The sequence below is a fragment of the Oncorhynchus mykiss genome, chromosome 16 (assembly GCF_013265735.2).
Source record: "Oncorhynchus mykiss isolate Arlee chromosome 16, USDA_OmykA_1.1, whole genome shotgun sequence".
Lineage (NCBI taxonomy): Eukaryota > Metazoa > Chordata > Actinopteri > Salmoniformes > Salmonidae > Oncorhynchus > Oncorhynchus mykiss.
In genome coordinates this window covers 15,200,437-15,320,005 of record NC_048580.1, presented here as the reverse complement: position 1 = coordinate 15,320,005, position 119,569 = coordinate 15,200,437, and the positions used below count along the sequence as shown (strand labels likewise).

The window sequence follows — 119,569 nt, the reverse complement described above, 5'->3', positions numbered from 1 at the left end:
GCCTGTGGAATGTTGTCTCACTCCTCTTCAATGGCTGTGTCCGAAGTTGCTGGATATTGGCGGGAACTGGAACACGCTGTCGTACACATTGATACAGAGCATCCCAAACATGGTCAATGGGTACCATCTCTGGTGAGTATGCAGGTCATGGAAGAACTGGGACATTTTCAGCTGCCATGAATTGTGTACAGATCCTTGCGACATGGGGCTGTGCATTATCATGCTGAAACATGAGGTGATGGCGGCGGATGAACGGCATTGACTTTGGCCTCAGGATCTCGTCACAGTATCTCTGTGCATTCAAATTGCAATCGATAAAATGCAATAGTGTTCGTTGTCCATAGCTCATGCCTAACCATACCATAACCCTACTGCCACCATTGGGCACTCTGTTCACAACGTTGAAATCAGCAAACCGCTCACCCACATGACTCCATACATGCTGTGTGCCATCTGCCGGTACAGTTGAAACCAGGATTAATCCGTGAAGAACACACTTCTTCAGTGTGCCAGTAGTCATCGAAGGTGAGCATTTGCACACTGAAGTCGGTTCCGATGCCAAACTGCAGTCAGGTCAAGACCCTGGTGAGGACAATGAGCATGCAGATGAGCTTCCCTGAGACGGTTTCTGACAGTTTTTGCAGAGATTCTTTGGTTGTGCAAACCCACAGTTTCATCAGCTGTCCGGGTGGCTGATCTCAGATGATCCTGAAGGTGAAGAAGCCGGATGTGGAGGTCCTGGGCTGGTGTGGTTACACGTGGTCTGCGGTTGTGAGGCGGATTATGGTAGAGAAATTAACATTCAATTCCATGGAAACAGCTCTGGTGGACATTCCTGCAGTCAGCATGCCAATTGCACACTTCCTCAAAACTTGAGACATCTGTGGCATTGTGTTGTGACAAAATTACACATTTTAGAGTGCCGTTTTATTGTCCCCAGCACAAGGTGCACCTGTCTAATGATCATGCTGTTTAATCATCTTATTGATATGCCACACCTGTCAGGTGGATGGATTATCTTGGCAATTGAGAAATGCTCACTAACAGGGGTGTAAACAAATTTGAGAGCAATAAGCTTTTTGTGCATATGGAACATTTCTTGAATCTTTAATTTCACCTCATGAAACACGGGACCAGCACTTTACATTTTGCGTTTATATTTTCGTTCAGTGTAAAATAAAATACCCTGTGAAACTATCATGGACTATCTTTTGGTAAAATATCCTCAAATAGCTGCCCAGTATTCCCAAAAAGGTTTCTGAGATAGCTTTCTCGTTGTGAATTTGGCTGCCCTTTGTCTGGAAAAATACTGCATTCGAAAAACTATTCCCATTTCCTGTTCATTCCCTGTTATGCCTGATATCAGAGTGTTTTAAACGGATTACCATAATTACCTGACAAGGTGATGAAACTGTGGTAATTTACCCCTGAGGGTTGGAGATTACAGCCCCCCAACCCCACCCAACCTCTCTTGTTGGACCAGTAAATCCCCTGGCTTTTTGTTTATGCATCAAGACCAAGCTGAGAAACCACGTACATGAACAGTTAGTGGTCTTTTTTTTCAGTCTAACCCCAGGCTGAGAGGAATGTGCTGATGATTCTGTTTTTTCTTCAGCGTCTCACATTACAGCCCAGACTGAAGATTTAACCTCCCTGACCCAATCCTTATTCCTGCCTCCTTCCCTGCGCTAGTATTGTCATTAACCCTCTATTTCGATGCCCTTGTATCCAGGGCAACTTCACACTGCAAACAGAAGAAGGAAAGCTGTTGAGTAAAGCAGCCCACTGAGCACAGATGTCAGTTCAATGTCAGTTCAATGTCTTGGTTTAACGGTCAAACAACGTGAATCATCACCATGTGATTGGATTTAGGTTAAAAGTTGAGTGGGAAAAAAATGAATTTCCCTCACATTGATGACTTTTTGGAAATCTATTCAGTTTCCCACATTCATTCAACATCATCACATTTCATTTTTTGGTTGAAATTATGTGGAAACAAGGTTAATTCAACCAGTGAGAGAGCACAGTATGCTTTGCATTCAAATCAGTGTTTAAAAAGGCCAAAGTTAATGTTCATTCTCTATGTTAACATGTGAAGAAGGAAATGTTTGGGCAATAGACTACATTAAAGTTGTTGTTCTCTTGTCAAATAAATCTTTCTTCAAAACATCTTATTTTTGCTAAAGTTATGTGCCCTCACTCTGATTTAACACCAAAGCATTTCAAACTTCCAAGATTTCAATATGCTGGCAATTGTTTTTGTTTGTGTCTTGCTTGTTTGTGTCTTGCTGTTTAGCGCAGGTAAGACGGTAGATTGGAAAGTAGATTGAAGCTGAATGTCATTGAATAGAGTAATGATGGAATCTTTGGGTTTTGAATTCCCTGAATTCACTACTGTCTGGCAACTCTTCTCAGAATATATTGTTTCATCCTTTTTTCTTCAAAATAGCATGACTTAATCATGAGGTTTTGGGCATCATCAGTTGGAAAAACCCAAATACTTCAAGGCCACAGCCAAGTCAACCATGTGGTTCCTACTCTCTCTCTTTCTACTCTCTCTCTCTCTCTCTTTCTCCTCTCTCTCTCTTTCTCCTCTATCTCTCTCTCTCTTTCTACTTTCTCCTTCTTCCTACTCTCTGTCTTTCTCCTCTCTCCCTCTCTCCTCTCTCCTCTCTTTCTCCTCTCTCCCTCTTCTTACAATTGCTCTCGCTCTCTGTCTGAAACAGCAGCCACCTCTGAGTAAATGCACAGTCTTGGGTGATTTGTGTTTTGTCCTATAGAAAAGCGTGAGCAACAGTGCAGACACTGTTCCATTCCCACGAGTAGTAGGTCTGGGCCTAATGTTATTGAATGTTGGAATTATAATGTTTTTCTTCTCTCTCTTAACTTGAATGAATAAGAGTCTTTCTGGTCAGTGGGATTATACATTGAGCGTTTAGTAACGAGCAGGATTCCTCAGATTAAAAGTTAGGCAGCAAAAATGCCAGCTTGGCTGTGAATAGTATTACAGTACTGTGATGCAAACGTGGCACCCACATCTTCCCCCAGCCCCCCTCTCCCTCTCCCCCTTTCACCCTTTCCTCTCTGCCAAAGGGCTGAGAGAGAAAGAGAGAGAGAGAGCGAGTGAGTGAGTGAGTGAGACAGAGAGAGAAAGAAAGAAAGAAAGAAAGAAAAAAAGAAAGAAAGAGAGAGCACACCGACTCCTGCTGGTAGAACTGGGATATGCTCTACAAAGTCACACGCACGCAGACACAGTTTATGTTCCCCCCTCCTCCTCCCTTGTCCACTGACAGAACAGGACAGGAGAAACAGAAAACAGAGATAGATAATGTAAGAGGGGATACTAGCTGGGGAAACTAATTGGAAGTAGGCGCAGAACCGTGCCTCGGACGGCTCTGGCTAAGCTAGACTGGTTATGTTGACTCAAACGGTTGTCAGACATTTTGTCAAATGGCCGCCGCTGCCTGCTGGGTTAGACTGACTTTTTTTTCTCAGAGAAAAACAACCACAAGACTGCAGAAAGAATTTTGGCATGGTAGGACTTTACTGAATAACTCTTAAAACACACACACACACACAGTGAATTAAATTAAATGCTGTGCACGAATGTGGATACTGCCCATTGGGAGTAAAGAGGTCCACTGGGGAAGCCATCAATATCCAGAACTCCAACAGAAACATATGCTGCTATTTCCCGTCCCGACACAACCTCCATAGAAATGAACATAACAGACTGCATGTACAGAAAGATTCAAGAAAGAGCACCATATAAAATGGTGATGGAATAGACCCTTAAAGCAAGCATCAATCAAATTCAATCCCTCACCACAGTCTAAAAAACACAGAATGAAAATGAATGTGATCTGATACATTGAAATGTTGACACAAACCTACAGGTAACTGCCAAAATAAAGGAAACGCCTGAGGCAAAGTATACTGAAAGAAGGTACTTCCTCACAGGTGTGGTTCCTCAGTTAATTAAGCAATTAATATCCCATCATGCTTAGCGTCATGTTCCAGACACTTGTAGAATCTATGCCAAGGCGCATTGAAGCTGTTCTGGCGTCTCGGGATGGCACAAAGCCCTATTAAGACGCTTTATGTTGGTGTTTCCTTTATTTGGGCAGTTACCTGTACATTTTCCACTATCTCCATCATGCGGTCTGCGGAGAAATATTTAGGCCAGTTGCAATTATGTTGTTTTCCCCTCAAGAATGTAACCCTCTACGGGCCCATTCTACTCAATGGTCTCGCAGTATCCTGGAAACAGCAGCACATCCCCAACCACAGCACTCTGAGCGTCCCAAATTACATCCTATTCCTCAATACGTAGTGTGCTACTTTCGGCCAGGCTCAGGTAAAAAAGTAGGGCACTACATAGGGAATAGGGTACCATTTGGGATGCAGGCCTACCTTAATTCTACAGACAAATACACCGTCACCCTATTAAAAACAATCGCATTAACAGATTAGCTGGCAGAGTTTTAGCAAATGAATGGACCTCAGGATTCTCCTAAGCCTCTGGCTATCAGTAGCTCAGAGGGTGTTGGAGTTGGTTAGGGTTGGCGTCAGAGCAGGAGCCAATGCGCAGCGTCCTCATTGGTCCATAGGGCCGGGATAGAGGGTGAGGAGAAGCTTTATTTGGCCTGGGGCACGTGTTTCATTACGGGGGATGTTATTAATGTTGTTTGTGTTGTTGGTTGTTGGGAGTGTTTGGCTGGCTTGCAGGGCAGGGGGCTCAAGACTTAGACAGGGAGCTGGTGCCACAGCCTTAAGGGGAAAGGATATCTGGCTCTAAGATGGAACTAGGCCACATCAAACTCAATAGCTTTACTACAGTAAGGTGAGATGGACACCCTGTTCTGGCTCCCGTCCCTGCCCCCTGTCATCCAGTGAAGGGACAGAATGTGTGTCAGTGAAACATATGTTAAGTTCACAGGTGTTGATTCCTGTAATTGGCTAATTGGGATTGGCATGACTTTTGATTGTGTGATATTGTAATATGTTGCATAGTGAGGGTGGATGGTTTACTTTAAACCTCTGTATGCTAATTTCATTGCTATATTCAAAGAGATCTGTGTAGAGAGGTTAGGGAGTTTAAACCCGTTTAGGACCGGGGTTTGGTCATTGGGTCCACAGCCCACTTCCTGGAAAGACAAGGTGTCCGACATCTGCTGTTGTCCTCCCCTGGAGTCACTGAGACCATGTGACGTCATATCAACCCATGGAATGCTGCTCACCTCAACAGAGGTTTATGCCCATTGTGTTGAGGTGAGCAGCATTATGAGGTGAGGAGCATTAGGTGGGGGAATGTTCCAGGCAGCTGCCCACGAGGAGATGGCAGCAGATTAGCATTAAAGCCCCACTAACTCCCCGGGCCTCCAACCCCACACACACTGACTCACATGAACTGTGTTCTGCAAGATCTGCTGCCCTGACAGGATTGCTTCTTCTATTCTGGTCAGAAGGCTCTGAAGGCCTTCTGTTATTCTGGACAAAGAGCTGCCCAGTTTGCACAAGATCATAGAGCAACCCTACATGCCGTGCTCCATAGCCCTCCGCCACGAACAGCTGTGACCTTAAAATCCTTCTTCCCCGTTGACGATGCATACCTATGACATTTGCTGTAAGTCGGCCCAAGCACAGAAGGGATTTACACAAGGAGTAAAACATGAATTGGTTGTGCGCCCGATAAACAGAACCTGTCCACCATTATCTAATATTTTTTGAATCACTCAAATCCTTCATGTATGTTCTTCAACATGCCTACAAGCTATCCCACAAGATTCAGTCAGCTCTTTCTCAGAAACGGCAGAAATGTGTATCCCTCTCCCTTAGTATGTTGATACTGCTCGTTCTGAGAAGCTGAGAAATTAGCCCATTTCTATTGGGGTAATTGGGGTAAATTACAGTCAAATATGCCTACGCAGACTCCAGATTGCTCAGCTGAGCACCTCAACACATTGAAAACTGTTTTGAGCACGTTTGTGCATATTTGATAGGCTCATTATGGGTCTGTAATGGCACACAGTGTAGAATGGCCTGATTCCACTCAGGTCCTGGCAGGGCAGCCAACCACAAACTCCTCTTGAGGAATTCCATCAATAGGGCCTTTTTTCAGGGATTTTCATCCGCCCTGTAGTTTGTATTTGCTTTAAGAGGGAGAGAGAGAGAGAGTACTGTGTATAGTGTGTGTATAACGTGTGTGTGTGTGTGTGTATAGTGTGTATAGTGTGTGCATGTGTGTTATCTTGTGCATATGTACATGGGCGTCAAACATTGGGAAAAATATGAAAAAACCTCAGTCGACTTGTGAAGAAATGTAACGTTACTGTATGGTGTTACAGTATAGTCTACTGAAGCATCTTTCAAAAATCTCAATGATCTCTCACGTCCGGGTCAAATACTATCTGTTGGAGTACTTGTGGGACTGTGTAGTGACATTAGGATATTGTGTGACAGTAGGTTGAGTGGAGGCAGCCAAGCAGCAGATCTGGGGACAGCAGAAATCACAGATGTCCTTGGCTGACCACCTCTGGTCCTGTCTTCAGGCCAATTCCAATACAATACTGGGAATAATATTATATTAATTCATTGTCCATCAGCCTCATGTTACATAAATGGTGAAAACAGTAATGGAAAAATCTAAACACTTTTGAATCGATGACTAAATCTGAACATGGTGTATGTTCCTAATACGTTTTATCTCCAGAGAACATTTCAAATATAAGCTCTCAGTTGAAGGAATCGGCCTGCAGCCTATTACTGTACACCGGTTTCCAAGCCAAAAAATCCTCCTTGTTCTAACATCTTGTGCACAGTGCCATCTAGTGGTGATGACAAACTAGTGAATGCTTATGAGTCAGGCTGTATGTTGTGCATGCTACACTGGCTATAACGCTGAACAGAAATATAAAGCCAACATGTAAAGTGTTGGTCCCATGTTTCATGAGCTGAAATTAAAGATCCCAGACATTTTCCATATGCACAAAAAGCGTATTGCTCTCAAATTTGGTGCACAAATTTGTTTACATCCCTATTAGTGAGCATTTCCCCTTTGCCAAGATAATCCATCCACCTGACAGGTGTGATATATGAAGAAGCTGATTAAACAGTATGATCATTACACAGGTGAACCTTGTGCTGGGGACAATAAAAGGCCACTCTAAAATGTGCAATATCACAGTTTTGAGGAAGCGTGCAATTGGCATGCTGACTGCAGGAATGTCCACCAGAGCTGTTGCCGCCTCCAACGTCATTTTAGAGAATTTGGCAGTACGTCCAACAGGCCTCACAAATGCAGACGACGTGTAACCACGCCAGCCCAAGACCTGGTGAGCACATGTGGCTTCTTCACCTGGGGGAGTGTCTGTGGCCAGCCACCCGAACAGTTGATTAAACTGTGGGTCTACACAACCAAATAATTTCTGCACAAACTGTCAGAAACCGTCTCAGGGAAGCTCATCTGCATGCTCGTCGTCCTCACCAGGGTCTTGACCTGACTGCAGTTTGGCGTTGTAACCGACTTCAGTGGGGAAATGCTCACCATCATGGCCACTGAAAACAGCAAGATGACAACAATCTTTAAGTCGTTGAGAGAGTACATTAATTCTGTATGTGAATCCATGATAACAATGACAATAAAATCAGATTATTTCGAGGGACAATCAAGGCAGAACAACATTGATGTAGACGGAATTGCAGAATCTCCACGATACCTGGATGCAGTCTGAGGACAAAGTGAGGGAAATTATCTTGGAGAAACTGAAGATAGATCACAGGAAGATTGAGATGGAGAGCGCCCACAGGAAAACCCACCACCGGCCCAGGTGACAGGCCCAGGCCGATAGTAGCTGTTCCTGAGGTTCAAGGACAAGGTAGAGGTTCTGGAAAGAGCCAAGAACTTGAGGGGAACGTACATCTTCCTCAACAAGGACTATCCTGAAGCTGTGCGCCAGAATAGAAAATAACTTATCCCGGCCATGAAAGCTGCCAAAAGTGTGGGGACATTGCTTACATCCGATATGAAAGGCTCTTTGTCCACCCTCCCTCCTAAAAGCCTGGAAGGGATAAAAGAGCCAAGCGTATGGGTTCGTAGCTTTAACCCCGCACACACACACACACACTTGTTTGTTATTTTCCATATTATGTCTATCTCTGAGTTACCCAGGAAAGGGCTGAAAATAGCCCATATTAATATATGTAGACTTAGAAATAAGGTTAATGAAATCCATAACTTGCTAATATCAGAAAACATAAATACATTAGCCATTTCTGAGACTCACTTAGATAATTCCTTTGATGATACAACAGTAGCAGTACAAGGACATAACATCTGTAGAAGAAACAGGAATGCTTATGGGGGAGGTGTTGCTATATATTCACACACTACATGACCAAAAGTATTGAAGACCTGCTTGTCAAACATCTCATTCAAAAATCATGGGCATTGATTTGGAGTTGGTCCCCCTTTGCTGCTATAACAGCCTCCACTCTTCTGGGAAGGCTTTACACTAGATGTTGGAACATTGCTGCGGGGACTTTCTCCCCTTCAGCCACAAGAGCATTAGTGAGTTGAGGCACTGATGTTGGGCGATTAGGCCTGGCTCGCAATCGGCGTTCCAATTCATCCCAAAGGTATTCAATGGGGCTGAGGTCAGGACTCTGTGCAGGCCAGTCAAGTTCTTCCACAACGATATTAAAAACAAGTTGAATGGTCGCAAGCTTTACACCACTCCAGCCAACGCTTGGCATTGCGCATGGTTATCTTAGGCTTGTGTTCGGCTGCTCGGCCATGGAAACCCATTTCATGAAGCTCCCGATAAATAGTTATTGCGCTGACATTACTTCCGGAGGCAGTTTGGAACTAGGGAGAAAGTGTTGCAACCGAGGACAGATGATTTTTACTCTCTACGTGCTTCAGCACTCAGCGGTCCTGTTATGTGAGCTTGTGTGGCCTACCACTTCACGGCTTAGTTGCTCCTAGACGTTTCCACTTCACAATAACAGCACTTATAGTTGACCAGGGCAGGTGGCATCCTATGACGGTGCAACATTGAAAGTCACTGACCTCTTCAGTAAGGCCATTCTACTGCCAATGTTCGTCTATGGAGATTGCATGGCTGTGTGCTCAAATTTATACACCTGTCAGCAACGGGTGTGGCTGAAATAGCTCAATCCACTCATTTGACAGGGTGTCCACATACTTTTGTATATAGAATATATTCAGAGCCATATCCCAATCATTCTTAGAGAAGATTTCATGTCAAGTGTTATTGAAGTACTGTGGCTGCAGGTTCACTTTCCTCATCTAAAGCCTATTCTTTTGGGGTGTTGCTATAGGCCACAAAGTTCTAACAGTCCGTATCTAAATAATGTGTGTGAAATGGTTGATCGTGTATGTGATGTAAACAGAGAGGTCTACTTTCTTGGGGACATGTATATTGACTGGTTTTCATCAAACTTTCCACTCAAGAGGAAGCTTCTCACTGTAACCAATGCCTGTAAACACTACAGGAACAAGATCACCCACATATATTGATCACATTTTTACTAATACTGTAGAACTCTGTTCTAAAGTGGTTTCCGTAACCATTGGATGCAGTAATTGGATGCTATATCTAGGAGAACCAAGGATTCAAAAGCTGGGCCTAAAATAGAATCATACAAAAAGTTTTTGCTGTGACTCTTGTGGCTGACGTTGGTCTGATGCGATTAATAAGGAGCATCCAGACGCTGCACTTGATGAATTTATGACATAGCTTCTTACAATTTTTTAACATACATGCCACCTGTTAAGAAATGTACTGTTAGAACTGTTAAGGTTCCATGGACTGATGAGGAATTGAAAAACTGTACGGTTGAAAGAGATGGGGCAGAAGGAGTGGCTAATAAGTCTGGCTACACATGTTAAGAAATGTACTGTTAGAACTGTTAAGGTTCCATGGATTGATGAGGAATTGAAAAACTGTACGGTTGAAAGAGATGGGGCAGAAGGAGTGGCTAATAAGTCTGGCTACACATCTGACTGGCTGACTTACTGCAAATTGAGAAATTAAGAGCAAGAAACTGTATTATGAAGCCAAGATCAATGATATAAAGAATTCTGTAGAAAATAACACTTGAGTACTTTAAATGAAATTATGGGCAGAAAGACCAATTCAACTACATATTTCATCGATGGCTTACTCATCACAAAACCTTTTGATGTTGCCAATTATTTGTATTATTACTTAATTGGCAAAGTGGGCAAACTTAAGCAGGAATGCTAACAACGAATAGTGAGCCATCGTATTCATGCATAAAATAAACAAATGAAAGAAAAGCATTGTAAGTTTGAACTTTGTAAAGTTATTTTGGGACAGGTGTAAAAAGTATTGTTTTTGATCAATAACAATCCTCCTGGCATTGACAACTGAAACCGAAAGCTACTGAGGATGGTAGCTGACTATGGCCACTCCTGTCTTTCATCTGAGTCTAGAGGAAGGTGTTGGTCCTCAGGCCTGGAGAGAAGCTACCTAAGAGTGGTAAAGCGGTTTTTACTTGTTCTAACAGCAGACCAATCAGCTTGTTGCCAGTTCTTAGCAAACTTCTGGGGGAAAAAAATGGTGTTGGACCAAAGGCTCAGCATGCATATAGAGAAGGGCACTCAACATGTACTACTACATTGACACAAATGACTGATTATTGGGTGAAAGAAATGGATAAGAAGATTGTGGGAGCTAAACTGTTAGATTTCACTGCAGTCTGACATTGACCATAACCTGTTGTTGAGAAAACACACACTACCGTTCAAAGTTTGAGGTAACTTAGAAATGTCCTTGTTTTTGAAAGAAAAGCAACTTTTTTGTCCATTAAAATAACAAATTGATCAGAAATACAATGTAGACATTGTTAATGACCATTGTAGCTGGAAACGGCAGATTTTTTTAATGGAATATCTACATAGGCCCATTATCAGCAATCGTCGCTCTATCAGGTACCAAGGTAAGTTGGTGAAATTCGGCGATGAGGGCCGGGTCCAGGATGTCTTTAGCGAGGAGAGGCACCAAGCAACTCTCCTCCGGGCCATAACCCTCCCAGTCAACCAGGTACTGGAAACCCCTGCCCCGTGGTCGAACCCTCAGGAGGCGTCTCACCGTGTACGCTGGCCGGCCATCGATGACACAGGGGTTTTGAGACTGCACTTGAAGAAACACGACATTTTCCGTATTGACTGACCTTCATGTCTTCAAATAATGATGGACTGTAATTTCTCCTTGCTTATTTGAGCTGTTCTTGCCATAATATGGACTTGGTCTTTTACCAAATAGGGCTATCTTCTGTATACCTCCCTACCTTGTCACAACACAGCTGGTTGGCTCAAACGCATTAAGAAGGAAAGAAATTCCACAAATTAACTTTTAACAAGGTACACCTGTTAATTGAAATACATTCCAGGTGACTACCTCATGAAGCTGGTTGAGAGACTGCAAAGTGTGCAAAGCTGTCAACAAGGCAAAGGTTGGCTATTTGAAGAATCTCAAAATTAAAATATATTTCTATTTGTTTAACACTTTGTTTACTACATGATTCCATATATGTTATTTCATAGTTTTGATGTCTTCGCTATGTCTTCTATAATGTAGAAAAAAGTAAAAATACAGAAAAACCCTTCAATTAGATGTTCTAAAACATTTGACTGGTAGCGTGTATGTACAGGTAACTGCCAAAATCATGGAAACACTTTTTATTTTTATTTCACCTTTATTTAACAAGGTAGGCCAGTTGAGAACAAGTTCTCATTTACAATTGCGACCTGGCCAAGATAAAGCAAAACAGTGCGACAAATATATAAAAAAAATAGATTATTCTATGTACAGTGTGTGAAAATGTAGAAGAGTAGGAAGGTAGGCAATAATTAGGCCATAGAGGCGAAATAATTTACTTTAACGCTAAAGTGTGATTAAGGAGGCAAAGTATATTGAAAGCAGGTGCTTCCACACAGGTGTGGTTCCTGAGCAATTCACATCCCATCACACTTAAAGTCATCTATTAAAATGCTGGGCAGGCCCAGTTGCCCATTATTTTGGCCACCATTGCTATGCCCCCAGCCCATAGGATGACAATACCCCATCCACAGGGCACAAGTGGTCCCTGAAGGGTTTTATGAACATGAAAACGATCTAAACAGTATGCCATGGCCGTCTTAGTCACCATGTCTAAACCCAATTTAAATCATTATGGGAGCTTCTGGGGAGGAGCCTGAGACAGCTCCATCAACAACCACCATCAACAAAACACCAAATTATGGAATTTCTCGAGGAAGAATGGTTTCGAATCCCTCTAATAGAGTTCCAGCCACTTAGAATCTATGTCAAGGCTCATTGAAGCTGTTCTGGCAGCTCGTGGTGGCCCAACACTAAATGCTTACCACAACAACTACAAATACCTAGGTGTCTGGTTAGACTGTAAACTCTCCTTCCAGACTCACATTAAGCATCTCCAATCCAAAATTAAATCTAGAATTGGCTTCCTATTTCGCAACAAAGCATCCTTCAGTCATGCTGTCAAAACATACCCTCGTAAAACTGACTATCCTACCGATTCTTGACTTCGGCGATGTCATTTACAAAGCAGCTTGCCGTTCTCCGGCTACACCATGGTGCTACCCTACAGAGTGCTGCTGACACTGTAGACCAGTGTGTTTTAATCAATTATTTGGTGACATGAATATGTTTAGTATAGTTTTATCTAAAAAATTACTTTAATGTTTCAAAATTATTCTTCAATTAACCGAGGATGGTCGACTGAATGCTGCATATCCTGTAACTCAGCACAACCTAATCTGGTGGTATTTCCTTCTGGACCAGACAAGCCCAGCCAAACACACAAGACCAGACCAGAGCCTGCTCAGCAGTCATACCTTCTCACTGGACGAGGCTCACTGGACTCATCAGGGACTCCAAACATACCTTGTTAGAGCCAGAAAGCCCAGTAACCCACCAACATCCTTTGCTCATTGTGTCCCATCAAAGTTAAATTTGTTGAAGATATGATCACAATTATGTGTTCCGGTTCTGGAAAACAAAATGACTGACAAGTAAATTACATAATGTAAGAGAATAGTACAGTGCCTTGCGAAAGTATTCGACCCCCTTGAACTTTGCGACCTTTTGCCACATTTCAGGCTTCAAACATAAAGATATAAAACTGTATTTTTTTGTGAAGAATCAACAACAAGTGGGACACAATCATGAAGTGGAACGACATTTATTGGATATTTAAAACTTTTTTAACAAATCATAAACTGAAAAATTGGGCGTGCAAAATTATTCAGCCCCCTTAAGTTAATACTTTGTAGCGCCACCTTTTGCTGTGATTACAGCTGTAAGTCGCTTGGGGTATGTCTCTATCAGTTTTGCACATCGAGAGACTGAAATTGTTTCCCATTCCTCCTTGCAAAACAGCTCGAGCTCAGTGAGGTTGGATGGAGAGCATTTGTGAACAGCAGTTTTCAGTTCTTCCCACAGATTCTCGATTGGATTCAGGTCTGGACTTTGACTTGGCCATTCTAACACCTGGATATGTTTATTTTTGAACCATTCCATTGTAGATTTTGCTTTACGTTTTGGATCATTGTCTTGTTGGAAGACAAATCTCCGTCCCAGTCTCAGGTCTTTTGCAGACTCCATCAGGTTTTCTTCCAGAATGGTCCTGTATTTGGCTCCATCCATCTTCCCATCAATTTTAACCATCTTCCCTGTCCCTGCTGAAGAAAAGCAGGCCCAAACCATGATGCTGCCACCACCATGTTTGACAGTGGGGATGGTGTGTTCAGGGTGATGAGCTGTGTTGCTTTTACGCCAAACATAACGTTTTGCATTGTTGCCAAAAAGTTCAATTTTGGTTTCATCTGACCAGAGCACCTTCTTCCACATGTTTGGTGTGTCTCCCAGGTGGCTTGTGGCAAACTTTAAACGACACTTTTTATGGATATCTTTAAGAAATGGCTTTCTTCTTGCCACTCTTCCATAAAGGCCAGATTTGTGCAATATACGACTGATTGTTGTCCTATGGACAGAGTCTCCCACCTCAGCTGTAGATCTCTACAGTTCATCCAGAGTGATCATGGCTGCATCTCTGATCAGTCTTCTCCTTGTATGAGCTGAAAGTTTAGAGGGACTGCCAGGTCTTGGTAGATTTGCAGTGGTCTGATACTCCTTCCATGTCAATATTATCGCTTGCACAGTGCTCCTTGGGATGTTTAAAGCTTGGGAAAATTTTTTGTATCCAAATCCGGCTTTAAACTTCTTCACAACAGTATCTCGGACCTGCCTGGTGTGTTCCTTGTTCTTCATGATGCTCTCTGCGCTTTTAACGGACCTCAGACTATCACAGTGCAGGTGCATTTATACGGAGACTTGATTACACACAGGTGGATTGTATTTATCATCATTAGTCATTTAGGTCAACATTGGATCATTCAGAGATCCTCACTGAACTTCTGGAGAGAGTTTGCTGCACTGAAAGTAAAGGGGCTGAATAATTTTGCACACCCAATTTTTCAGTTTTTGATTTGTTAAAAAAGTTTGAAATATCCAATAAATGTCGTTCCACTTCATGATTGTGTCCCACTTGTTGTTGATTCTTCACAAAAAAAAAAACAGTTTTATATCTTTATGTTTGAAGCCTGAAATGTGGCAAAAGGTCGCAAAGTTCAAGGGGGCCGAATACTTCCGCAAGGCACTGTATATTCAAATAAGTCAGAGATAATGCATGGGTTTGTGAACTCTTCAACACAGAGGTCAGGGAAATCAGAGCCTTATATGGCTTTCAGCAAAAACATACCCATGGTCTTTAGGGTAACAGCATGGTCTCTCATTCATGTTACAGACAGGGAGTAAAGCTGAATGGTGGGGATCTGCGCAATAAGACTGGAAATACTTGAATTAGTGGGAGTAGAATAGATTGCTTAGTCGCCCCATGAGGAGCATATGCCATCATCAACGACTCTACCGAGTACTCAACTTCATACTCTCCGGTCTTCTGCATTATAGTATAGTCCAGGAGTAGCCGATCTTTCTGCTTCGTGTAACGCGCTCCATGTGCTTTTCACTCACCCTCTTCCTTTATCTTATTTCTCTAGAAGAAAGGAAGTGCTCATGTTTGTTTAGTGCACCACAAGAGAATTTCAGTCAATAATCAATACGCAAAATTATACTGTATATCCACAAGATGGCAGTATGACCCAAATCAATTACCTGATCTTGCACTGTGTGGGGCGGGGCGAGTCCAGGAAAGTTCATTCAATGAGTATTGAACTTCAAAAATGGATCACCAAAGGAACAAGAGAACACAAACATTTAAACTAATAAAAATTCACTTTGGTTGTTATTCAGAGGTTAGTTAGGATATTCTGGTCCAAGGCCACATACAGATTTGGCTACAGGATCAAATTAAGAGAGATTTCCTTTAACAATAATTGTAATTGAAAATCAGCTTATAAATAAATGTACACTTCACTTGTAAAACGAGTTGTTGTAAGCATTTTTAATTATCAGAAATCTCATAATAATCACTTATATTTTTCCAAATGACTAAATATATATCTTTATACATCCTTGTGGACATCAACAAAAACACAATTTGCATGTTTCTGCTTTGAGCAAGGCCTCTTGATCCACCCTGGTGAAAATGCTTGATTAAAATGCAATGGCTTATTGGTATCTGAGGTCCGAGAGGAACATAAAGCAGTGTACATGGTGTCCTAAAGTAACCCACAAAATAACTCAAATAAATATCCGTGGCCATATTACCAGCTTTAGTCTACTGCATGACTGAGTCCACCTGTGTACCATGACTAATATAGGACTTTACAGAAACATACAAATGAAACTCCTGATCTGACCCCCATATGATCAAACACGTATCATGCATACAAAACATACTTGTACATTCTTACTAAAACAGAAAGCGTGTCTGATTAATTGCCTGCATAAGGGATCTTTCCTAGACTTGAAATCTCTCCCAACTACTGTGATGGGAGGTTCACAGGCCTCAGAAAACTGAAGGAAGAGCAGAGAAGTCTCTCTCTCTCTCTCCTGCTCCCCTGGCCTGGATCGAACCACGGCCCTTGTGTGATGTCATTGCTCGGTGGTATCAGATTTGTCCTTACTGGCAACATCGTGCAGCTCCCTCACATAGATTACATTGAGGTTTCTATTTTTGTGCTGTCCGATGTAGGGACTGTACATTGATGTTAGACCGACGTATCTCGTTACCTCTCATAGCACTAAATGAACCTAGATGAAGCAAACATTTGAGCCACATTCTGCAAGGACGGATTGAGACAAGATGAAGCAACACAGCTAACAGAACATGGGTCTCTGCTGTTTTACACAGAAGAGGTGGGAGACTGTAAAAAAAGGCCCTATTGCAAAGTTAGGTATTTTTCTGAGCACAAATGGATGTGCTAACCGTCACACAAAGTGTGTGTGTGTGTGGGGGGGGGGGGGGGCAAGCCAATTCACGCAAGGTACATGATTGTTATAGTGAGGACATCCCATTAAAAGAAAAGTGGCCATTTGAACACTTTTATAGATGGGACAACATTTCAAAACAGAGATGAAGGCAATATGAAACTCTGAACAAGATCAAAGGTTGATTGTACAACAACAAAGCAATCTGAACATAGCAGGCTCCTATGTTGTGTTTCTAAGAACCTTGACATAGTCATAGCTAATGCTACTGTATATATTAAATAAGGGGACAATCAAAAGGTACGAGGTCTATTTTGCATTGCACATACACTGTAAGTTGAGAGAAATACTCAAGTTTGCATAAAGGTTAACAAATATATTCCCAGCACAGTCATTGATCAACTGTTTGAGCTAAAAGTTGGATAAAGTTCAAATGCCAATACAGACAACAAACCTAAAATCCTTAAAGGGCATAGCATGCTAGCAGATACCCATAGACTTCCAGTCAGAGCGCTAACACTAGTTAGCATTGGCTTGTGAAACTACCTTTAACTTTCTTCATACTAAACACAAAGGCATAAAAATAGTATCCGCGAGTTCATCCGACACTGGGGAAGTAGATAAAATGCCTCATTGCCAAAATATCCCTTTAAATGATAGCATAACTATGATGACAATAACCTGGTAACAAGTCTTCCCACCTCCAGCTTAACTATCCACCACTGGGGTATCTTGTTTATGTTCTTTTGATGAGGCCATAAAAGAAAGAGGCACAAGCGCTTAGAGAGAGATGGAAAAGCAAAGGACTGACGTGAAGGGTAAAGGAGCACCTCATGTGCAGCGAGGTGCCACCCGAGACAGACAGAAAAGCACTGTTCCTCTTCCACGACTATATACTAAAACAGAGACGTTCTCCTATCATCTTCACTGTAGCTTGAGCTTCCCATTTCACCTCAGGATTGTAATGTGGCACAGCATACAAGGGCTAGGCTCTCTAATCATTGTCACTTTACAGTACATTGACAAATGGGAGCGTGGGGGGCGCATGCAACCATTAGGGACAACATGGGGCTTACATCCATGGAAACACCAGTTGTACATTTGAAATGCAATAACTGATATAGACACCTGATCGAAAAACGCAGCAGTATATTTAGGATTTGCATGGATCTATGAAACGATTATTCCTGAATCTAGAGACAGAAGGCTTTAGCAGTAAAAATAGCATTTTCCCCCCTAAGGATTCTGTTTTGTTTTCTTCCTTGAAGGCACACAAACTACCACGCAAGTACAAATCAACTGTGCAAAAAAGCTTTGTTTTGAGATTAACTCAAAAAAAGAACTTAAACAATGAGAGAAAAAGTTTTGTATATCACTTAAGGGAGTATTATGGGAAGTATCCATTACAGGGTACCAGAGTAGAGAGCAGGGACAGAAAAACATGTGCTTTACAAACTACGTAAAAGATTCTGCGATTTCAAATGGCACTTGGTTAGTGCAGACGCAGACCCCTTGCACATGCCGTGCGGTGCACACCTGCAGTGTCTCACATCTGGAGGGCAATTCTGCTATGATTTACTTCAAAGTTAGTGTGGTGAGTGACAGTGAACACCCCTTAGGGTGAGTGGTCTGAAACGTCTGGATCGATCAACCAACCGTCCTATAGAGAAGTGACACACTGAAAAGAACCACACTCTTTAATGGTAAACAATGAAACAATGAAACATTGAAAAGCAGCACTTCAGAGTCTCTCCCTTCTGTTGTTCATCTCTTAACTGTAATTCCCCAAATCACCTCTGTTTTACAGATCAGCGGTAAAACCATTATCCAGGGCTCCTCCGTCGATCCTCCTTTCATCTGGGACCTAGTTAATGGGGGCCTGCGGGTTGACGATGACCTGGATGACAAAGTCCTTCTGGATCTTAGTGTCCTGCAGGCGGGTCTTGTCCGTGAGCAGCTTGCCTGAGAAGAACCAGCGCTGGTGGGCCGTGTCAATGTCCTCCTGGGCCTGAAGCTGCTTCTTCAGCTGCCCGATGGAGTCGGCCATGCTGGCGCTGAGGCGCAGGTCCTTGCCCGTGGAGAGGCGCACCTTGAGCTGGAACTCCTTCTTGGGGGCAGCTGTGGGCTCGGGGCTGTCGCCGGGGTCCTCGTCACTGCGCTCGGAGATCAGATTGACCGGAGGGGCCAGGCAGTAGACGGGTAGCTGGTAGCGGCTACCCAGCTCATCATAACACTCTGTCAGGGAGCCTGGAACACAGACAGGGGAAAAAAACATGTTCCGTTGCTAAATGTGTGTTACTTCACAACTGCTCAGGAAGTGGTCTTGACTCAGGCATGAATCAGAGAAACATGAATCAGATTTCATAATCAGGTCAAGAGTTGTGCAAAAACATCATGGTGTAATATTACCATTGTTCCAAATGTACTGACAGTTCAAGTCTATTCAGATTCCAAATGTGCCCCCAGGTTATCATAGCTTCCTCATATCTTGCGTGTGTGTGTGTGCCTCACCGTGAGGCAGTGTGATGCTAGCTCCGTCCACTATGGCCTGAGCCAGCTCGTGGTCGTTGCACTCCAGGGCGACGGTGGCTGCCTTCAGAGCGTCCCAGATCTCCTTTCGGCCCTCGAAGGCCGGGGCTGTGTCCCAGAACTCATCCCTCTTACTGCGGAGCTGGCCCTCCGTCATGGGATAGTCACTCTTCCACTTGGGCTTGTCCTTCTTCAGGGGCTCATTGCGACCTGCAGTGAGGGACACAACAAAAAGTCACATTGTTAGAAGGCTTTTCTAATAATCAACCTATAGACTATGTACCAGAATATCGCTACACATCATTGTTTAGTGCATTGAAACAGGTACAGTTTTAGTCACATGCTCAGTAATATATACTGGGTTACATCTCTCTAAAAACCCATATGGTTACATCAAGGGCTAATGTCAAAGTACAGATACCCATTCTAGCCTATTTGTTACAAAATATAGTTAAGCTACACAGAACTGTTTTCAACACCTCCCAAAGTTAGATCGTAGGCATGTCCAAGGCAAGGGCATCCACATGGTAAACATGTTAACTCTAGGTTCTTATCTGGGCATGGGGATTATCTGGGTATATACAATCTAGCATATGATAGGGAATGTCTGCTGCATATATCTGGCCTTTTGACGGTTTTCGGAAGACATGATAGGGCAATGGGAGTACCTCCCACATCATCACTCTGTCAAGGCTGCAATCCAGGTTCTTTGCCTTCCTCCAACTATCTGTTGGCCACTAAGCCATTTCTATTCCAAGTCACTGGGCTCTGTCATATCCTCACATGGTCTCTCCTATTATTGCTATGCGGATGAAACTCAACTACTTTTCTTCCCTCCATTCTGACACCCAGGTGGCGACATGCATCTCTGCGTGCCTGGCAGGTATCTCAGCTTGGATGTCGGCCCACTACCTCAAGCTCAACAAAACGGAGTTGCTCTTCCTCCTGGGGAAGGCCTGCCCGATCCAAGACCTCTCCATTGTGGTTGACAACTCCACGGTGCTCCCCCTCCCAGAGTGGAAAGAACTTTGGCCTGACCCTGGATAACATGCTGTCGTTCTCTGCAAACATCAAAGCAGTGACTTGTGCCTGCAGGTTCATACTCTACGACATCCATAGAGTATGACTTTTCCTCACACCGGAAGCGGCACAGGTCCTAATCCAGGCACTTGTCCTCTCCCGTCTGGAGTCTGGACTACTGCAACTCTGTTGGCTGGGCTCCCCGCTTGTGCCATCAAACCCCTGCAACTTACCCAGAACGCAGCAGCCCGTCTACTGTCCAACCTTCCCAAGTCCTCTCATGTCACACCGCTCCTCCGCACACTCTGGCTTCCAGTCTATGCTCGCATCAAGAATCTGGTGCCTACCCACAGAGAAGCAAGGGGAACTGCCCCTCCTTACTTTCAAGCTATGCTCAAACCCTACACCCAAACCAGAGCACTCCATTCCGCCACCTCTGGTCTCTCGCCCCTCCCATCCCCTAAATGTGCTCTATACTCTATGTTGTGGTCTCACCTCGCGCTGTATGTGAGCGTCTGCTAAATTACTCAAATATGAATTTCCAAGTACAATAGACTAGATAGCCTATTACCTAATGAGACTTACCAGCAGCCATTGATCTCCAACACCCATTAAATAATGTTAGTAGAGGGGGCTTAGACAATGTGGGGGGGCATCATCATGACACAGAGATTACCATGGACGAAACTAGAGCAACAATGTCGTGGAGTCTGTCAATGCCTGGAATCTCATTATAATAGGATAGTCTATCACCTACATTCAAGAAGGTCATCATAATACCATATAAGCAAGTTGTACAAGACACAGAAGACTAGAGCTCTTTAAAAAAAAAAACAGCCCTAGAAAGATACTTAAGAATCTAATAGACGTTACACGTTGCTCTGGCTATGCCATAGCAGGCCTTTGCAGCGTTAGATATTCCATGAGGACTAGTACACCCAGCGATAATAAACCCTCTTCCACATCATCATGACCAAAGTCCACCCCTGTCTGCCAGATTCAAGGCAGCCAGGTGAGCCACACAACATAAACAAGACCAATCTAGGCTCTGCTCGTTTGCATGACAGAGCAAAGGAGGCATTCCCGAGAGCGGGGGGGGGGGGGGGGGGGGGGGGTGTTTGGACAATAAAATTCCACCTCCCGCGCCATACACGGTCCAGGATAGCGTAGAGTGAGTGTGTGGCAATCTCAGTTGCACTGGGCGTTCCCATCTCCAAACGTTTCACTAGCATAGATGCAACAGTTAAGAAGACATTTATGGAGTATTTGGGCCTGCCAGTTTTCCCTACATTGCTAGCAAAGAACCCCCCCCACACACACACAGCTCTCTATACCCTCAATCGGGGTTTATAATTAGAATATGCAGACAGTATTACACCATGTACATCTGAAAGATAATCCATGCTTAGCGTTGGATTAGCACTGCACACCTATCGGGGAAGCCAGGAAAACACTTTTCAGAATGTGGTAAGGTGTTCCTTCAGCACCAGGCCAGGCTCTCAGAATGGTATGGAGACGTAGGTCGCCGGCCTCCAATGAGGACTTGGTGTCAAACTGAGCAGCTGAGTTTTATAGTTGGCACCAGAGTGTGACTTCGGCTCGGTCTGTCACATGGTACTAAACGGGCCCAGTTAGCTAACAAACAAGTGTTTGAATGGTCAAAGAAGAGTCTGCTGAGGCGGCGATTGTTGTCCTAACATGATCAGCGGTATCTCTGGTCTTCATTGACAACTAGGCTAACCAAGTGCAGCAAGGAGGGGCAACAAAGACAGTTGCCAAGTATTTAAAAAAGGGTCACCTTTCCACCAAACAAATTATTTAGAGTGCAGGTAGCTTACGAGGAGTAAACGGTAGTTCAGTGTAGGATATACAGAGTGTAATAATCTTCATACTAGCACTCAAGCAGAGTAATGGAATAGTCTATGAGAGTTGTTGGATCAGGCAGCATACAGGACTAGGACACAACTGTGTGTGCAACACTATGTGATGTCGTAAGGCAGGGTATCCCAAACTCGGTCCTGGGGCCTGTTTTGGTTTTGTCCCTAGCTGATTCAAATAATCCAAGCTTGATGATGAGTTGGTTACTTGAATCAGCTGTGTAGTCCTAGGGGCAAAAAACAACAACTAAATGTGCACCAGGGGAGGCCCCAGGACCGAGTTTGGGAAACTCTGTCGTAAGGGACATCATATACTGTCCGTTCAACTCAACATACATGCTGTCTTGGGAAAAAGGACTTGTATACTTTCCAGTCATCGTATAGCCTAGACTAGGCCTCTGGGAAAAAAAGTGAATAGGTCTAACGTGTTGCCTTGATTACCAGCTCACGTTTCAACATCAGATTAGCAAATAGTTTGGAAACGTGCAGAACTATTTCCAGGTATGCAGATATTGCAGCACTAGGCCAAGGAGCACCTCCACCCATCATGAATCCATGTTGCCGCAGCATTAGAGAAGCATTCCAGAGACATCACGCAATAGCAGGGTGTGCTCCTCATGTGGGGCTTGTTGAGGTTACGAAGGGGCAGATAATGCCACACTGGGGTGTTGGTAATATGCATTTTACAGACAGGACTGCATTGTAGATCACGTTATGTATTGTTTCAGGACACGAAGATACACTTGTGATGTAGTGGTGGGCTGTATGTGGCTGTTAAAAAGTATCATCTTGGGACTTGGGTTCAAAATAATAGGTTACAATCTTACATCATAGCACCTCACTCCCCCGATAACACTAAATATAGGGCGGATCTGTTCCTAGAGGCCTACGGCCTGCTTTCACCCCTACAATGTCAATGTTGAAGTAGGCCAATTTCAGCCCTGAACCAACATTGCAAGTTAAAAGCATATCCGCAAGACTAGGAAGTACCCATTTCACAGACAGTACAGAACAGAACAGCCATGTAGGAATGAATTCTATGAAAGTCAAAACGAGGCTTGGGCCAAGCACAAATTCACTGTGAACACATATAGTCACCCCTGTAATTGACAATCTTGTCCCCTTTTACAAAACACAGTCCTCCCCGACATTCTGCGGCTAAAGATAAAACTTGGCCTCGCCTGCCAAACCTCCACGGAACATCCAAAAAGCTGTTAGAAAACTGCTATCAACTAGGCTTAGCCCCAGTTGCTAGACAACTTTGATGTGGATATAGAGCCCCACAGTGGAGGTGTCATAATACCCATTAAAACCTAGCAGTCAAACAGGGAAATGGTTCCAATCATTTTTCCACCATTCATTTTTCCTATAGGGAATATTAGAAACACTTACAATAACCATGTAAATCTCTCTTGGACAAGGTGATGTATCAATATAGATAGAGAGATATAAGTCCCCTTATCCCTCACGCCAGGGTAAGCCTACACGAAACACAGCCCTTATTTTAAGTGTTTCTGATATTCCCCATGGGAAATATGAATGGCGGGAAAATGATTAAAACCATTTCCTTGTTTGACCGCTAGTTTTTATGGTATTATGACTCATACTTCGGTACTCTATTGAAAGCAGATGCTTCCACACAGGTGTGGATCCTAAGCTAATTAAGCAATTAACATTCCATTATGCGTAGGGTCATGTATAAAAATTCCCAGTTGGCCATTATTTTGGCTACCGTGGCTAGAAGATATCTAAGTGACTTTGGAAGAGGGGTCTTAAATGAGCATAGGGCCGTTTAAAGGGTGTGTGGGTGGGTGGGTTTGTGTGTGTCATCAGATCTCAACCCAATTGAACACTTCTGGGAGATTCTGGATCGGTGCCTGAGACGGTGTTTTCCACCATCAACAAAACACCAAATTATGGAATTTCTTGTGGAAGAATATACAAGTTGAATAAAGTACGTATTCATAATTATTTTCATAAGAATAGTGTTGCAACACTCAATATAGGTTCAGGACACGCAGAATCTATGCCAAGGCACATTGAAGCTGTTTTGGCAGCCCAACGCCCTATTCAGACACTATGTTGGTGTTTCCTTTATTTTACATGTAGCTACAACATGACTTGGCCAAGGTTATAATTAAACAAATGCTTACACCCAAATTAAGTTCTACACCAAAGAATAAAACAATACTTCCACCCACATATCTCACTGATCATCCCTAAAGCAGATACCTCATTTGGCTGCCTTTCCTTCCAGTTCTCTGCTGCCAGTGATTGGAATGAATTGCAAAAATCGCTGAAGTTGGAGACTTCTTTCCATCACCAACTTTAAACATCAGCTAACCGATCGCTGCAGCTGTACATAGTACATCTGTAAATAGCCCACCCAATCTACCTACCTCATCCCCATACTGTTTTATTTACTTTTCTGCTCTTTTGCACACCAGTATCTCTACTTGCACATCATCATCTGCTCATTTATCACTAAATTGTAATTATTCGCTCCTATGGTCTATTTATTGCCTACCTCATGCCTTTTGCACACACTGTATAGACTTGTTTTTCTACTCTGTCATTGACTTGTTTATTGTATTGGCTTGTTTATTCCATGTGTAACTCTGTTGTTGTCTGTCACACTGCTTTGCTTTATCTTGGCCAGGTCGCAGTTGTAAATGAGAACTTGTTCAACTAGCCTACCTGGTTAAATAAAGGTAGGGAAAAGAAAAGGCAGCAAGTTGTCCTTAACTTAGCACCCTGGTATTCATTTCTAGCCATAATGGGAGACATGGCACTGAGAAACATCGGACTTCTCCTTGCTTTCACATGGCACACTGCATGCCGGCCTGGTGCACGCAGCCCAGGTGGAACAGTTGTCGTAGGGCAGTGGTTCGAAAACCTCTCCTCAGGGACCCCCAGACGTTTCACAATTTTGTTGTAGGCCTGAACTCACTCAGGCCTGAACTCGCTCACTGACTCACGCAGTCAAGGGCTTGATACTTAGTTGACAAGTTGAATCAGGTGTGCTAGCTCTGGAATAGATCAAATACATGGAATGGCTGGAGGTCCCCGGGGAGAGGTTTGAGAACCACTGCTGTAGGGCACATGACACAACTTGTTCTTATTACCAGCCTGGGAGTGCCTCTAGTCTACCTGCATCAAACACTCACTGCTCCTAAGGCAGCGTTTCACAAACTCGGGCTGCACATTTTGGTTTTTGCCCTAGCACTACACAGCTGATTCAGATAATCAGCTGATCACCATTTGAATCAGCTGTGTAGTGCGAGGGCAAAAAACAAAATGTGAACCTCTTGGTTTGGTAAACATGGTCCTGAAGCCTCTACAAATCATTGTTGGCTCTTCAGTCAACTTTATAGACGAGGTCTTCTGATATTTTTTGTTTTTATTTAACTAGGCAGAACAAATTCTTATTTACAATGACGGCCTACACCTGCCAAACCAGCACGACGCTGGGCAAATTGTGCGCCACCCTATGGGGCTCCCAATCACAGCCGGTTGTGATACAGCCTGGATTCAAACCTGGGTGTTTGTAGTGACCCCTCTAGCATTGAGATACAGTGGCTTAGACCGCTGCGCCAACTCGGGAGCCCTGTTGTATAATACACCAAGGAAGTCTAATGGCACATTGTGACTAAAGACCGTACAGTATGAAGAAAGACAAACCGCTTCTCCAATAGAAATCCCGATCACACTTGAAGGTGATGTTGGCTAGGAAAGCTCATGCGTAGAAATGCATCATCGGGTCTTCTCTTATCGACTTCTCAAACCCTGGGATGGTCTGTTTCGCAAGCTTTCCCAGAAGTCTTGCGATGTTGCGCCTCTGGGTTTAGAAACTGTGTTATGACAGTCCCACAGTCCAGTGTAAGATTGCATTTTCTAAATTAGGCAGAGGTGTTGATAGGTCCTATGTGGCAGAGGGATCTTACTGCTTTCCGTGTCCCTTGGAAGTTTCCAATTTGTGTTTCATTAGACCTAAGCTATTTGGAGCCTGTAGCTTTAGTCTTTATGCAAAGTGCTTTAGCAGCAATCTACATTCCATCAGTCACTAAACGCCAACAAACTATAATAGGTTAAACATGGCAGTGTGCTCCTATTTTTCTGCAGAAAATAATCTTAGCAAGGTAATGGACTTGCACATGAAAAATCAAGATAACATTGTTGGTGAAGAGTCAGCTCAACTACTATGATGTATTGACAGTCAACCAATGGTGTTTTCCCTGATCAAATTAGGTTTAGCCTAGTTGTGTTGGTAGCTATTTATACAGCCATCGGTTGGTACATTTTAGTAATTTAACAGATGCTTTTATCCAGAGCGACTTACAGTAGTGAGAGCATACATTTTTTCTGTACTGGTAGAGGGGTAACAGGAAGTAACTCGTGTCCATTTGTGTCCTGCAAGATGGGGGAAGGGAAATTACAAATGTATCCTACAGTTATTTGGGCACAGTCCAGATTGGATACCCGTGTTATTAAGAGTGAACCTTAAGGACGAAATCCATATTTCTCTGGGGGTTAATATGTTGTAGTAATGAAATGGGTAGACACGGTACTACATGGTAAACATTTACCACGTAATGTGTTGAACTATGTTCCTATTCGATGCACTTAGACAACAAAGTTACCATTACTTACTTCCACGTTTTCGGTGTGCTCTTCCACTGCTTCTGGATGCTCCGTGGTCCTGTGTGTCCTCACGTTCTCGCCCAACACATCCTCCCATGATTATTATCAGTTGGCTAACTATGTCGGGGCCCCATTATTAGCCAACCGCTACCTAGTTCCAAAACAATTAGATATAGCTAGATCCGCTGTACAAAATTATCTCGCTAGGTCAAGGTGCTTTTCTTGATAGCAAAGTCCACAAATTAACGTTAGATTGAATGTGAACACTGGTCGCACAACTAAATTGTAAGCACGGAAGAGCAGGCTAGCTACTTCTGCTTTATTATTGTTTGATGCGATCCAACATTCCAAAAGGAGTAGTCACGTGCAGACTCGCTAGCAAGCTAAACGGGATAAATGTCAACAATAATTGATTGCATTATGCCTAGACTGCCCTCTATACATTCTACTTAGACAAGTTAGCGTGCCAACTAGCTAGCTTCGTGGACAACAATTTGCTAAGCAACTTGTTAGCAAGCTCACATTAGATCGCTGGCTTGATAACTCGCACACCACCATCCGTCGTTGCGCGAGACAGCCCTAGCTAATTTAGCTAGTTAACATTAGTAAACAACCTTTCACGTACTCACGACCAGGTAATTATTCTAAACGGATAGTTTAGATTGTAAACCAAAATGATTGTTGATATGATTCTCCGTTTAACACCGTGGTCAATTTCAAACCTTTCTAATTTTTCTCAAGCAGGTTTTTAAATCCCCTTGTCTTCCTGGTGCGGGTAGCAACAGTAACTTTTTACGCCTGCGCGTGCTCAAGGCCAGGGGTGTCAGATTGTGGCACGTCACGACTTCCTCCAGGGGTGGGGAGCATCCCTTGAACAAATGAAAGTCATCAACCATGCCAAAACTAACTTTATATACATATTTTTTTTGCAGATGAACGGTCAAATGATAAATAGAAATATAAACATTTCCATATATATCATTTATTTAGAATATGCACATAGCCATGCAATTCCACAACAGTTTTATGTATTATTTGGTTAGTAAAGAATGTACAGCTTTAATACATTGCAAAAAAAGGTTTTGCACATTTATGCATGGGGTTCAATATCATATTTGATATTATTACTTTTTTTGTGACTGCTCTCAGGGTAATCGCAAGAACTTTCCACGCATGCTCACTTCAGTTTGGTTGAACCAAGGCTGTTCGTGATGGCTGCGGGTAGTGCCTTGCTAGTGGGCTTGGTAGAAGAATTTGTTTCGGGACAACAGGACAGCAAGGCCGCCGACACCGCAACAGGTATTTCAGCCACCTTTCTCTCTGATTTGGTTTTTGAGATGAAAGCCAATGAACGATACAGAAATCGCGCGTGACTGGTGGCCCAGCATGACTTCTGGCTAGCATGCTAGCTAGCAGCAGGCCATCAACTCTTAACGTTACTTTCTGTGTTTAACCCGTCATTGGTTCAAGTGCATACTACAAAAACGGACAACAACAGCCTGTTCAGTAGCTATCAACGTATACAAAGTGGCAATCAATGTCTTTGAAGTCAAGCGAATGAACATATGTTGTTGGCCACAACTTGCTTGCTAACTTTCTAACCAGCCTGCTGTGAAAATGTTTTTTCTCAACATATTAGCACAAAGTGTCTTTGACATTAGACTCTGAACCTACTTCCCTGTCCCCTAAAAGTGTCTGCATGATATATCTTACTCATTGACCACTTGTCTTTCCTCTGGCTGAATAAATGCATTTTCCTTTGATTAGGACTCAAGGCTGGACAGTTTACAATACTACAGTTGGTTGAAGCATTGGGGTAATGTTTAAGATACATTAATCATTATTGTCCCAGTCACTATCATTGTCATCAACTTCAATGTCATGCCGTTTCAGCCAACACTAACACGCTGACCATCTTGTCTCTGTGCAGATTGCATCTGGCCAGCTCCCAACCCCAGACCCGAGCCCGTGGTGTCCAGCTCCTCTCCAATGTCCTGCAGCAGTGCCATGGAGACCTCACAGAGAGAGAAGGTAAACCGCACTATAACACATCTGTGTCGTTTTGGTTTGTGGGTGCTATATGTCCTGTCATTGGCTATTGATTATCGTCTATTTGTTTTGCCCTCAGTGGACGTCCTTCTAGCGTTTTATGAGAACAGACTCAAGGACCACTATGTCATCACACCACATGTCTTAAAGGGGATGAAAGCGCTGGTAAGTCTCAGTCTTAGTAGCCTGATGTTAAGTTTGACGGGAATGTTAGATAGAAATGCGAATATTGTCAAATGTGAACTGACAGACAAGAGTAAATCTGGCCTATTCCTGACCAACATTTTGAAATACCCTCTCAGACAAAATGCTCAGTGTTGCCGCCTGGGTCTGCGGTGTCCATTCTGAAATCACTCTTCCAGGACGTTCATGTGCAGGTGAGCACATCCAACCTGCCCTGTCAAGTCTCCTAAATAATTAGCATACAGAGGGGGCCTCTATGTTTCTTATACTGCATTACCCCTGACCCTGTTTCTGCTTTCTGTGTCACTACAGTCCCTGATGCTGGTGGAGCGATCATGTGTTTACAACATCCTAACCCAGCTTATGGAATCCAGGGAGTCAGGTAAGAGCTGAGGTAGAGTGGTAGCTATCATGGAGAAACCAGCATGCTCTGTATGTTGCTTATCTGCATGTTGCATTATCTGCAAGTTGTTGACCACTTTCCCATCCCACAGAGCTGAAGGGCCTGGGTGCAGACTTTGTCTTTGGGTTTGTCCAGTCAGTGGATGGGGAGAGGGACCCACGCAATCTTCTCCTGGCCTTCCAGATCGCTAGGAAAATCATCCATGGAGGCTATGATCTGGGTGAGAACACACACGTTGTTATTCCAGACTTTACAAACGTGTTTTATGTACCTTTTTAGTTGTGCTGTCGTCTTGTGTTTCAATGTTGCTCAGGTTTACTGGGCATTGAGTGAACTTGTAACACTTTCATCTTTGTTTAATTGCTTCCTCAGTAATGAGGTGAAGGCAGGTTTGTATTCAATCAGGAACAGGGAAATTACATTGCTCGAGGAAATTGATCAGCTGTGTCTTAGGAAAACGTGCTATAATGACAAGCAGGGAAAAAAGACCCTCTAAACGTGTGCGGCACACAGGTGACCCAAACTCACCAACACAGTGTCAGGTAACAATAGCGACACGGTGTCGGGTAACAATAGCGACACGGTGTCGGGTAACAATAGCGACACGGTGTCGGGTAACAATAGCGACACGGTGTCGGGTAACAATAGCGACACGGTGTCGGGTAACAATAGCGACACGGTGTCGGGTAACAATAGCGACACGGTGTCGGGTAACAATAGCGACACGGTGTCAAGGCGTGATATGAACTCTTGACTTTTTGTTGTGGATTAACCCTGTCCTGGTTACGAGAAATGAAGCATTGGCTTCTGCTTGTTTAGTCTGTGGTGAGTGACGGATGGACAGAGACTAATTGAAGCTGAGTCATGTTTCGGAAGTAACTTAGTGTAGTCTCGCGAGTGCTGCTCGTGTTGTTTAGACTACCAGTGTCTGAAATTGTATCTGAGAGAGAGATTAGGGTGTGCGGAGGCATGGAAAAACCTGCATGTCATGACTGAGAACAGCTCTCCTGAGAGCTAGCCATATGGAGCGGAGTTCCCGAGTCACTGGTTTAGATTGCACATCCTGTTCATGCATTTCTGCTTGTACATGTTGGATGAAACGTATGTCTTGAAGCATACCAACTAAGTAGCACTGTGAATGATTTCATAAGGTGATTGCAAAAATATATATATATATATATTGCGTGGTGCCGCAACAACATTTTTGTGCGACCAAATCAGGGAATGGTGTCACCAACGGAAAGTGTTAGAGATTTAATACATGTATTATCTAACGATTCCTCAATCCGTAGACGGTAATATTATGTCTGTGTTTCTTTATTCAGGTAAATTCACAGAGGAGCTGTTTGAAGTTACATCCTGCTATTTCCCCATAGACTTCAGCCCGGTAAGTGTTTGTTTGTGCAGCTGTTGTGGACTTAGACCCGCCAGATGAACCTACCCAGGAGACAATGCGTATGTGACTCGCTGTCCTGTGTGCTCTGATACCTGAGCCGTGTGACACCGACTAGCATCTGGCAGAGGATTATAGGAAATGGATATGCCCCGAGTCCAAACACTTTGACAGACAGCTTGTATTATTCCATTATTTATTTTTTTGTGATTCAGATTGAGCTTGATAGTGGAGATCACTCAGAACAGTACTTGATGGACATTCATTTTTAAGAGTTAAGAGTATTAAGGAAGGTCTTTTGATGAGCTGGAACTAAGTTCATTCAGTAAATAAAAACGGAATGTTAGAGTTGTTCCGTGTTTTGAAATGGTTGACATCCATGGCTGTCTCTGTGTGTCGCCACCCAGCCACCCAATGACCCCCACGGCATCACCCAGGAAGAGCTGATCCTCGCCCTGAGGGCCGTGCTCACTGGAACACCACGCTTTGCAGAGGTGGGGAAGACGTACTGTACTGCACGCTACACACAATGCGTCGTCTCTTCCCACATCTGCCGTGTCTGGCAAGCGAGACCACACAACATATAGCCTTTTAGAATGTTAAAGGACATCAGATATAGTCTTTGTGTATGGTTGTATGTTTGTGAGAGACAGAAAGTGGACAAGTGAAAGCGTTTGGGTGTGTGTAGTCATGATTTGTTGATTGTCTCGCTTCAACAGTTCCTGCTGCCGCTGATCATTGAGAAGCTGGACTCAGATGTTCAGAGTGCCAAGGTGGACTCCCTGCAGACTCTGGTAAGACCATGTTTGTCACCTCAGATCATCTTTGTGGTTTATATATAAAGTAAATGGCATTCATGTCTTAATGAGCTGTGTTTCATCCTCGTGTTGCAGACTGCCTGTGCTTCTGTGTATGAACATAAAGAGCTAGCCGAATTCCTACCAGGCCTTTGGGCCTCGCTGCGCAGGGAGGTGCGTTTCAATGAAACCTGGGGGGCTGGCAACATCGAAAATTACTATTAGAATTGTGTGAAAGTGTCTCGAACAGTACACGAGGCATCTTGATAGTCTGAATGGAGAGTTTGATTGGCCTCCATCCCTGTGCAGGTGTTCCAGACAGCCAGTGAGAGGGTGGAGTCCGCTGGTCTAGCTGCCCTCAGTGCCCTGACAGCCTGCATCTCCCGCTCCGTCCTCAACTCTGACTCTGAAGACTACCTCAATGTCTTTCTCGACTTGGTCCTCAAAGGTAACCCCTCAAACAAATCTGGTTCTGGGAACAGGAGCCAACTAATGTCGAAGGTGTTTGTCTATTTTGTTATTGTGTGGGGTCAGTGTATTTGGAAATGTGTGAGAGGGAGACGGACTTGGCAGTTGTTCTCCTCAGTGCTTACCACAGTAGGAGAGGTGTTGAGAGAGGAAAAAACAGAGTAAACTAGAACGCTATTTGGCCCTAAACAGAGAGTACACAGTGGCAGAATACCTGACCATTGTGACTGACCAAAAATTAAGGAAATCTTTGACTATGTACTGTGAACATAGCCTTGCTATTGAGAAAGGTCTGCCTTCGGCGGCCTGTCTCTCAAGAGAAGACAGGCTATGTGCACACTGCCCACAAAATGAGGTGGAAACTGAGCTGCACTTCCTAACCTCCTGCCAAATGTATGACTATATTAGAGAGACATATTTCCCTCAGATTACACAGACCTAGAAAGAATTTGAACAAATCCAATTTTGATAAACTCCCATATCTATTGAGTGAAATACCACAGTGTGCCATCACAGCAGCAACATTTGTGACCTCTTGCCCCAAGAAAATGGCAACCTGTGAAGAACAAACACCATTGTAAATATAGGTTATACTTATATACTTATAGGTTATAGGTTTTTATTTTTCTATTTGCACATCATTACAACACTGTATATATACATAATAACATTTGAAATGTCTTTATTCTTTTGGAACTTTTGTGTGTTTAATGTCAACTTTTTTTGTTTATTTCACTTTTAGTTTATTATCTATTTCACTTGCATTGGCAATGTAAACATATGTTTCCCATACCAATAAAGCCCCTTAAATTGAAGCCTTTTTAAAATTGAGAGAGCGAGGTGGGGGAGATGGGAGACATCTCCAGAGTGGCAGCTTGGCTATAGATGATGGCAAATAAATCTCAGGCTCCTTGCTACCTGTCTGCTCTCGATGCTTACTCGCAACCTTCCACCTTCGACTCACCACACTGTGCGTTATTTACACCCAGATAGGTTTAGGTATACACACTTCATATAATCCAGCACAATGTCCTGATACCTAGAATATGTCTATAAGTACCTAGGTGTCCGGCTAGACTGCAAACTCTCCTTCCAGACTCATATCAAACATCTCCAATCCAAAATCAAATCTAGAGTCGGCTTTCTATTTCGCAACAAAGCCTCCTTCACTCACGCCGCAAAACTTACCCTAGTAAAACTGACTATCCTACCGATCCTCGACTTCGGCGATGTCATCTACAAAATAGCTTCCAATACTCTACTCAGCAAACTGGATGCAGTTTATCACAGTGCCATCCGTTTTGTTACTAAAGCACCTTATACCACCCACCACTGCGACCTGTATGCTCTAGTCGGCTGGCCGTCGCTACATGTTCGTCGCCAGACCCACTGGCTCCAGGTCATCTACAAGTCTATGCTAGGTAAAGCTCCGCCTTATCTCAGTTCACTGGTCACGATGGCATCACCCACCCGTAGCACGCGCTCCAGCAGGTGTATCTCACTGATCATCCCTAAAGCCAAAACCTAATTTGGCCGCCTTTCCTTCCAGTTCTCTGCTGCCTGCGACTGGAACGAGTTGCAAAAATCTCTGAAGTTGGAGACTTTTATCTCCCTCACCAACTTTAAACATCTGCTATCTGAGCAGCTAACCGATCGCTGTAGCTGTACATAGTCCATCGGTATATAGCCCACCCAATTTACCTACCTCATCCCCATACTGTTTTTATTTTATTTACTTTTCTGCTCTTTTGCATACCAGTATCTCTACCTGCACATGTTCATCTGATCATTTATCACTCCAGTGTTAATCTGCTAAATTGTATTTATTCACTCCTATGGCCTATTTATTGCCTACCTCCTCATGCCTTTTGCACACAATGTATATAGATTCTTTTTCTTCCTACTATGTTATTGACTTGTTTACTCCATGTGTAACTCTGTGTTGTTGTCTGTTCACACTGCTATGTTTTATCTTGGCCAGGTCACAGTTGTAAATGAGAACTTGTTGTCAACTAGCCTACCTGGTTAAATAAAGGTGAAATAAATAATAAAATACACGCGCCATCACCAATGTACCAACCCAGCCTAATGTTTTGTAGACTGTCAGCACCACCTGTGTGAGCCGGACCTGAAGCTGGTGTGGCCCAGCGCAAAGCTGCTGCAGGCCACCTCTACCGCCTCCTACAGGGCGAGCCACAGAGTTGCAGCCGCCATCATGCCGTCCCTCATAGAACAATACAACAGCCGAACACAAGTGAGTCACACCAGCCAGCTAGGTCGTTCCATTTCCGTCAGTGTTGACGCTCGTCTCCCATTCTTGACTGTTGGTAATGATTTGAGTCAGTTCCGCGAGTCAGATTTCTCACATTGTGTGTTTTGCTGGCTTCCCACATAGTCAAAATCACAGTGTTACTGCATTGTAAGTTATGGCCTTTTGCTGACCCAATACTGCCACAGGACATGTAGGCGGCCCAGCCTGTTGTAAGTATCTTGGTTCTGGCTTGGTTCCTACAGAAATCTTAAATATCTGTCTGTGTCCTCCCCCGTGTAGTGTGCTCAGCGGCGCACCCTACTGGAGGTGTTACAGGGCTTCGTCCAGCCAGTGAAGTCTTCAGAGGAGGGTAAGTGTAACGTTCATTACTGTCCCGCTCTTTGTGCCACGATCATTAAGAGCCGTGCATCAGTCTAGGTAACATAATAAAATAATCTCTATCAAAACTCGTCTGACATGTCTTTTTTGTTGTTGTTGCATGGGCTAACTCTCAATCCGCCACATCCTCCTATGTTGGCCTTGCGCATCTGCGGTTTGTCAGCCCATGAGAAATTGGTCTTCTCACGAAAACGTCTGTAATGATGGTGTTCTCTGTTTTGCTCTACGAGCCCCACAGCATGGGACTCCAATGGGACTCGTTTAAAGTCAGTAACTGATGTGCCAATTTCTGTCTGTAATTTATGGCCTTTAGTTTGAGCTACAAAGTAATGTGACTACACTATGGAAAGGGGTGACTCGCACAAACACGATGGTTTTCTTCATTTTGCTCTGACCCCACAAGTGTCCCTGAACTCGTCTGACTGTAACCCATACAAAGTACGCAGGTAGTTCTGTGGGTTAAATATTTTGTCATCGCCCCCACCCCCACCCCCCCAAACGGCTTAGACTTTTAGAGATTTAATGTCCCCTGTTCCTCCTTTCAAGTTCTGCCTCTGTATCTAAACAAGTGATTTACAATGCTTCATTTCAGGGCTCCATTTGGAAGAGTATTTGAAGCAGAACGCCGTTAGAACTTGCCCAAGCATAATTCATGCTTTAGGAATGATGAAAATATCCAGCCATCTCTACTGTACAAGAACTCAGTCCCTCATGAAATGTTCCCTCCTGGTTTGTGTGATATGTGGCGGTGTGAATTATTCTATTAACCTTTTCCCACCACTCTCATATCTCTTCTTCTCTCCCTTTTCTCTCTTCCTCCTTCCCTACTTTCTTTGTCCCTCTCCCCCCCCCCCCCCCCTCATCCTCTCTCCTCTCGCCAGATGAGAGTGTGCTGTTGGACTTCAGGCAGTCTCTTTGCAGTATAGTGTTCTCTGCTCTGTCTGAGAACAGTGCTGGGCTCCAGATCACATCACTGCGTGTGCTCACTGCCCTGAGCCAACAGACAGGTGAGACTCCTGACCTCACAATCCCTCTTCCAATGAACATATACCTGACCAACACATTTGAGACCTTTTGAGCTCATCTCACTGCTACACAGGATTGAATTGAAGTCAGCATGAGTCTTTGTTCACATGCTGTTCAGCTTGTGGGATAGAGAATACATTTAATTGGCCTTTCAGATTGTGCTACATCTCCCCTTACTATGCTGAGACGTATAGGTTGACCTCTCCCACCTCTCTCCTAGTCCTGCTGTTAGAGTCAGATGTGGAGCTGGCTGTTGACCACCTCACCAAGCTCATCCTGGAGGAGGAAGATGCTAAAGTCAGGTTAGTACCTGTTTTCAGTTCTTCTGGGAGGGCAATCAGAAGTCGGTGGCCACGTTTACACAGGCAGCCCACTTCTGATCTTTTTTATTTCACTAATTGGTATTTTGACCAATCAGATAAGCGCTGATAAAGATCTGATGTGATTGGTCAAAAGGCCAGTTAGTGAAAAATAACCCATCAGAATTGGGCTGCCTGTGTAAACACAACCTGTGTGTGCCTAATCAATTAACACAAGGGTTTGGTTCTTCTCTCTGCCTCTCCCTGTCTGTCCAGCCTGGCTGTGGTTGAGTGTGCAGGGGCTCTGGCTTGTCTGCATCCTCTAGCCTTCATCTCTAAGATGGTTCCACGGCTGAAGGGGGAGATCTTCTCAGGTGGGTTAGGGTCAAAGGTCAAAACAAAATAATGTAAACAAAGGTCTTTATCATTACGTTCCTTCAATGACATCATTCCAACCGGAGGAGGGTTACTGAACTGAACCCTTTCCTGTCCTGTTCCCAGAGTCCATGGCACAAGGTGACAGCGCCACTCTGTCCCAGGAACATTCCCAGCAGGCCGTGCGTCAGCGGTGTTTGACGGCGCTGGCTGCGGTGTCGTCCCGGCCCAGTGTGGTTCAGGAGAGCACACCTGTCCTGCTACAGGTTCTCACCTCCTCACACACTGGTATGTGTCACTACCACACACTCTTCTGTCTTTGTATAGGTAGACCCTTTCTAAATATGTCTTATGTTTCGTTGTATAGGTAAATTCCCCTATCTCTCTATGTTAAAGCTGCAATATGTTAACTTTTTGGGGGACCTGACCAAATTCCCATAGAAATGTGAGCTATAGATACGTTATTCTCATTGAAGGCAAGTCTAAGAAGCGGCAGATCTCTTCTATGTGCACTATTTCGATGCTTCCCGTTTCCTTTTTGAAATTTACTTTCGGTTTTGTACACCAGCTTCAAATAGCTGAAAAACATAATTTTTGTGGTGGTTGAAAATATATTTCCCAGCAGTTTAGATGGTACAATGGTTCCCTACACTATACATTCCTTGAACTATTAGAATTCTATCAACCAAGAAATGGCGGAGCAATTTCTACATATTGCACCTTTTGTATAAGTAGACTCTGATGACAATGAAGATGTAATCTCACCCCCAACAGGCACTGGCTCGTTTTCATTGGAGGAGGTGATCTCTGTGTGCCACAATCTGCAGAGGATAGCAGAGCATGCCCAGGACACTGAAGAGACCGGCCGCGTCTTCCATGACATCATCATTCCGCGCCTGCTTGGACTGGCCTTGCAGGCAGCAATGCGGGGTGAGAATATTCTGACCAACTAATGGATTCAGGCCTCTGCAACACATTGTAATGTTTTGATTCATGTAACCTTTATTGAACCAGGAAGTCCCTTGAGATAAGGAATCTCTGGTTCAATGGAGAGCTGTTCTGAAAATGAGTAGGTGTGTTTTGGCAAACCTATGCAAACTAAATGCAGAAGACCAAACTCTTTTTGACTGATGCTTTTTTTCTGCTCTGTTTTATATGTGAAGGGTCCTCAGACCATCCGAGTCCTTTAGTGGAGGAGTCTGTCCTATCAGCCATGGTACCAGTCATCAGCACCACCTGTGCCCGACTACAGTCCCAGTGAGTTGGCATCACTGAGAGAGCCAGCCGCCCAGTCAGACGAGAGACACACGCACACATAATTGATGACGGCACATGTATTATGTCATATGTAAATATGTTGGCTTGGTGCTAACCACTAGGGTTGTAAAACTCTAGGAACTTTTAATACATTCCCTGGTTTTCCCAAACTCCTGGTTGGAGGATTCCCAGATTCAGGAGGAAACGGGCAGGAAATCCAGATTCCTCCAACCAGGATTTCTGGAAAACAATGGGAGTTTATTGAAAGTTCCCGGAATTTTGTAAACCTACTAAGCTCTGCTGTGTCACCAGACTGGCGGGCCAAACAGCCTCGCGGGCGGTGTCCCTCTTCCTGGATGGTGACATGTCCTTCCTGCCAGAGAATGCCTTCCCCTCCCAGATCCAGCTCCTCAAGGTCAGGGTTCAATGCTAAAGACACCCAGCCATCTCCTTTATCAAAATACACTACTACTGAGGATACTCAAGGGACAGGATGCATGCTGGGAGTAAATAGAGCATTGTATCTGTGAGTGGTACATTGAATGGGTTGTCCTTTGACCTTGTCCTCCAGAAGCAGGCAGGTGACTCCTGGCGCCAGTCCCAGATGGTGTGTCTTCTCATGGGCTGTGTGTGCTCACTGCCACGGAGTGTAAGAACGCCCTAAAATGTCTGCTACTCATCACAGGGCCTCAAAACCACACTGTAACTGTGTTTGTACTGTTAAATGATCATACAATGGATACCGGTTTAATGCGTTACGCCGGATACTCGGGTGTTGCATTCTTAACATATCCTGACATTGAATGGCTTAATTTAGCCCGTTATCATTGACCGACTGACTGTGTGTCCTGGACAGGTGGAGGTTCCACAGATGGACAGGCTACTGTTAGAACTGGAGGAGCTGAGCTGTACCTGTGACCATCCCTTCTCCTACACCTCAGCCGCCAAGTGCTACGCTGGGCTGGTCAACAAGAGGCCTGCAGGTGAGTCCTCCAGTCCTGTCCTTGATCTGAATGGTGATTGGTCGAGTGAATGTTGGTGAGATGGTATATTTAATGTTGTGTGTTTCTACAGGAGAAGCCCTGGACTCTCTGATAGACGGGACATTAAAGAGGATCTCCACTGAGCTGGACTGTGCGTCCTCCTCGGTCCGAACGCAGGCGTTCACGCTGCTGCTCTGGGTTAGTATATTTTATCTGTTCACATCAGTTTCTATGATTTCCATGTGTTCTCGTTCGTTCTCCGTTCCCCTCAGCCCATTCTTAGCTTACTGAACTCCCCACACTACGACCCCCCCGTGTCTCTAGACTAGTGTCTCTGATACTCCTACGACCCCACGTGTCTCTAGACTAGGGGTCTCTGACACTCCTACGACCCCCCCTGTGTCTCTAGACTAGGGGTTTCTGATACTCCTACGACCTCCTCTCCTTTAGGGTGAATGGTGACTTGCCAATTGTATGGTTTTCTGTCCATTCATTAATTAAGTTGTGAATGGCTTTGTCTTTAGGTGGCCAAGGCTCTCCTTCTCCGCTACCACCCTCTGTCCACAGCCCTGACTGACAAGGTAAAGGACAGGAGTCCTCTGTCCTCCTACACACACAGTCTGTAGTTTAATTGTTTTGTCTCTTCTCCCCTAGAAAAATATCTATACCTCAGTAACCGCACACACACAGCAATAACCCTGTGTCGTTCTCAGCTTTTCTCCCTGCTCAGTGACTCAGAACTGGGTTCGATAGCTGCCGATGGATTCTCTCTCTTGATGAGCGACTCGCAGGACGTCCTCAACCGCGGTTGCAACGCCGACGTACGCATCATGTACCGCCAACGCTTCTTCACCGAGAACTCGGCCAAGCTTGTCCAGGGCTTTAACTCTGCAGCCCCAGGTACCGGAAATGGACACATTTTCAATGCACGACAGATACTGGCCACATGTTGAAACTTGTTAACCAGTCCTGTTCATTGTACCGATTCTTAACTTTCCCTTCCTTCTCTCCCTCTACAGAGAAGAAGTCTGGCTACCTGAAGGCATTGTCTCACATAGTGAACTACCTACCCAGACAGGTTCAGCTCACTGAGCTACCAGCAGTAAGTAGAGAGGACCAGTGAAACAGTATAGATAAGTGCCAGACAAGGGAGCAAAAACAGGAACAACTTAAATGTATTTTTTTCCATTAATATATTCCTTAAATCTGAAATCTAAAACACATATCTGAGAGGGGTGTGGTATATTGCCAATATACCATAGCTAAGGGCTGTTCTTAGGCACAACGCGAAGTGACTGGATACAACCCGTAGCGATGGATATTGGCCATATACCACAAACCCCCGAGGTGCCTTATTGCCATTATAAACTGGTTACCAACGTAATTATAACAGTAAAAATAAATGTCATACCAGTGGTCTGATATACCACTGCTTTTAGCCAATCAGCATTCAGGGCTCAAACCACCCAGTTTATAAAATTCTTATTTTATACATCTGTGATGAGCATTATATCCCACTATGGTACTGTTACAGTGCCTTCAGAAAGTATTCACACCCGTTGACTTTTTCTACATTTTGCTGTGTTACAGCCTGAATTTAAAATGGATTACATTACGATGTGTCAAAGTTGGAATTTTGTTTGTAGAATTTTTTACGATTTTTTTATTTTTTTTAAATTAAAAGCTGATGTCTGGAGTCTAAGAATTCAACCCCTTTATGGCAAGCCATACATTCAGAAGTAAAGATTTGCTTATTAACAACTCCCATAATAAGTTGCATGGACTCCGTGTGCAATAATTGGGGTTAACATGATTTTTGAATGACTACCCCATATCTGTGCCCCACACATACAGATAATTGTAAGGTCCCTCAGTCAAGCAAAATTATGTCACCATTGCCCTTGAATCTAAGCAATGTTGTGCTGCTATTTTTGACTCGGCTGACCATTCCATTCTTGCGGGCCGGCTAAGGAGTATTGGTGTCTGATGGGTCTTTGGCCTGGTTTGCTAACTACCTCTCTCAAAGAGTGCAGAACATCTGCTGTCTCAGCCACTGTCTGTAATCAAGGGAGTACCCCAAGGCTCGATCCTCGGCCCCACACGCTTCCCAATTTACATCAACATAGCTCAGGCAGTAGGAAGCTCATCTATTTATATGCAGATGATAGTCTTATAGTCAGCTGGCCCCTCCCTGGATTTTGTGTTCAACGCTCAACAACAAACCTTTCTTAGCCCTTAACCCGAGTGGCACAGTGGTCTAAGGCACTGCGTCTCAGTGCTAGAGGCATCACTACAGACCCTGGTTCGTTCCCGGGCTGTATCACAACCTGCTGTGATCGGGAGTCTCATAGGGCGGCACACAATTGGCCCAGCGTTGTCTCGGTTAGGGGACGGTAGGTAAACCCTCCCCTTTTGGCCCTCAAAAAAACAAAAACACTTGAACTTACCAAACCACATGACCTTTTTTGTAAGAAGAATGCCCCTACTTGTGTGATTACTACCTCTGAGTGTTTAGAGCTTGAGGTAGTCACCTCATGGAAGTACTTTGGAGATGGCTAGACGGAACACTGGCTTTCTCTCAGCACATATCAAATGCTGCTGAAGTTAAATCTACACTTGGTTTCCTCTATCGCTATCGCTCCTCTTTCACCCCAGCTGTCAAACTAACCCTGATTCAGATGACCTTCCTTCCCATGCTAGATTAGAGACATCATTTATAGATCGGCAGGTAAGGGTGCTCTCGAGTGGCTAGATGTTCTTTACCATTCGGCCATCAGATTTGCCACCAATATTCCTTATCATTGCACTCATACTCCCCCCTATCTGAGATACCTACTGCAGCCCTCATCCTCCACATACAACACCTGTTCTGCCAGTCACATTCTGTTAAAAGGTCCCCAAAGCGCACACATCCCTGGGTCGCTCCTCTTTTCAGTTCGCTGCAGCTAGCGACTGGAACAAGCTGCAAAACATAAACTGGACAGCTTTATCTCCATCTCTTCATTCAAAGACTCCATCATGGACACTCTTACTGACACTTGTGGCTGCTTCACGTGATGTGTTGTCTCTACCTTCATGCCGTTGTCTGTGCCCAATAATGTTTGTACCATCTTTTGTTCTTCTGCCATGTGGTATTGCTACCATGTTGTTGTGTTGTGTTGGTACCATGTTGTGTTGTGTTGCTACCATGTGGTGGTGTTGCTACCATGTGGTGGTGTTGCTACCGTGTTGGTGTTGTGTCGCTACCGTGTTGGTGTTGTGTCGCTACCGTGTTGTTGTTGTGTCGCTACCGTGTTGTTGTTGTGTCGCTACCGTGTTGTTGTTGTGTCGCTACCGTGTTGGTGTTGTGTCGCTACCGTGTTGTTGTTGTGTCGCTACCGTGTTGTTGTTGTGTCGCTACCGTGTTGTTGTTGTGTCGCTACCGTGTTGTTGTTGTGTCGCTACCGTGTTGTTGTTGTGTCGCTACCGTGTTGTTGTTGTGTCGCTACCGTGTTGTTGTTGTGTCGCTACCGTGTTGTTGTTGTGTCGCTACCGTGTTGTTGTTGTGTCGCTACCGTGTTGTTGTTGTGTCGCTACTGTGTTGTTGTTGTGTCGCTACCGTGTTATGTTGTCTGAGGTCTCTCTTTATGTAGTGGTGTTTCTTTTCGTGATGTGTGTTTTGTCCTGTATTTTATTTTTAATCCAAGCCCCTGTCCCCGCAGGAGGCCTTTTGGTAGGCCATCATTGTAAATAAGTGTTAACTGACTTGCCTATTTAAATAAAATACAAAAAAAGACCAGGAATATTTTCCAATGCCTCAAAGAAAGGCACCTAGTGGTAGATGGGTCAAAAATAAATAAATGACAAAAAATACATACATCCATTTTAGTCGCACTTTGTAACACATCAAAATGTGTGACTACTTTCTGAAGGCACTGTATCTTAAGGATGTGGTGATGTCCTCCTTTTATATTCTTCACTGTTTGGTCAGCTCCTGCCCCTCCTGCTAGAGGCCCTGTCCTGTCCAGACCAGGCGGTGCAGCTGTCCACCCTGTCCTGCCTGCAACCTGTCCTCATGGACCCCCCCTCCGCCCTCATCACTCAGCTGGAGGCGCTAGTAGGCCGCACCCTCACCCTCACCACAAGCCCTGCTATGGTACGTATCATACTTTGCCACTTAGTGTATGTGGACGCCTGCTCGTCAAACATCTCATTTCAATATCATGGGCATTCATATGGAGTTGGTCCCCCCTTGCTGCTATAACAGCCTCTTCACTCTTCTGGGAAGGCTTTCCATTAGATTTTGGAACATTGCTGGGGGGGGTTGCTTCCATTCAGCCACAAGAGCATTAGTGCGGTCGGGCGATTAGGCCTGCATCCCAAAGGTGTTCTTCCAAACCGATCTCAACAAACCATTTCTGAATGGACCTTGCTTTGTGCACTGTCATGTCATGCTGAATTAAGGGCCGTCCAAACTGTTGCTACAAAGTTGGAAGCACAGAAGCGTCTAGAATGTCATTGTATGCTGTAAGATTACCCTCCACTGGACCTAAGGGGCCTAGCCTGAACCATGAAAAACTGCCCCAGACCATTATTCCTCCTCCACCAAACTTTAGTTGGGTCTACGCATTGGGGCAGGTAGCGTTATCCTGGCATCCGCCAAACCCAAATTTGTCCATCGGACTGCCAGATGGTGAAGCATGATTCATCACTCCAGAGTCCAATGGCGGCAAGCTTTAAACCACTCCAGCCGACGCACAAACTCTTCTTGTGCTGACGTTGCTTCCAGAGGCAGTTTGGAACTTGGTAGTGAGTGTTGCAACCGAGGGTGGACTATTTTTGCGCTCTTTAACACTAGGCGGTCCCGTTTCACAGTTAACCCGGGCACCTCTAGCAGGGCAAACATTTGACAAACAGACTTGTTGGAAAGGTGACAGGCTGTTGGTCCACGCTGAAAGTCAGAGCGCTTCAGTAAGGCCATTTGACTGTCAATGTTTGTCTATGGAGATTGCATGGCTGTGGGCTCAATTTTATCCAGCTGTCGGCAACTGGTGTGTGTGAAATAGCCGAATCGACTCATTTTAAGGGGTGTCCACAGGGTATGTTATGAGACACCACACACTGCCAATCAACAGCAGGCAGACAAACACACACACTATCATTATAAACGTGACATATGCCAAGTATTGAGAAACCTAAATAGGAGTCAGATCTGAGCATCAGGCAGATAGATATGTGTTCTCTCTGACATTAGCGTTGTCGCACAGACCTTGTATCTTATTATTCTCATTCCTCTGTGCCAGAGGAAGTTGATTCAGCCGTGTCCCCGCGAGCATTCAATAATATGCCATTTAGTAGACACTTATCCAAAGTGACGTACAGTCATGTGTGGTTCCGGGAATCTAACCCACTATAACCCACAATACATCTGCAAATGAAATGCTGCTTGACTGTACCGGTGTGGTCTTTAACCTGAAATGCAATTGTCATAAACCGCAGAATGCAACTCAGCGTTTTTGAAATATGGACTATTCAGTATTCAGCTGCAACATGAACCAAGGTAAGCTTGAGTACCATTGTCCCCAATCCCCATACAGTGCTAAAACACTTATCTTCACTCATGAAGGTCGTTTTTTTTGTCTGTCTCTCTCCTCGTCCTCACAGAAAGTGCGGATAGCCTCTCTGCGCTGTATCCATGCCCTCTCCCGCTTTCCAGAACATGAGGTAAGACTCGGTCCTGGACTGCACAGAACCTCTGTCAGCCAACTGGCAACACAGATGGGACTTTAACAAGTGATTGTGATTGGCTTTAACAACCGATTCCTATGAACTGGTCATAAACAAACCCACCCTTCCTCTGGCAGATCATGCCTTTCCGTGCGAGGGTGCTGCGTGCCCTGGCTGTGCCCCTGGATGACCTCAAGAGGATGGTGAGGAGTGAGGCTGTGGTGGCACGCAATGAATGGTGAGGCATTAGATTCTCAAACATTCTCACAACTACAAGGGTTAGTCATTTCTATCTGTTGATATAACATTGGTGAATCCTGTTCCATTTCTAACAGACCAGAAGTCAATATGACAAGCTTAACAGTGAGAAAAACAGGCCCTGAATTTCTCTCCATTGTGTCAATGGAAGTTTATTACAATGTGTGTCTCATGTGAAGGTTCCTACTGGGGAGTCCAGGGGGAAGGTGAGTTTGGCCCCACTATTGCAGACTGGTTGTGGGAGGGGACAGAGGGACCGCCTGCTCCTGAGGAAGAGGCTTTGGATCCAGGCATGGGACCCTAGTTTTGCCCTTGGAGTCTGGGACATCTCACCACCACCCACAGCACTTCACCTTTTACACGTCCATTTTTTTGTACTGCCACTCTGACCACCACTGCATGGTGGCGTGGACCTATAGGTGACCGTCCACCATGGAAGGACTCAGAGCTGCACTGAAACAAGCTTGGCACAGAGAGAACCATTTCTAGCTACAATATTATGCCTTGAAATTATGATTTGCAAGTCTAACAGTTGACCTCACCCTGCCAGTTGTGTACGAGAGCTACTGATTTAAGTACATTTTACGTAATTGACTATCTAACCATAGAGGACAATATTAATGTGTTTAACATCACTCGTGACGATGCCATTATGAAGAGTCAACATTGTATTCAGTATTGGAAGGATTGATGCAGCTGGCACATGGTAGGCTGCACATTTAATTTCACTAGGCTAACTTTGAAACTCAGAACATATGCCGAAGATATGTGGACAATATTTAAATGTCTAACTTAAGCTGTCAATAAAACCATTTTTGTAAATGAATCAGTGCTTTAAAATCAAGAGCTCAATCAAAGAAGCTGGAAGAAGTTTCCAAAAACAATCCTTTATCAAATATTAAAACAAGCTAATATCAATCGTAATGATACAGATGTGCGCAATATAGTGAAACAGTTTCTATTGGTCATGTCACAGCAGCCAACCACATAGCCCCTCCCGTTACAGGCTGGCCACAAGAAATATCCCGACCATTCTAGGAATTCTAACTGGTGGCCATATTCGAGACCAGCAAAGAGGAAGTCCGCAGCTTCCAGAGCGTGTGATCTTAATGTTGGTTAAGCCAGGTGTACACTACACAACTTTCAGAATTAACGTCGCTGAGCCTCTCAAAAACCAAGGAACTGACCCATTTTTTTCTAATTCAATTTTCACCTAAAATGACATACCCAAATCTAAACTGCCTGTAGCTCAGGACCTGAAGCAATTATATGCATATTATTGATTCCTTTGAAAATAATGTAGGAGAATAACACATTAGATCTGGTAAAATATATTTTTTAAAGCAAGAGAAAGACCACAATGTATTATTCCAGTTTAGGTGCAATTTAGATTTGCCAGTCTCTGCAAAGTTTTAGACTGATCCAATGTATCAAGTCTGCCCAAATGTGCTTAATTGGTTTATTGATATATTTTCAAGTGCCTAGCTGTGCACTCTCCTCAACAATAGCATGGTATTATTTCACTAGTAGCTACTGTAAATTGGACATTGCAGTTAACTTAAATTCTTGTTAATCTTTCTGCTCATCACGTTAGCGCAACCATCCCCCGGGGGAGGACACTGATTCCGTAGAGGTTAAATAACCTCTTTCCTGTAGTTGTCTTGCCAACATAGTGGTGCGCACTAAACGATGTGGTACAGACAGGGGTTAAACACTACAAGATAATTCACTTGTTTGTGAGGATTCTAGATACCACGCAAAAAAAGTTATTAGATTTAATGTAGCTACAACGAGCTGTCTCAACAGCCTCAAACGTTTTCAGTCAGACCTTCACGCTGTAGCCAAATTGTATTTGTATGCTATTTTAATATAATTAACCAATGATATCAGGCCACAACTGTCCATGATTACAGACCTGTGTCTTTTGACACTATATAAATGAGTCATCTCGCAGTGTTTGTCATTATACCCTGATGAAAACAGCTTGTCTGTCGAAACGTTGGACATAAATAGTTTTGCATCTGAGCTCCTAGAGTGTGCGGCTCTATTTTAAAACTTTCACGCTTGCCATACAGAGTTGAAATATCTAGCCAACATTTTGAATTTAATAACATTGCTTGTGAACTTCAGAGCTGTAACGACTTACCGCTTTGGTTAAAGGGATGTACAAACGCGTACTAATAGTATTCATGGCTCCGGCTCGAGCACCTACACATTCTGTGTGATGCGAAACGTCATCTCACTGGCGAGCTCTCATTGGCTATTGCTTATCACCATTCTCAAAACTTGTTGCACATTTCACACTACAAGATCATTGCAGATGTTGTGCCGATAAAGTAAAACCCATGTTTGAAAATACCGATCTCAAAAACTTGACCGGGACAGCTATCGTGACCAAAATCGTGTAGTGTACACGCAACTTTTTAGTGGGGAAATCAATGTGGGAGAGGTTGGATAACAGTAGAAAATACATTACTGTACTTTGCATTAGTGCCTGATAATTAACAAATAGAAAACAGGTTAAAGATTTAACATAACAAGGCACATAGCAATGTTTTGACAATTCCTAATATTGACAGGGGCACTGCTCAGTAACATGAGCACCATAATCTAACTGGAGCCTGAATAGTAATATTGTTTATGTAATTCTGTCAAAGTCTCCAGACTACTCACCCATAGTTGGACAATGGCCAAGGCATGTGGTTATCTAGCTCGAACCTAGCCTTTGGTGGAAAGCTGTTCTTTGGCACTGAAAAAGTCCAAACTGCTTCTTCTGTGACTTCAATACAATTAAAAAGCAGACACTTCACATCAACTTTGGACAACATACCTAACAGTACAAAAACAGTCAGTCCACAAGACAAGGAGACTATTAAAAGACAGGACCATCAGTTCACATGACAGTGACTGGCGGTCCGATTAAGGTCCCTGGACTCATGGGCCACAATCAACACCAAATAGTCCACTCCTCAGAGGCTAAAATAAGTATTCTGTCTACCCCACCATCCAGGGGCCAGGGCTATAGCAGTGATTATGGCCCATAAAGTGGAGATGAGAAACTGTCCAGCAGCGAGTAGTGGGAGGTTAAATGGTCATAGGGTCTCTTCTGGTGAGAGCCCGAGGGCATTCCCATATCAGTCCATCTTCATGGGGAACGTGGCTAGACGGCAGGAGGACTCTGGTCAACCAGTGACTGTGGGAAGAGGAAGACAAACCAACTCTGTAAGAACAATCATGTATGTTTCACAACAGACTAAAAACAAGGCTTACCTCGTCTCCTCCACACCAAACAAAACTTTCCAATTGTTTATTTTCCCATAGTGGTATGGATTTCGGAACACCTTACAAAAGAGAAACAGGCTTTACTCACTAATTCCGAACTGGTACACCATGTTGATATTTTGGTAAACCCACAGAGTCCAATAAGCCTCACCTTTCCTTTCTCCTTTAAACGTCTGATTTCTTTCTTGTTGATGTGTCTCTCCACACTGGTCTCTCCTCGAGTGATGAGGATAGCATGCCACAGGGTCAGACCTCCCAGAGCAACTGCCACCGAACTGCAGGGCATACAAACAGCGATCATGACCATCTGTCAATTGTACAGTCGTGGCCAAAAGTTGAGAATGACAAATATTGAATTTCAAAGTCTGCTGCCTCAATTTGTATGATGGCAATTTGCATATACTCCAGAATGTTACAATGAGTGATCAAATTAATTGCAAAGTCCATCTGCCATGCAAATGAACTGAATCCCCCCAAAAAACATTTCCACTGCATTTCAGCCCTGCCACAAAAGGACCAGCTGACGACATGTCAGTGATTCTCTCGTTAACTCAGGTGTGAGTGTTGATGAGGACAAGGCTGGAGATCACTCTGTCATGCTGATTGAGTTCAAATAACAGACTGGAAGCTTCAAAAGGAGGGTGGTGCTTGGAATCATTGTTCTTCCTCTGTCAACTATGGTTACCTGCAAGGAAACACGTGCAGTCAGGTATTGCTACCACTAAGATTGCACCTAAATCAACCCTTTATCAGATCATCAAGAACTTCAAGGAGAGCGGTTCAATTGTTGTGAAGAAGACTTCAGGGCGCCAAAGAAAGTCCAGCAAGTGCCAGGGCCGTCTCCTAAAGTTGATTCAGCTGCAGGATCGCGGCACCACCAGTACAGAGCTTGCTCAGGAATGGCAGCAGGCAGGTGTGAGTGCATCTTCACACACAGTGAGGCAAAGACTTTTGGAGGATGGCCTGGTGTCAAGAAGGGCAGCAAAGAAGCCACTTCTCTCCAGGAAAAACATCAGGGACAGACTGATATTCTGCAAAAGGTACATGGATTAGACTGCTGAGGACTGGGGTAAAGTCATTTTCTCTGATAATCCTCTTTCCGAATGTTTGGGGCATCCGAGGAGAAGGTGAGCGTGGCCACGACTACCATCAGTCCTGTGTCATGCCAAAAGTAAAGCATCCTGAGACCATTCATGTGTGGGGTTGCTTCTCAGCCAAGGGAGTGGGCTCACTCACAATTTTGCCTAAGAACACAGCCATGAATTAAGAATGGTACCAACACATCCTCCGAGAGCAACTTCTCCCAATCATCCAGGAACAGTTTGGTGACGAACAATGCCTTTTCCAGCATGATGGAGCACCTTGCAATGAGGCAAGTGATAACTAAGTGGCTCGGGGAACAAAACATCGATATTTTGGGTCCATGGCCAGGAAACTCCCCAGATCTTAATCCCATTGAGAACTTGTGGTCAATCCTCAAGAGGCGGGTGGACAATCAAAAACCCACAAATTCTGACAAATTGCAAGCATGGGCGGATTGCATGCCAGGGCGGATTGCAGAGGTCTTGAAAAAGAACGGTCAACACTGCAAATATTGACTCTTTGCATCAACTTCATGTAATTGTCAATAAAAGCCTTTGACACTTATGAAATGCTTGTAATTATACTTCAGTATTCCATAGTAACATCTGACATATCTAAAGACACCGAGGCAGCAGACTTAGTGAAAATTAATATGCAATTCAAAACTTTTGACCACGACTGTACTGAATACAACTCAAGATGAGGTCTATTTGAGAACACACAGAACAGCCATAGCAGTTCACCACAACAAAACAGTTGACTATCTACTATAAAACCCAAAACTTTTAGCGGATACAAATTTGTCTCACCTTGTCAGCACCCAAATGAAAATGACACCATTGTGAACCATCTTTTCCCTGAAGGAAAACAGTGCTGGTGGGGTCTGATAGTAGCTCTAGAAAGAACGCAAAACCAAACAATGTAAAGACCCTACATGAAAATCAGTTTAATTGTGGGGCTTGCACAGCAAAAAACCCCAGCTTAAATTTTCAACCTTCTACTTAAGCACACTACTACTCCTACACCGTTTAAGCTAGAAACACACTTTAAAATGTGTAGAATGGCCTCACTCGAGTTGCAGTTCAATTAGTAAATGTGATACCAATGGGTATTCCACAGTGTTAAACTAGAGGTCGACCGATTATGATTTTAACGCCGATACCGATTATTGGAGGACCAAAAAAGCTGATACCGATTAATCGGACAGTTTTTAAAATGTTTTTTTTTGTAATAATGACAATTACAACAATACTGAATTAACACTTATTTTAACTTAATATAATACATCAATAAAATCAATTTAGCCTCAAGTAAATAATGCATTGGTTTAAATAATGGAAAAACAAAGTGTTGGAGAAGAACGTAAAAGTGCAATATGTGCTATGTAAGAAAGCTAACGTTTCAGTTCCTTGCTCAGAACATGAGAACATATGAAAGCTGGTGGTTCCTTTTAACATGAGTCTTCAATATTCCCAGGCAAGAAGTTTTAGGTTGTAGTTATTATTGCCCTATTTCCCTCTATACCATTTGTATTTCATTAACCTTTGACGATTGGATGTTCTTATAGGCACTTTAGTATTGCCAGTGTAACAGTACAGCTTCCGTCCCTCTCCTCGCTCCTCCCTGGGCTCGAACCAGCAACACAACGACAACAGCCACCACATCGAAGCAGCGTTACCCATGCAGAGCAAGGGAAACAACCACCCCAAGGTTCAGAGCGAGTGAAGTTTGAAACGCTATTAGCGTGAGCTAACTAGCCAGCCATTTCACTTCGGTCACACCAGCCTCATCTCGGGAGTTGATAGGTTTGAAGTCATAAACAGCGCAATGCTTGACGCACAACGAAGAGCTGCTGGCAAAACGCACGAAAGTGCTGTTTGAATGAATGTTTACGCGCCTGCTTCTGCCTACCACCGCTCAGTCAGATACTTGTATGCTTAGTCAGATTATATGCAACACAGGACACGTTGATAATATCTAGTAATATCATCAACCATGTGTAGTTAACTAGTGATTATGATTGATTGTTTTTTGCAAGATATGTTTAATGCTAGCTAGCAACTTACCTTGGCTTACTGCATTTGCGTAACAGGCAGTCAGTCTCCTTGTGGAGTGCAACGAGAGAGAGGCAGGTCGTTATTGCGTTGGACTAGTTAACTGTAAGGTTGCAGATTGGATCCCCCGAGCTGACAAGGTTAACCCACCGTTCCTAGGCCGTCATTGAAAATAAGAATGTGTTCATAACTGACTTGCCTAGTTAAATAAAGATTAAATAAAGGTGTAAAAAAATAAAATCGGCGCCCAAAAATACCGATTTCTGATTGTTATGAAAACTTGAAATCGGCCATTCCGATTAATCGGTCGACCTCTAGGTTAAACCACCAACCACAAAAAGCCTAATCACAAACAGTAGCTGGGTTAACAAAGGAGCACATCCACAGTCCTCAGAATGCAACTAGTGGCAAATCAACAAAACTCTAGATGCCAAGTCTGTAGCCAATCATATAGCCAAGGGACCTAGAACTAACTACCAATCACATGGGACTTTGCCTGGCTTGAGGAGAGAGCTGCAGTCTCACTGGGCACATAGAAGGCCCCATTCTACACATGGAGACGATTGCCTAATTGTTGTCAAATGTTGATTGTTAATTGACAGTGGGACCCAGTGTTGCCCAGTGGACCTTTGCAGTCTGTCAATCTGTAACCCTCTCCAAATTAATCTGCAGTTTTAATTTTGGTCAACACACCAGGGCCCGGTTTCCCAAACAGCCTTAAGATGCTTTTGGAAAAGTGCTGTGATTTCAAGAATCTTTTGTACTACATGGCCAGACTGAGAAGCAATCTGTCGCCTACTCTTATCACTGGCTCCCTCTGTGGCTCCCCATTCACACTGCTAATGGATCAATGTCAATACACACACTGGTTACATCCCAAATCGCACCCTTTTCCATATGTAGTGCACTACTTTTGACCAGGGCCCACAATGCTCTGGTCAAAAGTAGTGCAACATATAGGGAATAAAATGCCAATTGGGGGACAACAGCCAAATGCAGGAGATAAGTTAGTGCTGTTGACTAGCTAAATCAGAACTCATAATAGTGAGAAACTATTGACTAGACTGGTTATGGGTTATTATCATGATACCTCTGTAGCTAGAGAGAATTTGTCACACAGCGATGGAAGCATTTTTAAAATCTAAAACAGTGAGGTGTTGCCTAAGAGCCATAGAATCTGTTACTATATAAACTCCCATCTTACCATGGTGGACTGGTGTCAAAACAGTAATTGATCTTGATCCCGGAGACTTTAAATTGCATTAGACAAACATCCATGAGCCTTCTCAGTGGACTTGACAAGAAACAAGTGTATTTAATTGCTGTTAATGTTTCATCTGATGTCTTTGATTCCTACATTCCAAAGCTCCCTTGGAGCTCCGTTAGCCAGCTTTGCTTGGCTGCTGTTTTTTGCCTCTTTAGCTAAACTTGCGGCAGCTCAACTTGACTCCATGCTCAGAATGTATGGCCTTTCGCTTACCTATACGACAAGCCCACGCCTCACCTAACATAAGAGAAGGAAAAATGTGGCAAAGACATGCCAGACTCTATCCAAACAGTCATGAACCAAGCGGCCTCACTCAATCAGGGTGTTTGGTCCACATGTCAATAACAAGGCATGATTTACGCGGAGGGCAGTACTCCGAATACGCTTTGAAAGTCAAAATGTCAAGCCTTCTAGAACCTCTAAGAAGCTGACAATCTCCCTCACCTCGACAGCGTTGTAAGCCTCTATGAACATGTCTTTGCAGCTGACGCTGCAGTACATGCAGCCCATGGTCATGTACAGGCAGAAGGAGAAGAAGTAGCGGTGGTTGAAGTGGCCCACACAGTTGTTGAGCCAAGCTGGCGTCACAAGGCAAGTTAAGGTCAATGTAAATGAGGCAGATCTAACAAAAATAAAACATTTTGGAACGCGAGAGATTATTCAATTGAATGACTGTCCCCCCCTTGGGTTTTAACATGTATTAAATTCAAATAAAAAGATTACACAAAAAAAGGAATCTGACAGATGAGATGTTGATGACTGTTTGTGGGTCTCGATAGAAAGGATACGACAGTGGTGATCCATCTTCAGAATACACCTGGAATGAAAGAAAGTCACTCATTGTGATTGACCTGCGCCATGGACTAGAGCTATCCAGTAGAGGTTTTGTATTTCTTGATGACATCATCTAACGACTGACAGAGAGTCCTTAACTTACGTATTGCAGATGCTGCAGTGGTGAGTCCTGGCTGGTTTGGGGACGATGCATTTCTTACAGATGGTCACTGACGGTGTATCACTTTTAACCTGAGAAACAAACCAAAAAAAGGGAAATAGAAGACCATTATTTCACAACTACACCTAAAACTTCTTATTGCCTGTGTCTTCACAAAACCGATTTTCTGCAGGCATTAGAGCAGGCACCTCACCTGTGGTGGGTGTCCAGGGGAGGTGGTGGTGGCCTTGTAGTAGTGGAAGAGGACCATCATGAGGACCCAGTGGCCATAGGTGAGGTGCCAGATGATCCACAGCAGTGGGTAGGTGTTGAGGATAACAGGCAACAGGCACAGGTAGACAATGACCACCACAGAGCTGGTGAGGGCAATCACCAGGCACACAAATACCTGGGAACAGAGGAGAGGAGGACACGGACAGAGGGAACAACTCATGAGGGAGCGTGAAAGGCGAAAAAACTGTGGGAAAAAAAATGGAAGAGCAAAAAGGTTAATGTAACCAAACATGGGATATTGAATTAACTTTCCTATATTTAATTAACTACATTAAAACAAAGCTATTTGACTGTACATCTACAGACAGGGCAGCAGATAGTCTAGCAGTTAAGAGCGTTGGGCCAGTAACCGAAAGGTTGCTGGTTTGAATTCCCAAACCAACTAGGTGAAAAATCTGTTGACGTGCCCTTTAAGGCACTTGACCCTAACTGTTCCTGAAAGTTGCTCTGGATAAGAGCATCTGTTAAATGACTCAAATGTATCAGAAAGGTGATCTATTGACTTACCACCCCAAACCAGCGAGTCACATTGTCCACAATCCAGTAGATGGGTTCAAAGACACAGTCCAGGTAGGTGTCAGAGTTGGTGAGGCTGTTGAAGTAGAGGGAGTTGAGCAGCAGCTTCCAGTAGCTCCACAGCTCTCCTAGCTTCCTCCGGGGCTTGCTGGGGCGCACCCCTCGCTTAGGACACAGCCGGCACCAGCGCAGGCAAAGGCTCATCATCCTGGAGAACTGCCACCTCCAGCTGCGCATGGCCCAGTCTTCCAGAGACACACAACACAGAAGCAGGTGGAAAAACTACTACGACCGGAAAGAAGAACTTGGAATGTACAGTCATTCATATTGCAGATGATGTCATTGGCGTCACTCTGAGAAATACAACCCACGGTTGAGTGGTGACACTCCCAGCTCGACACATACTGCGACTTCGGAGACCAGGGTTCAATCCCCGCATCCACCCTTCCTAATGTGTTCTTCTCCTCATCAAGATCCTCCATTAATTCTAATCTGTCTGAATAAAGAATGTATACAATACAAAGAGGGTGGAATTCTACTCTCCTTAAAAAAATACTTTAGAACCTCATCTTATCTCTCAATTAAAGGGATACTTCAGGTTTTTTGCAATGAGGCCCTTTATTTCCCCAGAGTCAGATGAACTCGTTGATACCATTTTTAAGTCTCTGCGTGCAGTTTGAAGGAAGATGTTAACAAGCTAAATTGCTAACTGCATTAGCTTGCGAAACTATCTCCATCTTCCTTCATACTGGACACAGAGACATAAAGATGGTATTTGCCAAAATCCTGAAGTATCCCTTTAAATGCTTAAACAACAACCAGCTCTCCAAGACCTAGAAAAGCTCATCAAGAGAGACGTCTGCTCAGCGCAGACTTCCTCTCCACAGAGCGACGACAAGGCATTAAAGTAATTAAAACCAGGTGAGTGCCGTTTCCAATGGAACCAGAGGATGCATGTCCAGAAAATGGGACAGGGCTATCAGGTAATGAGTGCGTCCACTCTCACAAAACTTAGAATGTTAATAATTCATTAGAAATACAGTTCTGTGGCCGAGCCTTCTATTGAAAGACCTTGGGTATGCAAAACCAGTAACCTTATAAGACACCAAAAGCCCAAGGATGAATTTCCTAAGAGGGGAATAAGTGGACAGCTATTCGAGGCATCAATTTCATGAAAGTGAGTATTAGTTACACTGATAAGGGGGAAACATTGGTTAGGCTCTCCAGTACACTAAGGCCATACACATTTTGTTAAATGTTTTACAGATTATTATTTTTTTTGAGTGAGGCGAGTGAACAACTAAACCGAAGTAGACCATCTTGTTAACATACTATAGCAACCTTAGTTCAACATCTAGCGACCAAATATTTTTGCCTTTTGGGAGGCTAAATTAGGCAAGGTTCAGCCATAACTTGAGGGGAAAGTGTTTCCCTCTTCACTGGAGGCTTGGGGACATCATTTTTCGCTTTAAATTGTGCAATTTCCAGAAAAGTTAAGAGGCATTCGTTCCAACTTTTAATTAAATTTGTATGGCCTAATCATCAATTATAATGCTGGGACCTTCACTGTGGCCAGCTGTTTGGCCTACAACTGCCCCCCCTGTTGTCAATATGCAGAGTATGTAATCCCTCTTTACAACCTGTGCAGATGGCATTATTAGATTTCTGTCATTCTAACAGTTGACCATGAAGTCACCCAGTATTACGGAGATCATTGATCAGCATATGGCAGCATGCCAGTCATAGAAAAGCTGTGTGGAACTGGAAAAGATTAGGGGTGATTTCCTGCCAAATCGACAGGCTGTTGTTGACTACCTACCAACTAACTACACATGAATTTCCAAAAGGTAGAGTTCAGAGTGACATATTGGAACAAACCAGTATGAACAAAATGTGAACATGTAATCAATCTCTAAACCTGATCACCATCAGAAAGCTTATTTTTCCTCAATCTCAGATTAACCCCTTAATTCTCAGTTTTAAAACAACAATTAAGCTCTTTAAGGCAGTGAGGGCAGTCTCTATGGCAACCTCCAAATCTGCCCAGCAAAGAAATGGTCTCCTCTGCTCTGCCAGGGTAAAAAGCCTTGCCCTGTCTGTCCCTGAAACAGGCTTAGCATATTTGTGTGCAGCACAAGCCTTGCAACTGGCAAGCTGCACTGACAACTCTAAACAGACACTTCAGTCTGTTTGTTGCTTCTGCTCAAGACTTTTCTCTCTCTGTGCCATTGCTGTCTCTTCATTCAGTCCTCGGGGTAAACATTTACACCGGTGTTGACAGCACTGGGCCCAGGGGATGATGGAGTTGTTTTTGGGGGTTATTGTACTCCAGAAAATGGCCTCATTCTACAATCCAAAAGGATGCAAATGACATATTCACATATTAAGAAAACAATCCGCAAAATACAATGTTAATGCAGTCAGGACTGAACAGTACGTTCTACATCCTAAAGTACTACATTTCTATGATCACATTCACACCATCAACACTCAAAATATTTGGAATGTCTGCAGCTCTGTGCTGACTGCACAAATAACATAGCCCTAACTTCTTTGTAGTCTTCATTTTACAGGGTTCTCTAACGTTAAAAAGGGGCAATCTGCAGTTACTACATACATTTTTTGGACATCAATTAATTACATTTACCCATCAATTATTAAAGAATTTCACTTATAAATGTCTCATGAGCTTAGTTCAACTGTCGCACCCCATCCTGAACCATTACTCAAATGTTTGAAAACAAACCCTATATAGCCTCAACGTGGTTAAAACGATCATTTTGATGCCATGGATGGCTCAGTCATTGTGTCCATAGCTCTGCTGATTAATTTGAGATTGAGAGCTAACATTTCTCCAGACCCATTTCTCAGCCTTTTTCCCGAAAAAGGTGGCAGGACTAGGGGAGTATGTTTCTTGTTTCAACCTCCGATTGCCGCTTTAAGGCACAGACAAGCATACTCACTGTCATGTTAATATTTGTTGCCGCTGGCTACCACAAACGACAAACAATGTTGATAGGGTGCCACCAGCCTGGCAATCTTGATTGCTGAGTTTTCCGCTGGCAGGCCGCTCCATGACATTTGATTACAATCTGAGATGTGTGTTGATTGAAAAATATTACCATTTTATGATGGCTCGCTAGCAGCTAGCAATGATAACTAGCTGGCTAATTACTAGTACTGACACCATTGATATTCCAATAATCAAAATATTTCACTCACCTTATCTTCCGAGAAAATAGGACCAGCTAGGTTAAATGCATTGACATTCAAGTCATTATAACTGTGAAATGTTAGCTAAACTCAAGAGATTTCGCAAAGTGAGCAAAACATTATAAATCGCGCGCGGAAGCAGACTATCTTATTTTCTTCTGTCAAAAATCCTCGAGACGTCGCGCCCCTTCGGACATGCATTGGATCTTGGGAAATGAATTTTTTTTGTACATTTCAAGATGTCAATAAAAACCGTTCCCTGCTAATCTGTTGATTGATTCGAGCTGCGCTACATCATCCATCCTTTTGGTATTTTCATGTTTAATGAGTACCATAAATTATATCTGGAAACATTTCTTATTAGAGGAGAAAACAGCGTTGTCTCAAAATTGGTACTCCAAGCAGGAAGTGGAGACGTCATATGACTAGAGAGATACGGCATCTGTGCAGATGCCTATTTTCTGATCAAAAATCGGTATTTGTTGTTCTTTAAAACTTAAGAGTATAAACATCACATTGAAATAACATAGCTAGATGCATAACAGCAAATTCAAATGCGTGTACTTGCCTGATCTTGCTGGCATGATCTTGCTGTCATAACTAGTCAGAAGCCGTCAACTTTGTTTTTTGTTTTTTCTCTTTCTCTTTCTAACGAACAACATTCAGCATCAATGTATAGTCTCCACCCGGCACAGCCAGAAGAGGACTGGCCACCCCTCAAAGCCTGGTTCCTCTCTAGGTTTCTTCCTAGGTTCCTTCCATTCTAGGGAGTTTTTCCTAGCCACCGTGCTTCAACATCTGCAATGCTTGCTGTTTGGGGTTTTAGGCTGGGTTTCTGTATAGCACTTTGTGACATCGGCTGATGTAAAAAGGACTTTATAAATACATTTGATTGATTGATTGATTGATTGACCTGCATTAATACAAGCACACTGCAATATTTGCAAAATATATATATCAATATACAGTGCCTTGCGAAAGTATTCGGCCCCCTTGAACTTTGCGACCTTTTGCCACATTTCAGGCTTCAAACATAAAGATTGAAACTGTATTTTTTTGTGAAGAATCAACAACAAGTGGGACACAGTTTTATATCTTTATGTTTGAAGCCTGAAATGTGGCAAAAGGTCGCAAAGTTCAAGGGGGCCGAATACTTTCACAAGGCACTGTATATCAAAATAATATGAGGTTCCTGCACTTAAGAGAAGTGGTTTTTTTTTCTCCAGATTTTAACAGTACATGGCCAAGATTTTCAAACGTTCATAGATGACCAGCAGGGTCAAATAATAATAATCACAGTGGTTATAGAGGGTGCAACGGGTCAGCACCTCAAGAGTAAATGTCAGTTGGCTTTTCATAGCCGATCATTCAGAGGTAGAAAGAGCAAGTCCAAACAGCAGGTCAGGGACAGGTAGCACATCCGGTGAAAAGGTCAGGGTTTCATAGCCGCAGGCAGAACAGTTGAAACTGGAGCAGCAGCACGACCAGGTGGACTGTGGACAGAAAGAGTCATCAGGCCAGGTAGTCCTAAGGCATGATCAACATTTTGTGGTTCTTGTCAAGATTCTAGCAGCCGTGTTTAGCACTAATTGAAGTGTATTTAGTGCTTTATCCAGGTAGCCAGAAAGTAGAGCATTGCAGTAGTCTAATCTAGAAGTAACAAAAGCATGGATTCATTTTTCTGAATCATTTTTGGACAGAAAGTTTGAGATTTTTGCAATGTTACGAAGATGGAAAAAAGCTGTCCTTGAAATATTCTTGATATGTTTGTCAAAATAGAGATTAGGGTCCAAAGTAACGCAGTCCTTCACAGTTTTATTTGAGACGACTGTACAACCATCAAGATGAATTGTCCAATCCAACAGAAGATCTCATTGTTTCTTGGGACCTAGAACTAGGTATCTCTGTTTTGTCCGAGTTTGAAAGTAAAACATTTGACGCCATCCACTTCCTTATGTCGGAAACACAAGCTTCCGGGGTGGGCAATTTTGGGGCTTCACCATGTTTCATCGAAATGTACAGCTATGTGTCGTCCGCATAGCAGTGAAAGTTAACATTATGTTTCCGAATGACATCACCAAGAGGTAAAATATATAGTGAAAACAGTAGTGGTGCAAAAACGGAACTTTGGGGAACGACTACATTTACAGTTGATTTGTCAGTTGACAAACCATCCACAGAGACAGATAAGATCTAAACAAGGACAGAACTTGTCTGTGTAGACCAATTTGGGTTTCCAATCTCTCCAAAAGAATGTGGTGATCGATGGTATCAAAAGCAGCACTAAGATCTAGGAGCGCAAGGACAAATGCAGAGCCTTATAGTTTTTTATATTTTCTGGGTCAGTTTGTATTTTTCAACAGAGGCTTTGTTACTGCAACTTTTAGTGAGTTTGGTACACATCTGGTGGATAGAGAGCCGTTTATTATGTTCAACATAGGAGGGCCAAGCACAGGAAGCAGCTCTTTCAGTAGTTTAGTTGGAATAGGGTCCAGTATGCAGCTTGAAGGTTTAGAGGCCAATACTATTTTCATCAATGTGTCAAGAGATATAGTATTAAAAAACTTGAGTGTCTCTCTTGATCCTAGGTCACAGCAGTGTTGTGCAGCGTCAGGACAACTGAGCTTTGGAGAAATACGCAGATTTAAAGAGGAGTCCGTAATTTGCTTTCTGATGATCATGATCTTTTGATCAAAGAAGTTGAATTTATCACTGCTGAAGTGAAAGCCATCCTCTCTTGGGGAACGCTGACTTTTAGTTAGCTATGCGACAGTATCAATAATACATTTAGGATTGGCTCTATATAATAAGGTCATCGCCAAAGTGCGCAGTACACAGGTGCACAACAAATAATAACCCTATTAGACAATGAAGACATGCTTGGTGGTGCACATGGACAAATGGTCAGGTTGTAAATGTTACCTTCTCTTATTCCAGGATTACATCAACTGTGCTGAGATGAGGGTGGAGTTCACTTGTCGTCACTTCACTGTGGGTGTTTTAATAGGATCCCCATTAGCTGTTTCAAAAGCAGCAGCTACTCTTCCTGGGATCCAACACAAAACATGAAACATGACATAATACAGAACATCAATAGACAAGCACAGAACTACATAAAAAAAAATGTTTTTACAAAAAAGCATAAGTTGCCTACATATCAATGCACTCACACAAACTATCTAGGTCAAATGGGGGAGAGGCGTTGTGCCGTGAGGTGCTGCTTTATCTGTTTTTGAGACCAGATTTCCTGTTCACTTGAGCAATATGAGGTGCAACGGAGTTCCATGCAATGGCTCCATATAATTATGTACGCTTGAATTTGTTCTGAATTTGGAGTCTGTGAAAAGACCCCTGGTGGCATGTCTGGTGGGTTAAGTGTGTGTGTCAGAGCTGTGTGTAAATTGACTATGCAAACAATTTGGGATTTTCAAAACAATGTTTCTTCTAAAAAGATGAAGTGATGCAGTCGGTCTCTCCTCAACTGCTAACCAAGAGAGTCTGGCATACATAGTATTTATATCAGCCCTCTGATTACAATGAAGCGCAAGACATGCCACTCTGTTCTGGGCCAGCTGCAGCTTAACTAGGTCTTTACTTGCAGCACTGCACCACATGACTGGACAATAATCAAGATAAGACTAAACTAGAGCCTGCTGGACTTGCTTTTTGGAGTGTGGTGTCAAAAAAGCAGACCATCTCGTTATCACGGACAGACCTCTCCCCATCTTTACAACCATTGAATCTATGTTTTGACCATGACAGTTTACAATCTAAGGTAACGCCAAGTAATTTTGTCTCCACAACTTGTTCAACAGCCATTCCATTCATTACCAGATTCAGCTGAGGTCTAGACCTTAGGGAATGATTTATACCAAATACAATACTCTTAGTTTTAGAGATGTTCAGGACCAGTTTATTACTGGCCACCCATTCCAAAACAGACTACCAATGAAAGAGTTGTAAGCATCAGGGTCTCCAAATGATTCATGCTAGTATAATCCTTATTTCCTCTTTCTCTCAGAAACGTGAGGTCAACACTGTGCTCTCTGACATCATCAAGCACATTATGCCGGATCGTGCCTTTGACGATGCCTATGCTCAGCTTCAGTCCGTGATAAGGAAGATCCTCACCTACTTTCATGACATCTCTATCCTCTTCTCCATGGTAAGCCTTGGTTTGATATTCTCCAATCTCACACAATCACTCATGTTTGTCAGTGGATTGATCTAATTAGTTTCTCTATGATTCTCCCTTAGGAGTGTTTCCTTCCCTTCGTGGACATGTCCCAGAAGGACAGCGTCAGGGTGGAGGTGTGTCTCTCCATCATGGACATCTTCATTAAGTACGTCTGGTTTAGGCAACACCTTCGTTGATGTCATGCTACGTGGCTAATGACACCCAAGCTAAATATCTCTTCAACTCTTTTCTATGTGAACTCAGTTTGCTTCTGTGCATGTATCCATGTGTCTGTCTGTGTCTGTCCCTTCAGACACCAACAGGAGCACACTAGAGACCCTGTTATCCTCAATGCTCTACTGCACGTCTGCAAGACCATGCACAACTCTGTAAAGTAAGTAGTCAACTGTGGGTGGGTGTGTTATAAAGTGACCCTACTCTCTCTGTGTCCTTTAGCGCACTGACTCTGGAGGATGAGAAGAGATTTGGCCTCTGGCCTTACTGATCAATGGCTTCATACGCATGGTGAGTGTCTGACTGACTACCCCTCCTCTGGGTCCTCATGCACTACTTCTCCTCCTGCATTTCCAAGGCTGACAAACAGTGATCCCCCCCCCCCCCCCCCCTCCACGTGAGAACAGCCAAGGAGCCAACCATACCCCCTCATAAGCCCTTATCTACACCGTCTTATCTGTGTGCACATACATACACGCGACACCAAGACCACACCTAGACATGGTTGACCCTTATTAACTTGTATGTAGTTCTGTAATTGCAATACAAACATACTTCTTTTGACAGTTGATATCGATCTAGTTAAACGTTGTAATAATTTTAGGTTACACATAGAGCGCATACTGTATATGCCCTCAACTTATTGTCTTCTTTTCAGGCTGTGAACCAGCTGGCCGTGAAGACAAGCCGTGTGATGAGGGGGAGCCACTCCCATAAGACTGCTGCTTTTGTCAGGGTTTGTCACACCACAGCACTATCTACAGTACCAGTCAAAGTTTGGACACACCACATTCAAGGGTTTTTCTTTATTTTGTGAAACTATTTTCTACATTGTAGAATAATAGTGAAGACATCAAAACTATGAAAAACAATTATGGAATCATGTAGTAACCAAAAAATGGTAAAACATATTTTAGAGTTTAGATTCTTCAAAGGAGCCACCCTCTGCCTTGATGACAGCTTTGCACACTCTTGACATTCTCTCAACCAGCTTCACCTGGAATGCTTCTCCAACAGTCTTGAAGGAGTTCCCACATATGCTGAGCACTTGTTGGCTGCTTTTCCTTCACACTGCGGTCCAACTCATCCCAAACCATCTCAATTGGGTTGAGGTCAGGTGATTGTGGAGGCCAGGTCATCTGATGCAGCACTCCCTCACGCTCCTTCTTGGTCAAATAGCCCTTACACAGCCTGGAGGTGTATTGGGTCATTGTCCTGTTGTTGTCATTGTCCTGTTGGGTCATTGTCCTAAGTGCAAACCAGATGGTATGGCCTATTATTTTAAGGATATAGCCTACAAAGAAATACATTGTGAAGCATTTGCGAGTGAGGTCCCGAGCACTAAGGAGCATGTTTTTATCAAGGATCTCTCTGTACTTTGCTCCTTTCACCTTTGCCTCGATCCTGACTAGTCCCCCAGTCCCTGCTGCTGAAAAACATCCCCACAGCATGATGCTGCCACCACCATGCTTCACCGTAGGGATGGTGCCAGGTTTCCTCCAGACGTGACTCTTGGTTTTGCGACTGCACTTGAATACATTTTCAAAGTTCTTGAAATGTTCCGGATTGACTGACCTCCGTGTCTTAAAGTAATGATGGACTGTCATTTCTTCTGTATACCACCGCTACCTTGTCACAACAACTGATTGGCTCAAATGCATTAAGGAAAGAAATTCCACAAATTAACAAGGCACACCTGTTAATTGAAATGCATTCTAGGTGACAACCTCATGAAGCTGGTTGAGAGAATGCCAAGAGTGTGCAAAGCTGTCATCAAGGAAAAGAGTGGCTACTTTGAACAATCTCAAATATAAAGTATATTTAGATTTGTTTAACTCTTTTTTTGGTTACTACATGATTCCATGTGTTATTTCATCGTTTTGATGTCTTCACTATTATTCTACAATGTAGAAAATAGTAAAAAAATAAAAATAAAAAAAAACTTTGAATCAGTAGGTGTGTCCAAACTTTTGACTGGTACTTTATGCCAACAACAACATTTTGCAGACCTTTTATCCAAAGCAACTTACAGTCATGGGAAGGGGGGGATGCCTCATCAGTTCTACAACAGAATGCATTCAACTGAAATGTGTCCTCCGCATTTAACCCAACCCCTCTGAATCAGAGAGGTGCGTGGGGCTGCCATAATCGACATCCAAAGACGCCCGGGGAACAGTGGGTTAACTGCCTAGCTCAGGGGCAGAACAACATATTTTTACCTTGTCAGCTTGGGGATTCGATCCAGCAACCTTTCAGTTACTGGCCCAACGCTCTAACCACTAGTCTAACCACCTGCCGCCTCATGCTTGCATACATTTTAAGTACGAGTGGTCCTGGGAATCCAACCCACTGTCCTGATGTTGCAAGCCCATGCTCTACCAACTGAGATACAGAGGACCATATGACATTGATTTCTCAGAGTAGACTTCAGAAATATAGAAGAAAGTGAAATGAAAGAATCATTGGAGTCAAAGTCGCTGCTTATGCATGTTCTTTGTATTTTTCCATAGAACATGTTTTACTTAACTGTCCTCTCTTATCCCTTCATGTTCTTCCTCTTTGTGCCATAGAGTGTTCGTAGACAGGGTAGTCTAGCCTTCTCTCTGTTTGGCTGCCTCTTGGCTCATGGGGAGCTACGTAACAACAAACTCAACCTGTGGAATCTGAGCCACACACGCACCTCCGTGAGTGTAAAACAGGCAGTTTTAGGTGCAAGAACAAAACATGGAGAGATATTCACTATCTCTATATACACACAACACAGAATATGGTTTATTTCTTAGTCGCCCTCTTTTTCTTGACAGGTGAGGACACTAGAATTCATCAAGCGCCAGGCCCAGCAGCCAGACATGGTTCAACACCTCACCCTGCAGTCTAGGACCTGAGGCCATCAACTACATCCCCTGTCCCATACATCTACAGGGCCTTCAGAATGTTTTCACACCCCTTGACTTTAGCATTTTGTGATACAGCCTGAATTTTAAAATGATTACATTTGGATTAATTTTGTCACTGGCCTACACACAATATCCGAAAATGTCAAAGTGGAATTGTTATTCAAAATGTTTACAAATGTATAAAAAATATAAAGCTGAAAAGTCTTGAGTCAATAAGCATTCAACCCCTTTGTTTTGTTTAAAAATAAATCAGTTCAGGAGTAAAGATTTGCTTAACAACTCGCATAAGTTGTATTGACTCCCTCTGTGTGTAATAAGTGTCTAACATGATTTTTTGAATGACTCATCTCCGTACCCCACACATACAATCATCTGTAAGGTCCCTCAGTCGAGCAGTGAATTTCAAACACAGACTCAACCACAAAGACCAGCGAGGTTTTCCAATGCCTCACAAAGAAGGGCACCTATTGGTAGATGAGTAAAAAAATTAAAAAAGCAGACATTGAATATCTGTTTGAGCATAGTGAAGTTATTAATTACACTTTGGTGTATCAATACACTCAGTCACTACAAAGATACAGGCGTCTTTCCTAACACAGTTACTGGGGAGGAAGGAAACCACTCAGGTATTTCACCATGAAGCCAGTGGTGACTTTAAAACAGTTACAGAGTTGAATATCTGTGATAGGAGAAAACTGAGGATGGATCAACAACATTGAAGTTACTCCACAATACTAGCTTAATTGACAGAGTGAAAAGAAGGAAGCCTGAACAGAATAAAAATATTCCAAAACATGCATCCTGTTTGCATCAAGGCACTGAAGTAATGCTGCAAAAAATGTGGTAAAGCAAGTTAACTTTTTGTCCTGAATACAAAGTGTTATGTTTGAGGCAAATCCAATAAAACACATTACTGAGTACCACTCTCCATATTTTCAGGTATAGTGGTGGCTGCATCATGTTATGGGCATGCTTGTAATCGTTGAGGACTGGGGAGTTTTTCAGAATAAAAAAAGAAACGGAATGGAGCTAAGCACAGGCAAAATTCTAGAGGAAAACCTAGTTCAGTCTGCTTTCCACCAGACACTGGGAGATTAATTCACCTTTCAGCAGGACAATAACCTAAAACAGAAGGCCAAATCTACACTGGAGTTGCTTACCAAGAAGACAGTGAATGTTCCTGAGTGGCCTAGTTACAGTTTTGACTTAAATCTACAAGACCTGAAAATGGTTGTTTAGCAATGATCAACAACCAATTTGACAGAGCTTTAAGAATTTTGAAAATAATGGGCAAATGTTGCACAATCCACGTGTGGAAAGCTCTTAAGAGACTAACAGCTGCCAAAGGTGCTTCTACAAAGTATCAACTCAGGGGTGTGAATAATTATGTAAATTAGATACCTGTATTTCCTTTTCAATAAATTAGCAAACATTTCTAAAAACATGTTTTCACTTTGTCATTCTGAGGTATTGTGTGTAGATGGGTGAGACAATTTATTTATTTTTTAAATCAATTTTGAATTCAGGCTGAATAAGTCAATGGGTATGAGTACTTTCTGAAGACACTGTACATCATCCCCTGTAGGGATTGTCTCACCTTAAAACTGCATCTGTTTAGTGCCCACTAGGTGTCAACTAGGCCCCTGGAGGACTGTACACTTGCAGATTTTACAGTATTTCATTAGTATTTCAGTATTTCATTTGGACCTAGTAAACTAGGTTTGTTGCCTCCAGCCAATAAGTTACATCAATTGATCAATTCATTTCCAGATTGATATGACACTCCCTCTTCAAGCCTAGACTGATCCTAGATAGGAAGAGCTCCTTACTATACCATGAACGAACATTATAGATAACTGATTCATACAGTGACGTTAAACTTTACTCCATTTCAAATGATTGTATACTTGTGTATTTCTACTGAAATGACGTTTCTCCATTCTGCGCTAACATTTTGTATATTATTGTAATAATGTCTGAACATACAAGATTGAAAAAAAAAAAAAAAAAAACTAAATCGTGATATTGGGTATTTGTTTTGGCTCCTCCGAAAGCAACCAACTCATTCAAGCCCAGCACTCTTTAAAAAGACTGAGGACAGAGAAGCTATCACCATTTGTTTATTTACTCAATAAGTCAATCATTTAAAAAGACAAACAACCCCCATTTGCATTCAAATGAAATGATCAAAAACCAAATGTTATGTTCACCATGCTGGCTTGCTTGCCAGAGCCCCGGTCTGTCTAAAAAGCCTTTAAATCACACATATCCCTCAACTCCGGTAGTGTTCCCTAAATATTCTGCGCATTACCGTACATACGACTCACACACACCGGAAGAATATATATATATATATTCAGGCATTTAATGCTATCCAGGCAACTTATCTTGTTGAGTTAGTGCATTGAATAATGATGTAACCAATGGCATTAACTTATTTTCTTAAGCGGAGATATTTGTAGTGATCCTTTGTGGCTCAGTTGATCAGAGCAACACGCTAGAAAAGCCAGGGTAGTGTGTTCTACTGCTGAGACCATCCATACGTAAAATGTACGCACGGAAGACTAAGTAGCTTTGGATAAAAACGTCTGCTAAATGGCATATGTTATAGTAGTAACACTTATGGAAATCATGGCGATTATCAAAGATGTAACATTATAATAACAATATCTGAAGGATGTGTCTGTTCACTTGGAAGAGTCACGTGAGAATTTTAATAGCAGTTATAATTCCAAAATAGATAAGAACCTTTCACCACTCTTCTTAAACATGAATTCAAGAAATTCCCAAAACACATAATGTTAGCAGTGGAAAATGTCAAAGAACTGGCTTAAACAACCACTGTATACTCTCTATACACGTAAAAGGAGTCTTCGTGTTGGATACTGGGGTATATTTAAACCAAACCATGTGAGATTAATAATTAAGCTTCTGGATATAGACAATATAATTCGACAGTAGGCTGGGATTTTTTTTGTTTTTATCTTAGTATTTTTAAATTTCTTGTTTTTTTTCTGGTCTCAAACATCTGGACCGACAAAATGGCGCAGTCACCAACTCAATCTGACAATGTATCGGGGGGGGGGGGGGGGGGGGGGGGGGGGGGTGTATTAGAAGACTTCAACGTAACTGATTTGCATTCACATGAGCATGCCAAACACATTTAACACATACAGGTATATGACCTGAGCATACCCATCTACCAGTGGAGGTTGCTGAGGGGAGGATGACTAATGATGGCTGGAACAGCGCTAATGGAATGGCAAACACATAGAAACCATGTGTTTTATACCATTCCACTCGAGCCATTACCATGAGCTTGTCCTCCCCAATTAAGGTGCCACCAACCTCCTGTGCCATCTACCCGTCTACTCCTGTCGACGTAAACACACGTAATCTTTCATATGGATTATGAGTAATGGTCAAGTCCGGCATTAGCTTGCAGCCAGGTGTACGATGCCTGACAGGTATGTCTCTCTACACCATGCAACTACCACATTACAAGTTGTTTATAGTAATTCTTGAATACAAATTACTACCTGCACCTGTGGAAGATGCATGGTATATGAGAAAAAGCAGCACTCCCTAGAATGAAAAGGGTTTCTTTGTTGTTGTTGTAGTATCCCAGGCTGATGTGTTATTTTACGAGTTGAATTATGACTGAAATGAATACACAGCCATTGAATCTTTTCTGTCCCTGTGGATGAGAGAAAATAAGTCCAGGGAAGGAAGGATTGCAGTTGCTCTCTTATCCTTTTTAAAGAAACAAACCTACACAGAAAATTGTCCAAAACGAAGAAACAAAAACTATATAAAAAACAAACATAACTCAAACGGAAGGAGTTTGCATTTTGGCGCAGTCCAGGCAGTGCTGAGGGGGATAGTTTGGCCTGCTCTTTGTTCGGGTTCTTGTTGGATGTGGAGGGGGGGGGGTCAGCCTTGCACTACCCTGTGCTCTCAGTCCAGCTCAATGGGGCTGCCGTGCTCCTGTGCTTCCTCTCCCTCCTCATCCTCACCCTCACCTGAGCCCATCAGGCTGTTCAACAGGTTTCCTGACAGATACAGAACACACTTGAATGAAACACATAAACATACCGTTTCACCAAAGCAGCTTTCAATGGTGATCAGAATGAGTTTGTAAAAATACTGCTTAGTTCATGCCTGGTATTTAAGAGATGACAGTCACAAGCACTTACCTAGCAATCCACCATATGATGAAGACTGTTTGGGTGGCACCCCGAAGAAAAGCTGTCCTATCCTGTCGAGATACTGATGCAGCAGGCAGTCAATGTAACAGGAGGGGTAGAGGAGAAGAGGGGGGGGGGGAATCATTAGACACCATGCCGAGTTACATTGCTACATGAGGAACACTCATTAAAGGGTCAAGCTCACCTCATTATACATAGGGTCCCTCTTCAGGGAAGGCTGATACTGCTCACATAGCACCGTGAACACTGTTAATTTGCCTCTGCAGAGTAAAACAGAAAAAGTTGAGGCACATTTATGAGAACCTGGAAAAACAGTGTTTTATTCCCTGAAGGTTTTGGTAGTTGAATAAATAAGGCCTTACCCATCCACTGCCAGCAAGAGAAACCAGATAAAGTTGAGCAAGGGCTGCACAAAGGGAGGATCCTTCTCTATTGAGGGGTGTTTCTGTGTATATGTGCTGAACACTACAGATGCACTGTTTTTGTTCTTTAAACAGAGGAACCTGAGCAGGAAGAGGGAGGGGCAGAGGTGAACAAGCGATTAAACAGCAGAACAAGCAGCTTTTGTTGACAGATTGAAAACAGATGAGGGTGCAGGGAGACAGACTTACTGCAGGACGGCCTGTGCCACAAACATGTCCACCTCACTGCGAAAGCCCCGCTGCGCTGAGTACTCCACCAGCATCTGGGCACAGCCCTCTCCATCAGAGGAGTGCAAGAAGTGGTAGCGAGACTCACTGTAGTTTTGCTCTAAACAGATAGAATTATATCATATGCAACCTCTGTTCAAGGAAACATGAAAATGATAACCTTGCAGTTTAATGTTCAGAGTTTTCTACTGAATACCTTTCCACAAGGTGACTGCTAGGAGCTGATGCAGTTTGGGGGCGCCCAGCTTCCCTGAGCCACCTGTGGACCACTTGAGTGCGCGGGACACAAATGCTACTCTCTCTGGGGAGTTGGGGTCCATCAAACTGAACAGCTTAGCCAGGTGCTCTGAAATTACAACCCAGAGGAGCTTAACACAGCGACTACGGCACACTGACACTAACTGCGTTCATACTGTTTAACTACAATTCATTATATACACACACACGTTAGCTCACCTAAGTCTTCGTCCTCCACCTTCGCCTCAGATTTCTCCAAAGACTCTAGCACCAACATTGACAGGTCTGCAGCACTGTTAAGCTGTGGATGACAAAAACCTGTAATTTGCCACATAACTCACAACTGTTTAGCTGTGGATAATTAAAATTGCTATTGCCAATGCCACAAAAACATCCGAAATGCAATGAATGCCCCAGCGTCATGACTTCTTATACCTGGTTGTAGCTGAAGAAGAGCTGGGCGCCATTGTACATCAACTCCCTGGCATCGGTGTGCTTTGCTTGTGAAATATACCTGTGTCAAACAGAGATGGCAAATGTCATGTCACTGACAAACTGAATTGAAACCAGGCTAAGCAAGTGACAGTATCAATCAAATGTACTTATAAAGCCCTTTTTACATCAGCCGAGTGACAGTATGGATGTTAGTCTGGTGGTCCCCCTGCCTATGAAATAATGAGGGCTGAAAAGTAATACTCAGTCACTGGGCCAACATTTCTCAATACACGACAGTGAATCGCAGTTATTTGTCAGTTACTAGGCACACACAGTTCTCATGTGAAGTTAGGCTACCTGTCATGACAGTCAAAAAAATTGAAGAACAACAGTAAGTGAATGAATTACACCCAATGACTGATGACACCATCGCTATTAAAATAGTGATAGAAGGTTAGGAACCATGGGCAATACCAACACCCATAGCTAAATTGATTGTGACTGTGTAGCAAAGACGACTAGCTAGCTAACGTTAGCTGGTTAGGACATGTAAGTTAGCTAAAACAAACTAGCCTGCTCACGTTGGCTAACTACACACACTCTAGCTAGCGAGATAGCCAACTAGCGTTAGCTACTACTTGTATCTGACATGATTGTTACTGGGCTGGAGATGACAGTCTGATTATCAGTGTGTCAGGTCAGTGAACTGTATCTTTACTAAACAAAAACGTACACTTATGGGTAACTAGTTAGAAAAACGAGATGGACTGGCTAGCTAGCTAGCGTATATTGCGACATTAGCTAGGCTAGCTCGCATGCTGTGTCCCATTTTGGGACTTGGAGTGATTGACGCAAAAAACTGTCCAAACAAAAAGAAGGACTGACCCGAGTGGGTGGGGCAGTACCTTGAATATACCAATCATACACTAAAATGTAGGCAGCAAGGTTAACAAGCATAACGATCTGGAAAGGGGAGGCCCAAAAGCGAACTAATAATCTCACCGGGCTAACGAAAATAGAAATTTCTTACCTAAAAAATAAGGTTCTGTACATCTGGTGAGCTTCATAGTAATCTCCCTTTTCCACACTGGCTCGCAGTTTCCCTTCAACCCGCTGCGTTCCTCCACGGTTTCTTGCATTGGAGCACTTCAGAGCCTCCTGCTCCGACATCATTATTGTTTGTTCCCAGCAACTCGGCCCAACAACCAAACGTTGACACTGACAGTGCAGAAAGCGGATACACAAAAAATACCTAGCATTGACCCATTTTACTTGCCGTAGTTAGTTGTGGGTTATGGCACAGACAGAATGGGCAACACAGACACGCCACAGGGGTTATAAAGCTGAAGCATCCGTTCAGAACGTTTTCTCACCACCAAATATGGTAGAGAGAGGAAGTCCAGTGGCAAGTAGTGGGAGAGGATGGAACTGGGTGAAACTGTGTCGACATTCTGCAAATGTTCTCATCGATGAAACATCTGATCTCAATACATTTTCTGTTCCCAAAACTAAAATCTGTTACGAACACAATGCATTAAGTTTTATAGACTTTACCCTTTGCCAAAGTCTTAAAAAATAGCGTTGTTTAGAAGGAGTGCAAGATTTGTGCACATGCGCACTTCACAGAGGAGGCGTTACCTGAAGGAAATCTATAAATACTGTATCTTTGGCTATGACCTTGTGTTGTTTACATCCAAGTCAGGTACTATCAAATAGAGTCTGGGGCGTTAGTGACCAGATTCCCTGCTAAAGTTAGGCCACTTTAATTTCACTAATTTGGGGTTTTAACACATTTTCACCGTTTTATTACAGTTACCTTATTTATGTGATAAAACGTATTTTTTTTTTTTTTATTTTTTTAAATTTTTAATCTACGGTCACAATGAGATAGGGTGCAGGCCAGTTTAGTTGAGTCTGCCACTAGCACAGTCAGTGCAGTCAGCTCAGCTTTTTATAGAGACAGTGCCTCGGTCTAGGTCCACCAAAACTTAACATGGCAGTGTTGGCCTTAGCAGTCTCACTGAATAAAATACCTCCTCCGTTCCTGTCGTTATTGAAAGAGATTGTGATCAGTGGAGATTTTAGCATGTAAATCTTGGTGGGGCAAACAAACAAAAACATGTTTTAGATGCCAGCAAAGCCATGACACTACACAACACTAAACAATACATTAATTGCACTGTAACGGTTTCAAACGGTGCCCACAAACTGTTAGGGCCTACATAAAGATGTCCCAACAGCAGAGCTTTCTTTTCAGCACCATGGAGTGAATCCTTACCACTGCTACACCTGGCTATCAGCGGAGCCTTGTCTGGCACAAAAACAGTTCATTCAGCCTCATTTACGGCCTTTAAAAAAAACATAGCTGATATGGCTAACTTGCTTAAACAAATGTGGTTTCTATTGACAATTAGGATGTACAAACTATGGCATAAGGGGACAACAAGCAGATTAGAGGCAATCCGTAATTTCGATTAAGACACAATGAGCGAGCTAGGACGGACATAGTCAATGTAACTATTTGTTCAGCACTTTTGAAATGTACAGCAACATAATTCAGCACATGGGCTGTTCTTACAGTATTCTCCCTGTTCACCAAGTCAGAACCATAGGATAAATAAAGGGGGCATATAAGCAGACAATGAAAACTCTTACAATATTCAATGATTACATTTCTCTAAAACAGGCTATAGGGAGAAAGGGACCAAATTATTAGGGTGAGGCACATAGGCTGCTAACAGCTTACTACACAACATACACTTACTATTACTTTCTTAGCTACAGTATACATATCTCCCTGGCATATTACATAATTTATGTAGCAGCATACAATACATTTTTGGACTCACCTTGTTGTGCCTTGCTCACTTGAATAAGAAGGTGGCGCGGCTGTCCTTGTGGGCAAATTTTGTCAACGGAATTTGTCATCAAGGTCTGGCATTCTCTGGATTTATGGTGCTTTCAAGACAACTGAGGGGGGGAAACAAGGTTGAATCATGACGTCACTGATCTTCAGGTCGGTGCTCTAGAAAGAGGCCTGAGTTCCCGACTTGGAATTCTGAGTTGGATGACCGTTCAAAACGTATTTTCCCAGTCTGAGCTCGTTTTTTTCTGAGTTCCCAGGTGTCTTGAACTCTGAGATTTTCCAGTTCCGAATTTCCAGTTCTTCTGCACCCGACAGAAATGTTTATCCTTTTAAGCTTGGAAAAGAGACCCTTAAACCCAGACTTGGACCACATCCCACTCCACTGAATAGCACACTAGTGATTGGCTTTAGTAACGCTTGCAGTTAACCGCCACTGATTCCTTCCAAACCACTCATTGTTGAACTTGTCCAATGGCCGATGAGCATGGATACGTTTTATCTATAATTTCTCTTCATATGACAAGGATTGAAAAGGATTGTCCGACGTGATTCATGATGATGACTGCTTGTCTAGCTTGCTAGATAAGATTTTGAAAGTATGATGTTGACCAGATGATTCCATTAAAGCTTTTTTTATACCCCTTTTTCATGTTCTCCAATTGGTAGTTACAGTCTTGTCTCATTGCTGCAACTCCCGTACGTACTCTGGAAAGGCGAAGGTCAAGAGCCGTGCGTCCCCCGAAACACAACCCAACCAAGCCGCACTGTTTATTGACACAATGTCCACTTAAACCAGAAGCCAGCCGCACCAATGTGTCAGAGGAAACACTGTAAACAGGCAACTGTGTCAGCGTGCACTGCGCACGGCCCGCCACAGGAGTCGCTAGTACGTGATGGGACAAGGAAATGCCTGCCGGCCAAACTCTCCCCTAACTCGGACGATGCTGGGCAAATTGTGCGCCGCCCCATGGGTCTCCCAGTCGCGGCTGGCTGCAACAGAGCCTGGACTCGAACCCAGAATCTCTAGTGGCACGGCTAGCACTGCGATGCAGTGCCATAGACCACTGCCCCACTCGGGAGGCTTCATTCCATCAAAGCTACGGTAGATATAATGTGATTTGACATCATTTTATCTGTGGCCATTGACCTTGAGCCTTCTTGGATGGGCACTTATAATGTAACTCTATGGCAGCATTCAAGGAGCTTCAATTTTTGAGCTCTCCCCATAGATTTTGCGGTGACGTAGTGTCCCCATGAGTGGGAAAACACTGAGCTAATCACTATGCAACTAGAGAACATTACCAACCACTTCGCTCCGTATTTTCCGCTGGCTACCCCACCTCCACAGAAAGCACTGAGCTAGGATGAAACACCTGCATTTTGGAGCTGCCTTACTCAAGAAAGCATAAAAGAGACCATGTTTGTATGAAGATTTTTAAAATTGTTTGCAAACTGATATGGGACACGTATCAATGACAAAATAACATGCTAAACAGGCAATAAAATATCTCTATTTATTTGTTTTTTTGCTAAACAGGTAGAGCTTGCCCTGAATGACGGGTTGCCACTGATTGTGATAATATCTTACATCTCAAAATAGGACTATGTAATGTTAGATCCCTTACTTCCAAGGCAGTCATAGTCAATGAACTAATCACTGATCATTACCTTGATGTGACCTTAATGTGATTGGCCTGACTGAAACATGGCTCAAGTCTGCGATTACTCACCTCAGATTAGATGAAGAGTTTTTCTTCAATGAGCCGGACGGGAGGGATACCCTACAGATATCCGACCAGGCCCAGATCCTCGTCATTCGCTGAAGAAGAAAACCTTGTGCCTTGTGAGAATCAGGCGACGAGTAACTAATCCGCCTTTGCCTTCTGTCCCGTTCAATCGCTGGAAAATAAATGGGACGAACTGTAAGCACGTATATCCTACAAACGGGACATTAAAAACTGTAATATCTTGTGTTTAACCGAGTCGTGGCTGAACGACGACATTAAGAACATACAGCTGGCGGGTTATTAACTATATCGGCAGGATAGAACACCAGCCGCTAGTAAGACATGGGGCGGGGGCCTATGCATATAGTTAAACAACAGCTGGTACACGATATCTAAGGAAGTCTCGAGGTTAAGTGTCTCATGATAAGCTCTAGGCCACACTATCTACCTAGAGAGTTTTCATCTGTATTTTTCGTAGCTGTCTACATACCACCACAGACTGATGCTGGCACTAAAACCGCACTCAATGAGCTGTATACCGCCATAAGCAAACAGGAAAACGCACATCCAGAGGAGGCTCCCGGGGACTTTAATGCAGGGAAACTTAAATCAGTTTTACCTCATTTCTATCAGCATGATAAATGTGCAACCAGAGGGAAAAAAAATTCTAGAGCAACTTTACTCCACACACAGAGACACGTACAAAGCTCTTCCTCGCCCTCCATTTGGCAAATCTGACCATAATTATATCCTCCTGATTCCTGCTTACAAGCAGAAATTAAAGCAGGAAGCACCAGTGACTCAGTCTATAAAAAAGTGGTCAGATGAAGCAGATGCTAAACTACAGGACTGTTTTGCTAGCACAGACTGGAATATGTTTAGGGACTCTTCCAATGGCATTGAGGAGTACACCACATCAGTCACTGGCTTTATCAATAAGTGCATCGAGGACGTCCGTCCTCATGGATTACAGGCAACATTCGCACTGAGATAAAGGGTAGAGCTGCCACTTTCAAGGAGTGGGACTCTAACCTGGAAGCTTAGAAGATATCCCGCTATGCCCTCTGACGAACCATCAAACAGGCAAAGCGTCAATACAGGACTAAGATTGAATCCTACTACACCGGCTAAGACGCTCGTCGGATGTGACAGGGTTTGCAAACTATTACAGACTACAAAGGGAAGCATAGCCAAGAGCTGCCCAGTGACACGAGCCAACCAGACGAGCGAAATAACTTCTATGCTCGCTTTGAGGCAAGTTACACTGAAACATGCATGAGAGCATCAGCTGTTCCGGACGACTGTGTGATCACGCCACCCGCATCCAATGTGAGTAAGACCTTTAAACAGGTCAACATTCACAAGGCCACAGAGCCAGACGGATTACCAGGATGTGTACTCTGAGCATGCGCTGACGAATTGGCAAGTGTCTTCACTGACATTTTCAACCTCTCCCTGTCTGAGTCTGTAATACCAACATGTTTCAAGCAGACCACCATAATCCCTGTGCCCAAAACACTAAGGTAACCTGCCTAAATGACTACCGACCCATAGCACTTACGTCTGTAGCCATGAAATGCTTTGAAAGGCTGATCAAAGCCTAGACTCACTCCAATTTGTATACCGCACCAACAGATAGACAGATGATGCAATCTCTATTGCACTTCACACTGCCCTTTCACACCTGGAAAAAAGAACACCTATGTGAGAATGCTATTCATTTACTACAGCGCAGCGTTCAACACCATAGTGCCCTCAAAGCTCATCGCTAATCGCTAAGCTAAGGCCCCTGGGACTAAACACCTCCCTCTGCAACTGGATCCTGGACTTCCTGACGGGCCACCCCCAGGTGGTAAGGGTAGGTAACCACACATCTGCCACTCTGATCCTCAACACAGGGGCCCCTCAGGGGTTCGTGTTTAGTCCCCTCCTGTACTCCCTATTCACTCATGACTGCATGGCCAGGCACGACTCCAACACCATCATCAAGTTTGCTGATGACTCAACAGTGGTAGGCCTGAACACAGACAACGATGAGACAGCCTATAGGGAGAGAGGTCAATGACCTGACTGTGTGGTGCAAGGACAGCAACCTCTCCCTCAACGTGGTCAAGATAAAGGAGATGGTGTGGACTACAAGAAGAGGAGTACCGAACACAACCCCATTCTCATTGACGGGGCTGTAGTGGAGCAGGTTGAGAGCTTCAAGTTCCTTGGCGTCCACATCACCAACAAACTAACATGGTCCAAGCACACCAAGATGTTCTGAAGAGGGTATAACAAAACCTATTCCCTCTCAGGAGACTGAAAAGATTTGGCATGGGTCCTCAGATCCTCAAAAGGTTTTACAGCTGCACCATCGAGAGCATCCTGACTGCTTGCATCACTGCCTGGTATGGAAACTGCTCGGCCTCCGACCGCAAGGCACTACAGAGGGTAGGGCATACTTCCCAGTACATCACCGGGCCAAGCTTCCTGCCATCCATGACCTCTATACCAGGCCGTGTCAGAGGAAGGCCCTAAGAATTGGCAAACACTCCAGCCACCCTAGACATAGACTGTTCTCTCTGCTACCGCACGGCAAGCGGTACTGGAGCGCCAAGTCTAGGTCCAAGAGGCTTCTAAACTGCTTCTACCCCCAAGCCATAAGGCTCCTGAACAGCTAATCAAATGGCTACCTCCCCTTCTACTCTGCTGCTGCTCTCTGTTATTATCTATGCATAGTCACTTTAATAACTCTACCTACATGTACATATCACCTTAATTATCTCGACACCGGTGCCCCCGCACATTGACTCTGTTCCGGTACCCGCTGTACATAGCCCCGCTATTGTTATTTACATCTGCTCTTTAATTATTTGCTATTCTTATCTCATACGTTTTTGGGGGGGGGTATTTTCTTAAACTGCATTGTTGGTTAAGGGCTTGTAAGTAAGCATTTCACCCTAAGGTCTACTACACCTGTTGTATTCAGCGCATGTGACAATGAAAATTTGATTTGATTTGAATTTACTGTGTTAAATAAGGACTCTCCTCCTGGTTACACTAGTGACCAAATCCCCCTCCGCATCCCATTAAGGGATGTATTGCTAAAATTTATGACCTCAAATTTGAATTTACGGGAAAAACATGACTGCGTTTTTGTCTTTTAAGCTTCTAGTCATGAAAACTATGCAGCCTACTCAATCACTTCCAACATGTCTCCAAACCTACACATCGCCATAGTCATACCCTGGATCTAGTTTTGTCCCATGGAATAAATATTGTGGATCTAAATCTTTTTCCTCATAATCTTGGACTATTGGACCACCATGTTATTACGTTTGAAATAGCAACAAATGATCTGCTCAAACCCCAACCAAAGATTATCAAAAGCTGCGATATAAATTCTCTGACAACCCAAAGATTCCTAAATGCCCTTCCAGACTCCCTCCACCTACCCAAAGTCTTCAGAGTACAAAAATCAGTTAACCACCTAACCAAGGATGTAAATTGAACCTTTTCGTAATACCCAGAACTGCCAGGACATAGGATTTCTTTAATCCTGTATCTTTTGACACATTCACAAAAATAGTAATGGCCTCTAAACCTTCCAGCTGCCTACTGGACCCTATTCCAACTAAACTACTGAAAGAGCTACTTCCTGTGCTTGACCCTCCTATGTTGAACATAATAAACATCTCCCTATCCTTTGGATGTATACCAAACTCACTAAAAAATAAAATATAAAGCCTCTCCTGCAAAAGCCAAACTTAATTTTTTTTTTTTTTTAAATACTATCGGCCTATATTGAATCTCCCTTTCCTCTCAAAAATGTGAGAACAAGCTGCCTTCCTGAAGACAAATAATGTATACAAAATGCTCCTGTCAGGTTTTCGACCCCATCATAGTACTGAGAATGCACTCATGAAGGTGATAAATTACCTTTTAATGGCGTCAGACCAAGGCTCTGCATCTATCCTCGTGCTCCTAGACCTTGGTGCCACTTTTGACACCATCGATCACATTCTTTTGGAGAGATTGGAAACCCTAATTGATCCATAAAGACAAGTTCTTGCCTGGTTTAGATTTTATCTGTCGGAAAGTTATCAGTTTGTCTCTGTGGGTGGTTTGTCCTCTGACAAATCAATGGTAAGTTTTGGTGTTCCTCAAGGTTTTAGGACAACTGTTGTTTTCACCATATATTCTACCTCTTGGTGATGTCATTCGGAAACACAATGTCAACTTTCATTGTATGCGGACGACACAATTGCCTACCCTGGAAACCTGTGTTTCAGACTGATTTCAAGGTTTTACTGCTGACCTACAAAACATTACAAGGACTTGTTCCTACCTATCTCTCCGATTTGGTCCTGCCGTATATACCTACACGTACGCTATGGTCACCATACGCAGGCCTCCTTATTGTCCCTAGAATTTCTAAACAAACAGCTGGAGGCAGGGCTTTCTCCTATAGAGCTCCATTTTTATGGAATGGTCTGCCTATCCATGTGAGAGATGCAGACTAGGTCTCTTCCTTTAAGTTTTTACTAATCTCTTCAGTAGGTCTTATGATTGAGTATAGTTCTGTCCGGTTTTGCCAACCCTCTGGCTCTTGGGGTGGACAAGAGTTTTGTGGGCTATACTCAGCCTTGTCTCAGTGTAGTAAGTTGGTGATCTGTTGATATCCCTTCAGTGGTGTGGGGGCTGTGCTTTAGCAAACTTGGTGGGATTATATCCTGCCTGGTTGGCCCTGTTCACCAGATGTGCTACCTTGTCGTGCTGCTGCTCCAGTTTCAACTGTTCTGCTTGCGGCTATGGAATGTTCACCTGTTCACTGGACGTGATACGTTGTCCCCGACCTGCTGTTTTCGACCCTCTCTCGCCCTCTCTCTCTCCCTCTCTACCGCACCGGCTGTCTGTTACACCCTCTACAACTACTGTGTTTATTATTTGACCCTGCTGGTCATCTATGAACGTTTGAACATCTTGAAGATTGATCTGGCCTTTTAATGGCCATGTACTCTTATAATTTCCACCCGGCACAACCAAAAGAGGACTGGCCACCCCTCAGAGCCAAGGTTTCTTCCTAGGTTCATGTCTTTTAAAGGGAGCTTTTCCTAGCCACTGTACGTCTACATCTGCATTGCTTGCTGTTTGGGGTTTTAGGTTGGGTTTCTGTAGAAGCACTTTGTGACATCTGCTCATGCAAAAAGGGCTTTATAAATACATTTGATTGATTGAAATGTCAGCAAACATGAATACATACAGTACCAGTCAAAAGTTTGGACACACCTACTCATTCAAGGGTTTTTGTTTATTTATACTATGTTCCACATTGTAGAATAATAGACATCTACACTATGAAATAACACAAATGGAATCATGTAATAACCAAAAAAGTGTTTTATAAAAAATATATTTTATATTCTTCAAAGTAGCCACCCTTTGCCTTGATGACAGCTTTGCACACTCTTGGCATTCTCTGAACCAGCTTCACCTGGAATGCTTTTCCAACAGACTTGAAAGAGTTCCCAAATATGCTGAGCACTTGTTGGCTGCTTTTTCTTCACTCTGTGGTCCAACTCATCCCAAACCATCTCAAGGGAGCATGATTATCCACAATAGTATTGAAGACATCTGCAAAAAGGCTGAAAGATAAATCAGGTTCAGGGATAGCGGAAATATAATCAAGATCACATGTAAAAAACCCTGTTCACTGTAGTTTTTAAATAGCCTCTTTGTGATGACACAAGGCTCAGATTTATGTATTCTCACATCTCTAACACAAACAACTGGGTAATGGTCTCTAGTGTCTTGCGTGAAGACACCAGTAGAAACACACTGAGTATACCAAACATTAGCAACAGCTGCTTAATATTGAGTTGCACCTCCCTTTTTACCACAGAACAGCCTCAATTCGTCAGAACACGGACTGTCTTGCCCACACATACACAATCCATGTCTCAATTGTTTGAAGGCTTAAAAATCATTCTTTAACCTGTCTCTTCTCCTTCATCTCCACTGATTGAAGTGGATTTAACATGTGACATCAATGAGGGATCATAGCTTTCACCTGGTCAGTCTGTGTCATGAAAAGAGTAGGTGTTCTTAATGTTTCGTATAGTATGTATGTTTCTCTGGTGTATTTGTTAAAATAAGATCAATCAGAGTTGACTTTGAAGGATCTTTAGGGTTGGGCCGTGTAGGCTTAGTCACCAGCTGGTTTAGGTTTAGTCAGGTTTTTCATCATTATACGTCTTTTAGATTGTCTGAAGCCTGCATTTACCAATCATAATTGAGGTCACCCAGGATAATAACTTCTGACTTAGTAAAAGAAGACAACAAACTAGTTAACTCCTCAAGTGCACAAAGGTTAGCCGAGGGAGGACGATAGACCCGTATAACAGTTATGGATACATTTTGCCCCAGACAAAGGCTTGAAGATAGGAGCAAAAAAAGTTGGCAGAGGTAAATGGATTTCAGTTAATAAGGAACAGCAAATATGTTTTATACGAATGGCCACTCCACCACCTCTACCCTCTCTGTCAGTGCTGAACACATTATAACCCTCAATATTAAAGCTGCAATATGTCACTTTCTGGGCAACCTGACCAACTTCACATGTTTATTATAGTTCTGTAATGCTCATTGAAAGTAAGTCTAAGAAGCGGTAGATCTGCTCCATGTTTTGTTTTTTGAGTCTTTTACTTTGGGTTTTGTACACCATCTTCAAACAGCTGAAAATACAATATTTATGGTTATGGAAAATATATTTCACACGGGTTTAGATAGTAAAATTATTCTCTATATTATACTTGCTTGTTTTGTCACATAAACTTATATTAGGTGAACTATTAGAATTTAGCAACCAGGAAATGGCAGAGCTATTTCTGCATAGTGCATCTTTAATATCAGAGTCCAGAATATCCCAAGAGTTCCAAGTTTCAGTCAATACCAGAGTGTCTGGGTTCATCTGCATAGCCCAGATGTTGATGTAATCTAGTACAGTCCTAATGTTCAGATGCATCAATCCAAGTCCTTTACGATTTTTAAAGTCACAAGAAATCTCCAACTTTCAGTAGGCGGTTGCAGGCCCTGTCTGATGGTTGATATTGATATAGTTGGTATGGCTATAAGATTGCATAGAACTGCACCATTTGGTCTATCCATATTAGTAATAGAGGAAGGAGTAGAAATTGGAATGACTTTTCCAAGGTTAGTACCATAGGCCCTGAGGCCGCGGCCAATGTCAATATGAGGAACTCTCAGAGTAACCAATGATGGAATGTTAGAAACTGAACTACATGGGTTTTGGTTGCTATCGTGCAACAGCCCAAGCCCTCTACGTGATTTGAAATCCGAGCGGGTATTCAAGTTTATGGAATTCACATTGCACTGGGTGAGAAGACTACAGATCTAAGAGTGGAATTCAAAGGAATGGGTACAAGATTACAACTGACAACACCCCTGGCAGTATAGACAGTATAGACAACACCCCTGGCAGGAAAGACATCAGTACGGCGATGACGCTTACAAAGAATGGGAGGTATTACCTGAGCGGGGCTTAGTGTCTCTGAGTCAATATTATAAGAGTATAGAATATACAGTGTATATAATAGTATATTTTATCACCACCTCAATAAAGATTATATCACAAAAAGCTTAGTGTGATTAGGCTAGAATATCTTTGCTGTAGTTCATGAGTTCATCACCGGTCCACTGATGGCTCATTTCCAATGAGGATTTACCTGTCACAGATGATCCATTATACAGTATTGACTAGATACTCAAGTGGCCAGTCTAACAATGAAATAAGCGTCTTGAAAAATGGATGACTGTCTGGAGCCGGCAAGACCAAGTGGGACCATTCTAGTCAACGAGAGGGCAGACACGCTGTGAACAATGGGCACAACTCAGATATGTGTTTTTTCTCAAAGTTGCCGGGATGTCACGTGTCCTACTTACATCAGTACACTCGTAACAACCTAAACATTACTCAACTTCTATTTGATCAAATAAGCCACACATAGCAACTAAGCCATTAATTTTTTTGTTAACTAAATTCAACACTCTCATTGACCTCCATACAAAAACTCCTCGCTTGGTGAGCGGAAAAAGCTTCACCTGCTGGAGAACACCGATTTTGGGCCCAGTTATCCCTCTCGCTTCGCCTCTTCCTCTCTGCCCCAATGTTTAACACAGAAGGCTCAGACCTTTGTTTCCATGTATGCAGGTCATGTCTCAAATTCAAATTAGTATCATGTTACCTTTGGTGTGGATAAGACAGAAGGTTACTTAAACGAAAGTAGGGTTGGTGGGTATATGAAGAACATCTAGCAACCCAATGGTTGCGAGTTAAAATCTCGTAACAGACAACTTTAGCATTTTAGCAACTACTCACTACTTTTGAGCTATTTTGCAACTACTTAGCTAACCCATCCACAACCTAAACCCTTTAACATAACAATGCTAACATTAGCCACCTAGCTAATGTTAGCATTAGCCACCGAGCTAACATTAGGAACAACAAATTGTAATTCGTAACATATCACACGCATTGCAAATTTGTAACATATTGTACGAATTGCAATACATAACATAGAAATTATAATTATAATTTGTAACATATCATACAAAATGTATGGACATCACAAATGAATTCCATTCCAAACGTAACATACTAATTTCAGTGCCCCGTATTTTCGTTGACTATGATATGTCTACCCAGGAGTCCAGGTTGCACTAGGCCATGGCTCCAGCAGACCTGCTCTGACTTGGAGCCAAGGTTAGGCCACTGGTACTTTTCAGCATGCTTTTACATAACAATGGCTAACTATGAACATGGGTTTACATCTTCGACGGTTAACACCTTCTCAAAAAGCAACGGTCTTGATTATGCAGTTACTGATCCTGCTCTTCACAAGTCCTCACTCTCAACCCTAGATATGGAAACACTTCCCTAGTATGAAAATCAGGGTGTATACACTAGTGTAACACTGCTGTTACAGTCAAAAAGCAGCATGAGTCGTATTTACTGAGCAGCTCCTTGGAGAGAATATAGCTACTCTTTGCTACTGCTGCCCCTCCCTTATTGTTGAGTATAGCGAGAGATACTACCACCCCAGATGACTAGCTACGACAAGTGACTGCTGCATTTGAGAATTTTCTTCTCTGTTCAGTCTAGGATATAAAAACTGTCCATAGAGCATTATTGTCATTTACTGGATTGGACATGATGGGTCAAAATCAGTGTGAATGGGGGCACACTTCAGGAAGATGGGTGGAGAATCAGACTTTAACTAAGCAGTGCCTGTGGGGCATGATAAAACAAAACATTCACATTTTTTGAAACTTCTCAGCCTAACATTTCCTTTCAAAGTTATTTTAAAAAGCCCGTTACTTTACAACAATCAATGACCGTTACTTTACAACAACTGGAAATGAAGGTCTTTATTTGAACATTTCTTACAAGTTACAAAAGACAAATATAAAATTATATTTAAAAAAAAACACCTGTCCAATTTTACAAATAGCCTGAAAAGCCTTCACAAAAAGATAGTACACAGATTGCTAAATCAGGACAAACAAATAAATAATGAGATTTACAACTGGGCACTTGTAGATTATCGATAAAAGGTTAATGGTCAAAGCCTGATTTCTGTGGCTGAAGGGACCAGTGCAAGATATCCCTAACTTACTTACTTCCCTTTAAAAAACTAACAAAATAAACATTTGAATAACTGCAGCATATACATCTTTCAAAGCATTTGACATTAGTAGACTTAAAATGACATACACGTTTACATTATTCGTAAATGAACATGCTAAAACCTGGTTTAACCATGTGCGAGAAGGGGCTCAACAATCAAGAATCCAGTTTGGTCTCAGAATACGTATAGCTCATGTCTAAATAGACTGAGAAAAATGTACTCGAAACACTTTTCAACCAGTAGTAAAGCACTGATTGTTATCCAATATTTTTTTGCATAATATGCCTCCAGTCATCCGCAGAACATTCAAATGTAGGCAGGGTGGTCTGCTCGGTGCCATCAGTTGATACTGGGCTGACCGTGCACTCTGATGCGGTAGAGGCAGGTGTACTCCGTGTGTCCCCAGTTGGACAGCACCCGAACCTCAATGGTCTGATAGGCTTTATCGTTCTCCTCCTGTGGATAGATGGCAAAGGACACTCAGTTTACACTCAAGTAGCAAGACCTATAACTTGCCAAGTCACCATCTCTAGTAGTGCTAGAGATAAATGCCATGTGGACAGTGTCAGGAAAGCTACTCTGAAATCATAGTTTACCAAACTACCAATTACTTAAGATGCTAAAGCAAGCTAAATACACTGTAGTGTACTTAACTAAAGCTACTTTGAAACAGTAGTTCACTACATCTAAGCTACGTTGTGATAAATTATCACATCTAAATATGAAATGTCATAGACAAACAATTGCAAGAACAGATCACTCTGGAATCAGATTTTAACACAATGTGTAATTGAGCCTATTAAACACAAAAATGTGTTTTCACGTGAGAATTAGGAAGGTCTGATAGCGAAAAAGGACATTATTTCATTTTCTTTTTGCAAAAACAGTGTGTAGTTCCAGTAGTTAGTTACTTTTTTGCCGTGTAGCAGTATAACTACAGAAAAAAACACCAAGTTTTGAATAAAGTTCATCTACCACCAAGCTACTGCAAAATGTAGTTCAACAACATGTAGTTCACTACTCCCCAACACTGCATGTGGACTACTTACAAAACATCTACATCTGACCAATCAAGCCCGTTGAGGCAGTGTTAAGTGTACTTACGGTGACGGGATAAGTCTGTAGCGCGTCCCCATCCTCCTGGTAGGTATAGCTGCCAAGTAGCTTACCCTCCTCCTGGTATTCATCATCCAGACCCTGGAAACCGACGACACAGTTAGAAAACAGCAGAGAGCCACAGCAGTAAGTGTGTCAATCAGTACTGCTTCACCAGAGCACATTCACAGAAAACGTGACTGACTTGAGCATCTACTAGGTGTTCTTCTGAATGGCTTGTAAAGACGCCAATAACAAACATGTGGCATGTTAAATTGGGTAAGCAGTGTGGCTTACATAGACGTTAAACTGGCGTGGGGCGCTGTCGATGTTGCCTGTTGGCGACAGGTCTTTGGGGATGTGCTCCAATGAGAAGGCAGAGGGCACGATCCTCATGGAGAGACGCATCACCAGGTAACCATGGGAACCCTGAAACGCCCAGCAGTTCCCTGGATGGACGTCGGGCTGCAGTGGAAAAGAGAGAGAACATTGATCAGACCAGTGGCTGAATGTGTTGGCTAGGCAGTATCAGGAACTAAAACTCTCCCAATATAATACATTAATGTAATCACCAAGCCATCAAAAAAAAGACTAGTCTCATGTGGTGACTTGAGTCGTACCTGTATGACCACACGAGGAGACTGTGAGAAGTACCAGAGTGGGAGGCCGAACAGACTCATCAGTGCCGTCTTTGTCTCAAACGTCTCAGAGCAGCGAGTGCCCAGGATGTTGCCACCTGCACACACGTAGCCATGATGTCACTTTCACGACCGTACACAATGTCAGCCACCCTCACAACGAGGGCATAGCTGAAGCCAGTCATAGCAGAAACAGTGTACTGTGCAAAGTCAAAACAGATCATTCTAAATAATAGGCAGTAGACAAAACAGTCAACGTAGGTCTCCACGCCCCGCCACCACAACAGCTGTGAAACTTTACCTCCAGACTCCAGAGCGTAGTCCACCAGGCCGGTCCGATCCTGGGAGTAGAGTTTCAGAGCATTCTTCACCATCAGCTGCACATGCTGGAGGAGCAAGAGAGGAACAGAGTTGTTGGGTGAGGAACTGGAATAATGCAGACAGACAAGAAATAAGTCATTGAGAACACCAAAACACTGAATCTAATTTAAAACGATATTAACAAAAAGTATATATGGCCTCCCGAGTGGCGCAGCGGTCTAAGGCACTGCATGGCAGTGTTGCGCCGTCACTTCTGGCCGTGACCTAGGCTGTGTCACAACCGGCTGTGACCGGGAGTCTTTTAGGGCGGCGCTCAATTTGCCCAGCATCGTCCGGGTTAGGGGAGGGTTTGGACCAGCATCGTCCGGGTTAGGGGAGGGTTTGGACCAGCATCGTCCGGGTTAGGGGAGGGTTTGGCCCGGGGGAGGCTTTACTTGGCTCATCGCACTCAAACAAACAACCTACCTCCTCGGACATCCCGGCCCCAACAGTGTGCATCACGGTCTGAGAGACCGTCTCAGTGCTGAGCATCTCCTGCCTGACCCTGTTCTCCTCAAGCTGCAGGCTCACGTTCTGCAGGATGCTGAGCTCCAGGGAGGCCAGAGAGGCCTGCAGGTCTGCCCCGCTCACATAACGCTCAGAGAGCCACTGCATTAGTGACTCAGGGAGTTCCTTCTCCCCGGGTTCGGAATCTCCAGCCTGCTCACTGCCGTAGAACAGGATCCGCAGTTCCCGCCTCACCTGGGCAGACACCTGCTCAGACACCTGTCACAACCACAGAGGTCAAGGGTCGACAGAGGAGATTTATACAAAATTTATACGAAAAAAATATTATGCTGAGATTCAGTCAGAGATAATATTAAGTGTCTATACAGGACCAGCTATTCAAAGCAATGGAAGAGGCCATCTGGAAAGGCACATACTGGAGAAATGCATGTAAGAACAGAGAGAGAGCGCAAGCAACTCACCATGTCATGGAGATGGTCCAAGCGGTCCCCCATGCCCTGGCATCCCATCACCCCCTGCAGGTCCTGCCTAATGCTCCCCAGTGCCGCCTCCAGCCGTTGCACCTCCGCCAGCAAGGCATCATGGGACTCACTGTCCACACCCACAATCGAAGGGCACACACAGGGAGCAATATTCAACACCACTCGTGATTTCATTCAATTATTACAATCCAAAGGGTTTTGTGCTGAACTCACCTGACTGCCGCAGGAACTGGCGTGGCACTGGCAGTCTCAACTTGCCTCCTCTGCACCTCCTGAAGACATCATCAACATAACATGGATAAATGACAACAAATACATTTTATACAGGTTCTACAGTAAGGTCTGTACATTTATATAAAATATTTTACCGCTATTTAACCAGGCAAGTCAATTAAGAACAAATTCTAATTTACAGGGAGGCAAAAAGCCTTCTGTGGGGACGGGGGCTATACATAGAACGTAGTATAGGATCTATGGATGTGTACCTCTGTCTTGGCAGCCAGTGTCTGCAGTAGAACCTCTAGTTGAGCAAGACGAGACTCTTGGCCCTGCTGCTGCACCACAATCTGCTCCTGCACAACACAGGAAGAGATTAATGAGCATCACATCCTGCACAACACAGGAAGAGTTTAATGAGCAGAGGTAAAAAAAAGGAGAAAAAAATAAAGTAAATATATATATATTTTAAGTTACCCAAGTAAGCGGACCAAATTATATACTCATTTACTTTTCATTACAAGCACAATTACTATCTGCTCCCTGAAATGGACCCCCTGACTATCCAACCTGGAGAATCACCTGTTCCCTCTGCAGTACTGCATCCTTCTCCATCTCTCTCCTCAGTAGGGTGAGTCTCTCCTCCAGCAGGCCAGACACCCACAGCCCCATGCCGTCCCTGTCCGCCTGAGTGTCCAGCTGCGCTCGTAGAGAATGGTAGAGACCCAGCACTTCTCCGTGCTGCTGCTCCTGCCTCTGGCCCCCTCCCTCCACCTTCTCCCACAGTTGGGCCAGCCTCTGCTCCAACTGGGCCAGGCGCTCAGAGTCCACAGACACGGCCACACTGCCTGGCTGTTCATATACAGGGGAGGGGGATAGGGGTCAGGTCAGCTATACAGAGTATCAGGCCTTATCCATAGAATTGGAAGGTCTTAAGGAAGCTGACAATTATATAATGGTTGATTGAATACGTGCATCAACACCCCTGCTACCTGTGAGACAGCTGGTGGTGGTGGTGGTGGAGTCATGGTGGACTGCCCGTCTTTGGTCTGGGCTTGGGCAGAGGTGATACTAAGGGAGTAGGCTGTCCTCCACTCAGTGACGTTAACGGCCGGCAATACAGACAGCAGGCTGGATGGACCCCAGTGCCACAGAGCTGGGAGAACATCGAGAACGGAGGATTTAGGAGACGGAAGAGGTCACAGTGGGTGATTGTTCAGTCCTATGGATAACCAGCATGAGAGCGGTGCTACTCACCCAGGAGGATGAGGAATGGGAGCAAAATCAACAGGAGTTTGAGGAGCTTGGCAGGGTAACTACGGCAACAGAAAAACACTTGTTAGTGTGATCACATATTATGGAGCTCCATCCACTACCACATACAGGTGACTGCAAAAATAATGGAAACACTACATTTTATGTTGGCGTTTCCTTTATTTGAGCAGTTACCGGTTCCTTGAGCATTACTCTCAGGCCCAAGAGACTCACCGTGTCAAGACGAAGACGTTGAGCAGAGAGAGAAGGGTAACCAGATGGTACCATCCAGTCCCAAGCCACCAGAAGACCCCCGTCGCTGCCTTGCCTGTACACACAAAGACAGACAGGGAGCAGATTAGTGAGCGTTCTTCAGGAGGCGGGAGGGGTAGATGAGGCACGTCCACACAGCACTAAGGATTAGAGAATCAAGTACATTCACCAGATGAGGTAAGAGACAAGGACATAAATGCAGTGCAACAGGTTGCGGGGTTAGTTACAGACAGAGGTGATAAAGAAGGCTGAGCAAAAGTGTTCTCTGTCAGCGTAGATGCACAGTACAGCAGAGAGGAGCCTTTTTTTAAGGAGAGCACAGCTTTAGCAAATCGCACGACTCCATCAAACTCCTGTACAGTGTGACAAATCGCTCCCATTCTTGGCGCCAACTTTAAAATGCCCAGAGAGACGGAAGCAGCAGGCAGATGGGGGGGATCAGTTCTGCAGACAGTCTCTGCAGTTTCCTAGCCTAATGCATAGAGCAGTGAATTAGAAATGATGAGACGCAAAAGAAACGGCAGCTAGTCATCTTAAATGGGAAAAGGTTAGAGAGATAGATATACTCCAAGCCACCATTCTAATGGGTTTCACGTTAGGTAGGCAGACACACAAACTAGCCATGGGGAGACTAGGACTAGGAGGTATCATGCAGGGGTGTATCTGGAGGCTGGTTACACACGGGAAAATTATGACCTGGGGATCTAACTGCCAACCAGGGAACCGACAGCATCCTCCTCATCACGGCCCAGACAGCTGAGCCTGCCTCCTGCCCAACCCACAACACACTTGAGCCTGGGGACCAAAGCATAACTTCATCTACTTACATACAACAGTAAAATAAGGACTAAATGTTGAACTCGTTTCAAGTATATCAGGATAGGCCAGAGTTTGCTGGATTAATAGGTAACCTGTGTAAACAGCGGCGAGCCACAGTGCTCCCAACACGTGGTGTGACCGGGAGGCCCATGTGGTGTAGGTTGCGTGTGTCTCCGCGTGCTGCTTCCGTTTGCAGTCATCACCTATTAGCATCAGCAGGGTGGGTGAGCAGCAAAGGCAGAAAATAAAACATGAAAATAAAAATGTTTTGAGAGAGAGAGGCAGGCTAAAAAGGCAGGTAGCCTAGCAGTTAAGAGCTCTTGGCCAATAACCAAAAGGTCGATGGTACGAATCCCCGAGCCAGCAAGGTTGAAAAATCTGCCGTTCTTCCCTTGAGCAAGACATTTAACCTCCCAACAACAACAACTATTCCCCGGCGCCGAAGACGTCGATTAAGGCAGCACCTCTCTGACTGAATGCATTCAGGTGTGCGACTGACATTTCCTCCACCAAGAGTACATTAACAAGAAGTACGTGGCATTGGTGTGTGTCACAAAGGTTCTGAGAAGAGTTACATGAAAAATCATACCAAGTCACATACTATTATTCACAAAAAACACATTGTCTTGTAGTACATAGTCAAGGGTTCATGCACAAACAACTACATCGGTGTGGAGGTCAGTTACTCACACAGAGAGCCAATCAGATTCATGTGCTTCCCGTCAGTCCCCAACTCCTTTACATGCATGCTTCCGCAGTAGCTGGAGAGAGCTGCAACCAATAAGAAAGAAAATCAGATAAAAACTAGCACAACTACATATCGATCGAGCATCCCTCTTTCCCTTCCTTGACCTGAGCGCAGAGCGAGAGAGCGAATTTGCATGTCACCAGGGCAATAGCCAAAGCGAAGGTAGTCCATTTGTTTGGGAGATAGAGGGTGAAATCTGTGGGGTAAAAGTGCCATACAAACACCCGAAAAGGAAGGTGGAGTGATGTTAAAAGGAGTGAGAAAGCTGTAGGCAGGAAAAGCTGTGGTAGTGTCAGCCTCTGTCCCCCGGTTGAGAAAGATAGAGGACAGTCCAGAAGCAGGTGACGAGAAGTTTTAGGTTAGTCAGTCAGCAGTGAGAGCCACCATGGTCATTCACACAGCCACTGCAACCTCCTGTGTCAGTGCAGATTCAATACAGTGCAAGAGATTGGTGGACTGCAACCAGGGGTATTCCTAACATCAAGTTTCAACCAGTGACAACTAAGCACAGTCCCATGCAAATCATGCAACACCTGACTTGTGGATGCCCAACCCCGATGAATAATCGTTCAGCCTCTAAAAAAGCAAAGTGGAATACTTCCATTAACAAATTTCCTGCCCCCACTGCCCATCTTCAGCAGAGCAGCCTGTATGAGCCCAGTCACTACAGACACTGTGGAAGCAGCTGCCCTCCTACCCACCGAAAGAGACAGAGGATATTAAAAGGGAATAATCTGGCCTCCCGAGTGGCACATTGCGGTGTTACTACAGCCTGGGGTTCGATCCCAGGCTGTGTCATTACCGGCCGTGACCGGGAGTCTCATTGGGCGGCGCACAATTGGCCCAGCGTCATCCAGGTTAGGGGAGTGTTTGGCCGGGGGGGGGGGTCTTTCTTTAGCACTCTAGCGACTCCTTGTGGCGGGCCGGGTGCCTGCAAGCTGACTACAGTCGTCAGTTGAACGGTGTTTCCTCCAACACGTTGGTGCGGCTGGCTTCCAGGTTAAGCGAGCAGGTGTTAAGAAGCACGGTTTGGCGGGTCATGTTTTCGGAGGATGCATGACTCGACCGTTGCCCGTTGGGGAGTTACAGCGACGAGACAAGATCGTAATCACGAAATTGGGGAGAAAAAGGGGGCAAATAATCCAGATTGCATGATTATGTTGAGCTTTAGCAAAGCATTGTCAGATTTCCTGACAGCCTATGCAAATCATGTGGTGGTAGCCTATCTTAGCACTACACCGCTGTTAGGAGTGCAGGAAAAAGTTGAGACCCACCTAAAACGATGAATTATCCGTTATCCGCATTATTTATGACACAAAAGTGGGATGCTGCAAGGCAGATATGAGAGAGACAGAGTGAAAGGCAACGCTGGCGCTGTAAAGACAGCAAGAAGCCGAGCCGGCTCAGAAGCCGATACCTTCACCATTCTTGTGTGTCCTCATCAGTACACTCTTTAAGAGCAGTGAGAAGACGTATGCCACAGAGGCTGCTGCCCTCCTGCTCACATGCACACAGGTGTCCGAGACAGACACCAGCAGACCTGAAACAAACCAATTCAACTTGATTGAAAATGCACAAAATCACAATGAATGTCAAATGTAAGAAAATGAAAACTGACACAGTCATGCATCAGCAATGACAACAACAACCAAAACACTGTGGATGATATGCCTTCAAATGGAAAGGGAAAACACTCCCAGATACAACACATGCAGTACTGAGCGCATACATATTATAGTACACGGCTCTCACCCGTTTTGTGCTTGCGGCTCTTGTCCCTGGCGTAGACCGTGGAGGGAGGGGACGTACAGGGGGCTGTCAGGGCCTGGTAGCTGGTGGCAGAGCAGGCACCAGTGGAGGACGAGGAGTAGGTGCTTAGAGCCTCATGTCTGTCCGAGGGGATAGGGAAGTCCTTACAGAAGCTACCATTCACCATGGAGGTCTGGGTCTGTACAGAGTTAATGTCTCCGTTGGTCCTACACATACTGTGGTCTACCGCCATGGTCCGCTCTGTAACGCACAGACAGATTTGATAATGAAACACAAAATTAGCCTTTTTAAAAGGAATCCATTCAAGACACTGATGTCTCAGGCAGGACAAGTAATTGTGATCGATAAGGTCGTAAAAAGAAAAGAAAAAAATAAGACCTTTATCTTCAGAAGCTTCATCCAAACCCCAGCAGCTGCCGACCAGCGTGCGCTCCTGGATGCACGACTCGTCCAGCATGGAGGCGTCACTGGCGGTCACGCTGCTGTTGTGCTGCCGGGAGCCATGCTGGCTCTTACGGGGCGTGGTGCTGAGCAGAGACTGGGTGCAGGAGACCGAGTGCTGCTGAGACCTCCTGCTCTTCAACCCTCTGGGAGAGGGAGAAGTGAACAGTCAGATTAGACATTCAAACCTTTGGCTGTAACACGCAGGCCCAAATCCATAGAAGGAACCCCAGGGCAGCAGCAACATCACTTACTTGGACTCTCTGCGACTGGCTCCTCCTGCGCTGAAAGAGGCACCGTGGTACACATTGTGGTTCAGATTAGAGTCTAGGCTGTCGTCGCCATAGAGACCAGTGATAGTGTGCAGACGCAGGCTCCGCCGAGACATCCTGGGAGACTCGAAAACACTGGAGTGATCATGTGCTCCTTCTCAAAGTCCAGGGCTGTTGTTAAGAAGCTGGAGCTGGGAAAACAAGGACGAAAAGACAGGAATGCATTTAGATGAAAATTCATATAATAAACATTTTATTTTCTAAGCAACAGTAAATAATTTCATTGGCAACATGAATGATTCTAATTCTAAAATCATACGTCACGCAAAAATACCAAAATACATCCTAGTATTTAACTTCCTCTTCTTCTAGCATGCAGACAAAGCATGGAAGGCGCAATTGTTCCCCAATGGCAGCAAACATTTTACCGTAATGGCACGGTCACCCTCTGCTAGTAGTGCAAAGCTTAAGTTGAGAGGCTGCGGTTGTTCTATTCCCCTGTAACCACACAGAGCTGGTTTGACAGGAAATGAGCACTGATGCTCCCCCATCACAGTAAAGAACACAGGAAGAGAAATGCGGCCACATGATGGGGCCTTCTCTAAACATGGTGATATTACAGCAAGAGTTGGGGACCTACATCTACTGGCAGCTGCTATAGACACACTTCTCCCATATTCCTTGCCCAGAGTTGGCCCAGATTTCAACAGAGACGAGTTATGCTCAACAAAGCCCTGCCAAGAAAAAGCAAAAAAAGCTAACTGTTGCTGCCATCTCTCAAGGAACAATCCCGGCATTCATATTGTTCGCCTTTGAAACCGTTTCTAAATCTGTACACGCGACTGATACCAGAAACGATCATTGGGCTGACTGAAGTCCCAGTTGGGAATAGCACAACGGTAGTACAACGGAACGGTAACTTTCCATATAACAATGCATGACAGGCTATTACAGCCTGAAACCTAATCTCTATAATAAAACACACACACACAGAGCAAACAGGAGTAACCCTGCCTGCTGTCTAAAAATAGGCAAGCGCACAGACAAAGAACATAATGAAAGAGGATGATACATACAGATCCCCCCCCCCACGTCACCCAGCTCACCAGAGTCCACCTCTCGTCACCATCGCTCATCCCAGGGAAAAGCAGACAAACATCACAGACACTCACCCAGACACTCACGCGAGACAGGAGATTAGGCAGTTTAACACTACTTAATACTGTATGTAGCCAATGCTTCGTGTTTACTTCCTGTTGCCAGCGATAGACAAGCCTATTAGAGATTCAAGTCCCCCTCCCTTATCCTCTCCTCCCGTCTCTACAAAACAATGACACCAATCCATGAATTATGCACTTTGACATGAGTGATGTCAGTCCTTAGTTGCAACTGACTGTACAACAAAAAGGAGGAGACTTGTTAAAAAACATTTTTTTTAATTACATATTGGGATGTTCTTTTTGATGATATATTGTATTGCAATATTATTTTTGCACTAGTAGTCTTACCTGCACCAAAACGCCATAATTTTTTCCTCCATAACTTTTTCTAAAATAAAGAGCCAATTTGTTTAACACTTATTTCCATGACTGATCAACACTCATTCTCATGGCTGCCTCTTGTTGCTCTGCAGCAGACATGGTGAGAAACATGTTTGGAACATGATCGAATCGCAACACATATCGTATCGGCACCTAAGTATCGTATCGTGAGGTCCCTGGCAATTCCCAGTGTCCATATCAGTGTCACAGAGCTAATATCGAATATGATTTCATAAACGAAAGGAGAAACTCTCCAGGGCCCTTGCCCATGTAAAAAAATATTTAAAAAATCACCCTGCTCTCCGGTTCTTTCCCTCCAGGTCTTTCCATTCATGTCCTAAATTAAGCCGAAAGGATTACAGAGGGCCTTGGCAGAGCCAATTATGTGCTTTCCGCTGCTTTGTCTGTTACCCCTCCTGCCCCCTGCTAGGGGCGCTCTATGCCCCTCCGTGGGACAGCAGTGAGTCCTCAGCAGTCTCACCCAAATCCCCAGTCTGGGCCAGGGGAGCCAGGCCCAGGACAGCTGCAGTGAGACCAGGCTGATGGGTACAGCAGTCCCTCCACGTCTCGTACTCAGTGGAAAAAACGTACAAGACATGTCTGTCATGGTTCTCACCCATCAGCTCCTGCACACACACCAAGTTGGTTTTAGTTCAGACTAGAGGTCTTCTCGGCTCCAAAAAAGTTGCACGCGGACAGACCCCGGGACAATCAGACCCAGACGGACCCGACGACAACAAGACCTAGACCCGATCCGTACCCTAATGGACCAGTGCCAAAAAATAATAATAATAAATGCTCCCTGTTCAACGAATAGGTCTTTATATATGTTGGCTAGACCTTCTATAAGTCAATTCATGGGCTATGCAGAGCAGTGGTCAGGTCCATTCGGCTGTAGTTACAGAGATCCAATGACAAACAAACATGACCCGACCCTGAGGGAAAAGTTTTCATTTTGGACCTGGACCCGTGAACACCTCTGAAACAGACATTCAATCATGACATATGACGGTTACTCGACTCCAAAACATAGTGAGTATGTTTACATGCACACTAATAATAATTTGATATTAAACTGATTATGTCAGTAGTCATGTAAACTTCACTCTGCTTATTAAGGTCAAACTCGAAATAAGCCGTTTAAATCGGAGTTCCAGCGCTGGCGCAAGCCTCCCTCTTCTCCGCCAGCCCCCCTCTTCTCCGCCAGCCCCCCTCTTCTCCGCGAGTGAAGGGAGTTCGGAAAAACTGAAATTATGCATTTTACAAATACTTTTCACATATAGGGTTCCAAAAATAACATGGTGGCTGTTGTAGAACGTATATTTTGATTGGAAATGTCCTTAAAACCAAACTATTATATTTCTGATGATTCACCATATTGATCGTGTGCATGTAACAGTACACTGTGATACAAATAATCAACCGCAGGACTCCGGAAAAACAGAAACTGCTATGTAGACAGAATAACTCAATGCCATTATCATTGCCTGACACACTGAATTCTTCCGTTGCTCTATCATTCGCTACATACTTCAGTCTGCCATAATCTAAAAATTGTTTGTTTTGTACAAGCAGGATTGTACAAAACAAAGTAATCATCGATTGGACCAGTATCTATAACCAGTATCAAAAGGCAATGACATTTTCAAAACGTTGCTTTACCCACGTGTGTTCTGGTTCTGGCCCAAACCATCAGTTTCTGGACCCAATCAGAGAATGGGTATGCGTTCTATAAGGGTCCGGGGGGGCGGAGTCAAATTGCGGTGAAGAAACAAACGAGCTTTCCGCCGGAGCAATGAGTCTGGGTAACCAGGCAACCATTCTTGGTCTACACAAATTTTAGGGTTAATCGATGGCCCAACCCCCGAAAATGCTAAATAGAGCTTTAGGGCCGATACCAGTATCGCGATACTTGTTAGTATCCTGGCAAGGAAACAAAACACGAAGCAGATTTCACTTATTTTGGAAAGCAGCCCTCATGTTGGAAGAAACATGTCAAATTTATTTTCCAAGCTATAGTGCACAATATTTTTCATATAGCAGTTTGTTTAAAGGACCGAAGAGTTAACCTCATCTCACCACACAGGTCTACATTTATTTCCAAAAGCATGTCTATAATGAAGTATGCCCAACTGTTGTCTGAGAAGCTCGTAAAAGCATATGAGGAGGTTGTATCAGGTCTTACTCTTCACATAAGAAAAATACCAATAAAGAATGGGAAATACAATTACAGAATTCACGACTAAGAAAGAAAACGCAGATTAAATAGAAATGTGGACACCCTTCAACAGTTGAACACGTTGAAGCTTGAATAATAGCATAATAAAAAACACCTGGTCTGCAGAGATAGCTGCCCTGAAATCCAAACAATGCTGAGCAAGGTGAAAGTGTGGGGAAAATGCTTGCTTGGCAAATTAGGAAAGAGGACCAGGAATGTACCATCTACAGCATTAAAAACCCCAATGGAATTTCTGAAATTAACTCAGTCTTTAAAACATTTGATCAAACCGTATCAATCTGAAAGTTCAAAGAGACAAATTCCTTAATAAATTAATAAATACAAATTATAACTGAATCAGAGAAATATTGTATGATAGGGAAATGTTTCCCTAAGTGAGCTGGTGGAGGCGATAGACTACAAAATGGGAAATCTCCTGGTGATGATTGATTCCCAGTGAAATTTTACAGACACTTTCATCCCAAATCACTAAAGCCTGTTACATATGCTAACAGCAACTCTAGAGAAAAATGTACTTAACCAATCACTGTTTGGCTTCAAATCACCTAACTTAAAAAAAGATAGATAAGGATGGATTGTCATTGCGGAACCTTCCGCCCAGTATAATTTTTGAATGTGGATTATAAATTCATTGCTAAGGCATTGGCATTTCGCATAGAAATAGTACACTGAACAAAAATAAAAACAACATGTGGTGTTGGTCCCATGTTTCATGAGCTGAAATAAAATACATTTTTACACAAAGCTTATTTCGCTCAAATTTATTTACATCCCTGTTAGTGAGCATTTCTCCTTTGCCAATATAATTCATCCATCTGAGGTGTGGTATATCAAGAAGCTGAATAAACAGCATGATCATTACACAGGTGCTCCTTGTGCTAGGGACAATAAAAGGCCATTAAAATGTGTAATTTTGTCCCAACACAATGCCACAGATGCCTCAAGTTGAGGGAGCGTGCAATTGGCATGCTGACTGCAGGAATGTCCACCAGAGCTGTTTCCAGAGAATTGAATGTTCATTTCTCTACCATAAGCCGCCTCACAACCACAGACCATGTGTAACCACGCCAGCCCAGGACCTCTACAACCAGCTTCTTCACCTGCGGGTCTCATCTGAGACCAGCCACACAGGCAGCTGATGAAACTGGGTTCGCGCAACCAAATCATTTCTGCAAAAACTGTCAGAAAGTCTCAGGGAAGCTCACCTGCGTGCTCGTCATCCTCACCAGGGTCTTGAACCGACTGCAGTTCGACGTCGTAACTGACTTCAGTGGGAAAATAGTCACCTTCAATTGGCCACTGGCACACTGGAGAAGTAGGTTCTTCACGGATTAATTCCAGTTTCAACTGTACCTGGCAGATAGCATGTAAGGAGTCATGTGGGTGAGCGGTTTGCTGATTTCAATGTTGTGAACAGAGTGCCCCATGGTGGGGTTATGGTATGGGCAGGCATAAGCTACTGACAACGAACACAATTGCATTTAATCAATGGCAATTTTAATGCACAAAGATACCGTGACGAGATCCTGAGGCCCATTGTCGTATAATTTATCCGCTGCCATCACCTCATGTTTCAGCATGATAATGCACAGCCCCATGTCGCAAGGATCTGTACAGAATTCCTGGAAGCTGAAAATGTCCCAGTTTTTTCATGGCCTGCATACTCACCAGAGATGTCACCCATTCAGCATATTTGGGATGCTCTGGATCGACATGTACGAAAGCATGTTCCAGTTCCCGTCAATATCCAGCAACTTCACACAGCCATTGAAGAGGAGTGGGACAACATTCTACAGGCCACAATCAACAGCCTGATCAACTCTATGCGAAGGAGATGCATGAGGCAAATGGTGGTCACACCAGATTCTGACTGGTTTCCTGATCCACACCCCTACCTTTAAGGTTTATGTGTCCAGCAGATGCATATCTGTATTCCCAGTCATATGAAATCCATAGATTAGGGCCCAATGAATTTATTTCCTTTTACTGATTTCCTTAAATGAACTCAGTAAAATCATTGAAATTGTAGCATGTTGCATTTATTTTTGTTCAGTGTAATAAAAAACTTGATTCACTTAGATCAAACAGGGTTCATAAGGAATATAATTTCTTCATACCAGGAACTTGAACTTTCCAAAAGTGGCAGTATCATTGGATGCTGAAAAAAGTATTCGATAGAGTGGAATGGGCATATTTGAGGGCAGTCTTTAAAAAAACACACGTTTGGTCTGGTATTTATTTCCTGGATTGAGCAATTGTATAAATCCCCCAAAGCAGGTAGAAGTACAAATGGACTAATCTCAGCTCCATTTAAATTAAGAGGAACAACACAGGGATGCCCTCTGTCCAGTTATTTATTTTCTTTAGCCACGGAACTCCTAGCATCAGTACATCAACAAACCCATTGCTCAATCCTGGGAATAGAGATTGGTGGATAACAACATGTGATATCATTGTATGCAGATTACATTTTACTGTATTCATCTGAACCAGAACATTATGTCAGAATGTATTTTGCAACTGTTGGACACGTATGGTACTGTGTCAGGATTCAAAGTAAATTGGGAGAAAATTAGAAAGTGGGAATTATTTCAGTTGACTTTTCAAACTTGGAAAGTAGATTTCAGTGGAAATGGACAAAGGCTCATGACATGGGTGTTTTGATACCAAACAATTTAGAGGAGGCCTATAAAATCAACTACTCTCCTTTATTAGATAAGATTCAATCTGATGTTCAGAGATGGAGAACTCTTTCCATTTCTATGTTAGGTAGGGTGAACATAATCCAAATTAATATATTACAATGGTTGATGCATTTATTCCAAGCCTTACCAGTTCCAGTTCCATCCAACGTCTGTAAGAAAAATAAATGGCCTACTCTCCAATTTTATTTGGAATGGTAAGAACAAGAGCCAAATTGAATGTTTTACACTTACCTTAAAGCGGGAGGTCTTGGACTGCCTCCTCTGAAAATGTATTACTGGGCCACACAACGGTCTTCACTTAAACAATGGACAGCAGACTATCCTGTGCTTGGAGGAGTATTGAAGCCATAAATGTAATACCCCATTAATTAATTAATATATTTATATATATCACTACTTTGGGTTGGTCCAAGGCTTAAAAGAAAAAATACAACCCAATGATTTTCATTCAAATTTGGGAAAATGTACATAAATTCATGAAACGGAACAAACCCATAGCGCCAGGCATTCCTTTTTGGAACAGCCCAACATTATCTCCAGCAACAAGTCCTGTTCCCAAAGTGGCATCATACATTTTGAGCATATGTATTATAATGGCTCCCTTTCATTAAATAAATTACAAGAAAATGTGGGTATCTAAGAGCAATTTCTTTAAAAATTCTTACAACTAAAAAAATATTGAAAAAAATACAAAAAGAAGCTGCAACGCCAAAGTTGACTGCAAAGTTAATGCATTCGTAAAGTATTCAGACCCCTTGGCTTTTTTCATATTTTGTTACGTTGCAGCCTTATTCTAAAATTGATTCAATTGTCGTCCCCCCCCCCCCCCCCCCCCCCCCCCCCCCCCCCCCCCCCCAGTCTACACACAATACCCAATAATGACAAAGCAAAAACAGGTTTAGACATTTTTGCAAATGTATTAAAAATAATGAAATATATTTACATACTTATTTACGTAAGTATTCTGACCCTTTACTCAGTAATTTGTTGAAGCACCTTTGATTATAGCCATGAGTCCTCTTGGGTATGACGCTACACACATGGCACACCTGTATTTGGGGAGTTTCTCCTATTCTTCTCTGCAGATCCTCTCAAGCTCTGTCAGGTTGGATGGGGAGCATTGCTGCAGCCATTTTCAGGTCTCTCCAGAGATGTTAGATCGGGTTCAAGTCCAGGTTCTCGGCTGGACCACTCAAGGACATTCAGAGACTGATCCCGAAGCCACTCCTGCATTGTCTTGGCTGTGTGCTTAGGGCATTGTCCTGTTAGAAGGTGAACCTTCACCCCAGTCTGAGGTCCTGAGCGCTCTGCAGCAGGTTTTCATCAAGAATCTCTCTGTACTTTGCTCCGTTCATCTTTGCCTCGATCCCATCTAGTCTCCCAGTCCCTGCTGCTCAAAAACACCCCAACAGTATGATGCTACCACCACCATGCTTCACCGTGGGGATGGTGTCAGGTTTCCTCAAGACGTGACGCTTGGCATTCAGGGCAAGGAGTTCAATTTTGGTTTCATCAGACCAGAGAATCTTGTTTCTCATGGTCTGAGAGTCCTTTAAGTGGAGCTTCCGAGTGGCGCAGCAGTCTAAGGCACTGCCTCTCAGTGCTAGAGGCATCATTACAGACCCTGGTTCGATCCTGGGTTGTATCACAACCGGCCGTGATCGGGAGTCCCATAGGGCAACGCACAATTGGCCCAGCGTCGTCCAGTTTAGGGGAAGATTTGGCCTCCAAGCGGGCTGTCATGCGCCTTTTACTGAGGAGTGGCCTCCGTCTGGCCACTCTACCATAAAGGCCTGAATGTTGGAGTTCCACAGAGATGGTTTTCCTTCTGGAAGGTTCTCCCATCTCCACAGACAAACTCTGGAGCTCTGTCAGAGTGACCATTGGGTTCTTGGTCACCTCCCTAACCAAGGCCTTTCTCCCCCGATTGCTCAGTTTGACCAGGCAGCCAGCTCTAGGAAGAGTCTTGGTGGTTCCAAACTTCTTCCATTTAAGAATTATGGAGGCTACTGTGCTCTTGGGGACCTTCCATGCTGCAGAAATGTTCCCCAAGCCTGTGCCTCAACACAATCCTGTCTCCGAGCTCTACACCAAGGACAATTCCGTCAAACTCATGACTTGGTTTTTGCTGTTCCATGCACTGTCAACTGTGGAACCTTATATAGACTGGTGTGTGCCTTTCCAAATCATGTCCAACCAATAGAATTTACCACAGGTGGACTCCAATCAAGTTGTAGAAACATCTCAAGGATGATCAATGGAAACATGACACACCTGAGCTCAATTTCGAGTCTCATAGCAAAGGGTCTGAATACTTATAAAAAATAAAATAAAAACATTTACATAAATTTGCAAAAATGTATAACCTGTTTTTACTTTGTTATTATTGGGTATTGTGTGTAGATTGAGTAAAACAAATATGTTCATCAATTTTAGAATAAGGCTTTAACGTAACAAAATGTGAAAAAGGGAAGGTGTCTCTATACTTTCCAAATGCACTGTAAATCATTTCAAATTCCTTATATTAAGCAAATGTGCACAATTTTCTTGTTTTATTTACAGAGTCACAGGCACACTCCAACACTCAGACATAATTTACAGACAAAGCATGTGTTTAGTGAGTCTGCCAGATCAGAGGAGGTAGGGTAGGGATGTTCTCTTGATAAGTGTGTGAATTTGAAAATTTTCTTGTCCTTCTAAGCATAAAACATGTAACGAGTACTTTTGGGTGTCAGGGAAAATGTATAGAGTAAAAAGTACAAATTTAAAAAAATATAAATAGTAATGTAAAGAACAGATACCCCAAAAAAATACTTTAAAATAATTTTTACTTTAGTACTTTACACCACTGCTGCAAAGTAGGCTTACCTGGCAGAAGTATATCATGAGTAAGTATATCATTTGTATCTATTACATGTAATTTGCAAACTTTGCCATAAAATGAGCAGCAGCTGTACAGTGAACCATTGCTAGACCCGCAAAGACAGCACATTCAGCAGTCACTAGACTCGCAATTGAAAGGGCCAGATGCACAATTAGAAGGGAATTAACCATTGACTTGGACTCAAAACATCCAAGTGCATTGTTTCTCTATGAACAATGCAATTGAGAGTGATTTAAAAAACTAAAACCAGTTAAATTAAAACTGAGAAAACTATTTACGGGAGAAAAAAAATCATTTTTTTTGGGCCCCCTTAGAGCTGTTTTTTAACCATTATTTTACCAGATATATTGGCAGAAAACAGTGCACTATTTTCACTTGTACACCAAGGACCTGGGGAATAGTTGCAGGAGATAAAATATAATAATGCCTATTTGAAAGATAGAAATAAAAAATAAAAAATTGTAGCTCCCGAAATGTTTCATTTTCCCCCCAAGTAGTTCTCATGCTAGAAAAGGTTGGAGACCACTGGCCTAAAACTACCCAATCTAAATATGATCCATCACTCAGGATTGGAAGTGGCCACAACAGTTATAAACTGTTAAAATTCCAGTCATTAAAAATCTTAATTCCAAAATGTCTAACCCCCAACAAAGTGGGAGAAATAGCTACTAGTGTTGCTTGTTCTTTCCTCCAGAATTTGCAACTCATGTAGCAACACACAACCAACCATCTTTGGTAAATTGTGAAGGAAGAATGTCAAATGTCACTTCAGTAGCCTTTTCAAAATTGAACCAGTCAGTGAGGGAGTTAGATTACGCTGAACCGCGGTGCACCAGTCTATGGGCAAAAGTGTATCATCTCCCTTCTCAAATCGAAATCAAATGTGACTTGTCACATGCTTCGTAAACAACAGGTGTAGGCAAACAGTGAAATCCTTACTAACATGTTATTTTCCAAAAATGTAGAGTGAAAGAAAACAGTGACAAGGAATAAATACACTGCGAGGTCGGCCATGTTGTCAAGGCTGAATGGTGCATCATTCGGAAACATACACCTCTTTTCCATATAACATATTTTTGAATTTCAGACTAGTCTTCATTTAGGGAGACAGTTAAATCGTTGATATGAAAATAAACTCATTATTCCACGTTCTTAGCGTACATCACTTTTGTTTTGAGCCGAATTCAACATCGACCAGAGCAGGACACCACAGTTGCGTTCAGTTCGCGTAAACGTTTGCTATGTTGCAAAATGGTTAGTACTGAACGACGGTTTATCAAAACGTCATTGTACGTTTTTGAAGTGACTACGTTTGCTCTCGTTTTGTGGGTGTGGCTTGAAGCAATGCTTGGCCATAAAAGGGAAGTGGCCATACTGCCAGGGTTAACCAAGCCAACCCCTCCCAGTGTTTCAACTGGTCATTTAGGACAGCACAGTTTCCGTTCAATTGAACTATCCAGAACGAAAAACTTACTCAACGTCGCCCTGGCCTACACCCGGAAAGCAGCCCGGTTCAAAAACGAATGCAATCACTTTTCACCCGATACAATCTCCTACACAGTGACACCCCGGGACAGATAATCGAATCCCCTCAATCAGCGCAATGTTCAAGGGAGGCTGAGAGCCCCACGCCCAATAGTAATTTGCGGTGGGCGGGATTACGCGAAAAATGAACTGACAAACAACAGTATCTCTACTTGCACACTCATCTTCTGCACATTATCACTCCAGTCTTTAATTGCTATATTGTAATTATTTCGCCAATATGTCCTATTTATTGCCTTACCTCCCTTATCCTACCTCATTTGCACACACTGTATAAAGACTTTATTATTTCTTTATTATTGTATTAATGACTGTTTATTCCATGTGTAACTCTGTTGTTGTACATTAGCTAGCTAACGTTAGTTTGACAAAGATGCTTGGCAAGCTCTCAAAATAAAACTAATCTCTGAATCCTTACAAACCAAAGTAACGTTTCATTTACACGCGAGTCTCAATATAACCATTAAAAATATCTCACAAGAGTAAGGTTATCGACATTTCTCTAATCTCTACTATTTCGCGGACCACGGTGTCGGTGACTAAACCACATAAATTATATTCTGATGTTTTATGAAGGCGGTAAATCAACTTCACTGGTGCTTTATCGCCACCCTGGACTGGAGTAAAACAGGGTACTTTTGTTTTCTTATCTACACGGACAACAGCTTTTTATGTTATTTGAAGAATCTAAAATGACTGCTGTGTATTTTTCACTACATTGAATATAGTATATATATATGTATTTATTTTTAACTTAAGAAATAGAGAATGGTTGTGGTTTGGCCACTTTGATTTTGAAGTACATTTCGTGAATCGGAAATAAAATACCGTTAGAATTGGCCGGAGTAATATAGTAGCGAATAACTACTGTTGTCAAAGCTGGAAGTTTATTAGCTAGCATAGGCTAGGTTGGCAGCCGGCTGAAAAGATGGCGGAATTGGAAGCTGATGTGGTGCGTAAATATAATGGCGGGGAATCAAGGAGAATTGGCATATAGGAAACGGAGCAAAGTAGCATACAGTGATGGAAATGCCCCTTATCTTGTATGTTTCAGGAGCAGCTGGCTGGATTACCAATTTTGAAGAAACCATTTGAGGTATTCAAACTGGTGGAGAGAGTGCTGGGTAAAGTGAATGCTGTGAGTTTTACGAGAGGCGGGCTTGCTTTGACATTTCGTTCTTTTGGATCAGAAGGATCTCAAGGTGGTCATTTCTGGCGTTTCGTGGGAAGTCGATGCTGCAGAGATTTAAAATATTCCTGGAGTGATTGATGAATCGTGGGGCGAATGAAGAAAAATATATCTTGTTCTTTTGTTTTTTGATATGGTCTCTCCCTACTTCAGTGCAGTTGGGATATATAAACTACAAAATCAGAGCATTGGTTCCAAGACTAATGCAGTGTGACCACTGTAAAACTTCTGGACATGTTTCAAGAATTTGCAGAAGGGAGAAGCCGAGATGTCCAAGTTGTGGAAAAGATAATATCATGTGTTTTGAAAATGTGACATGTTGTAATTGTTGTCTTTGGAATTCCCCAAAGACAAAGAATGAGGTGGCCAAAGTTGGGGCTGTCCAGAGATTTTCATTTGCAGCAGCTGTTCTAAGGGTTGAGAGTTTTGAGTGGGCTTGAGGATCTCCGGAGCATCGAGCCTGCATTCAGTGAGTTCCAGGAGACCATCTTCAGCCAAGCCTCTGTGGGCCTGGAGCGTGGTGTCCAGTCCAAGGAGGTCAACGAGAAACCGGACACAGGCATCTTACTGTTTCTTGCACGGCTGTCTCCACACTTCCTGCTCAAGCCTGCACAGAAGTGCATAGAGTGGCTTATACACAGCCCCCCCATGGATAACTTGTCAGAGGGGTTGTTTTTAGTACTTCTGAGAACTGAAGTTGTCTCACTGCTATGAAAGCTTAATGTAAACTGAAAATAGCTTGACATTTTGTCTACTTGTATTTCTTTCCTGTAGCTCTCACAGATTCCACATCCACCTGTATAATGGGGAGAGCCTGCTTTCTTGTGTGTTGACCTTATTACGAGACTAAGGTGTATGTAAGTCATTCAGTTAAAGGACCCCACTAACCTATGGAATTGGCTGGAGGGGCTTCAGGTAATTGTTATGTGATTTATGAACATAACTATTGGAAGTTGACAGATTTATTATTTTTCATTACATGATCAGCATGTCATCAATGGTCCTGTATGGCTCCGATGATAGAGCATGACGCTTGCAACGTCATGATTATGGGCTCGATACCCGGGACCACCCAAACATAAAATGTATGCACTTATGACTATGTCCCTGTGGATAAAGGCGTCTGCTAAATGGCATATAATATATTATCAATGATCAATATATTTTGATTTCCTGACAAACCAGGAGTTCCCTTTGGCCAGAGGAAACCTAATCACTGACTGTTAAAGACTTGGGCTTCATGGTTTTCATCTACACCCTGGTCACTAAGTCAATCAAGGTAAACCCAATACACTGCTTTACGTCTCCATGTTTCCTCAAGTATCAAGCATCTTGACCTGTTAGTCATTTCTGCAGGCATATTCAGAAAATTCTGGAAACTGCCCAACTTCAAGTGATTTTCTCTTTCCATGCGTCCACCATTTGTACCAGTTTTGGATGCTGTGGAGAAAGTCTGACAATCATATCCAAGCTACTGCCTTATGTTCAGAAAGTTAGATGCAGAATTTTAGCCTCATAAGAAGCCATTCTGTTATGAAACGTTAACACTTCTTATTGAAGTTAAAAAATGTAACCATAAGAGGTTGTTAACAGGTTAAAACTGTTCAACTCGTACTGACCCTTTCCTTTGTGTCCTTGACAGACTACAAGGCTTCCACCTACATGAAAGTGTGCCAGCTGGTTGTGAAGGTGGTCGATGAAGTCCCAGCTGGTGGACACCCTGGCCCTGCAGATCAGCAAGTCACTGCAAGGAGCCCCTGCTGCCCAAAGTGGGCCTGGGCTGCCTCATCGTCCTCCTGCAGAACCAAAAGGGCACTGTTGGCCCAAAGTGAGTGAAGAAGAGGCGTTGAAAGAGACTTATTTTATCACTTTGTCATCTTAGGCCCTATATTGTCAGACTTTTTGTGTTGCTTCATTGGCATTCTTTGTTGTCTTTGTGCTCTTTAGAACCTCTGGCCAGATGTGTGCTGTGACTTCTTTGGTCCCCACCCTCCAGGCCATGGCATCAGGACCTTACTCTGCTACCTGCTACCTGGTTCACGCCGTTGTCTCCTCCAGCACTGGTGAGTAGAGGGTTGTGCGGTATCCAGATGTTCATACCTTCATACAGTTTTTTTTGTACCATACCGGGGTATACAGTATTACCAAATGTGCACACAAGGGGAGCTATAAAAAAAACTGAGGCAACAGGGATCTTGATCCAAGAGGGGATTGAATGTCTCTGCTCTAACCAAGAAGATTGATCTTGAAATCTAACCACTTAGCTAGCAAGTTAGCAAACCAAATGCATAACCGAAGCCTGCACTGGATATAATTTATTTGACACATTTTAGATTTCTTATAGTTGTACTTAACTTATAGTTAGTTATAAACAGGGGTGTAGCATGTAGCCCTCGCTAGGCGGAGGTGCCCCCAACCCAAAACATTTAAAATACATATTATTTTTACGGTATTAAAAAATAATTCCGTTGGTATTTCTAAATACCCCGGTATAAACTCTATATTGCCTAAGCCTAGTGAATAGCAGTGCTATACCTGCATCTGACTAACTATAGGATCAGTTCACCCTCCTCAAAGCCATTATGTGTTTCTTCCTTTTTCTTACCCTCTGCTGTCTTTTGGCTGCAGATCCTCAGGGACTCAAGACACCTCCCTCCTGCTGAGCCTGAAGCACCCGCTCCCCTCCCTGAGGCACACGGCTATGGAACAGCTATTGGGAATTGTCACCTCGGGACAGGAGGGCTTTGACCGGGCCTTCCTATTGGAGGCCCTGTTGGAGCGCATGAAGGAGGGCGGCCCCGAGGTGGTGGCTGCAACTTTGAAGGCTCTGGAGGTGAGTGGCTGGAGGTGAGTGGCTGGAACATTAGACTTTCAGGTACGTTCATATTGGAATCTACTAGGATTAAACCTAACTCATCCTATTTATCCTCCTCAGCTCTTTCTTGATCCAGAGGACACTGTTTCATGTCTACTCACTGCTGCCATGCGTAGATCTCTCAAAGGCTGAAAACTGGTTAGTACTGTTCTCACCTTTTGAAATGTACATCAATTCCCCAGGTATCTCCGTATCCATAGTATGATAGTGAATGGGTTCCATGTGCTCCTTCAAAGGTGTCCACAGTCGGAGGCAGTGAGGGTTCTGGAGGAACCCAGGCTGGTTGAGGGGATCTCTGACCTGAGGGCCCGTGTCGTCGGGATCTATTGCCCTTCCTTGTGGTCACCTCGGCCATGCCGGACTCCCCAGACCTCCAGATGGCCTCTTGTGTGGCCCAGTCTCCACCCTCTTATACCACCGCACTCAGGGCTCAGGGCTGGGCCCATGGTAAACACATAAGACCATAGAGTTTCACAATAAAGGTCATTTTTTTGTCTTTGATGACACTTGGAAATGGCTTACTGAGAATGCTATGGAGGATACTTTTGTAAACAGAGGGATCAAGTATACTTGAAACTCGCTGCCACTAATATAAAGTTCTGCTTGTTAGGATTATTGACTTCCAGACAGTAAGGTTGTCTGTGTACTAACTACATCCTATATCTGCTCTCAGCACTCAAGGACGTGATGGAGAGGATTTCTCAGCCAACCAGCATCTCAACACTGACCAAGAACCTGTCTAACATGGACCCCTTCTCCAAACAAAATGCTATGAGTGATTAGTAAAAATTTGTTGGCGTATCCAAAGTACCATTTGAAACAAACCTGCCTTGCTTTCCTGAAACTGATATGATAATTTTTGGATCTCTCCGCGACCTAGCTCAGGTAATATCCATTTTTGCAGCTCGAAATTTGGATTAACATGCTGGTTTCAAGAGGAAATTGTCATAAGTAACACAACTCACCCTTGACCTCATTTGCATGTCTTCTAGCTGGTTGAAGCTGGCTGGTGTGGTAGCGGTCCAGCGGGGCAGCCTGCGGGAGAGGGCAGGGTTCATGGTGCCGAGCCAGACCTTACTGCAGGGCCTGGGGGACGTGAGTGAGACCCAGCACCTCCACACCGCCCAGTGTGTCTACTCCCTGCTGGAGCCTTCAATGCTGGAACTTAGCCAGAAAGACATGCCTCAGGTGAGTGGGGGTGGCAGTTTGTACAACTACATAAATCAGAGGTTTCCTTTTGGGATATTTACGTTACGTCTTTCTACGATTTTCATCCTCCAATTCCTTAACCCATTGTATGCTTTTCTGTACTGTTGAAATTGGTCTGAAATGGTTTACCGTCTTTTCCTCTTGTGTTGCCAGCAGCAGGAGGATATTCATGGAAGAGTACCTGTAGAGGGCAGGGCAGACAGACAGCGTATGGGGTGCTGCTGGTGTCACTGCTTAGAGGACTCTTATCCAGTCTCAAGTGCCACGACGCTTCCTTCAAAAATGTTCCTTTTTCGAAAGCAATTGGCTGCATATTGTTTTTCATCATGTTCAAGTAAAGGCCTGGATATCACCAGTTACTTTAGCCACTTGGTCACACACTGAGTAAGAAGGAAGGAGGCTGACAGACGGCTTGCTTCCTGTCTGGATTTCCTGTCAAGTGAGACATGGTCGAACCCAGAGAAGCTGGACACCAACACGTGCTGCTACCGCCGACTGCTGTGTCGTGTGTTTGATGTCATCGTCGCTGGGGCACGCCAGGGGCCCATTGCAGCCAGCTTCAGGGCCCTGATGACGCTACTTTTTTAGGTACTGAAACTTGATATGTTACACAATGGATTTCAGTGCACAGACGGATGCTTCACTCAACTCATTGGCGCATAGCATCACTCGAAGGATAGTCCATCGTTCCTCTAGGTATGCTACAATATAACGATGATGATAATCAATGTAAGGTACAGTGTGTTTGCAAGTAGGCGAAACAAAGCAATCTCCCGTTTTTTTTTACGGTCAACTGTCTCCCTTTGTCCACATTATTCCATTCCTCAACCCCCTCCATTAGTCCCAGGTCCACCTGAGTGATCCCCTTGAGCTCTTCAAGTTCCTGTGCCTGGTGTGAGGCTACGGCAGTAACCTAGGAGTAGGCACAAAACAGAACAACTGAATAAAACGTTCAGAAAATTCTCCAATGACAACCCTCTGTAAAAAAATAAATAATAATAGTCTGTTTCAAAATGTTGTCTCCCATTTTCTCATACTGAACATGACCGACAGGCGGGTGAGACACACACACACACTTGAATACTTCATTTGTATTCTCAATGAAGCATTGTTGGTACAAAGTATACAAATAAATCCTAAACACACACCTATTTCGTCTTCTATTCACATGAAATGTTATTATAAACACTCTTTCCAAATCGATGTGTTTCTGTAGGCCATGAGGAAGTTCTGTGAAGAGGCTGTAACAGGGACAGGCAAGGCCCGGGACAAGACCTGTTAGTGGGGTTGGAGGAGCTGCCGCTCAGTGGTCAGGTGGCCAGCTGCCCTGCCTACACTTCCAAAACCATACAGAGGGCTCTGGGAGAGGTGAGTGGACAGGGAGTGACAACAGACATTTAAGAAGTCCTTGCTGGAATGTGAAAGATTGAAATAACTCGGAGGGCTCTTTATATGGGAGCTCTCATCTGGGTGTTGGAGGTTTTTGTAAAGCCATATATTTTATATTCCTGTCTCCTTTTCTCCTCATTCTGTGCCGCAGCCGGAGCCTGCTGGAGCAGAGCGGGCCGGGGGAAACCCACCATTCTAAAGGACAAAGGCCCTGCTCATGCAGCTGGTCCTGGGGAAGTACAATGAACAGGCAGCCCCCCCACCTGATTAAGGACCAGGCCTGCATGGAGCTCTTCATTGAGGCCCTGGGCACGGTGTCTAAACCCTACCCTGATATCCCCTGCTTCCAGATCATTGTCTTATTACAGGTACGCAACTGTAGCAGCATACTCTGTGATGCAATGGCTGTATGCTACTTATTTCCAATATTGTAGGCACAAAACAGAAAAATGTAATAAAACGTTCAGAAAATTCTCCAATGACAACCCTCTTTAAAAAAATAAATAATAATAATCTGTTTCAAAATGTTTTCTCCCATTTGCTCATACTGAACATGACCCTGTTGTTGTCACATCACCAAGGCATTCTACTCAGCCCTGTGAGAGGAGAAGGTCAGTGTCTTCAAACAAGTGAGGAGGAACCTTTGCATACTGCATCTACTAGCACCACACTAGATGCTAATGCTATCCTCTCACTGTAGAGTGCTATGGACGGCATGCTAGTGGCTAACGAGCTAGACCCGCAGGCACAAGATGCTGCAGAGGGGAGGAACATCTACTCTAACTGGGCCTACAATAAGACCTAGCTAGATGCAATCACTTCAATGGTTGCAATGCAATTTGACTTGAGTCACTGTGTTTCTGTGCCTTTTTACATAGGAAGGCCAGGACACTTCTCAGGCAGTGCCAGAAGAGGGCGCTGTGTCCCGGGAGAGGGTAACACTCATCCTAGAGCTGCTGCAGCACAAAAAGAAGTTGCAGAGGCCTCAGATGCTAGTTCCCGCTCTTCAGCCTCCTCTCGTAGGTACAACCAGCAACGCTGTCTCTCAGTGCCTTGGCCTTAGCTAGGCCTGCCATGTGTCCAGTTACCTACACTGGCATACTATTTAGAATACTACAATGGATTTTGGGACATAGACCAAGTGATGTTCCTCTCTGGCCACTCAGGTGCCTGGAGACGTCAACCGTGGAGCAAGACAACCTAGAGTACGCCCAAGCATGTAGGCCATGTCTGTTCAACGTCTACCAGAAGCTCTCCCCCGACGGAGGACCCATCAGCAAAGGTGAGGAGACGGAGAGACCCTGCTTTAGCCCAGGTGCACCCCCGAGTCTTTTAGGGGGGGTGTGTGTGTGACTGACTATGTTTGTCCTCCACACACAGATGTGCTGGATGAGTTCAACGTGGAGCATTTCTCAGCCGTCACGGAACCATTTCTCAGCTATTAGATAGCTGTCGAAAGTGTGCTCCCAATGACCTCTTGACTCCGCCCCATCCTTTTCCAGGAGAAAGTCCTGCACTTAAGGCCATCTTCACGTTCATGGGCACCAACATCACGTGTCTGGACGACGCCTAAAGCTTTCAGGTCATCAACAACACCACTAGGTCAACCAACTAGCGGTTGGTGACGTTGGATAGCTACGACCTGTCCCATTGTCTCACTTCCACTCATCATCTAATAAGCTATGGATGTTAATTATATGGCGTTTTGGTTAGCATGATACAGTGCATTCGGAAAATATTCAGACCCCTTGACTTTTTCCGGCATTTTTTTAACATTACAGCCTTATTCTAAGATGTATTTAAATAAAATGTTCTCATCAATCGACACACAATACCCCATAATGACAAAGCGAAAACAATTTTTCTAATTTATAAAAAATAAAACACCTTATTTACTTATTTTTAGTATTCAGACCCTTTGCTATGAGACTCGAACTTGAGCTCAGGTACATCCTTGAGCTCAGGTACATCAGACTGGCCAATAAAAATAAAAGATTAAGATGGGCAAAATAACAGACACTGGACAGAGGAACTCTGCCTAGAAGGCCAGCATCCTGGAGTCTCCTCTTCACTGTTGACGTTGAGACTAGTGTTTTGCGGGTACTATTTTAATGACGCTGCCAGTTGAGGACTTGTCTGTTTCTCAAACTAGACACTCTAGTGAACTTGTCCTCTTGCTCAGTTGTGCACTGGGGCCTCCAATCCTCTTTCTATTCTGGTTTAAGCCAGTTTGCGCTGTTCTGTGAAGGGAGAATTACATCGTGTTGTACGAGATCTTCAGTTCCTTGGCAATTTCTCGCATGGAATAGCCTTAATTTCTCAGAATAAGAATAGACTGATGAATTTCAGAAGAAAGTTCTTTGTTTCTGGCCATATTGAGCCTGTAATCGAACCCACAAACGTGGATGCTCCAGATACTCAACTTGTCTAAAGAAGGCCAGTTTTATTGCTTTTTTAATCAGAACAAAAGTTTTCAGCTGTGCTAACATAATTGCAGAAGGGTTTTCTAATGATCAATTAGCCTTTTTAAACTGATAAACTTGGATTAGCTAACACAACGTGTCATTGGAACACAGGAGTGATGGTTGCTGATAATGGGCCTCTGTACGCCTATGTAGATATCCCATTAAAAATTATCTGTTTCCAGCTACAATAGTCATTTACAACATTAACAATGTCTACACTGTATTTCTGATCAATTTGATGTTATTTTAATGGACAAAAAAATAGCTTTTAAAAAAAACAAGGACATTTCTAAGTGACCCCAAACTTTTGAACGTGTATGTGTGTATATATGAAGGCGGTGGCCAGCACTCTGAAGGCCCTCGCTATCCCACAACTACCCAGGTACACAGACTACATTTCTGTGTTTACAGTAGATACAGGCAGCACAGTTCAGACCAGTGAATTTGGCAGCTCACTTACTCATATTTCCTATTTTCCTACAAACACTTGAATAGAACTTGTCAGGTTGTCCCCAAAATATTGACACATAATACACCGTAGGTATACTAGTCACTGTTGGTGACCGTAGTCTCCTTCCCCTCCTCCTGTTTTGTCAGGCTGATGCCGGCAGTGCTGCAGACTCTAGACATCACCTCTTTCCTCTCTGCTAATGAGATCTACATGCTGAGTGCCGTCACTGAGACCCTGCCTCACTTCATCACCTGGGACAATAGGACACTGCTACAGGTAACGTCTACTATCCCAGAACACAAACATCCTTCTGTTTTTGTTTTTTTACATAATACATCAAATGGAACGTGTTATACTGAAATTATGTGCGGGTATAACAGAGTAATGTGACTTGACTGAGGCGGGTGGCAGAGAAGGCCGCCACCACCACCCCACAGCTGGCCGTGTGACTGGCCTCCCTCAGGACCACCGTGGCCACCAAGGTTCCCTCCCAGGATCCTGCTGTCAACCCTCGAAAAAGTACTAGAATAAGATGGACTCCAAACAGGTACGTGGTGCCTAACCTACAGTAGCCTGTGTGATATGTTATCCATTATGTAAGGATGGAGTAAATACATGTTCACACTGTGTGGTCATGTAAGGTATTGATTTGGTACAATTATGAGTGTTTCATTTTCACACAGCCAGCTTGATCCCCTGATGGGCATCTTGAAAGAGCACATTGGTCACATGGAGAAGGATCAGCTGACTTCCCACCAATCAGAGCTCACGTACTTCCTGATTTCTTTGGACTTCCGGGCCCAGCACTGCCAGGTCTGGTTCTGTCCCATGAATTGATGACCGTTTGTACGAAAGACATCGCTTTGCTTTGACTGCTGTTTGTTTTGCAGGGTGATCTGGAGAAGACTAAGGAGATGGAGCGCGATCTGATTGACTGTCTCCTGGCCTCTGCTGGTTCTTAATAACAAATGTGAAGGATAAACGCAAGGCAATATTTTTAGCTCATTTTGTCTTATTATTTTATTTTTTTAATTTCACCTTTGTTTAACCAGGTAGGCTAGTTGAACAAGTTCTCATTTACAACTGCGACCTGGCCAAGATAAAGCAAAGCAGTGTGACACAGACAACAACACAGAGTTACACATGGAATAAACAATAAACAAGCCAATAACACAATAAACGGGTCAATGACACAGTAGAAAAAAAGAAAGTCTATATACAGTGTGTGCAAAAGGCATGAGAAGGTAGGCAATAAATAGGCCATAGTAGCGAAGAATTACAATTTAGCAGAATAACACTGGAGTGATAAATGAGCAGATGATGATGATGTGCAAGTTGAGATACTGGGGTACTGGGTATCTCTGGGGTAGAAAAGTAAATAAAAACAGCATGGGGATGAGGTAGGTAGATTGGGTGGGCTATTTAAGGATGAACTATGTACAGCTGCAGCGATCGGTTAGCTGATGTTTAAAGTTGGTGAGGGAAATAGTCTCCAACTTCAGCGATTTTTGCAATTCGTTCCAGTCACTGGCAGCAGAGAACTGGAAGGAAAGGCGGCCAAATGAGGTGTTGGTTTTGGGGATGATCAGTGAGATATACCTGCTGGATCGTGTGCTACGGGTGGGTCTGGTTATCGTGACCAGTGAACTGAGATAAGGCGGAGCTTTACCTAGCATAGACTTATAGATGACCTAGAGCCAGTGGGTCTGGCGACGACTATGTAGCGAGGGCCAGCCGACTAGAGCATACAGGTCGCAGTGGTGGGTGGTATAAGGGGATTTGGTAACAAAACGGATGGCACTGCGGAGCAGAGTATTGGAAGCTATTTTGTAGATGACATCGCCGAAGTTGAGGATCGGTAGGATAGTCAGTTTTACTAGGGTAAGTTTGGCGGCGTGAGTGGAGGAGGTTTTGTTGCGAAATAGAAAGCCGATTCTAGATTTGATTTTGGACTGGAGATGTTTAATAGGAGTCTGGAGGGAGAGTTTACAGTCAAGCCAGACACCTAGGTATTTATAGTTGTCCACATATTCTAGGTCAGAACCGTCCAGGGTGGTGATGTTAGTTAGGCGGGCAGGTGCGGGCAGCAAACGGTAGAAAAGCATGCATTTGGTTTTACTAGCGCTTAAGAGCAGTTGGAGGCCACGGAAGGAGTGTCGTATGGCATTGAAGCTCGTTTGGAGGTTAGTTAGCACAGTGTCCAAGGAAGGGCCAGAAGTATACAGAATGGTGTCGTCTGCGTAGAGGGGGATCAGGGAATCACCCGCAGCAAGAGCAACATCATTGACATATACAGAGAAAAGAGTCAGCCCGAGAATTGAACCCTGTGATACCCCCATAGACTGCCAGAGGTCCGGACAACATGCCCTCCTATTTGACACACTGAACTCTGTCTGCAAAGTAGTTGGTGAACCAGGCGAGGCAGTCATTAGAGAAACCAAGGCTATTGAGTCTGCCGATAAGAATACAGTGATTGACAGAGTCGAAAGCCTTGGCCAGGTCGATGAAGACGGCTGCACAGTACTGTCTTTTATCGATGGCGGTTATGATATCGTTCAGTACCTTGAGCGTGGCTGAGGTGCACCCGTAACCGGCTCGGAAACCGGATTGCACAGCGGAGACGGTACGGTGGGATTCGAAATGGTCAGTGATCTGTATATTAACTTGGCATTTGAAGACTTTAGAGAGGCAGGGCAGGATAGATACAGGTCTATAGCAGTTTGGGTCTAGAGTGTCACCCCCTTTGAAGAGGGGGATGACCGTGGCAGCTTTCCAATCTTTAGGGATTTTGGACAATTCAAAAGAGAGGTTGAACAGGCTGGTAATAGGGGTTGCAACAATGGCGGCAGATAGTTTTAGAAAGAGAGGGTCCAGATTGTCTAGCCCAGCTGATTTGTACAGGTCCAGGTTTTGCAGCTCTTTCAGAGCATCTGCTATCTGGATTTGGGTGAAGGAGAAGCTGGGGCGGCTCGGGCGAGTAGCTGCGGGGGGGGGGCGGAGCTGTTGGCCGGGGTTGGAGTAGCCAGGAGGAAAGCATGGCCAGCTGTAGAGAAATGCTTATTGAAATGTTCGATTATCATGGATTTATAGGTGGTGACCGTGTTACCTAGCCTCAGTGCAGTGGGCAGCTGGGAGGAGGTGCTCTTGTTCTCCATGGACTTTACAGTGTCCCAAAACGTTTTGGAGTTAGAGCTACAGGATGCAAATTTCTGCTTGAAAAAGCTAGTCTTTGCTTTCCTGACTGACTGCGTGTATTGGTTCCTGACTTCCCTAAACAGTTGCATATCATGGGGACTATTCGATGCTATTGCGGTCCGCCACAGGATGTTTTTGTGCTGGTCAAGGGCAGTCAGGTCTGGAGTGAACCAAGGGCTATATCTGTTATTAGTTCTGTATTTTTTTTAAGATGGTGAGGAAATTACTTTTAAAGAACGACCAAGCATCCTCTACTGACAGGATGAGGTCAATATCCTTCCAGGATACCCGGGCCTGAAAAAAAGCCTGCGCGCAGAAGTGTTTTTGGGTGCGTTTGACAGTGGTGAGGGGTGGTCATTTGACCGTGGATACAGGCAATGAGGCAGTGATCACTGAGATCCTGATTGAAAACAGCAGAGATGTATTTGGAGGGCAAGTTGGTCAGGATAATATCAATGAGGGTGCCCATATTTAGGGTTGTACCTGGTGGGTTCCTTGATGATTTGTGTGAGATTGAGGGCATCTAGCTTAGATTGTAGGACTGTTGGGGTGTTAAGCATATCCCAGTTTAGGTCACCTAACAGAACGAACTCTGAAGCTAGATGGGGGGCGATCAATTCACATATGGTGTCCAGGGCACAGCTGCGAGTAGAGGGGCGTCGATAACAGGCGGCAACAGTGAGAGACTTATTTCTGGAGAGATTAATTTTTAAAATTAGAAGTTCGAACAGTTTGGGTATAGACCTGCAAAGTATGACAGAACTTTGCAGGCAATCTCTGCAGTAGATTTTAACTCCTCCCCCTTTGGCAGTTCTACCTTGACAGAAAATGTTGTAGTTGGGTATGGAAATCTCTGAATTTTTGGTGGCCTTCCTAAGCCAGGATTCAGACACAGCAAGGACATCAGGGTTGGCGGAGTGTGCTAAAGCAGTGAGTAAAACAAACTTAGGGAGGAGGCTTCTGATGTTAACATGCATGAAACCAAGGCTTTTTTGATCACAGAAGTCAACAAATGAGGGTGCCTGGGGACACGCTGGGCCTGAGTTTACCTCCATCATGCATTCCTTCCCTCGTTCAGACAAAGCCTTCTTTGACACAGAGGACAACATTGAGAAGAGCTGCCCGCTGCTGGAATACATATTGGACTGCCTCCATAAGATCTGCCTGTACGACACAAAGTGCTTCGTCAGCACGGAGAGAGCCAATGCCCTCATGACCCCTCTGGTCGATCAGGTCAGCCTCACTTCTCCCTCACATTACTTTAATAAAGAACTCATCCACAAAAATGGCCACCATTACAACTGAGAGACTTCCTAATATGCCTTACACATGTCCCAATGCTCTAATCTGTTCTTGTGATCCCCTATTACCCCCGTATAGTTAAACACCCTAGGTGGAGAAGAGGTTTACCATACCAGAGTCACCAAGCACCTGGTGCTGTGCGTGGGCCACTTCTGCTTTGCCGTAGTAGACGACACTCGGTGGTAGACCCTCAACTACAATATCCTGCTGAAGACACGACACAGCTCGGCCAAGGTGAGATATCTGGGACATGAGAAGGCTTTGAGAATTGCTCTTTGCTAAGAAGCTTTAAAAAAATAATAATCATCATAATTTGAATTTAAAATAATTGCAGTATGATACTTATATGTTACCCAGAAATTATTTGATATTGAGATACAAACATCTACATTGGACCTTTAAGACCACGATTAGCTGGTGTGTTAGAGCTGGGTCGGCACAAAAACCCACCTGCAGCTCTCCAGGACCAGGAGTGATCATCCAGTGACTGTATTGTCCCCTCCCCCGTCAGGTGCGTTTCTCTACCCTGCTGATGCTGCTGGGGCTGCCTAACTAATGCGAGGGAGGACTACATGGTCCTCCTGCCAGGGACTGCCCCCTTCCTGAACTCATGGAGGGTAGGTTGACTGTCATAACTTGTACACAACCTGTTTTCTATATCTATATCTGCTGTTGTACTGTTTTGTAATGTTAGCATATTAATACCTGTCTGCCTGTTTGTCCATCTTTTTTTCTGTGCAACATCGTTTCATTCCACTTCAACAGATGTGGAAAACCTCTTCCAATGGGCATATTGTATTATTATCTGTAGCTATAATGTGATAACATTGGTTGCTGGCACATTTTTTTTATTTTGCTTGTAGCGTAGCTAAAAAAGGAGCATTGCTCATAATGTATGGTTTGGCAGAATGCAAACCTCCCTCTAATGTGCCTCCAAGGTGGGTGAAGAAAGTGGGTAATAGCAGGGTTGGGTAATGGAAAGTTAGTGAAAGCTTTGTTGGTCGATGGCCACCATTTTGTGAAAGAATGGCACTGAAGGAGATGGCTTCTGTTTTAAGTGCTCCTAACCGATTGTGCTATTTGTTGTTTTTCACGTTTGTAACTTATTTTGTACATAATGTTTCTGCCACCATCTCTTATGCCCGAAAAGAGCTTCTGGATATCAGAACAGCAACAACTCACCTCGAACTGGACAAAGATTTTTTTTTTTTTTAACGAGTCGGACGTGAAGGATTTACTCCAGATACCCGACCATGCCCAAATCCCCGTCATTCCTATTGTTGGGTACTGAGAATATGAAAATATACTTATCCATGTCACTGATGGAGTGCTGAGGTTTAGAGAGCCTACACCAGAAGTTAATGGTTATAGGAGGAAGGTATATAGTGTGCAATTAAGCTTGGAATGTGTTGAGTGCAGGGAAGCGATTACATGTGGAAGGCATTGATAAGGGGAGAGAGCCATGGATTAGTGATGGAGGGGGATTGAGGTAAGGTCACCTTAAGGGAGAAATAAAAGTTTATGGCCCGTATCACTACTGTCCTGCCTAACAGTAAAGAACGATGTTTGTACAGATAGGTAGGAGGAGATTCAGCCTATGAGGA

The 119,569-nt window shown here is 43.7% G+C and overlaps 6 protein-coding genes, 1 long non-coding RNA gene and 1 pseudogene across 32 annotated transcripts; 4 read left to right on the top strand and 4 right to left on the bottom strand.

Annotated features, from left to right (window-relative positions):
• Positions 1-15,516: 15,516 nt before the first annotated feature.
• On the bottom strand, positions 15,517-27,388 carry LOC110491433 (ubiquitin domain-containing protein 1). 5 transcript variants are annotated; one of them, XM_021564880.2, is made up of 4 exons: positions 27,050-27,388; positions 26,537-26,678; positions 18,972-19,199; positions 15,517-18,707 (listed from the first exon to the last, which is right to left on the bottom strand). In XM_021564880.2, exons 2-4 carry the CDS (start codon positions 26,622-26,624, stop codon positions 18,325-18,327), a joined length of 699 nt encoding a protein of 232 aa, XP_021420555.2. In that variant the 5' UTR covers positions 26,625-26,678; positions 27,050-27,388; the 3' UTR covers positions 15,517-18,324. The 5 variants fall into 5 exon arrangements, with proteins under 5 accessions (XP_021420555.2, XP_021420556.2, XP_021420557.2 ...); XM_021564881.2 differs by having other exon boundaries at positions 27,153-27,388; XM_021564882.2 differs by having other exon boundaries at positions 27,250-27,384.
• A 288-nt stretch (positions 27,389-27,676) lies between these two features.
• LOC110491431 (MMS19 nucleotide excision repair protein homolog) lies at positions 27,677-45,200 on the top strand. 2 transcript variants are annotated; one of them, XM_021564875.2, is made up of 31 exons: positions 27,677-27,826; positions 28,295-28,343; positions 28,458-28,558; positions 28,656-28,741; positions 28,879-28,953; positions 29,072-29,141; positions 29,254-29,382; positions 30,488-30,549; positions 30,963-31,049; positions 31,275-31,349; positions 31,449-31,526; positions 31,662-31,800; positions 33,920-34,074; positions 34,372-34,441; positions 35,352-35,477; positions 35,717-35,798; positions 36,072-36,169; positions 36,297-36,458; positions 36,945-37,100; positions 37,334-37,427; positions 37,740-37,842; positions 38,002-38,076; positions 38,284-38,410; positions 38,502-38,608; positions 38,935-38,991; positions 39,124-39,310; positions 39,430-39,512; positions 42,381-42,545; positions 44,054-44,113; positions 44,254-44,354; positions 44,554-45,200. In XM_021564875.2, the coding sequence occupies exons 1-31, from the start codon at positions 27,739-27,741 to the stop codon at positions 44,582-44,584; spliced, it is 3,078 nt and encodes a 1,025-aa protein (XP_021420550.2). In that variant the 5' UTR covers positions 27,677-27,738; the 3' UTR covers positions 44,585-45,200. The 2 variants fall into 2 exon arrangements, with proteins under 2 accessions (XP_021420550.2, XP_021420549.2); XM_021564874.2 differs by having other exon boundaries at positions 37,999-38,076.
• A 1,562-nt stretch (positions 45,201-46,762) lies between these two features.
• On the bottom strand, positions 46,763-57,707 carry LOC110491432 (palmitoyltransferase ZDHHC16B). 4 transcript variants are annotated; one of them, XM_036946286.1, is made up of 11 exons: positions 57,027-57,690; positions 56,768-56,896; positions 53,796-54,049; positions 53,209-53,472; positions 52,998-53,086; positions 52,849-52,877; positions 52,505-52,638; positions 49,549-49,634; positions 47,808-47,931; positions 47,645-47,715; positions 46,763-47,567 (listed from the first exon to the last, which is right to left on the bottom strand). In XM_036946286.1, exons 3-11 carry the CDS (start codon positions 54,039-54,041, stop codon positions 47,459-47,461), a joined length of 1,152 nt encoding a protein of 383 aa, XP_036802181.1. In that variant the 5' UTR covers positions 54,042-54,049; positions 56,768-56,896; positions 57,027-57,690; the 3' UTR covers positions 46,763-47,458. The 4 variants fall into 4 exon arrangements, 3 of the variants coding, with proteins under 3 accessions (XP_036802181.1, XP_021420551.1, XP_021420554.1); XR_002468833.2 differs by lacking the exon at positions 56,768-56,896 and adding an exon at positions 50,806-50,843 and having other exon boundaries at positions 47,400-47,567; positions 57,027-57,707; XM_021564876.2 differs by lacking the exon at positions 56,768-56,896 and having other exon boundaries at positions 57,027-57,684.
• Positions 57,708-61,478: 3,771 nt separating this feature from the next.
• vps35l (VPS35 endosomal protein sorting factor like) lies at positions 61,479-64,607 on the top strand. 2 transcript variants are annotated; one of them, XM_036945850.1, is made up of 4 exons: positions 61,479-61,719; positions 62,087-62,164; positions 63,999-64,112; positions 64,233-64,607. In XM_036945850.1, exons 1-4 carry the CDS (start codon positions 61,717-61,719, stop codon positions 64,311-64,313), a joined length of 276 nt encoding a protein of 91 aa, XP_036801745.1. In that variant the 5' UTR covers positions 61,479-61,716; the 3' UTR covers positions 64,314-64,607. The 2 variants fall into 2 exon arrangements, with proteins under 2 accessions (XP_036801745.1, XP_036801746.1); XM_036945851.1 differs by lacking the exon at positions 61,479-61,719 and adding an exon at positions 61,900-61,950.
• Positions 64,608-66,429: 1,822 nt separating this feature from the next.
• Positions 66,430-71,243, bottom strand: get4 (guided entry of tail-anchored proteins factor 4). Its single transcript, XM_036946285.1, has 9 exons — positions 70,886-71,243; positions 69,856-69,934; positions 69,640-69,721; positions 69,380-69,529; positions 69,145-69,283; positions 68,896-69,036; positions 68,718-68,793; positions 68,522-68,594; positions 66,430-68,377 (listed from the first exon to the last, which is right to left on the bottom strand). The coding sequence occupies exons 1-9, from the start codon at positions 71,026-71,028 to the stop codon at positions 68,283-68,285; spliced, it is 978 nt and encodes a 325-aa protein (XP_036802180.1). The 5' UTR covers positions 71,029-71,243; the 3' UTR covers positions 66,430-68,282.
• A 12,622-nt stretch (positions 71,244-83,865) lies between these two features.
• LOC110491423 (SUN domain-containing protein 1) lies at positions 83,866-96,288 on the bottom strand. Of its 13 annotated transcripts, none has more exons than XM_036946279.1 (19): positions 96,180-96,288; positions 92,959-93,167; positions 92,642-92,850; positions 92,246-92,503; positions 91,911-92,033; positions 90,436-90,516; positions 88,888-88,981; positions 88,657-88,715; positions 88,392-88,555; positions 87,970-88,251; positions 87,669-87,755; positions 87,397-87,455; positions 87,163-87,292; positions 86,660-86,959; positions 86,175-86,259; positions 85,856-85,971; positions 85,533-85,700; positions 85,245-85,337; positions 83,866-84,596 (listed from the first exon to the last, which is right to left on the bottom strand). In XM_036946279.1, the coding sequence occupies exons 2-19, from the start codon at positions 93,090-93,092 to the stop codon at positions 84,480-84,482; spliced, it is 2,559 nt and encodes an 852-aa protein (XP_036802174.1). In that variant the 5' UTR covers positions 93,093-93,167; positions 96,180-96,288; the 3' UTR covers positions 83,866-84,479. The 13 variants fall into 13 exon arrangements, with proteins under 13 accessions (XP_036802174.1, XP_036802173.1, XP_036802168.1 ...); XM_036946278.1 differs by lacking the exon at positions 96,180-96,288 and adding an exon at positions 94,812-94,906; XM_036946273.1 differs by lacking the exon at positions 96,180-96,288 and adding an exon at positions 94,149-94,372.
• Positions 96,289-104,818: 8,530 nt separating this feature from the next.
• Positions 104,819-118,591, top strand: LOC110491429 (annotated as a pseudogene).
• LOC110491427 lies at positions 107,749-114,461 on the top strand. 5 transcript variants are annotated; one of them, XR_005036451.1, is made up of 14 exons: positions 107,749-107,912; positions 108,015-108,092; positions 108,191-108,401; positions 108,628-108,839; positions 108,947-109,142; positions 109,320-109,751; positions 110,380-110,531; positions 110,704-110,920; positions 111,431-111,571; positions 111,719-111,834; positions 113,615-113,744; positions 113,849-114,015; positions 114,152-114,281; positions 114,359-114,461. It is a non-coding gene; the product is annotated as an uncharacterized LOC110491427 (long non-coding RNA). The 5 variants fall into 5 exon arrangements; XR_005036448.1 differs by having other exon boundaries at positions 109,320-109,859; XR_005036452.1 differs by having other exon boundaries at positions 109,320-109,859; positions 111,431-111,575.
• Positions 118,592-119,569: the final 978 nt, after the last annotated feature.

Excerpts from the sequence above, each read along its gene's own strand:
- LOC110491433 (XM_021564880.2), bottom strand. The coding sequence starts at position 26,624 with ATGGGAGGATGTGTTGGGCGAGAACGTGAGGACACACAGGACCACGGA. Across the intron at positions 19,200-26,536 it reads AGCACACCGAAAACGTGGAA|GTCGCAATGAGCCCCTGAAG; the intron begins GTAAGTAATGGT and ends CCCTCACTGCAG. Across the intron at positions 18,708-18,971 it reads TAGCATCACACTGCCTCACG|GCTCCCTGACAGAGTGTTAT; the intron begins GTGAGGCACACA and ends TCTGTGTTCCAG.
- LOC110491431 (XM_021564874.2), top strand. The coding sequence starts at position 27,739 with ATGGCTGCGGGTAGTGCCTTGCTAGTGGGCTTGGTAGAAGAATTTGTT. Across the intron at positions 31,527-31,661 it reads GGGCCTCGCTGCGCAGGGAG|GTGTTCCAGACAGCCAGTGA; the intron begins GTGCGTTTCAAT and ends ATCCCTGTGCAG. Across the intron at positions 38,609-38,934 it reads CGTTCACGCTGCTGCTCTGG|GTGGCCAAGGCTCTCCTTCT; the intron begins GTTAGTATATTT and ends CTTTGTCTTTAG.
- LOC110491432 (XM_036946286.1), bottom strand. The coding sequence starts at position 54,041 with ATGCGCAGCTGGAGGTGGCAGTTCTCCAGGATGATGAGCCTTTGCCTG. Across the intron at positions 49,635-52,504 it reads AGGCTTACAACGCTGTCGAG|AGCTACTATCAGACCCCACC; the intron begins GTGAGGGAGATT and ends CGTTCTTTCTAG. Across the intron at positions 47,568-47,644 it reads TTTGGTGTGGAGGAGACGAG|TCACTGGTTGACCAGAGTCC; the intron begins GTAAGCCTTGTT and ends CTCTTCCCACAG.
- vps35l (XM_036945850.1), top strand. Across the intron at positions 62,165-63,998 it reads AGACTGCTGCTTTTGTCAGG|AGTGTTCGTAGACAGGGTAG; the intron begins GTTTGTCACACC and ends TTTGTGCCATAG. Across the intron at positions 64,113-64,232 it reads TGAGCCACACACGCACCTCC|GTGAGGACACTAGAATTCAT; the intron begins GTGAGTGTAAAA and ends TTTTCTTGACAG.
- get4 (XM_036946285.1), bottom strand. The coding sequence starts at position 71,028 with ATGATGTCGGAGCAGGAGGCTCTGAAGTGCTCCAATGCAAGAAACCGT. Across the intron at positions 69,722-69,855 it reads TCTTCTTCAGCTACAACCAG|CTTAACAGTGCTGCAGACCT; the intron begins GTATAAGAAGTC and ends TGTCATCCACAG. Across the intron at positions 68,595-68,717 it reads GGGACCCTATGTATAATGAG|TATCTCGACAGGATAGGACA; the intron begins GTGAGCTTGACC and ends CTGCTGCATCAG.
- LOC110491423 (XM_036946279.1), bottom strand. The coding sequence starts at position 93,092 with ATGTCTCGGCGGAGCCTGCGTCTGCACACTATCACTGGTCTCTATGGC. Across the intron at positions 92,034-92,245 it reads GAGCCGCAAGCACAAAACGG|GTCTGCTGGTGTCTGTCTCG; the intron begins GTGAGAGCCGTG and ends GGTTTGTTTCAG. Across the intron at positions 84,597-85,244 it reads TACAGACTTATCCCGTCACC|GAGGAGAACGATAAAGCCTA; the intron begins GTAAGTACACTT and ends ATCTATCCACAG.